Source organism: Mus caroli, unplaced genomic scaffold (assembly GCF_978045245.1).
Source record: "Mus caroli unplaced genomic scaffold, Mus_caroli_1 scaffold_7, whole genome shotgun sequence".
NCBI classification, from domain to species: domain Eukaryota; kingdom Metazoa; phylum Chordata; class Mammalia; order Rodentia; family Muridae; genus Mus; species Mus caroli.
Window position 1 is genome coordinate 2,792,131 of NW_028227262.1, and position 144,179 is coordinate 2,936,309.

The 144,179-nt window shown below is 44.1% G+C and overlaps 2 protein-coding genes across 13 annotated transcripts; both read right to left on the reverse strand.

Annotated features, from left to right (window-relative positions):
- Window positions 1-8,385: 8,385 nt before the first annotated feature.
- Bmal2 (basic helix-loop-helix ARNT like 2) lies at window positions 8,386-45,108 on the reverse strand. Of its 2 annotated transcripts, XM_021165161.3 has the most exons (16): window positions 45,036-45,108; window positions 35,777-35,924; window positions 34,802-34,903; window positions 32,199-32,356; window positions 31,076-31,155; window positions 28,681-28,773; window positions 23,075-23,189; window positions 21,650-21,790; window positions 20,198-20,438; window positions 19,636-19,742; window positions 19,088-19,238; window positions 16,959-17,017; window positions 14,802-14,910; window positions 13,907-13,994; window positions 12,260-12,368; window positions 8,386-9,445 (listed from the first exon to the last, which is right to left on the reverse strand). In XM_021165161.3, exons 2-16 carry the CDS (start codon window positions 35,821-35,823, stop codon window positions 9,309-9,311), a joined length of 1,737 nt encoding a protein of 578 aa, XP_021020820.1. In that variant the 5' UTR covers window positions 35,824-35,924; window positions 45,036-45,108; the 3' UTR covers window positions 8,386-9,308. The 2 variants fall into 2 exon arrangements, with proteins under 2 accessions (XP_021020820.1, XP_029334145.1); XM_029478285.2 differs by lacking the exons at window positions 28,681-28,773; window positions 31,076-31,155; window positions 32,199-32,356; ... (1 more) ...; window positions 35,777-35,924; window positions 45,036-45,108 and having other exon boundaries at window positions 21,650-21,714; window positions 23,075-23,157.
- A 16,946-nt stretch (window positions 45,109-62,054) lies between these two features.
- Stk38l (serine/threonine kinase 38 like) lies at window positions 62,055-117,486 on the reverse strand. Of its 11 annotated transcripts, XM_085839774.1 has the most exons (17): window positions 117,411-117,478; window positions 114,704-114,816; window positions 94,482-94,835; window positions 87,774-87,927; window positions 81,637-81,781; window positions 80,299-80,350; window positions 74,303-74,425; window positions 73,803-73,886; window positions 73,076-73,199; window positions 72,134-72,288; window positions 71,677-71,779; window positions 71,456-71,517; window positions 68,922-69,039; window positions 68,402-68,525; window positions 67,205-67,300; window positions 65,146-65,237; window positions 62,055-65,064 (listed from the first exon to the last, which is right to left on the reverse strand). In XM_085839774.1, the coding sequence occupies exons 5-17, from the start codon at window positions 81,768-81,770 to the stop codon at window positions 64,916-64,918; spliced, it is 1,416 nt and encodes a 471-aa protein (XP_085695900.1). In that variant the 5' UTR covers window positions 81,771-81,781; window positions 87,774-87,927; window positions 94,482-94,835; window positions 114,704-114,816; window positions 117,411-117,478; the 3' UTR covers window positions 62,055-64,915. The 11 variants fall into 11 exon arrangements, with proteins under 11 accessions (XP_085695900.1, XP_085695894.1, XP_085695896.1 ...); XM_085839768.1 differs by lacking the exon at window positions 87,774-87,927; XM_085839770.1 differs by lacking the exon at window positions 87,774-87,927 and having other exon boundaries at window positions 114,704-114,812; window positions 117,411-117,466.
- Between the last annotated feature and the right edge of the window lie 26,693 nt (window positions 117,487-144,179).

The window sequence follows — 144,179 nt, forward strand, 5'->3', positions numbered from 1 at the left end:
GGCACAACACCTGTTTCCGTATCTAGTTCCGATTAACGAGCTGCTGACCCAAGCAGAAACAGTGTTGGGTTAGCACTGATTCAAACTTGATTCGTATCCTACCGCATCCTCAGCAACACTTTACAAAACTGAAATTTTAGGCTAGCGCTAGCATGTGTACCTATCCGTTGCTCCGATGCTCCGATACGAAGATCCTTTCCTTTCTTGTGGAGCTCCACACAGCAGTAGTTTCTCTTAGCATCCCTCTGCCATTCTTCAGGTCCCTGTTCAGGCGCCAACTGTTGTGGCCTGCCCACAGTCCACAACACGAACGGTTCAACTGAGAATGGCAGTTCGAGCTGAAAAGAGAGGAATCTAGACGGGGCGGAAGAAAGAATGGAGCTAAGACAAGATTCTGATCAAAGCTCAATTTTACTGTTTCCAGACACTCAGTTATAAAGGAAGGGGGAGGGAACCCGATTTCCCGCCAAGTAACTCAGGGTCCAGTAGCAGGACGAACACGTGTGTGCCTCTTCCAAGCAGCAAAGGCAGGGTCCAGCAGTGGGCGTGGCAGGACGAATGAGCAGAAAGCTCCACCCTTGAGCAAGCAGGTTCCAGGCTGGGGGAAGGGAGGCCACAGCTACCCACAACCAAGATGCCCGGGCCGTCCTCCTCAATTAACAGAAAAGCTCTCAGAGGTGCACCATAGGCCAACTCTTTAAGATAATTTCTCGGTGGACCTTTCTTCCCAGGCAATGGTAGGTGATGTCAAGTTGACAATTAAAGATGACCATGTGGGGGAGGTAGGTGTGTGTGTGTGTGTGTATGTTCTGGTAAGGGGGACAGAACCTTACCTGATGGTCACAGTGAGTCACTCTCTGGCATGAGAAGGCTCCCTCCCTCCCTCCCTATGGTGTACTTCCCACCCATTTCTTTCTTCCCAAGAGCAGGAGTCTCATAGCATCAGTCCAGTAGAAAAAGAACACCTTGATCCTAGGGAGCCAGTGATGAGGACTGAGAGCAACCAGGGTGGTAGAGATTTCAATGGCAGCAAGGAGGATGACGGGGGGGGGGGGCTCTCCCCCCCAGCCTTGTTCCACAAAAGAAAGTAAAATCTTCACAGAAGAGATTTCCAGTCTAGGGACCAATGAGACTTTTAACCCTCCCCTCAGGGTCTTGGCAGTAAAAAGACACAGGTATTTTGCTTTTGGTTTGTTTGTTTGGGTTGGGTTGGGTTGTTTTGGTTGTTGTTGGTGGTGGTGGTGGAGGTGGTGGTGATGGTGGTGGTTTGGTTTGGTTTGGTCACCACACTGAACTGCTAGTAGCATCTAGTAGCCAATATCTCTAGGTGCACAGGCCAGGTTCGCACACCACACAGGAGGACTGTCACAAATGCTCACAATACTGACGAAGAAATCCTAGACTGTCATGGTGACCTCAACATTGAAGTGTTCCCAGATGGAAACCTCACTAGGGGTTTATAAGCATGCCAGCATAATTCACACTACAAATAGTTCACACTGCACATGCATAGTTCACACTGCACATGCATAACTCACACTGCACAGAGTTCACACTGCACATGCACAGAAACAGGAAGGCAGCTGGACTTTGGGAGCAAGTGTAGGATGGTGGCTGTGACTGGTGTAAGCCATCCACTAATGGCCTGATGCCAGGAGCCATCTCTCTATGGCAGACATTCTCCTGCAGATGTTGCCTCTGCCACAGAACGTAGAATATGCCCAAAGCAAAGATGTCCTCTTGTCTGACTCGAAGCAGTCCCCAATTCTCAGAAATCCCTGTGTTTTTCTGAGTTTGGATTGTTCATAGCTGGATGGTTGTATTGTTTTCCATTCAGCTGTTGTAGTCATTAGACAGCTCGTAGTTAAATTCCTCACCCTGGTGTGCATTTAGTGCTATTTATAGGCTAAATATTCTAATTCTGGAGGTAAAAGAGAATGCATTTTTAAGTTTCTTTTCTCAAAATGCCAGCCAGTTTTCTTTTTCTTAGCCTAGAATTACAAAGACAACTTGTGTCCTTTGGCAAAAGGGTCATCTATTGCTTGCCTTGCAGGCTCTATTTGGAAAGCTGTCTCTATATTCTGCTCTTTAAACTGTAGGGAATTTTATTGTGTTTTGAATTATCTGTTTATTGACCGAGGCCTGATCTAGCTATGGAGCCTAGGCTGACCTCAAACTCACAAGCCTCCTATCTTTGCCTCCTAGGCATGAGAGGATTGCTGCCATGCCCTCCCATATCCTACTGGAGAAATCTATCACTATCAAGTCATGCAGGAGGGCCCTGGAAGTAGAGGCCTTGGTGAGCTCCATCAGCTGCACTCATTTCATCACAGATGTTCCTATGGGAGGACTGCTGGGTCCTATTTCTGCTTTTCAGCCTGTGGAAGAGTCCTGATGTGTGTGCTTCTGAAGTGATCCCATCAGACACAGATGGCACAGTTCTGATACTATAGACAGGACCACTGTGGATATTACATCCCTCCCTCCTGACAGGGTCACACGGTAGCCCAGGTTGGCTTCAAACTTACAATCCTCCTGCCTCAGTTTCTGAAGTATAGACACACCCATACCTGGCCTTACATTTCTTTTTGATGAGTTCTGCTTCGCTGTTAAGTATGTTTGCACTGGGTCTTGGGCTTCAGCAGCACACAGCACATGGTAGAGGGAACAGCCAGCCAGGCGTGATGGGTGGCCCAGGCCTGTGATGTCAACACCCGGAAATAAAGGCAGAAAGGCAAGTACTCAAAGTTATCCTCAGGAACAGACTGAGCTAAAGGCCATCCTGGGCTCCACGAGAAAAACAATCAGCCAAGAAAGGCCATAGTATCTTTTAAATAGGTAGTATGTGAACTTAGATAAAGGCCCTAGGTCTGAAGGTGTGTCCTTGTCTTGCCTGGTGATGGTTCCTACTGGTGTCATTTTTAACGACATCTTCTCTGAGCTCTTGAAAAGAACCAACCGAAGAGTTGCTCACTGAAACTGTGAGAACACAGACATCAAGAGCTAACGGATCATCAGGCTGTGGTGGCACTCGCCTGAGTTCCCACAGCTCAATTTTTTTTTTAAATAAAAAGAAGGGCTGCAGAGAAGGCTCAGTGGTTAAGAGCATTGGCTGCTCTTGCAGAGGACTCAGGTTTGGTCCCAGCATCCACATAGCAGCTCACAACCTTCTATAACTCTAGTTCCAGGTGAGCTAATGCCCTCTTGTGGCTTCTGTAGGCACCATGCATGCATGTAGTACACAAACACACATGCAGGCAAAGTACTCATACACATAAAAATAGAGTGAGCTCAAAATGTGATCAGAGAACCCCAATATGTATTTCTCCAAGGAATATATACAAATGGCAACAAGCGTACGAAACACTCTCAGATTTGCACAGATCAAAACCACAATGAAGAAGTACCAAAGACCCATGAGTATGAACCCCATTGGAACTTGGAAAGGAAGCCAAAATCTAGAGGTGGCAAGACTGCAGAGGACTTCTGTCTTAGCTAGGTTTCCATTGCTGTGAAGAGACACCATGACCAAGGCAACTCTTATAAGGTACAGCATTTAATTGGGACTGGCTTATAAGTTCAGAGGTTCAGTCCATTGTCATCATGGCAGGAAGCATGGGAGAGTCCAGGCAGGCATGGTACTGGAGGAGCTGAGAGTTCTACATCTTGTTTTGAAGGCGAACAGAAGACTCTTTTTTCAGGCAGCTAGAGAGAGTGGAGTGTCTCTTCCACAGTGGGCAGAGCTTCAAAGCCCACCCTCATGGTGATGCACTTCCTCCAACAAGGCCACGCTTCCTAATAGTGCCACTTCCCATGGGCCAAGCATATTCAAACCATCACAACTAGCAACATTATATGCTCTTGGCCAGAATATGAAATGGTGAATGTTTATAATGGGATTCAACTCATCCCTCTCTTATTCTCTTATATCTCTATATAGATAGATACAAGGTTAGATTAGATAGATAGATAGATAGATAGATAGATAGATAGATAGATAGATAGATAATATAAATAGCTATGTAGGTAGATGATATATATAGAGACAAATTAATAGATAGATGATAGATGAGAGAGAAAGAAAGAGAGGAGAGAGAGAGAGAGAAAGGTAGGAGGATAAGTAGGTAGAGGAACGCACACACTGAAAGCAGGATTGTGAAGAGATATCTGCACATCCATGGTTATCACATTCCTAGTAGCTAAGAGAAAGAAGCCACAAATCTGTCAGAGGATGAGTGGGTAGTGTGGTACGTGCATACAACAGAAGTTTACACAGTCTAGGAAGAGAAGGGAGCCTGGCCACGTGGTATAACAACAAACCTCAAGGATAGTGCAGTAAGTGAAATGAGACATTAAAAAATTTGCACAGTATCTAAAAATAGCCTGACTCGTGGATACAAAGTAGGGGCTGCCTGTGCTGGCGATAGGGAGTCATTCAGTGTGAAGGGACCAGGTTTTCTATGCCCATCCTTGTTCTCAAATAACGACGTGGAGACCTTTATGTTATCAATAAGCTTCTTGCACTGTAGCTGGGCAGATACTGAGCTATTCAAACCCGACAACGCTGGCCTGGCCTACTTCCCAGCCATGTGACCGCTGCCGTCTTAGTCTCTCTGGTGCCTCCTTCTCCGTTCACATCCTGATGGTGACTCCCCAGTGGTGGTGCCCTCTGTCCCATCTGAGACCCTCTTTTTCTCTCTCAGGGATGGCACAGGGACTCTCCTAATGTATGTTAGTGGGTCTTCTGTCAAGACTCTTCCCCAACTCCTCTATGTTATTATAGTTGTAATTCTTAGGGTTAAAAATCCCAAACCTGAGCCATGGCCCAGGGGTGTAGTCAATCCTCAAACCGGCAGCTGGGGCAGGAAGGCTGCAGAAAGTTCTAGGCTAGCCTGGGATACAGGGTGTGTCCAGGTGTAGCCTGGGATACGTAGGAAGACCCTGTCTCAAAAACTACACACACACACACACACACACACCCCAAACTACAGTCTTTATAATACTTTGATGCAATTTTTGGATAATTATTTCTTACTAAAATTTTAACAAATACAGGAGAAAAAAAAGTAATATTATGTAAGCTATAAGAGTCTGTCACACCAATGCAATGGAATTGACCAAACAGAAACAGGACACACTGGAAGAAAACACTAAACATCGGAGGGTGGAGTACCACAGAGCATGTGGGTGGGGCTGGGGAGGGTGGATTCTGGGACCAGGCCAGTGGGATCTGTAGAAAAACAAATTATAAATATTTTTTAAATGCTCCAGAAAGAAGAGATACAAGAGAAAAAGCAATATAATGGCTTATGGGGAATCCAGGATCAAATTCTACACTAAATGGTCAGTCATTGAACAGCACGTGAATGCGGACAGATGCTGTGCTCTGCTCTGCCCAGAGAGTCAGACGACGCCAACCCTTTCCTCAGTCTTGTTTCTATATTAGAAACTAATTCACAGCTTCAAGGGAGAAAGTTTATTAAATTAAAAAAAAAACACAAACTCATTTTTCACATAAATATAATTTAATTTCACTCTTCTCATTATTTGCCAGAGACTCTTAAAAAATATCAATATATACAAACAAGAGAGTCAGAAAGAGCAGGAAATGAACTACAAATCCTCACTTGAGAAATCTGGGTGATGACAGCGTCTCAGAGGTCAGAGGGCACCAGCCTGCCAGGCTCTCTGCCGTTTGCACTGACTGGCACTCTGGGAACTTCTCTGTACAGCGTGAGAAGGATCTCCAGGCCCCTCTGGCAAACAAACATCTCTCACTCAACAGTCAAAGGGCCACTGCATTCCCCACAGAGCCCTCAAGTGCCTCTCCCAGGCCCCAGGGAGTGGGAATTAATCCAAGGAAAGCCCCTCAGAAAGGGGAGAGAGGCACCTACTAGCCACTCCGGCAATTTCCCTGCTGTCTCTGGAGAGTTGTAGACATCAGCCCTCTTCTATCTACTGCTGGGCACACCAGTCGCAGTCTGCTCTCCACCTGGGTCTGACATGGGCTCCAGGGACACAGTAGGCTCAGGAGAGCTTGCCTGGCTCACACCACAGTGCTGAGCCTGAAGACTGGGACTGCAGTTTATTATTTATTCTGGTTTCAATGAGGCAGAGCCTCATCATGTTGCTCAGACCAGCCTCAAACTCACATTGATCCTTCTGCCTCAGCCTCCTGAATACCAGCATTGCAGATACAGCTTTTAAAAGGCGACTACAAACAACCCCCTTTATTCCACCAGCTCCTGTTTCTTCTGTATTTCCTAGTGTCTTCCTGTCTCTCAACAGGTTTCTGTATTTATCAACCATATGGTGTCACTATTGAACTAAAGCCTTGTTTTTCTTCAGGCTATGATAAAATTCATGGCAACTTTGAAATCTCACTTTGCAGCTCGGGTTGGCCCAGAATTCTCAGAGATCTTTTTCACTCAGTCTCTGAGGACCAGGAGTAGACTGCCCCATCCCGCAGCCTTTCCTCTGTTATTTATAATATCCACCGAGTAAACGTCCTGGTGTGCTGCTGTTCAGTAGAAGCACATGCTGGCCACATTTAAAAAAATGAAAAGAGCAAGGTTTATGGATGTGACCCCAAAACTTGGGACACACAGCCCTGTGTCTACCATAGGCTCCACACTGTGGGTCAGAGTCACAGGATCAAAGCCAGGACCAGAGACCAAGCCTCTTACCACAGGGAAGCAGGCACAGGGACTCCCCTGATGGGGTCTCTGTCCAGGCTCTTCCCCAACTCCACTATGTTATTATAGTTGTAATTCTTAGGGCTGAAAATCCCAAACCTGAGCCAGTACCCAGGGGTGTAGTCAATCCTCAAACTGGCATCTGGGGCAGGAAGGCTGCAGAAAGTTCTAGGCTAGCCTGGGATACAGGGTGAGTCCAAGTGTAGCCTGGGATACATAGTAAGGCCCTGTCTCAAAAAAACTACACACACACACACACACACACACACACCAAACTGCAGTGCTGTCTTTATGACACTTTGATGCAATTTTTGGACAATCATTTCTTACTAAAAATTTAACAAATATGTCAGAAAAAAGTAATATTGTGTAAACTATAAAAGTCTGTCACGCCAATGCAATGGGATCAATCAAACAGAAACAGGAACACTAAACATCGGAGGGTAGAGTACCACAAAACATGGGGTGGGGCTGGGGAGGGTGGATTCTGGGTCCAGGCCAGTAGGATCTGTAGAAAAACATTTCAGTGGGCTGAAAAGGGGTGAAGATATCCTCAGAGCTTGAGCCCAGCCATCTGCTCCTGAGTGTCAGGAATGGTCTGTCCTCTGGCTGAGAGAGGAACCGCCATTGTGAAGGGTGGTCATGGCCCTCGAAGCTCCTCTCAGACCATGAGGGTTGTCCCACCTGCTTTTGTTTTGAGATAAGGATTCACACTGTAGCCCAAGATGACCTAGAACTCCCAATGTAGCTCAGGCAGACTTCAGACTCACAGGCGTCCTGGAGCTGGGATGACAGATGTGTGACATCCTGCCCACCTGCTCTTTAGGACGTATCACCATAACACAAGCTGCTAGAAACAAGTCTGACTATGTCCTGTCCCCTAATGCAGTGTGTGGGCAGACCCTCTGTCTGCTGGACTCCAGCATCCTTCATGCTTCAAGGCTGAGGCTTCCGAATCACCCTGACCCTTGGGCAGGGTTTCTTCAGCTTATGCTGAACATGGATGTCTTAAGTGGATCCCAGGAGGGGTGCTGGCCCCTCAACATCAAGGACATGTGTCAGCTCAAATAGATAGTGTGCTAATACATCTTTATGTACCCAGCATCTCAAAATTGCACACCAGGACCCCAGCACACTGGTGACGCTTGCAAATCACAGGTCTGACAGAAGTTCTGTTTGACCTTCTATAGCCCAAGTAGTTGGCACAATGCAAGGTCAGAGAGGGACACTAGGGTGAGGGCTCAGAAGGCCATTCAGGGGCTGGGAGGAGATGTAGCAACACAAAGAAGAAAGAGTGGGTCTGAACGCCGTTCTGTCTCAGCTCAGCTCATCTAGCTGCATTTGAGGAGCACAGAAGAGGGCCTGTGTGAGTGTACTCAGCAAAGACAATTAAATTAAAATACAATCGGTGTGACTTGACTCCGTGGCTAAGAGCACTAGCTTCTCTTCCAGAAATCCACACTGCAATTCACAACTGTCTGTAATTCCAGTTCCAGGGGACCTGATGCCCTCTTGTGGCCTTTACAGGTACAGGCATGCAAGTGGTACACAGACATGCGTGAAGGGAAAACACACACACACAGACACACACACACACACACACTAAAGTATGACTCTTCAGAAAGGCAAATAGGCAGAAATTTAAATAATCTTTTTATTTTATTTATTTTTAAAGACAGGGTTTCGTGAATCCCAGGATGACCTCCAATTTGCTATGTAGCCAAGGCTGGCTTTGAATTTATGATCCTCCTGAGAGCTAGGATTACAAAGTGTGCACCCAAAGTGGTTTACAGTGCTAGGAACTGAACCCAAGACTTGCTGCTAGGCAAGGACTCTGTCACCTGAGCTGCATTCCTGGGCCAGAATTTTAAATCATCCTAATTCTTACAGTCCTCCATCTGAGCTACCTCTGGGTTAGTTACTTTTTAAAAATGCCTTCTACATTCCAAATTATTACAAGAAAGTTGGCTTCTAAGTGATTTCTCATTGCCTCATGATTTCAGGGACTGTATTTAAGCTGGGAATTGTGATGTATGGCTTTAATCTCAACACTTGGGAGGAAGAGGCAGGCAGATCTCTGAGTTCAAGGCCAGCCTGGTCTACAGAGTGAGTTACAAGACAGCCAGGGATACACAGAGAAACCCTGTCTTGAAAACAAAAACAGAAAACAGACAGAACAAAACAAAACAAAAATCCCAAACTCAAAAACAAAAGCATACCAAAAAAATAATAAAAAAGGAGAAAGAAAGAAAGAAAGAAAGAAAGAAAGAAAGAAAGAAAGAAAGAAAGAAAGAAAGAAAGAAAGAAAGAAAGAAAGAGTCCCAACAATATGGTTCGTAGCAGTTTTTGGTCAGAATATTTTAGCAAAAATATGGCAGCCTGACCCCAAAGCTGCCTTCTCACTGTGTAAAGAGGGATTAATAAACTTGGCTGTTTCTCTTTGGAGGAGAATGTGTGACTCTGCACATGCCAGTGAGAATAAAGGGCAGATATATAAAAGTCAGTAGACTAGTAATAAGAGATAAAATGTCCCAATACAGTGCTCCAGAGTAGAGTGTTTTGTCAATGAAACACTCTGAAATGATTCTCATGTTAGAGTACAAAGTCAAAATGCTAGAGTGCCCACTGGATGTCACTGAAGTCCCCAGGGTCACCCAGGCCCCCCTCTGCTTCGAGGTAATTCATGAATGCAGCCATGTCTGTGCTGTCACTGTCACACAGGACATCAAAACCCAGCTGGGCACTGTCACCTGTAAGTTAAAACACAGGACTATGTAAGTACGGGCAGGTCATAATAAATACCTACAGTCAGTGAGACTGGAGAGAAGGCTCAGAGGTTAGGAGCACTCTTGCAGGGGCTCCACAACCATCTATAACTCCAGCTCCAGGGGATCTCTAGATGTAGGCGCTAGACATGTGTGTGGTACACAGACATACATGTGGGCAGAACACTCATGCACGTAAAATAGATGTAAAAATACAGCTGTAGTCAAGAACAGCAAGGCCAATGGCAGGGTCCAAGGTTCTGTTAGAGAAAGGCTTGCCTAGCACGCACGAAGCCCTGAGTTTGATGCCCAGCGCTGTATAAGCCAGGCATGGTAGTGTACACCTGCAATCCCAGCATGAGGTGGGAGAACCAGAAGTTCCAGGTGATCTTTAGCTACAGACATGGGTGAGCCCAACCCGGGATACAAGAGGTAACCTGGGTGAGGCTTAGCGTTTTACTTTTATTTTATTTTATCTGCATTGGTGTTTTGCCTTCACATATGTCTGTGTGAGGGTGTCAAATATTGGAGGTACAGACAGTGGTGAGCTGCCATGTGGGTGCTGGAGATTGAACCCAGATCCTCTCGGAAGAACAGTCAGTGCTCTTAGCCATTGAGACATTTCTCCAGCCCCCAAGTCTTAGCTTTAAATGTCAATTTGCTGCAATCTAGAACCTGGGAAGAGAGCCTCAGTGTGCAATTGTCTGGACCTGTGAGAAGAAGGCCTGTGAGGAACTTTTATAAAAGAGCTGCCCTGACTGTGGGTGTTACCATTTCATGGGCTGTGTCCTGAATTGTGTGAGCATGCAAAAGCAAACAAGTTAGCGTGAATCATTTCTGTCTGCTTTGACCATGGCTTGACTAACAGCCTCCTCTCAGTGATGGACTGGGAACAGTGAGCTTTCTGCCCTTTCTTCTCTAAGCCACTTCTTGCTTCATCACAGTGACAGGAGGAACTCAGAACACATGTCTTTCAATCAGGTAAAGCCAGGGAAAGCGAAATGTCTTAAATTGCAGGAGTTGGATTTTTAAAATATTATTTTATTGTACGTATATGTGTGTTTTACCCGCATGTATGTCTGTGTGTCTTGTACATGCAGTACCAGAGGAAATGCCGTGTGTGTGCTGGGAATTGAACTCGGGTCCTCTGCAAGAGCAGCCAGTGCTCTTAATCACTGCGTCATCTCTCCAGGGCTCCTGCACTTTTCCTTTATTTATTTTATTTTATTTTATTTTTTAGCATGAGCCTTTTTTAATTCCTTGGTAATTCTTGAGAATGGACATTTTTTTTCCTACATGGAAATACTTATAAATTTTTATTTGAATTATGTGTATTCAGTAAAATGCAGAAGGGCTTAACTGATGACTGCACCCTTTGTGACAGGTTTAGTGACTGACACACATCTTCATACCAAGAATAACTGATCGGGGCAGGAGAGAGAGATCAGCAGGTACGCGCTCTTCCAGAGGAGCCCTGTTTGATTCCCAGCACCCACATGGCAGCTCACAACCCGTAGCTCAGGTTCTAGAGTAGACAATAACCTTTCTGAGGAGACTGTATACGTGTAGGACAAAAAACATCCATCCACATACGATAAAAATTAAAAAATTGTAAAAACAAACAAACAAACAAAAAAAAAAAACAGCCGGGCGTGGTGGTGCACGCCTTTAATCCCAGCTCTTAGGAGGCAGAGGCAGGTGGATTTCTGAGTTCGAGGCCAGCCTGGTCTACAAAGTGAGTTCCAGGGCAGCCAGGGATATACAGAGAAATCCTGTCTCAAAAAAAAATTGTGGGGAGGGTATGGGGGACTTTTGGGATAGCATTGGAAATGTAATTGAGGAAAATACGTAATAAAAAATATTTAAAAAAAACAAATTGAAAAAAAATTGTCAAAAACAAAACAAACAAACAAACAAAACCCCCCAAAAAACAATGACTGCTGACCATTGTGTGCAGGTGCTGAAATCCTGGGTATGTTTTGGGAGGGGGCTTTTTTTTTAAAAAAAATTAGATATTTTCTTTATTTACATTTCAAATGTTATCCCCATTCCTAGTTTTCCCTCTGAAAATTGCCTATCCCCTCCCCCTGCTCCCCAACCCACCCACTCCCACTTCCTGGCCCTGGCATTCCCCTATACTGGGGCATAGAACCTTCACAGGACCAAGGGCCTCTCCTCCCACTGATGACCGACTAGGCCATCCTCTGCTACATATATAGCTAGAGCCACAAATTCCACCATGGGTTTTCTTTGATTGGTGATATAGTTCCAAGGAGCTCTGGGAGTGCTGGTTAATTCATATTGATATTCCTCCTATGGGGCTTCAGTCCCCATCAGCTCCCTGGGTACTTTCTCTGGCTCCTTCATTGGGGACCTTGTGCTCTGTTCAATGGATGGCTGTGAGCATCCACTTCTGTATTTGCCAGGCACTGGCAGAGCTTCACAGGAGACAGCTATATCAGGCTCCAGTCGGTCAGCAGGCTCTTGTTGGCATCTGCCTAGTGACTGGGTTTGGTGGTTGTTTATGGGGTGGGGTGGGGGGTGCTTTTTGAGACAGGGACTTTCTATTAGCCCTGGGTGGCCTAGTGCTCACTATGTAGCCCATGATAGCCTTGAACTCATGGTAATACTCTGCCTCAACCTGTAAATGTTGGCATTACCGAAGTGTGCTTCCTGATTGGGGGAAAAATCTTATTTTAAAAACTACCTGCTTCTTCAGAAGTCCCCTGTGTTTAAGGACACAGTGTCAAAGACAGAGACTGGGAATGTACATGGTGTCTGATGACAAGGACAACTTACCGGGAAGTGGTCTGTGAGGGTGGGCGGGTTCAGTGCTCTGTTGTTGCCTGGCAGCCTCCAGGACCTCTGTTTCAGAAGGACTCACTGCAAAAAGCTCCCTAGTGGATGCCTGAAAAGACAGGATGGAGCGGTCAGCAAGGCTCCTTCCTACCTGAGCAGAGTGAGAACCATGGGTGCTGTCAGAACGACCAGCACCAGTACCTTCATCAGCCATGCGTGAGGACTCTGGTGCCCACACACTCCATGTGCATCTTCCATTTCGGAAGCTGAGAGCCACCAGATTCCAAACCAAGGCATCTGACACTAAAGCCTAGATCCCTTTATATGAGTGTATGTGCATGCCTGTGTGTGTGATGTGTGTGTGTGAGATGTGTGTCTGTACATGTGTGTGCACACATATGCATATGCATGCGTGTGTGTGAGATGTGTGTCTGTACATGCGTGTGTGTGTGTGTGTGAGATGTGTGTGTCTGTACATGTGTGTGTGTGATGTGTGTGTCTGTACATGTATGCACGCACGGGTGGAGGCCAGAAGATTTTATTACAATGGCTTATATGTCCATTTCTATGAGATTACTGTATTTGCTAAATGAATAAATGATAAGATAGGAAGATACATTATATTTCCACACAAGTTTTATCCATATCATGTGATGTTTGTATTTTCTGGCCCACGTTCCCCCGGTCACATCTCCTCCTCCTCCTCCTCCTCTTCCATTCTCAAGGCTAACTGGCCACCTCATGCTGTTTGTTCTATACCACACTAGCATCATCATGCATTTCAGACTTCCAGATCGCAGTAGGCTTAGTGTCCTCGGCCCCACATGGGGCTCAAACCCAGGTCCCCCATGGACCATCCAAGTGCTCTACCACTAAGCTATCCATCCATCCCTTTGCATTTTTTAATATTTAAAACCTTTTTATTCTGAGACAGGGTCTCACTAAGTTGCCTAAGCTAGCGTTGAGGCTACTCTTTATGCCTGGGGGGGCCCTGAATGCACTTTCCACCTCTCAAGCTGCCATATGGCAGGTGAGCCCCACCAGCCTATGGCGTAATTACTATACATGCAACATGTATTTCAGTTAGCTGTGTTTGTCAGTTTGACCAAGTGGCCTCTAGTACTTATTTCATTTAAACCTCTTTCAAACTACGTGAGTACTCTGAAGCTGCCACGTTAGAATCTGTGATGATCGTAAAAGCTCCTGCTCTCTGAGCACCTAGCAGGTGTGGCAGCCACCATTTGGAGAGTTTGGATTTAAATGGTGTGGTAGTGAATGCCTGTGATCCTGGCACTTGGAAGGTAGAGGTGGGAAAATTAGTTTAAGGTAATCCTCAGCTACACAGCGAGTTTTGGGCCAGCCTGGGCTACATGGCACCCTATCTCCATCGCCTAATCCACGGTATGTTATCATCATACCTGCCTTACAAGTGAGGACACTGAGGCAGAGTTTAAATTCTGAACCCAACATTACAAAGACTAGGTATGTGAGCCACACACACCCTGGAGCCCTTTTGTAAGCCTCTAACCGTGTCTCCTGTAACCACTGACCTATACTGTCCCTTAAGATGACCGAGTCAGCAGAAAGGTCCATGTATCTTCATAGAATGGTCCTGACACAATGACAATGAACATTTACTTCACTCACAGGCCCATAGGCGCTCCCACCGTTTACACTGTGGTCATCGCTCACTTCTTCTGAAGGGTTTGCATCTTCCGGGGATGAAGAGTGTAATCTGAGAAGGGAGACAAGCGATATTTATTACTCAGACAGGATTTTAGAAGGAGTCTTTCTCCTCTGAAGGTATCATAAGTCACTGATAAACAACAGCAAAGAACCGCAGACTAAATACTCCGTATTCAGTACTTGAGACCAGTTGACTTCTTACATCTCAGACTTATTTTTGACCCCGAAGCGCTGAAAACACTCCACACACACATGCAGTGGTGTGCACTTACCCCCCCCACACACATGCATTCTGTGCATGCACCGACACACACATGAATGTTGTTCATGCACTGACACAAACATATGCAAGCTGTGGATGCATTGCCACACACATACAATGCACACACTTTCTGGTATATATTCATTTATTTTAACTGTGTAGTTTATGCATCAATTTTGAACTTTTTATGCAATTAAATTTATCGATTTTTTTCTTCCTGAATTCTGGATTTCATATGATGTTTTGAAATAACTTGTCCAAAATGAGATTATAAAAGTCCTTGTCTGGGTGGCTCCCAACCGCTGGCAACTCTAGCTCCAGGGGATCTGATGCCTCTGTCCCTACAAGCAAGCCACTTATAGGCACACACCACACCAGCTACGCTGTCCTGCCCTACTGCATGCTGGTACACTTACACACACACACACACACACACACGTGTGCACACATGCACACGCATACACACATGCACACCCATACACACATGCACACGCACACACACACACACACACAAGTAGGAGAATGACTGACCTATGTACTGGTTTAATTACAGCAGCCATTTACACGAGAATATTTGCAGTAAAACATCTTTACCTCTGTAAACTCAGAACCTCATTTGCAATATCTGTTCCAATACTCCCAGCACCAAGGACGGTCCCCGTGGATACGCCGGGCACATTGATGCAGGATTGTCTAAATGAGTCTAGGCAACAGCACAAGAGAAAACTCAGGGAAGGGCGCTAGAGTGCACAGCCCTAGCTAGTGGCTTTCTTTCTATTCAGATAATTCCCTAATTTTCTCCTGAAAAGAAATAGATGACCTACACCTTAAGGTAACAGAAAACATGCGACCTTTTATTCTGCAATTCCCAATGTTTGAGATGCTGTGAGCGGCGATCACAGATGTGCGCAGAGTCACAAAGGCACAGCAGTGACCCATGGCCTTCAGCATGGTCTTTTCCCTTCTGACCCTTACAGCGAAGCCACGGAAACACCACTTCTTCATATTTCATTGCTCCTTTTGTGTTGTTTGTTTATGTTTATTCTGTTTTATGTGTATGAGTGTTTGCTTGTATATATGGAGGTGCATCAAATGCATACACTGCCCATAAAAGTCAGAAAAGGGCATGGAATCACCCAGAGTTCCAGGCAGCTGTGAGCCGAGATATGTAGAGAATCAAACTCAGGTCCTTCCAAAGCAGCCAGTGCTCTGAACCTCTGAGCCGTCTTTTCAGCCCCAGATGTGTGTTTGTTTGTCTACCCATTTTTACTTTTTGTTGTCTCAAAACAGAGTTTCTCTGTGTAGTCCTGGCTGTCCAGGAACTCTGTAGACCAGGCTGGTCTCAAACTCAGAGATCTGCCTGTTTCTACGTCCTAATTTTTGCTTTGTTTTGTTTAGATAGTGTCTCAAGTGGCTGAGGCCGGCCTCTCACTCCTGATCTTCCTGACTCTATCTCCTAAGTGCTGGGATTACATGCATATGTCCCCACCATATTCAGATACTTAAAAAAATACATTTTGTATATAAAACATGAGCATATCCCTGTGGTTAAAAAAAAATCTGAGATGGAAAAATAGGCCCTTCGTGACAGTCTTTCATTTATCTAGTGGTAAGCCATGAACACCATGGATAAGGCTAGAGGGAGACCATGTGACACCACCAGTCTGATTACAAGAAACTCTGTCCAGTCGGGAACCAGTCAGGTGAGCAGCGACTTGTGTGTAGTACCATGTTACACTAAAGGTGGAGACATGAACCAGGTGCTCTGGCACCTCAAGGGGACTTCTGCTCCTGGAAGTTTCCTATGGGGTCTATGTGACTTCTGAACTTGGTCTCTTGTTCATTATTGTGTGTGTGAAGAATGTATGTGGCCGCATGCATGCTACAGCATACACTTGGAGGTCAAAGGACCATGTGTGGGAGTCTGTCCTTTCCCAACTTGTTAGTCAGTTTAGAGGCAAATACCTTTATCTGCTGAGCCACCTCACAGGCCCTTAGTTTTTAGTGAATGTGCATGTAAGATATTGTATATATGTGATGCATACATGTATGTGTATATGTATATGTTTGCATGTATGATACATGTGTGTATATGCATGTCTATGTGTGTTTATGTTTATATATGTGTTTTTGTTTACATGTGTATGATGTATGTGTGTACGTGTGTTGGTGTGTATGCATGTTTTGATGTGTATGTGTATGATATATATGTGTTTTGATATGTGTGTATATGTATGTATGATGTATATATGTTTTGAGGTGTATGATGTATATGTGTGTATGGGTATATGATATGTGTGTATGATGTGTGTATATGATGTGTGTATGTGTATGATACGTATATGTATGATGTATGTGTATGGTATATATATATATATATACCTACATCATACATATATATACACACACATATATATATATGCATACATGGTATGAGTGTGTATGATATATGTATGTGTGATTTGTGTATGAAGACACACTGTGATGTCAGTCCTTTCTTTCTACCTTCATGTATGTTTTGGAGATTAAACTCAGATCAGTACCTGTATACAACAAGGGCCCGGACTTTCTGAGCCACCTCTCCTGCCCCTATCTCCTTCTATAGCCCAGTGCACAGACCTGTCCAGTCAAAATGTTTTCTAACTTTCCCTGGAAAGTTTCTCCATTCTTAGACAGAAAAGCACGTCTTCATGGAATCCTTACCGGATGATGCATCTGAGTTACCACGCCTGATCTGAAACTCTGTCTTACCTTCCGAGGACTGGCTGCTGCCGCACTGAAGCAAAGATAGTCTGGTCTCACTGCGCCCCCTGGAGGTCAGAAAAGCACATGACACTCCCTGAGGGGCAGGGCATCTATTAATGCATCCACATTGGCTCCAAGTATTTGATTTGCCAAATTTCCACTCATTTGTATTTTATTGTTCACGTCAGCTAAGATCAGGATCTGTGGCAAATGCCCCAGTGGTCTCATTCCCACAGTGACGGTTCACCTAGTACAAAAGGTCCACAGCTGCATCGGAATGGCAGACGGAACATGGGAGGTACAGGCCTCCTAGTACTGTGTACACTGAGCATAAGACAAGCAAATGGAGTTGGTTTGACAAAACCTTACACCTACTTAAAAACTTAGCAGGGCAACAAAGCTCAGGCCAGGATGATCGGGCAGTGAGCACCAGGCTAGAGGAGAGCTTCCCCGAGGACACTGGCACATTTCTGCTCTCTTGGCTGTGCTGGGTACAGTTTCTTGTGGCAAAGAGGCACAAAAAAACCACACTGTTTCTTTTTTGTTTTATTTTTGTTTCAAGACAAGGTCTCTCCTGGCTATCCTGGAACATGTTACACAGTCCAAGTTTACCTCAAACTCAGAGAACTGCCTGCCTTTAGTCCTTAGCATGTGCCCGGCCTTCCTTCCTGGGGACTGAACCAAGGGTCATGTACACTTTAAGCAAGTACTCTACCACTGAGCTACATCCCACCTACCTTCTCCTCTCCTCTTCTTCCTCCTCCATCCTTCTCTTCCTCTCCTTCCTTTCTTCCTTCCTTCCTTCCTTTCTCTCTTTCTTTCTGTTTTTTTGTTTGTTTGTTTTTTTCCTCTGAGACAAGGTCTCACGCAATCTAGGCTGGCCTCAAACTCCCTAGGTAGCCAAAAATGACCTTGGATTTCTCATCCGCCTGCCTCTTCCTCCCGAGTGCCAAGAACACAGGTATGCATAACAATGCCTACCCTTGCCACCAGATGTTTACCAAGCACGACGTGGTAGATTACAGAAGGCCAATGGTCAGCTTAATCTGAACAACTAACATCTATGGAGAGAAAAGGAAGTTCTCAGACCGCTGGCTGCTGCAGCCTCGGGTTCTGCTCTGTGGGGTCACCAGCTGCACACTGTGAGGAAACCCTGTACCTCCCCCAAACACAGAGGTTTTTTTTCCCCTCTTGTTATTCCTAAATGAGCTGGAACAACAACCATTTCCATGACTTTATGTTGTATCAGGGGCTGTAACTAATGCAGACATTGATCTGGGGATGGATATGGGAGAAGCCCACATAGATCTGGCATCTGTGCCCCCTCCCCTGAGAGACGGAACTGTCATATAGACAGAGAACCAAGCAGTGTTAAAGGTGTTCGTGATGGTTTAATATGCTTGGCCCAGGGAGTGGCACTATCAGATGATGTGGCCCTGTTAGAGAAGGTGTGGCCTTGTTGGAGTAGGTGTGTCACCGTGGGTGTGGGCTTTAAGACCTCACTCATAGCTGCCTGGAAGCCAGTATTCTGCTAGCAGCCTTCAGATGAAGATGTAGAACTCTCAGCTCCTCCTGCACTATGCCTGCCTGGATGCTGCTGTGTTGCTGCCTCAATGATAATGGACTGAATCTCAGAACCTGTAAGCCAGCCACAATTAGATATTGCCCTTATAAGAGTTTTCTTGGGCTGGGCGGTGGTGGCGCACACCTTTAATCCCAGCACTTGGGAGGCAGAGACAGGAGGATTTCTGAGTTTGAGGCCAGCCTGGTCTCCAGAGTGAATTCCAGGACAGCCAGGGCTATTCAGAGAAACCCTGTCTCGAAAAAGCCCAAAAAAGCCCCCCCCCCCAAAAAAAGAGTTGCCTTGGTCATGGTATCTGTTCACAGCAGAAAGACCCTAACTAAGACAGTGTCTTAAGAGAAGCAGAGCTGGGCGGTGGTGGCATATGCCTTTAATCCAGCACTTGGGAGGCAGAGACAGGCAGATTTCTGAGTTCTAGGCCAGCCTGGTCTAGAAAGTGAATTCCAGGACAGCCAAGGCTATACAGAGAAACCCTGGAGAGAGAGAGAGAGAGAAGCAGAGATACTCATTTGAAATTAGATCAAAGGTCTTAAGAGCACAGAAAACTACTCACAAAACCAATTTGTTGACAGACACAATGTACTCCAGCTCTTTGGTCCAAGGGTTTGTGAAGCTGAACCACTCGCTCTTCAGAGTCACGAAGGCACCATCCTTCACTCTGAATTTGTACGAGTCTGTAAGTATTTTCTCCTTACTCTGCAGAACTTCACAGGAAAGCCGCAGTTAGCGGAATAGCCTATACAACCAAAGCCTTCATGCTGGGAGTGGTGGCTCATGCCTGTAACTCCACCCCCAGAGGATGGAGAGGGTGCCTGCGGGTTCCGGGCCAGCCAGGGGGCTATGCTGAAACCCAGACACCACCAAAGCCAGACCAGGGCCTTGAGAATTAATTTTGGATTTCATAAGGAATTCAGAGTTGATGGTATAATCATTTCTTTCTTTATTTAGACAGAAGTTTGCTATGTAGCCCAAGTTAGCCTAGAAGTCCTAATCCCCTAAGCCACCTCCCAGATACTGAGATTTTTTTAGTGTAATCCATCACACCTGGCTGAAGTCATTTTTAAATTACCCGAAAAGCACCTCATTCAATGGATTACCTACCTGCTTTGTGCTTGTCAGTCAAACTACTGTGGTCATCCTGATGAAAATATTCATAACATGAAGTTCCCAAAAGTTCCTGAGGCAGGTATCCTAAAATTGCCGTTGCTCTGGTTTTGAAATAGAAAAACATCATGGCAGTTGCTGACGGTGATGCCTCCCAGAACACTGCAGGTCCAGCACAGGTGGGGTTGCAGGAAAGCCGTCTGGAGAAAGAGCTAGCCTGGGCTCCTACGGGCTGCCTTGGTCCTCCCCATCCACAGCTAGACTGCAAGCAGGACCCCAGGTGAGGCCCCATGATGTCCTGCTGATGCCTGTACAGGGTACCACCAGTACCACCATCACTGCAGCCATGGAGCAGGGCAGACTCAACACCACTGCTAGGAAACACTTTCCCAAGTTTACCCTCTAGTTCTACCAAAATCACCAACATCACCATCTCCGTATTTCACTTAAATTATACTTCCTCTTCTCAAGCCCTAGTTAGGAGAAAACTGCAGCGAGCTTCGAAGCTGTGCTTCAGCTGCCCCAGTGGCCTCTGGGTAGTGAAACATGGAGTGTTTACCTTTGGTCAACATAGACGAATTTCCCGTTCATTGCGAAGCGAGTTATGAACTCAGCCGGTCTCACGTTGATCTTGCCACTCTTCTGAGGGACAATGTATGGATGCAACCGTCCCATAGCCACAAGGCAGGTAAGAGGACCGCTGTCCTTCCCACCGCCCGTCTCTTTCTCCATGCCAACAACATTCAGAGGCCAGCTTCTCAAGTATCCAGTGCAATGGACAGTGTGGAATTTTCTACGGTCTAACGAAAAATCATAGCAATACACTTAGGTCACTGTGGATGCTGATATTTCTCCTTCTTCTTCTTCTTCCTCCCTCCTCTTCCTCTCCCTTCCTCCTCCCCTTCTTCCTTTTTCCTTTCTTCTCCCTCTTTCTCCACTTTTTCCTTTCCTTTTCTTTTTTTCTTTTCAAGACAAATGTATTCTGAAGCCCAGGCTAGCCTCTAACCAGCTCCCTATGTATACCAGGCTATCCTCTAATCCCTGATACTATTACCTCAGCCTCCTAAGTGATTACAGGCCTATAACACTACATCTGACTATTATGAAGAAACTTGCAAATCTCTTACTGTTAGTTACGATGATGATTTATAGACATATATGGCCATACATACTGCATCCCCGCCCTACTGGACTACATAGTAAGACTCTGTCTCAAAAAGAAGCAAGCAGGAGTCTGGAGTGGTGGTTCAGTAGTTAGGAGTGCCTGTGCTCTGTCAGAGGAGCTCGGTTCAGTTCTCAGCACGTGCATCAGGCAGCCCACAGCTGACCTGGAGTTTCAGCTCCAGGGAATCTGATGGCCTCAACTGGCAATGGTCTCACTTGTGTGGGCACACACACACACTTAAAAAGCAAGATAAAAAATTATTTTAGGGTTGGACATAGTAGCATGCACCTTTAATCCCAGCACTCAGGAGGCGGAGGTAGATGGATCTGTGTGCATTTGAGGCTAGCCTGGTCTACACAGTGAGTTCCTGGGTAAAGCTACAAAGTGAGACCCTGTCTCAAAACAAAAACAAAACACAAAATAAAAAGACAAACAAACAAGCAAAAACTTTTTTAAAAAGAGATTGAACTTTGTTGTTGTCTGAGTTTTTATTTTACTATTTTATCTTTGAGATAGGGTATTTCGACATAGCCCTGCTGGGCTTGAATTCACAGAAATCTTACCTGCCTCTGTTACTTGAGTGCTAACTACGCTTTAAGGCCTACATCACGTCTAGCCCCAAATCTAACTTAAAGTTCTCTTCCCTACAGGTTCAGTAGCACAACAGGATGTGCACCTGGTGGGGAGCCAGTGTAAATAATTTCAGTTTAGAAACAATCTTACTTAGACGCTTTGAATCCTATTTCTTGCCGTGACTATGAAACTTACTTTTTCCTGGACAGAAACTACTTAGGACCTTGCGTTTTGCACCAGGCTCCGAATCACCGGCTCTCCCAGGAGTCTCACCTTTCTTCTTTGAGCAGGACGAGCATGGGTGCTCTTCTTTGACAGGGATGGAACAGCTCTTCATTCTAAAGAAGAAAGATCGTCTGGAGCCAGAATGCACGCATGGTCGCCCAGTGTGGGGGTGACTGTAAACCTGAGAGGCTTTCACAGCAGCAGGAACGAGAACAGAATAATCACAGACATGCTTACAATCCTCCCCGTCCCTTTCTCTAATTCTCTTAAAAAGGAGATTCATCTTTGCACATGCTCATGCGCGCGCCTGCTTGTGTGCATGCTCAAGCGTCACGGTTACGACTGGCCCGATGTGGGTTCTGAGAACCAGCTCGGGTCTTGAGGGACAACAGTAAGCGTTGTTAGCGCTCCAGTCCCTTCTAGTGTTTCATCACATTCAGATATATTCAGTTTGTGTTTGCTTGGCAGTGTTTTGTTTTTGAGGAGAGAGTGTAGGTCTGGGGGCCTCAAACTTTAGAGTGTTGGAGTTGCAGGCACGGATTACCACACTCAACAATTTAAAACACTTGCAATTTATCTTAAGACTTCCTTCAGGGAGTGAGTTCAAGGCCAGCCTGGTCTACACAAGGAGCTACAAACCAGCAAAGGCTACATAGTAAAACCTGTCTCAAACCAAAATTAAAAACTGGCTAGATCATTATTTCTTTAACTTTTAAAAACTATGTTTATTTTATGTGTGTTGTGTTCATCCAAGTGAATGTCTGTGCACCGAGCACATGCCTGTGTGTGCCTGTAGAGGCCAGGAAAGGGCATCAGACCCTCTCTGGAGCTGGAGTTCCAGGCAAGACTGTGTGTGTGCTGGGTACAGAGCCTGGATCATCATCTGCAAGCGCTGCAACTGCTCTTAAGTAGAGTCATCTCTTACCGCTGTTTCTATATCATAGTAGTCATTTGGCACTAAACATTTTCATATGTCAAGTATCTCTGGGCAATGAATATGTATACTTCCTAAGCCCAATTATACAAGATCTTTCATACCAGGGAAATCTGGGTCATATACAGAAGAGAAGAAATCCCCAGCAACTTTTTTGTCTCAAGTAATATTGTCTTACAAAAGTTCTATTTAGATTGAAACTATAAGCAATCATATATTCCCGCACGGTTATCTTCATATGAATACATTTAGTGTATATGTCTGTAGGGTAAAGGAATTTTCCTTTCTCCCTCCCTCCCTCCCTCCCCCCTCCCTCCCTCCCTCCCTGTCTCCTTCTAATTCCTATATGTGGATAAACTTGTAATTAGCCAGCTCCCTGTCCCTGCTTCCACGGTATCTCTTCCCCACAGTGATAGGCTGTATCTCTCTGAAAGAGTAAGCTTAAAAAGCAGCCCTTTGTTCCATAGGTTGCTTTTGCCGTGGTAGTTTATCATCACAACAGAAAAGAAGCCAATACAAAGACAGAAGGAAGACCTCACTTTTGGTGCCTATAGGTTTTTCTCTTGGTGAACCATCACAAGAAAGCTGTTCCTTCACTTTGGCGACATCTTTTGGGTGTAAGAAGTCAAACAAATTCTGTCCCATCAAGCTAGCCTGTTTAGACGACAGACACACAGTCAGTATCGGTTACAACACTTCTGGGCATTCCTTCACACACATAAGACAAATACCTTTTCCTTGTTAAAGATTGATTCTCCCATCCTTCTCCACCTCCCACCAGTGCTGAGGATCAAACCCAGGGCCCGAAGCCTGCCAGGAAAGTTCTCTGCCTCTGAGCTACATCTCCAGCCCCCAAAGGTGGATTTTTCTTAAACTCAAATATTAATACATTGCACCACATGACATCAACTCAGGGTTCTGTTTGTAAATACAAACAAAAATGCATTCTGAGGGGGCTTGCTGCTCTTTTAGAAGACTCAGGGCAGCTCACGGCTTTCAATACTCTAGTCCAAAAAAAAAAAAAAAAATGTAATACACTCCTCTGGCTTTTGTGGTACACAGACATACAAGCAGACAAAATATTCATACATATAAAATGAAATCTAAAAAAATCCATATAAGCTGTATAAAAACAGCAATTCCTGATTTTCTTTTAAATCTTGTTACTCTGCAAGCTTACTTGATAGCTCTCAACTTAGGATCATTTCTAAGGCATTAGGATTTAAATTTCACCATTTTCTGCATATGTATGTGTGCATGCATGTCTACATGTGTCCATCCCCCTCTTTCTGTCTTCTCTCTCTCTCTCTCTGTGTGTGTGTGTGTGTGTGTGTGTGTGTGTGTGTGTATGTGCAAGCACTGAACCTGGAATTCACTGATAAGGCTAGAATGGCCATCCAGAGAGCCCCAGGATCATCCTGTCTCTGCCTCTTTGGTGCTGGGCCATACCCAGCTACTTGGGTGGTTGAGATTCGAACTCAGATTCTCATGTTAACACTGCAAACACTGTGTTGACTGAACATCTCACAGACCATAAAATCTATAACCTTTAATATAAGGGGAGGGATTACATCATAGTAGAAAATGAAGCCTAGAACATCTGCCACATCACGACTCAACATGTGAAGAAAATGCAAACCCAACATTTGGTCCCTTCCTACTCCACAACTTCCAACACTGGGCATGTCTCACATAAAATTCATTGCTCTTCTCTCTAAACTCAATCCATGTATAAAGTGAGAATTTTGGTTGCTTAAAAAAAAAAAGTTATTGGGGGCTGGAGAGATGGCTCAGTGGTTAAGAGCACTGACTGCTCTTCCGAAGGTCCTGAGTTCAAATCCCAGCAACCACATGGTGGCTCACAACCATCCGTAATGAGATCTGGCGTCCTCTTCTGGAGTGTCTGAAGACAGCTACAGTGTACTTACATATAATAAATAAATCTTAAAAAAAAAAAACAGTTATCTTATATGTATATGTTTTTGCTTTAATCTCAAGTGTGGATATGGGGCTGCTACAGATTGCCCACAGCAGCTATGTTTTGTCTCATGCTCTGGCAGGGGTGTGATCCTGCCAGCTGAAGATTTTTGCACTTGGAATTCTGGGGACTCTTGAGAGGGTATAAAAAGGCCGGAGCCCTGAGAATCTGCAGTGGCTGCTGGTCCCTGCTGCTGGTTTTGCTGTTTGCTGATTGCTTTTGCTGTTTGCTGGCTAGAGATATCATGACAATGAAGATTAGATCCCCCCCCCCCCCGCGCCCAGGACCTCGATGCCCCTAAGCAGCAGCAGGAAGAAGAAGTCTAACGAGGTCTCTGCTCCCTTTCCCCTCTCACCTTCTTTCTCACTACCTCGTCTTGGGGGTTGGAAGGAATTGGGGTGGAGAAGGGAGGTAGATGTAAGAACTCAATAAAGTAGCCAATGGTGGGGCAAGTGGAACTGTGTCACAAATTGGGAAGGTCAAGGAGATTCAGGGGCAGTTCTCATACCTGAGAACAGTAGGTGTTTGAATTTGCTTCTGACCTGCTGCCTGTTCTGGAGCACGTGACCATGCCACCCCACGTAGGATCGTGACAACTAGTCACAGAGCACAGAGGCCAGAGTTCTCCATGCTAATGAGGTTTCTAGATGGACCCACCCCAAGGGTTTAGCCAATAAGCTTCCCTTCCCAGACATTCCCTCCTGCAAAAGGTATTTAATCTCTGGTCCACCCTGAATACGTTGTATGGATCCATTTTCCACCGTGAATAAACAGCTTAAACAAGCAAGGACTGTCTCTCTTCACTGTAGAGCTATGCCACCTAAGTCTCCTGCAGAAGGCCCTGCTGCACTCCAGACACTCACCCCTGAGCTAAGCCTGATTCCCCCTCTTCCAGCCCAGGGCTCATCATCAGCCCTCCAGCCCTGGTTCTGATTCCTCTCAGTTCCTAGTGGCATCTGGGTTTCTGGGAGTTTGGGAACCACAGCCTTGGCCTCAGCCTGTGCTGTTTCTCACCCAGAAAGACAGGGGCTGAGGTCCTCACCTTAGGCTGCATTCCTCCTCCCCTGAGTCATGTGACACCAAAGATGTCGAAGCTGGAATGTAGCCTAGTGAGCCTGTGCTTTGTCAGCCCGTGCTTTGTCACACACCCCAGCAGCAAGGCTAAACATAGACCCACAGCCAGTGGGTTCTTGGAAAGAATACCTAGGCTTTCTGGGGTTTGTAGATGTGGCAAGGGATGCCATTGGACCAGTGCAGTGCAGGCCCAAGAGAAATGTCCGAGGTAATCTCTTACAGTCTGGAAATCAAATAGGGGGCCTGCCAGTTCGAGGCTCTACAGCAAAAGTTATGAGCCGTTTGTTTCCCTCTGGTCAGCCAGGAGAAAACAGGCAGAAAAACCACAGCTAAGTATTGGTTACCTCATACACACTGCTGAAGGCTGTCCTGTTCTGGATCTGGCCACAGATACACCTCTTACTCTATCCCTCAGAATTCAATGTTACAAAATATCCACTGGTGTTCCGGGACAGCAGGGCTGGTCTTGGGAAGAAGTAGATTAACGTCCCAAAGATTCATTGTGTCCAGGTGTTATAGACAGGGATTTCAAAGAAGAGATGAAAAGTATGACTTATGTAAAGGAGAGAGACAGACAGACAGACAGAGGCAAATTAATGCAGGGGATAGGACTGCTCAGCTGCTACTGCTTCCCTACATTAAGGGCAAAGCCACTTCTACTGGCTACTTTTGTGTCAACTTGACACAGCTGGAGTTATCACAGAGAAAGGAGCTTCAGTTGAGGAAATGCCTCCATGAGATCCAACTGTAAGGCATTTTGTCAATTAGTGATCAACGGGGAAAAGATGGGTGGGACCATCTCTGGGCTGGTAGTCTTGGGTTCTATAAGACAGCAGGCTGAGCAAGCCAGGGGAAACAAGCCAGTAAGTACCATCCCTCCATGGCCTCTGCATCAGCTCCTGCTTCCTGACCTGCTTCCAGTCCTGACTTCCTTGATGATGAACAGCAGTATGGAAGTGTAAGCTGAATAAACCCTTTCCTCCCCAACTTGCTTCTTGGTCATGATGCTTGTGCAGGAATAGAAACCCTGACTAAGATACCACTCCAGTAGAAAGAAGGGGATTTGGGAGCACTGGAGAGCATGTGTTCTGGCAAACAATGGTTAACATTCAGAGACCAAAATTAAAACTGCAAGTAGTGTTGAAATACAGGGTTTGGTGGATACAGGAGCTGACATGACTATCATTTCCCAAAAATCCTGGAATTCAGGATGTCCACTTCAGCAGGCTTATACACAGCTTACAGGAATTGGTAAATTATCTCAAATAAAACAAAGTGTCCAATGTGGGACCTGTGTGGGACCAGAAGGGCAAACATGGAAGTTGAGACCTTAGTCTACCCTCTCTCGCCTTGGTCAGCAGTAGATATTCTACAGGAGACAGAATAGGTGGATCAGCCAGCTATACTGCTCATATTAAAAACACCAGCAATCCACCTTTCGTATCAGAAGACTGTGTGCTCTGTTCATATATGTTCATGTGGAGAACTCACACAGCAGTGTTAGGTTTCTGACTCTGGAAAGCCAAGAACTGTATAGTTACAATGGTTTGCAACCATTGGACCCAACATCATGCAGAGCAGACAGGGAGTGTCACCAATGGCCACAGATACGCAGTCAGTACCCAGTATCACTAATATGGAATTGAAGGCTACTTTGAATTATTAGTTTCTTATGTGTGTGCACATGTGTGTATGCATGTGTGTACAGCATGGGTGCACACATGTATATATAAACAATTATGTGTACACATGTATGTATGCATGTGTGCACACATGTATATATAAACAATTATGTGTACACATGTGTATGCATGTGTGTACAGCATGTGTGTACACATGTATATATAAACAATTATGTGTACACATGTGCATGTATGTGTATACATACATGTATGTATATATGTGTGATATGTTCCAATTAGAGGATGGATCATCTATTCTTTTTTTTTTTTTTTTTTTAAAGATTTATTTATTTATTATATGTAAGTACACTGTAGCTGTCTTCAGACACTCCAGAAGAGGGCATCAGATCTTGTTACGGATGGTTGTGAGCCACCATGTGGTTGCTGGGATTTGAACTCTGGACCTTCGGAAGAGCAGTCGGGTGCTCTTACCCACTGAGCCATCTCACCAGCCCCGGATCATCTATTCTTACACCTAGCTGTCTTCAGCTTTGGGTTCTTTGGTCTCCAGTCTCCCTCACAGAGGCTCAGACTTCTCCTTTTGTCCTCTGTCCTTTTACCTGCTAACCCTAAAACAACGCAGTAGAAGCCAGAGGGAGGCACTCCCCATCAAAGCTGTGCTCCACCTGGGTTCTTCAGCCACACACAGCCACACACACATGTGCTCTGTGGGACTGCTTTGGGGACAAGCTTCCCAGTAGCTCCCTGAAGCAAATGGAGGTTAACATGAGGAGATAGTTAGCAGGCTCGTTACATGAACTGTGTGGCTTGAGTGTGTTGCCAGCAGTTGGATCAAAGCTATTATTCGATGAACATAACTTAATAATGAGCAATAATGGGGCTACTGGAAGGGACCCACACTTTTCAGAGACTCAAGTATGTCATCTTATTTGGTCATTATATCCTGACTGCAGGGACTGCTTGTGATACTGGACAAAGCTAGAGTCCAGAAGATGACATTGCCTTTCAATGTCTGATGGAGACGCCAATGATGGTCACATGACATCACCCCTCAGTGTCTGATGGAGACACCAGCGATGGTCACATGACATCACCCCCAATGTCTGATGGAGACACCAGTGATGGTCACATGACATCGCCCCTCAGTGCCTGATGGAGACTCCAGTGATGGTCACATGACATCGCCCCTCAGTGTCTGATGGAGACACCAGTGATGGTCACATGACATCACCCCTCAGTGTCTGATGGAGACACCAGCGATGGTCACATGACATCACCCCTCAATGTCTGATGGAGACACCAGTGATGGTCATCAGAATCCACTTTCCCCACCACCATCCATCTCTCTCCAAGCTCTAATGTAGTGGCAAAGAGGAGGGACTAGACCCAGCTTCAAAGTAAAATTTGTTAAAAAGAGACCAGTACTACATGAAAAACAGCAGTTTGATACCTGATCATAATGCAGTGTTTTGGAGACAGACTTAGAAACGTAAAAAATTCTCCCTCTTTCGCATCCAACCACAAACAGGAAGCCTTCTGCTGCCTAGGATTAAAACAAAGCCAAGACTGAGTAATTTCTCTCATTCTCACTCAGCTTTCAAGAGAATTACTGTGGCACTAAAACTCAGAACCATTAGAGAGCTGGCAGATTTCAGTCAAAAGTTTTCATACAGTCTATAAAGAACGTCAAATTGAATTCTAGTGTAAAGGTTTTGACATGAAAATTTTAGCTATAGCTTATTTAGTTGAGATATCTCTTCTTATCAAACTACTTTACCATGTGTGTAGAGGTCATGGAAGTAGAAAGAGCCCAGGAGAGAAGAGACAGGATTGGGAGGCAGGTGAATGGAGAAAAAGATGTAGCTGGATATTGTGACATGAAAGTACATGAGTACCTCTCTCAGGGTGCGAGAGGGGAGGCTAAATGGACAACATATAAATATATGTATGTGACAATGTTACAATCAAGTCCATTACTTTGTATGATAACATCTTAAAATAAAACTACCTTTGCCAAAGCCCACTTTGATACACAGAGAAACCCTGTAAAGTTCTCAAAACATGTCACTTGCAGCTGCTGCTATGGGCGTGCTGAGCAAAGCAGGAGAGGAAGGGTTAAACATTGTGTGTGTATGTGTGTGCGTGTGTGTGTGTGCATGTGCATAGGCATGTGTGTGTGCACATGTAAGTCTGTGCACCACGTACATATTTGGTGGCCATGGAAGCAGAAGGGCACCTCAGATCCCCTGGAACTCGAGCTAAAGATAGTTGTAAGCCACATGTGGGTGCTAGGGATCAAACCTGGCTCATCTGGAAGAAAAGCCAGTGCTCTTAACCTGCAGGCCATGTCTCCAGACCGGACATTTTTGAGAGAAACCCTTTCTATGCTTTTTGAGCTATGATGTCATATGTTAATAATAAATTTTTAAATATTCAAATATATTTTCTATTTCTATATTTCTCAGCCAGCTAATCACCCTGGGTAAGCCACGTGCACAGAAAAGTGTACAGCTGGACAGGGCCCAGCATGGTATGCTACAGGGCAGTGTTCTCTCTCCTTTGAAATAGTCTCTTGGGGTTCAGGCTGGGCTCAAAGTTGCTCTGTAGTTGAGGACAACGTTGAACTCCTGATCCCTGTCTGCACCACCCAAGTGCAAGGACTAACCACACGTGGTGTGTGCAGAGCTGAGGCTCAGACGCAGGGCTGTGTGCATGGTAGGCAGGGACTCTGCCAACTGAGTTGTATGCCTAGTGTTCTGATGCATGCTTGCATGCAACAACCAGGAGAAGAGTTAGGCAGATGGGGAGAGCTGGGTAACAGGAGTGGCTAGTGGAAAAAGCCTCCATGACAGCGGCTGGGCTTCCAAAGCACTTTGAATGATTATCCAACCTAAAGATTGCTTTGTATCCACAGAGTTCACTGTCCGGGGCCAGCAAGATGGCTCAATGGGTAAGGGTGCTTGCTGCCAAGCCTGATGACCTGAGTTTGAATCCTCAGAGCTATATGATGGGAAGAGAGAACCCACTCCCACAGGTTGTTCTCTTATCTACACATACACACACACACACACACACACACACACACACACACACACACACACTGCGACATGCATTCCCCTCCCCTGACAAACCAGCATAATAAAACGTTTTAAATGAACTGTCCTGGAACCGGGAGATACAGTTCGGCTAAGAGCACTTGCTGTTCTTTCAGAGGACCAGATTTTGGTTTCCAACACCCACATCGGGTGATTCGAACTGCCTGTAACCCTGCCCCAAGAGAACCTCTGCCCTTTGAGGGCATCCCATGCCCACACACACACACACAGACACACAAATACACACATGAATGAAAAATAAATCTTAAAGACCAAGTTAAAAAAGTAACTTTTTTTTAATGTGAAGGAAAACTGAACAAAAATATGCATGCATATTGTAGTTAGTAAGATGTCATAACACCTAGCAAGACTGTGAATCAAATTCTCTCCTGTGGAGTCTGCAAAGCCCTGCCCGAGAGGGACTAGGCCAAGACAGAAGATCTCCAAATGCCTCATCCCTAATCTTCAGATGAAAGATCCCCAGGAACTGGACTCCAGGTGGGTGGCTCTGAGATGGGGGCAGCCATGGCTGATCCTTGGTGTGAGAGGAGTGTTTCCAGGCATAAGGGGTCTGTTGTGGACAAGTCTACTGCTCTTCCTTATAGGAAGTGTGTGTTCTCCCCAACTAATATGGCATTAGCTCCTTGTCTTCCTAAGTTAAAGAGATGTGAGACACAGACTCTCTGATGTCTACAGCAGGGTGGACTCAAGAAAACCTGCCCCCATCCAAATCCAGCTACAACCACTTACCTTGAGGATTAAGTGGCTGAGTTCCTTATCCTGAATAAATGAAGGTTTGGAGTTTTCTCCTAAGTAAAGCTCTGTCGTGCCTAAAAACAAACAGGCCTAAGTTATTGAAAATACAGAGAAAGAAATTTAGTAATTGCTGAGGAACACTGGCCGTGCCCTGCTGCTGTTGTTACAATGACTTGAGGTGACATTTACAATGTCTTGGGACTTTAGCGGCCATTCATTCCCCCTCCCCTCCTTCCTTTCTTCCTCTTCTTCTTTTTGTGAAATAGGGCCTTCTATATCCTGGGCTGGCCTTGAACTCACTATGTAAACCCATGATATCCACTTTGCAAATGCTCAGATTACAGGTGTGCGCCACCACAGTTTATGTAGTGCCAAGGGTGCAACCCAGAGCTTCATGCACACTAAGCAAGCACTCTACCGACTGAGACGCATGAGACAGGATTAGCCAACTGAATCTCGGCTTCGATTCTCCTCCCCCTGGGACAAGGCTAATGTGAAGGTACTTGGTTAATCTCTGGGATGGTACCAAATGACCTCGAAGAAGTCTGAGAGTTTTCATCGCTAAAGACTCAAGGGAAACACAAGCAACTTGCCCAACCCTCAGGAGTGGATAGAGACTGGTATTTCCCAACCAACAGACTCATGAAAACCAGATCTCCAAGCACTCTGAAAGGACGTCCATCCAGCTCTGCTCCGCTCTGCTCTGCTCTGCTCTGTGTCAGCCCCAGCCCAGTCAAGTTGCTGCAGGTGTCCGCACAACAACCTCATCTCTGAAGTTCTTGCTCCATGTTTAGTTTCACAGACTGAGATCTCTAAATAGGACATGAGTCAGCCAGTGTGCACTCCATTTTTATACATTTGTTTGTTTGCTTTGAAACAAGGTCTCACGTAGCCCAGGCTGGCCCTGAGCTCCTAATCTGCCTGCCTCCCCCTTGGGGTGCAGGGATTTCTGATGTCTGACACCCTACCTTCTTACATGAAAACAAGGTCACCACTCAGCATGTGTGTGGGTAAGATGGACAGACATGTTTGTACCAAATCTTCACGGCCAGGACCAACCAGAGCATCCTGGTGCAGAGTCAATGCCTGGTCTGGAGCAGCCGTCGTTCTGTCTTACCTCTCAGAGACCTCAAGTACTGCACTGCCCTCCTCAAGACACTGAGCTTGTCCAGTTTGTGGGCCTTGGCGATGTGTGGAGGGATCATAGATGACAGTTTCTGAATCAGATGGTTCATCTTGTCTCTCCGACGCTTTTCCATATGGCTGTGAGCTTCCCTGGAAGGAAGAAAGGGAGGGAGGGAGCAAGGAAGGAAGGAAGGAAGGACCTCCTTGGCTTGTTCACCCCACCATTCAGAGCCATGTGGGGGTACGGATCCAGCTCACCACACTCGGGACGCTCTTCCTCCCAGATGCATTTTAAGCGAGAAGCCAGAGCTGCTGGGAAAAGTGCTTGCAAAGCCATCTTCCCTCCACCATATCCAATCAATGCCTTTGACCGTGACCTTCCTAAGCTGAGACACCTGTGTTCTGAGGCCCTGGCTTCCTTCCTCCCTCCTGTGCAAGAGCAGGCAGCCTCTTCTAGTTGAAGCTGACTTGGTATGTGCACAGCTGTTACACGCACATGCTGTCACATGCTCCATTCTCATCCAGCTCCTGATTATGTCTAGAAAGTGGTTGAGCCCTACTCTGAACAACGCCTGTGCTAATGCAAGCATTATTGTTGCTGTGACCTTTGACCTCAAGTCTCCAGCTAGCTCCCAGAAAGCACACAGTCTCCCCTGGAGCCAGCACTCCATGTTTAAGATCATGGTGGCTCAAGCCTGCAGGCCTGGCACTTGGAGATCAATGCAGGAAAACCACTGCAAGTTTGAGGCCAGCCTGGTCTACGCAACTAAACCCTGTCTCAAAAGCAGCAGACCAATGATTAAGTCCACACTCTGCCCACCAACCTAGAAAGTATTTTACAATTTGTATTTCATTTACTACTGCTACTATTTATCATCATCACCATCATCATCACCACCACCATCATCAACATCATCATTGGGGGGTGCACACCACAGCATGCAGATGGAGTTCAGGCAACAGCTCTGTGGAGTTGGGTGTCTTTGCACTTGTCATGTGTTCTAAGGCTTGAATTTGGGTTATCGAGCTGACGGGACCTTTGCCCTCTGAGCACTGCATTGGCTTGGAGGTCTTCCATTACTCTTGGCTTCTGTGATTCCACCCCGTCTTCAGCCTCCTTGGTTCTCCTTGCTCGGCTCAGTGCCTTAGACAATTTGTCAGCTTCCCTTGGCCTTAAATATTGGTGTCACCATGACCCCCTGCTTAGTGTCTAGCTCTCCACTCTGACAATGCACCCCTGCCTATGGCTCCCCACGGCTCTCTGGCTGTGAACTATGAAGACGTCTGTCATAATTCCTCCTTCAGTCTGTGGAAGCAGTCCTGCCCCCAAATGCCTCCCAAGAAATCTTCAACTAAAATAATTCTAAACTAAATGCATTCCCTGCAACCCCCCTCCCCCACCTGCCCCTCCCCCTGTGTGGTGGACCTTGGATGTCAGGGCACAGATATTCTTTCTCAACCCTCCCTCTTCTTTTCTTCAAAGTGTCTAACTGTCACAAAGCTCAGTAGAGTCTGGTTTTTATGATATTCCACATATGTCTCCCCGTCTCCAGCCACCATCAGCCTCACTCTGGGGCCATGCATGGCTCCCGCAGCCTTTAAATCAGCTTCCTTTTTGTTCTGTGCTACCCACGCTTCCGGAATTACCACTCAACAATCCTCACCCAAAGGATACCGCTCTCTATTTGAAACACAGTGTGTCTTCCTCTATCAGGTGTCACACAGTAGGTGCTTTTATTGATTGATTGATTGATAATTGAAAGCTAAAGAAATGGCTCATGGCTTAAAAGCATTATTGTTCTTATAGAAGACCTGGGTTCTGTTCCTATACTCACAGATGACTCACAACTGCCAGTAACTCCAGTTTCACGGGGCCTGACACCCTCTTTTGGCCTCTGTGGGCACTTTACACACACACACACACACACACACACACACACACACACACGCACACACGGTGCACAGATATGGAGGCCTACACTCTAGATACATACATTTTTTTTTAAAGATTGATTTTGTTATTTCTTTCCCTCTGTGTGTGTGCATGAGTGTGTGTGTGTGTGTGCACATATGTGTGTGCCTATGCTTGTGTGTGTTTGAGGGGGTTGCCATGGAAGCCAGAAGAGGCAGCTTCCTTAGAGCTGGAGTTGCAGGCAGTTGTAGTCTATAGGTGCTGGAATCCAGACTCGGGTCCTCTGCAAGATCAAGTGATCTTAACTGCTGAGACATCTCTCTAGCCCTTCATAGTAGATTCTGGATAAATGTCGGATGAGTACATACCACAGGATCTGGTCACCATCTCTTTGAGAGGATCAACTATCTACCCAAAGCCAATAGGACCACAGGAAAGTGGCCATTCTCATGTGATCTTCTTTACAAGTATTAAAAAAAATCTGGGGCTACGGGCACAAAAATGCTCATACGTCCTTGGACTGCTTTTCTCACCCTGGGTGAGATATCACAGACATCCAGGATTTGGCAAGAACTACAGTCTGAGAAATCACATAAAACGGTGGGAGCAGAGGAGAACTGGGCCAGGGCGAAACTCTGAGGAGCAGCCGCTTCCATGGCAGGGAGACCAGCAGGGAGACTTACCTGATGCCACTGGGCGCCGCTACTCCTGTTCTTGTTGAAAGAAGAGAGGCAAAGGGATTCTGGGGAAGACTTTCCACCGTTGTGTCTGTCATGAATTCTGACCTGGAAGAAAGGAGGTCTCTGGTCACCCCAGGGATGGTGAATCTCCATCTTCACCTTGATGACATTTACTGTCATCTAGGAGATGCACCTCTGGGCATTTCTAAGAGGGTATTCCTAGAGAGGCTTAACCTAGGAAGGAAGACCCACCCTGAATGTATGGTGTTCTAGGCCAGCCTGAGCTACATAGTGATACGAAGTGAGTTCCAGTGTAGGCATACTTACATACTGAAATTATGTCTCAAAACATGACAAAAACCAAAAATCCATAAAATACAAAAAAAATGAAACCCCAAAATCCTAGTAGGAATGAACTGATAACTCAGGATGAAGGGAGCTGGGGTGTGGCTCAGAAACACAAATCTTGCCTAGCATACTTGAGATCCTGGGTTTATTTCCAGCAACACAAACACAAACAAACAACAAGGAACCACAGACTGGCCATTCTCTTTATCATCGAGCTGGCTTAGCAAACATAGAATCAAGAGTTTTATACGACTAAACTGATCACAGATCACCAAGGCCTGGTTGGCCCGAAACTGATGAGCTGAGTGGCCAGTGAGGGCAGAACGTTTTTGGTTTTGTTTTTTAAGGCAAACACGCATGGATAGTTTGCTCCTGGTAGAGTAGTCTGACGAGGACGGAAGGGAGTTAGCTGTGACCATGAGCACTGTGTATTGATTATGCACCAACATCACCTTCAGATTCTAGCCAACCCTCCCAGGTGTGCATCGTCACCAACACTAGAAGGAAAGGTCAGCAGTGGGCGGTGACCTGCTGCCATGCTGCCACAGACTCAGAAATAATGACATAAGCATAGTTCCCTTTTTCTGATCGATGGAAAATTTTCATGGAGTTAGAACAGCATGCACTTACTGGAGTGGCTCGGAATCACTTCCTCTGCGTTTCCTTGGAAACTCCATTACAAGAGAGTTGACAGGTCCGGGAGCTGTGAGTTTTGTCCCTGGGCTCCTGTGACTAGAAACCCTAAGAGCAAGGCTCTGTCTCTCTAGCAGCCCTTTACCTGTAAGTGAGGAAAACATGCTTTAGACACTGACTTTCACCGTACGTATTATCATATTCCACGATTTAAGCAGCAGTTCTGACTTGATATCTAAAAGCTCAGCCAAGAAAAACCATGACAGGATGAGAGGGTATCTAGAGAATCCAAATATTAGTTTGAAATATATGTCCATCCATTTTCGAAAGTTTCTCGTCTTCACCGACTGTAACAGACAGTCAGACAGGTGTATGAAGGGCACAGGCAGCTGGATTGAAGACAGTTAGGTTACAGTGGAAAACAGCAACAAGATTAGATGAATGGCAGCCTCACTTCCTGGCTCTGGAATACATGACTGTGATCAGCTTCCCTCACAAGCCTGTGGTCTTCTAAGGACTGATGATTACGAAAGAGAATTGCTAAATTCAAGACCAAGACATTGTAGAATCCAAAATAAATTCAAGACCACCCAGCCCCCTTCCCCCTCTGAAGGGACTTTCCAAACTGTACTAGCAGGCCAAGTGCAGAGCCAGATAAGGAAGCTGGCCGACTAAACAATGCTGAGAAAAACCACAAGGGCAGCCAGAGTGAGGGGCAAGGCCAAAGGTAGTCACCCTATGCAAACCAACCAATGCCTGGAAGGGTTACTTGCTACACCAATTAGAATAAGCCAGCTAGCCTTGTTGCCTAAATCTACCCCTTACAAGGTATAAAAAGTGTGTTCTTTGTTCGGGGTCTCTCCTTTTGCCTTCGTGCTGGGGGTGGGGTGGGGTAGACAACGAGTTGGATAAAAAAAAAAAAACCCTCTTGTGGTTTGCAGTGATCTCGATCTCTGTGGTCTTTGTGAGTGAGGGTCTTTTGGTGAACTCCAACAACATAACACCAGGGGTGTAGCTCAGTGTGGAGCACTTACTTAGCACACAGATCCCACCCTCGGTACCCCAAAAACCCATAACAAAAATAGACATGGGTTTTATATCATGGTAACACCCACCAATCAGTTAACACTGAAAAATACAGAGACCAAGGTGCCTTACGGAGGACAGGAACCAGCCACATCAGTTCCCGTTACTTTGAGAGGAATAAAACTTGTAAATTTTTGGAAGGCAATCTGGAACACAGTATCAAGGACCATGGGACACACTGCCCCTGAACCAGCATGCATCCCTTTGACTGACCCTGGAATACCAGAGATGCACACTAAAGACTTTCCTCCAACAATTCATCCACAATGGCTGAGTGTGACATGCAAACCTCTAGCCCCAGCACTCAGGAGGCAGAGGCACGGGGAGGGTAGGTTTGAAGCAAGGCTGGGCCACAGGAGGTCTCACTTGCCAATCATCTACGAGCTCAGATCCTCTAGCATCCTCAGATAAACCACAGGACCAAAGGAAAAGTCAGAATCAGGCACTGTGCCTGTCAAGGTTCAGCTGTCACATCTTGGAGACAAGACCAGGTGGGGAGATGTAGAGGGCAGACCCTCACTTGGGCAGCGGCTTATGTATTGATCGTCACAGAGGACATGGCTGGGAATCTCCCTCACTCATTTCATATCTTAGCGGTTTGGGTCTTCTCTTCCTCCCGATCCACCACAGCACCAGCACAGTGTGCAAGCCTCTCATGAGCCAGTGAGATCAGAATCCTACCAGGGAGCTTCATGTGCAGAGTCAGTCAGCGCTTCCAGGGAGACCAAACCCGCCATCCTGCCCTGTGGCCTGTACAATGCCTGATTGTTTTGTTATGAGACAGGGACCTAACTGGTGGCTTCCCGCAAATCTTCACGGAGACCTTTTTCAACAACCTCAGTTACGTTAGAGGTGGAACATTTTCCTTCCTGCGGTTCCCTACAAGCCTGGTTAGAGCATGGCCTCAAGCTTTATGTAACTCAGTCTTCCCTAAGCAGGCTTAGCAGACCTGCATAGATCAGTTTACCAGCCTTAGTCTCTCCTAAATCAACCCACAGGTGCTCACTGCCTCTGACGAACCAGCCGAGAGATGACTGGTTCCCACCGTTGGGATACCATCGGGCAAGGAAACGCTCCCAGGCAGACCTAATCCATGGAAGGGCCTGAGACATAGCTGAGGCTTCTTCCTAGAGAAAACACTGCTGGTGGACAGCTGCGGCAGAGACCCTCGGCCTGCCTGTTGACAGCCCACCCTGAGGTTCCAGACTGCTTTGTATTCTGACTCTTTGCTCCTCTGGCTGACACTCGCACCTGCCAACACCATTCAGTTGTTAGGTGAAAGAATTCAGAATCCCTCAAAGCCACGAAGGCCAGCACTCCACTCCTCAGACACCAGCAGGTCACAGAAATGGCGATGTTGGAAGGCTTATGTGCCAAAGCTCTCAGCTCCTTATCTACGCATCTGGACCACAGAATAAAACCCATTCTTACCTGCTGCAGAGCCTGTGAGTTATAGAGCGGAAGGTGTTCTCAGAACTCACACAGAAAGAAGTAAACCACAGCTGAGGTCCATACACTGAACAATCTGAAGGGGAGATGCAGGGGCAAGCGCCGGAGGTGGCTGTAAGGAAACTGAGTAACAAGAAACCACTCAGCCATGATGCAGACTATATAGCCAAAGTGACACGGCCCAGAGAATGTCTCTCTGATGATGACTTCCAGAAAATGCTGTCCCCCTAATCCCAGAATAGACAAGAACAAGACAAAGCAGTTCTTCAGAACTTCAGAGCCTCCTCCAACCGGTTCCAGACCTGCTGGGCTCCACCAAGGCTGTGGCAGGGTTTTCCAAAGGGCCTGGGGCAGCTCTCAGAGTTAAATGAGAGCCCCTCCTTCACTCACACAAGACATCCAGCCCTACCAATACAGTTCCCTCAGGTTCTGCGCAAACAGAAGACAATATGCGGCCACTGGGATAATTAACGTCAGTGGGTAGGCTCTGACCCAAGGAAGATAGCTCTGCCATGCTTCAGGGGCAGAAGAGAGACCCACCAGTGCTCAGAAATCATCTGCATGTGTTTTCAGAAAGTGTCAATTATTGTAGCAATATAAAGGAATCAAAAAAGAAAAAAAAGGAAACCACCATCTAAGACAGCATGAAGTGTGTGTGAGTGTGTGTATGAGGTGTGTGTGTGTGTGCGTGTGTGTGTGTGAGTGTGTGCGTGCACATGTATGCGTGTGTGTGAGTATGTGTGTGTGCATGTGTGTGCATGTGGATGTGTGTGCACGTGTGTGTGCAAGTGTGTGTGAGTGTGTGTGTGTTGGTGCCTGGGTATGTGTGCGTGTGGGTGTGAGTGTGGGTGTGAGTGTGTGTGCATGTGTGTGCGGTGCATGTGTGTGCGCTGTTTTGGAGGAGGTTATTTTTGGTTTCCGTTTTCTTTTGCTGTGTTCTGAAACAAGAACTTGTGTTATATTGTGTTATACCTGACCTTGGCCATGAGCATGAAATCCTCCTGCCTCAGCTTCCTGAGTCCTGCGACTGCAGGTGTGTGGTTGTAGGCTTATGTAACCAAACTCAGCAAATAAATACTTTAAAAGCAATAAAATAACCCTATAATTTATACCCTGAATACCACTGTTACCATAGCAACAATGATGCCCAGAATCTAAAACTGGTGTCAGCCCCTAGAGAAATCAGAAACAAGTCATTTCTAACTCTTTCTCTGAATAGCTTACCCTCACGACATTTTAAATTCTGAGATGTGGATTTGATACCACTCCCCTCCATCAGCCATTTTGCTTCCTGTCACATGTCCCAGAGGTATCTGTGATGATTGTGTAATAGAAGCAATAAGGGCCGGACAGATGACCCAGGGCACAAAAGCACCTGTCACTCCAGCCTGAGACTCAAGTTTCATCCCTTGAACCGTCAGTGGGCAGAGAAAATTGCCTCTCATATGTTATCCTCTGACCTCCACAAGTCTGCCTCTGCATGCACACTCACATGTGCACACACACATGTGCACACACACATGCACAAATAAGTAAACCAATTTAAGAAATCTTTGAAGAAGTGACAAGCCAGAAGTGCTAATGCTTAAGGAAACTGGAAGTGCCATGACCCCAGGAGAGCTGGGTCTTGTCTCTCTTCAGTAAGTCAGTGTCATTCATTGCCTAGGAGACCCATTAAAGAAGTGGTCGCTGGTTAGAGCTCAGTCCTGTGTGTCTCCATGGTAGTGCAAGGACTGCTGGCCTCTGGCTGCCATGTAAACTCAGGCGGGAAGTTTAATTCTCCAATCAGGGAGCTGGTACACATTCAGAGAGTGAAAGCTGACCTGGGGGCTCACGTTTAATATTTCATCAGAACATCCCCTGGGCCCTGACAATCTTCCGTCCCATTAGACATCGATCTGTACTGCCAGATGTGGTGGTGAACATCTGTAGACACAGTGTTCAGGAGGCTGGGTCAGGAGAATCTGAAGTTCAGGGTGAAGCTGGGCTACATCATGAGTTCCAGGACAGCTCAAGAAATGTAGTAAGAACCTTTTGAATGAGAAGAAAAGGTGGGTGGGTGGACTGGTGGGGTCTGAGTCTATTTTGTATATATGTGTTCAGGTACAATAGTGTGTTGGACTCTCTGATGACATTGTCTCCTCTTGAGACAATGTCTCTGGCCTGAAACTCACCAAGTCCACCAAGCTGGTTGGGGGAGCCCCTGGAATTCTCCTGTTTCTGCCTCCTCAGCACCTTTCATCAGCCCTGGCTTTCTCTCCTATGAGTTCTGGGAATCAAAACTCGGGTCCTCGTGCTTTTAAACCGTTTACTGGCTAAGCCTCTCCCCAGCCCCCAGATCTGTGTATCTTAGAAAGACACCAAAACTTGAACATTTCTCTGAGTGCAGCAGTTACAGCCTCCAGCTAAAATTAGATGAAGACGACTCTGCTCATTAATACCACCCCCTCATTTGGAGCTTTTTTGTTTGTTTCCGGTTTGAGAAAGGATCTCTCTGGTAGCCCAGAGTCACCTCTGATACCACCATGTAACCTAGTTTAGACTCAAATTTGTAGTAATCCCCCTGCCTCCTGAAGGCTACGATCACAGATGCAATTATTTCACCGTACCCACCGCTCATAAGTAACCCACAAGTCACAGAGCCTCTGCTCCGCAACTGAGTTGATACGGGAACATGTTATCGCAGATGAGGGTTTCCAGGTGTTTTTCTCCCACATACTGACAACCTTGGGCTGCTCCTGGACAAGCCTTCCCTCTATAAGTGCATTAGAAGTCAAGGCAGAGGGTCTCAGCTCTGCCCTACAGAGAAGGCTCTTGGAACACCATGCACTTTTTTGCTCGGGTTTTGGTTTTTTCCTGGTGAGTGCACAGACCACAGAACCACACTGGGAAGCAGAAGCAATGGCGACCGTGGGCTAACATGGCCTGGGATGTGGACAGACAAGAGAGGGTCAAGTACTTGCTTCCCAACGGTCACGGGGACAGACTAAACAGTTCTGAGCACACTTTCTGAAAGATGGATGTGAAGTAGCTTGAAAGTCATAAGCAGCTGCTTTTCCAGAAAACGAGAGAGGATGAAGAAAAGATGGGTGTGGAGGAGGCAGGGCTGCCCTGCCCGCCTGTAGTGAGAGGCGGTGCTCTTCTTCCCGGCCCTCTCCCGCAGAGGGTGGGTACAGCTTACTCTCTCCCATAGTGAGGAAAATGCTGTTACCAACAGGAACCAAAAGATAAAGGATGCACGTTTCTAGGCTAACGTTTATATGGGGGTTCCCCAGACTTTGCAGGGGAAGTCCAACACCACACAGCAAGGCAACTTCAGCAAAGCTGGCCTTCCCTTCCCAGATTCTGCTCAAATCAATGAATACAAACAATACAATGAACCAACAATGCAAAAACACTCCAGTCACCAGCCATCTTCCATCTTTGCTCCTATTCTGTCCCCTGAAAGAGGTGCCTGTTGCTTCTCTGAGAGATACCCACCCACAGATGGTGAAATGCTCTTTCTTCATAAACTAGTCAATGTCTCCCTGGGTTTTATTTGGGGGTGGGGGGGGGCTCATGCTCAGTGGTTGGCCTATTGGTTTTTGTTTTGTTTTGTTAGCACAATGCAACGTTGAAGCCCATTTCTGTTGCGGTTTGAATGTGAACCATCTCCCACAGGCTCGTGTTACTGAACATTTAGTCTCCAGATTGTAATACTGTTCCGGAAAGTTGCAAGATCAGAGGCGGAGCCTGGATGGAGCGTTGGATCATTGGGGTGGTGCCTTGAGATTTTAAAGCCCAGCCATGCTTCCTGAATGTTCTCTGTTTCCTGTGGGCACAGGTGACCACTGGCCTCACGCTTCTGTTGCCATGCCTTCTCCACCATGGTAGCCTGTCTCCCCTTGAACTGTGAGCCAGAATGGACCTGTTTCTGAGTCGCTTCTATGACATACTCAGTTAGAGTAGGGAGAAAGGTAATAAATACAACCTCTCACCCAGTCATGTGCTGCTGTTGCTGCCTCTGACCAGAACCTGTCTATTTGCCAAGTCAACAGTGTGAACTTGATGGGTGCTTTGTGAATGAATCAGCCCTGTGCACACTTTGGCAAAGCCTCATTCATTTAAGAGCTACAGTTTCTACTGGGCACTTACTATGGAGACAGAATCAGAGGTGGAAAGGGTAGATAAGAAGCAAGATAAGGAGAGCGCTCTGCCCTCCTAGGACCAGCATGCGGAAGGCGGAGCCATGAAACCAACACATACAACTTGTGACAAGCAGACAGGAGTGCTCCCAAGACAAAAACATCATAATTTGAAAATAGGAATCAGAAAGGGTTTCTGTGGTAAAGATGACATCCCCGGAGGTCAGGGAGGAAGCTGGAATGGTCCCCATGGTTTGTAATCATTGCCTGTTTAACTGCCCTGCCACCTGCAGAGTTTGAGAGCTTTAGCACAATCTTATAAAGAAGGAAAATGGAGCTCAGAGAAGCTAAATAATTTGGCCAAAATCTCACAGCTAGTAAACAATGGTTTTCTTAAAGAGATCTCCACCATAAACAAATAGGAAAGAAAAGAGGCTGTTGCCCAGGACTCAAGTCTGGTTAGATTCCGCAGGCCTTGGGGTGGAGCCCAGTGGTAAGGCAGGAGCTTGGCATGCACAAGGTCCTGCCTGGGCTTGATCTCCAGCACCACCACCACCACACACACACCCCTGAAGATATCACCCAACAGAGTTTTGTGTGTGAGTGTCTTGCCTGTATGTATGTGTATGTACCACATGTGTGCCTTCTAAGCCAACAGAGGCCAGAAGAAGGCATCAAACTGCCAGGATCTGGAGTTAGAGGCAGTTGTGAGCCACCATGTGGTTTCTGAGAACCAAACCCAAGCTCTTTGCAAGAACAGGCAGTGCTCTTAACCACCAATCCATCTCTCCAGCCCCTAAATATACACCCCAGTCTCACCTAATCCTAGATATCCCATAAAGCAGATGCCCCCATTGTCCCCATTTTACAGAGAAGCTAGATCCTGAAAGCTGGGAGGAACAGGGAACAGATTGGCGAACACCAGGACAAGGAAGCAAACCTTCAGGGCAGGCAGATGGCTCAGCTTCCTTTGGGCCTTATAGGCCAACACTGAGTCCCTGGTAATGTCGAGAGAGTTCTGGGCTGACTAATGAACTCGATCCCCACAGCAGAGCAAGTCAGGCCCCGAGCCCATCCTGGATTAGCTTGTGTGATGCACTCCTGGAAGGAACTGCCTAGGACACAGGCCAGGAGCAAACAGTTTATGCAAAGCAGAATGGGATAACTTCTGAGTCAGGAGCATGAATTTAAGCCACCACCATTGCAAAAAACGACAACTCAAAAGAGCTAGGTCCAATAACACCACAGAGGAGATGAACAGCTGAGAAGGGGAGGAGGTGAGATGCTGTTTCAGAAGCTGCCCCCGGCAGGCGATTCTGGCCAGTGCATGGCTTTCTGGAAGGGTCCTCCCTCTAGCTCCAAGGGTTCTGGGACTGTCTTCCAAGAGGATGCTCAACTGGGCAGGGCAGCAGGCTCAGCATCAGTGTCTAATCCATAAGCTGCTCTCATAAAATGTTAAGTGAGCAGACAGTTATGTTTGGCCCCACCTATTGTGTGTGTGTGTGTACCTTCCAAACAGCCCAGAAGTTCTGAGACCTATGTAGTCATTGCCCCCATTTTACAGGGAGGAAACTGAGGCGCCCAGAAGAGAGTGAAGCAGAGCTCAGAGCAAGAAGGGACCTTCTTTTTAGCAAAATGGATTTGAGCACCATGCAGGCAGGGAGACCACAGGAACCCTTGAAAGGTCACAGGCAGAAATTTCCCACCATTGATTAAAGTTACACCAGAAAGTTGAGACAAGCCTGTAGCTGCTTCAGATGCAATCTAGGTTAAGTTGGTCGTACAGCAAGTTACAGGCTAGCCAAAGGCTACACATCAATCAATCAATCAATCAATCAATCAACCAATCAACCAATCAATCAAGCATCAATCTCAGTCAGCCAGCTAGTCTGTTAATCAAAATAACTGTGACCTTGACTTCCGTGCCTGCTTTTATTTATTGGTGTGTTCTTTTCTTCCTGACTTCCGCCTGCCATAAATAACAACTTTTTATGATTATCCTCTGTGAAATAATGGTTACCATGTTCCCAGGGAGACACCTCCCAGTTTTATCACTGAGAGCAACAGAAAGGACAGGTGAGGCAAAACTCCCAACTTGACTCACAAAATGAAAGGAGCCGAGATTACAGTAGTAGCCTGGAGTCCTGGATTCAATACCCAGCCCCGGAAGATAAGAGGTTTGCTTCCCCACTCCCACCACAAGCCCAGAGAGACTGTGATAAGAGGGTGCTTGCGCGCCTCTGCACTCCCCAGGCCCAAACTTGGCCATTGGAACGCAGCACAACGAGGCCTCCAGCAGCACCCTGGATCCTGGTGCTTCTTCCAGAGAGGAGCAAACTATAGAGTATGCAGACTCTGGATTGTACCCGCAGCTCGCCCACTGTAGGACGCAGCTGGGACTGGACCCCACACGCTGGACTGGGTCCCGGAGGTGATACAACTGCGCTGGGGCTGTGAGAACCTACCGCCTTGATCCACAGCCATCAGATGAGACCCTGGTGTAGACATGCGGGGACCCCTTCCCCAGCTTGGAAGGGGGTACTGGCTCGCTGTCAGGGATGCCCGACACAGTTTCGGGGGCTCGACAAGTCACTCACCTGGAGCTGCAGCCCCGCGGCTCCCTGCATGCGGCCCGGGCGCACAGGTCTTGGGCACCGCAGGCCCCGCAGCCCTAGCCCAGCCCCGGGCGGGACAGGCACGCGCACGGGCGGAGCCTCAGCAGAGCCCCAAGCGCAGAGGCTGGTGGAGCAGCGTTGAGATCCGCCCTAAACCAAGAGGAACGTCCTCAGTGGCCCTGGAAAGGCAAGAGGAAAAACAAGAGGTGGAGGACAGGGAGACCCTTGCATGGTGCAAGAAAGACTCGTCTGTGGTCCTGACCCTTTTCTTTTTACAACCGCCCCAGGGACTCCTGTAACAGGCACAAATGTAATCAAGACACCTTGGAGCTCCGGATCTCCCTTCATCCTACGCTCGCGAGGGGGATTCCTCAGTTACACTCACTCTGCCCACATAAATCAACAGGACTGAAAACGCCAGGACTTGGCAGGAGTCACTGGATCTCCAAGGGCTGGGTCGCACACTCTTTTTGTTAGGTCCAGAGGGCAAGAGGGTGTGGCCCTTCTTAGTTAATACAGTGTGGCAAATGGGTTCCCAAGCTGCTGTTCTATCACACGCAAAAACCACTCAAAGTCCCGAAAGCTAATAAACTACAGCTCAGAAAGAACTCACCGGCTCTGGTGCATAGTTCGGAGATCCACCTAGGTCGCCCAAAACTCTGGCTTTCTAGACAGACCGTTTGTTCAGAGAGAGATCAAGCCTCCTGGACAGGAGCTTGATCGAAGTTCCACTCCAACAGCGAGGCAGAGTTATCCTGTCCTGACTGCACAATGCTGCCTTTACCTCTGTCACCCAGTCATTCCCTCAGCCACCGCCAGAGATGAATGAACACCCACCCATCCGCTTCTGTTTACTCAGTCGGGGGGGGGGAAAGTCTAAGAAATGAAGACTGCAGAACCGGAGAAAATCTTGTAGTACAAGCAATGTAAGCTTATCCCTGACTAGCTTACAAATAAATGAGACTCAAACTATGGTTATTTTATTTGGCTTTGACTATTACTGGGGGGTCACCCCTAATCTACCCTTCTAACTGCTGGCTTGGCTACCTCCCCAGCAGTGTACCCCAGATACTTGCTGTTTCTCCTGGCCACGTGCTTGTGGTCCATCTCCTCTCATGGCAGCTTCCTTTCTCTTCCCGTTCTTCCACCTTCCCCCGTCTTTCCTCCTCCAACCGGGTTACTCCAAACCCACCTATCTCTAATCCCTCCAGTAAATGATATAGATAAAAACTGATATTGCAATCTAATATAATCAAACCAATTGACCAAACCTCAACAAAGTCTTTACTAACTAAACATCTGGCAGGATTATTATTTACACTACATCAAGAACCCAAAGAAAATGCCAAGAAAGAAAAAACTCACTTAAGGTGCTGGAGAGACGATGGCTCAGTGGTTAAGAACACTTGCTGCTCTTGCAGAGATTTGGGTTCTTTTCCAGCTCCAGGGCACCCGTCACTCCCTTCTGACCTCCACAGGTCCTGTGGCATACATACATGCATACAGGCAAAACATTCAAACATAAAGATACATCTTTTTTTAAAAAGCCCAGTCAATAAGTAGGCTAATGAAATAAATGGTCATTTCTCAAAACATGAAGTACAAATGGCCAGGAAACAGGAACACATATTCATAAATGTAAATTCAAACTACGCTGAGATTTCATGTTGGTCAGAATGGCAGACATGGGCTCAGAAGGATTGGACAAAGGACACAGGACACAGTTCTGCTGGGAGCCTAGCCAGTCTAGCATCTATGGAACTCAGCATGGAGAAGCCTTAAAAACTGAAACCTCATCTAAATGACTCAACTATCACCAAGTCCACTCATCCAGAGATGCTGAAGCATCCATGTGTGTTGTAGCCCTGATCAAATAGCTTAAGCTTTGTCACCAACACATTTCTGTCAACAGGTGAGCATGTAAACGAGGTATGTATGCTCAGGGGACTTTTCTTCAGCCACAATGAACAGAATTATGTCATTTCCAGGAGAACAGACCCGAGTGGAGATAACAATGAATTAACTCAGGCTCAGAAAAATATTGTGAGTCCTAGATTTTATGAAGCATATATAGAAAATGAAACTGTCTCTAGGGACAAAGGAGACTGGAGGGAGAGGTGAAAGAGCAATAGGGAGACTGTGGTCAAAGTAATTTATATACTTGGATGACGATGTCCTTAGGAAACCCAGTACTATGTGCAATGAATACACTTCAATTAAAAGAAAAAATTAAAAACGAGTACTTTGGCAGAAAGATAACAGAAAGATCATAGGTCAGGTATCCTCAAGAGTTCGCACCCTACATGGTAACCAATGAGCTTATGTGTGAATCACCATGGGACGTCTCTTCCCTGAAATGATGACTCATTTCTCCCAAAGCCTGAAAACAAAGAGAAGAATGTAGTTCCCCCAGGAAAGCAGGAAGCTGTAGGCCCAGGCAGGGCCAGGTCCCTTGGGACAACTGTTCTCCCTCTTGTACCCCCCACCCCATCAATAGCATCCTCCTTGTGTTTCTTTATGCCTGGAAGCTTTATTAGGTAAAGGGTTTATTTATTTATTTATTATTTATTTTAATTAGCTAGGCTACACTCTTGTTATCCTAGCACTTGGGAGGAAAGGGTGGAAGGACTGAGCAGTAGTCGAGATTATCCTTGGCTTCAAGTGCATTTGGAGGCCAGCCTGGGCTGAGACTGTCTCAAACAAACCCCAAGATGAGGGTGAGAGGAAGGCTAGGAATGCAGTTTGAGCTCTAGAGCCCCATGAACACATGATGGTGCACATATGCGATCCCAGCTCTGCAGAACTGAAAGCCAGATGCTCAGGAGCTCATGGCCGTCCTCAGCTGGACACTGAGTTCAAGGCTAGCCTGGGCTACAGGCGAGCCTGTCTTAAAGATAGGAAGGCACTTTCTTATTTCTAACCAGTAGTTCTCTCTTACTTTCTCCTTGGAGAAATTTTTGATAAAATGGATTTGCAACCCAACTCACAAGAGTTCTGGTCAACACTGGTCCCTTTGTAGCTCAGAGCCCAAGAATGGCCTTGTGTAACGGGAACCCTTACTCATTCCAAGTGGGCAGTAATTTTGCTTCACCACTAAAGATCCTGAAAGATCAGTTTTTGAGGCAGAGCCAGTGCTCTTTTGCCCACCTGGGAAGGAGCCTGCTTCACAACCATGATCGGAGACTTTCCCAAGAGCTGGGCCAAACAACAGCACAGCCAAGTCTAAGATATTTTACAAAATTCATACAAATAACAAACATCCAACTTCAAGCTTTCAAGAGCATGGCAGCGAATTTATTAAACCACTTTTACAACCAGCAGGCCATGCAAGCCCTGCACCTGCCCAGGAGCTCACTGGATTTGTGAATGAAAGACACACATATGCCAGCTAAATTTGATTTGCCTTGACTAACTCTATGGCTGGATATTTCTAAACCTCCCTGAGGCTAGCACACCCTCTGGCATTCCTGGTTTAACACCTTCTAAATCTACATTTTATCTTTGCTGCCCTGTTACCTTCTGGGAAGCCTCCCCGCCCTACACCCCATAGGGCAGCTTTCCCTTTCCACCTACATTGCTGGATGACTTCTCTCCTGCAGCTCTTAAATCTGATCCCTCTCCCTCGAGTCATGGCAATACTCTTCTTCCTCCCCTCCCTCTCTGTGCCTTGCCTGAAAAATCTAAAAGTCTCTCCTCTGTCTTTCTGCCCAGCCACTGGCTATATGGCAATTCTTTATTATCAATTGAAGCCAGCTGGGGGCAGGTACCCTCAGGTCTGGAAGTGTGACTTTGGGAGCCAAATTAAGACAAAACATTAGAACCAATTCCCAACATCTCACCTTTTCTGTCCAATTTTTTAAAGGCTCTTCACTGCTTACGTACAAATTGAGCATGACTATAACATTATGTAAATTACAAACTATGATATAAAATTAACATCCAGTCCATCATATTTGTCAATTAGTTAAAATACTCTACTATTTATCCTGACTTAAAGAGTTTACAATTCTATTCTTGAATTATGTTTTGACTTTAACTTGTATTGCCATCTGAAAACCATCCTTTCTATATCACCTTCCTCAATGGCAAGCAACTTGAGTTTGATTATGAAACTATAATTAGCTTCAACCCCATCAGAAATCCAAAACCAAATTATTATCTGAATATATAGGAAGCACAAAACATCGGTTTCAAAACTTAATCAGCTGTTAGATACAGCTGACTACTTGGACAGTCCCTCATTCCTCAAAACATCAGAGCATCTGTCTTCAGCCTTCTGGCCCAGAACCATCTTGAAATGAAGCAGGGATTATGAGAGACTTGTTTACTCTGTCTTGGCAGAGCTTTCAACTATCCTGCATTGTGTACAGTATTTTTTGTCTGTAGATGAATAGGGTAATTTTTGTCCAGTGGATATCCTGCCACACTTGGAGCAACTCCACGTGGAGATTTTAATGCTCAGTTTCTTCTTTGAACCAAGAAGGGGGGACTGTCAGGAGCAGAAATGTCTGTAGTCAAATGATCTTTAATAATGAATTAATATTAAATGTCATATTCTGTGGATTTCTGATGTTTTTTGAAGACTGTCTACCTATATAACATATATCTGAACTGTTGACTATTCTTAGCTATTTCTATTTGAATATTGTAGAAAGCACCTTAATATAATTAGATCAGAATCTAATATAACCATGAGTTTACTATTTGGTCCTTAATTTGCCTTACTTAATCATCCTAAAGAGTTTGTAATAGCAGTTATTAGAAGGACTGGGTCTAAGCCTTGTATTCTTAAATGAGTTGCATAGGTACAATGTCTATCTAAGAGTAACAATATTAATTTCAAATTTCGTATTAATATAAGAAATTAATTTATTAATTCTATATCTATATATAAATTCTGTACCAATGTAAGAAATTATAAATTTATAATTTTTCATCAATTATAAATATTTCTACCAATGTAAGATTATGGCTATATAGTGCTTTGCTCAAGAATAAATTTAGTAATCCATCCCATCTATTTCCTCTCTGTTCAAAGTTATGACCATTCCCAAATTATCCCTTAAAATGACAATCTATCTATAATTTGTAAAAATGACCATAACCAGACACCCACACCTAAGGGATCGGGATGACTGCTCTCCACAACTTCTCCCTGCTAAATAGGGGTGATGAGAAATTCTTTAAAGGGGTGGGGAGGGATAGGAAAATTAGAAAATTGGCTTAGACTTAAGAAAGCGAGCTTTAGCATCTGTTATCCAGCCTCTGTATGCTTAGAAGGCTCAGGGTTTGACTGAAGTTCTGACTGGATCCATCTGAAAAGTTAGATGAAACGAGGCCGTCTGGAATCATCAGTTATTCCTGAAGCTGTTTTGGAAGCACGCCTTTGGAAAAAGCTGCAGGAGGTAGGGGGTCGGAACTGCAGGTCAGTTCAGCATCTCTGAGGATGAATCTTGCCAAAGCTGTACATTCTGTAACATATGAACTTTACAACCAAAATATTAGTACTATTAAATATTCATATGGATTGTGCAAGATGCACAGATGAGTTAAGGATGAATTTTTGCTCCTTGTTTGAGCAGGTGAAAGACAACTGACTTTTCATGAGTTGATCTGATCAGTAACTAATTATAATAAATCTTCATTCGTGCCATATGAAGGAGGGCACAAAGAATCTTAAGGGTTCCATAATCAACAAGACTTATTGTCTAAATTTAGCTGAAGTTTTGGCTACAGATATTTTTATGTCTAAGCTAGTTACTGGGCTGTTTCCTTGTCCAGGAATCAGCAGATCAAGTTACCTGTGCTGTTTGATTTTCTCAGACTTTTCTTTTCTGTCTGTGGCTAAGATCTTCAGGGGGTCTTCCCCTATCATATCTGATACATATTACTTTGGAAGGGGTCCAAAGCTTTTTCTCCTTTCCTGTCAACACAGAGTCTCCCTCCCAAAATAGCATGACCTCGGTCCAATAGCCAGAAATCATTAAAGGTATAGAATGAATCAAGTTAGTAGCTCAACCTCTCTCCCAGAGGGTTTTTAATATCGTAGATACTATTGAGCTTATGGTGATCTTCATTTTGATAATTAAAACAAAGCAATTAAAACAATCTAAACAAATATTATCTGTTGGGATAATGCTCTTCCACTATCTCCTGTTTTGTTCTTACACAATTAATTTTTAATAGTGAGATCAAGGCCTAAATTTCTACTGTCTGAGATAGGTTAGGTTCCCTATCACCTGCTTTTCAACATATAATTTAAGATCAAAAGTCTCAAACATTTATGTAAGTATACTTAAATCCTTCCGTCTACAGAGATTACTATCTCTATAGGTACAACTGCCCCATTCTCTTATGTAACTTGTGTAGCCGCCTGTGGCCACACTAACTGGGTTCCTGAGTGGGAGGCCAGAGCTGTATGGGAGAGAACGGTTACGGTTACAAGAAGAGACCAAGACAGATTTCTGATCAAGGCCCAATGTTTACTAAGAGTCTGTGCTTATAAAGGGGGAGGCCCATCCCCTGCCACGGCCAGGCTTCTTGGTGCTTTGTTGCTAAGTTGTTAGCACTAGTCTGTCAGAGCTGTTAGCATTAGGTTGCCAATTCCACAGGTTGTCAGCTATCCAGGAATAGCTCAGGAAGACAGGTTCAGCCTCTCAGCGGTAGCAACTGTCTTGGAGAAGAGCAGCGGCAGGTGCCATCTAGGTCGGAAGACTCCACCCAAGGTGGTCTCATTCTCAGTGGCAGCAAGGTCTGCATCAGCCTGCTTCAAGGCTGGGGGAGGCTATAAATTTGAATTAACCTAAGTTTCTTTTTTTTTGATTTTTAATATTTTTATTACATATTTTCCTCAATTACATTTCCAATGCTATCCCAAAAGTCCCCCATAGCGCCCCCCACTTCCCTACCCACCCATTCCCATTCTTTTGGCCCTGGCATTCCCCTATATTGGGGCATATAAAGTTTGCAAGTCCAATGGGCCTCTCTTTCCATTGATGGCCGACTAGGCCATCTTTCGATACATATGCAGCTAGAGACAAGAGCTCCGGGGTTCTGGTTAGTACATCATGTTGTTCCAACAATAGGGTTGCAGATCCCTTTAGCTCCCTGGGTACTTTCTCTAGCTTCTCCATTGGGAGCCCTGTGATACATCCAATAGCTGACTGTGAACATCCACTCCTGTGTTTGCTAGGCCCCGGCATCATCTCACAAGAGACAGCTATATTTGGGTCCTTTCAGCAAAATCTTGCTAGTGTATGCAATGGTGTCAGCGTTTAGAAGCCGATTATGGGATGGATCCCTGGATACGGCAGTCTCTAAATGGTCCATCCTTTCATCACAGCTACGAACTTTGTCTCTGTAACTCCTTCCCTGGGTGTTTTGTTCCCAATTCTAAGAAGGGGCACAGTGTCCACACTTTGGTCTTCATTCTTCTTGAGTTTCATGCGTTTAGCAAATTGTATCTTATATCTTGGGTATCCTAAGTTTTGGGCTAATATCCACTTATCAGTGAATACATATTGTGTGAGTTCTTTTGTGATTGTGTTACTTCACTCAAGATGATGCCCTCCAGGTCCATCCATTTGGCTAGGAATTTCATAAATTCATTCTTTTTAATAGCTGAGTAGTACTCCATTGTGTAAATGTACCATAATTTCTGTATCCATTCCTCTGTTGAGGGACATCTGGGTTCTTTCCAGCTTCTGGCTATTATAAATAGGGCTGCTATGAACATAGTGGAGCATGTGTCCGTTTTACCGGTTGGGACATCTTCTGGATATATGCCCAGGAGAGGTATTGCTGGATCCTCCGGTAGTACTATGTCCAATTTTCTGAGGAACCGCCAGACTGATTTCCAGAGTGGTTGTACAAGCGTGCAATCCCACCAACAATGGAGGAGTGTTCCTCTTTCTCCACATCCTCGCCAGCATCTGCTGTCACCTGAATTTTTGATCTTAGCCATTCTGACTGGTGTGAGGTGGAATCTCAGGGTTGTTTTGATTTGCATTTCCCTGATGATTAAGGATGTTGAACATTTTTTCAGGTGTTTCTCTGCCATTCGGTATTCCTCAGGTGAGCATTCTTTGTTCAGTTCTGAGCCCCATTTTTTAATGGGGTTATTTGACTTTCTGGAGTCCACCTTCTTGAGTTCTTTATATATATTGGATATTAGTCCCTTATCTGATTTAGGATAGGTGAAGATCCTTTCCCAATCTGTTGGTGGTTTTTTTGTCTTATTGATGGTGTCTTTAGCCTTGCAGAAGCTTTGTAGTTTCATGAGGTCCCACTTGTCAATTCTCGATCTTACAGCACAAGCCATTACTGTTCTATTCAGGAATTTTTCCCCTGTGCCCATATCTTCAAGGCTTTTCCCCACTTTCTCCTCTATAAGTTTCAGTGTCTCTGGTTTTATGTGAAGTTCCTTGATCCACTTAGACTTGACCTTAGTACAAGGAGATAGGAATGGATCGATTCGCATTCTTCTACATGTTAACAACCAGTTGTGCCAGCACCATTTGTTGAAAATGCTGTCTTTCTTCCACTGGATGTTTTTAGCTCCCTTGTCGAAGATCAAGTGACCGTAGGTGTGTGGGTTCATTTCTGGGTCTTCAATTCTATTCCATTGGTCTATTTGTCTGTCACTATACCAGTACCATGCAGTTTTTATCACAATTGCTCTGTAGTAGAGCTTTAGGTCCGGCATGGTGATTCCACCAGAGGTTCTTTTATCCTTGAGAAGAGTTTTTGCTATCCTAGGTTTTTTGTTATTCCAGATGAATTTGCAGATTGCACTTTCTAATTCGTTGAAGAATTGATTTGGAATTTTGATGGGGATTGCATTGAATCTGTAGATTGCTTTTGGCAAGATAGCCATTTTTACAATGTTGATCCTGCCAATCCATGAGCATGGGAGATCTTTCCATCTTCTGAGATCTTCTAGAATTTCTTTCTTCAGAGACTTGAAGTTTTTATCATACAGATCTTTCACTTCCTTAGTTAGAGTCACACCAAGATATTTTATATTATTTGTGACTATTGAGAAGGGTGTTGTTTCCCTAATTTCTTTCTCAGCCTGTTTATTCTTTGTGTAGAGAAAGGCCATTGATTTGTTTGAGTTAATTTTATATCCAGCTACTTCACCGAAGCTGTTTATCAGGCTTAGGAGTTCTCTGGTGGAATTTTTAGGGTCACTTATATATACTATCATATCATCTGCAAAAAGTGATATTTTGACTTCATCTTTTCCAATTTGTATCCCTTTGATCTCCTTTTGTTGTCGAATTGCTCTGGCTAGGACTTCAAGTACAATGTTGAATAGGTATGGAGAAAGTGGACAGCCTTGTCTAGTCCCTGATTTTAGAGGGATTGCTTCAAGCTTCTCACCATTTACTTTGATGTTGGCTACTGGTTTGCTGTATATTGCTTTTATCATGTTTAGGTATGGGCCTTGAATTCCTGATCTTTCCAAGACTTTTATCATGAATGGGTGTTGGATCTTGTCAAATGCTTTTTCCGCATCTAACGAGATGACCATGTGGTTTTTGTCTTTGAGTTTGTTTATATACTGGATTACGTTGATGGATTTCCATATATTGAACCATCCCTGCATCCCTGGGATGAAACCTACTTGGTCAGGATGGATGATTGTTTTGATGTGTTCTTGGATTCGGTTAGCAAGAACTTTATTGAGGATTTTTGCATCAATATTCATAAGGGATATTGGTCTGAAGTTTTCTATCTTTGTTGGGTCTTTTTGTGGTTTAGGTATCAGAGTAATTGTGGCTTCATAGAATGAGTTGGGTAGAGTACCTTCTGTTTCTATTTTGTGGAATAGTTTGTGAAGAACTGGGATTAGATCTTCTTTGAAGGTCTGATAGAACTCTGCACTAAACCCATCTGGTCTTGGGCTTTTTTTAGTTGGGAGACTATTAATGACTGCTTCTATTTCTTTGGGGGATATAGGGCTGTTTAGATCATTAACCTGATCTTGATTCAACTTTGGTACCTGGTATCTGTCTAGGAACTTCTCCATTTCATCCAGGTTCTCCAGTTTTGTTGAGTATAGCCTTTGGTAGAAGGATCTGATGGTGTTTTGGATGTCTTCAGGATCTGTTGTTATGTCTCCTTTTTCATTTCTGATTTTGTTAATTAGGATGCTTTCCCTGTGCCCTCTAGTGAGTCTGGCTAAGGGTTTATCTATCTTGTTGATTTTCTCAAAGAACCAGCTCCTTGATTGGTTGATTCTTTGAATAGTTTTTCTTGTTTCCACTTGGTTGATTTCACCCCTGAGTTTGATTATTTCCTGCCGTCTACTCCTCTTGGGTGAATTTGCTTCCTTTTGTTCTAGTGCTTTTAGGTGTGTTGTCAAGCTGCTAATGTGTGCTCTCTCTAGTTTCCTTTTGGAGGCACTCAGAGCTATGAGTTTTCCTCTTAGAAATGCTTTCATTGCGTCCCATAAGTTTGGGTATGTTGTGGCTTCATTTTCATTGAACTCTAAAAAGTCCTTAATTTCTTTCTTTATTCCTTCCTTGACCAAGGTATCATTGAGAAGAGTGTTGTTCAGTTTCCACGTGAAGGTTGGCTTTCTATTATTTATTTTGTTATTGAAGATCAGCCTTAGTCCATGGTGATCTGATAGGATGCATGGGACAATTTCAATATTTTTGTATCTGTTGAGGCCTGCTTTGTGACCAATTATGTGGTCAGTTTTGGAGAAGGTACCATGAGGTGCTGAGAAGAAGGTATATCCTTTTGTTTTAGGATAGAATGTTCTGTAGATATCTGCCAGATCCATTTGATTCATAATTTCTGTTAGTTTCACTGTGTCCCTGTTTAGTTTCTGTTTCCATGATCTGTCCATTGGTGAAAGTGGTGTGTTGAAGTCTCCCACTATTATTGTATGAGGTGCAATGTGTGCTTTGAGATTTACTAAAGTTTCTTTAATGAATGTGGCTGCCTTTGTATTTGGAGCATAGATATTCAGGATTGATAGTTCCTCTTGGAGGATTTTACCTTTGATGAGTATGAAGTGTCCCTCCCTGTCTTTTTTAATGACTTTGGGTTGGAAGTCAATCTTATCAGATATTAGAATGGCTACTCCAGCTTGTTTCTTCATGCCATTTGCTTGGAAAATTGTTTTCCAGCCTTTCATTCTGAGGTAGTGTCTATCCTTTTCTCTGAGATGAGTTTCCTGTAAGCAGCAAAATGTTGGGTCTTGTTTGTGTAGCCAGTTTGTTAGTCTATGTCTTTTTATCGGGGAGTTGAGTCCGTTGATATTAAGAGATATTAAGGAAAAGTAATTGTTGTTTCCTGTTATTTTTGTTGTTAAAGTTGGCATTTTGTTCTTGTGGCTGTCTTCTTTTAGGTTTGTTGAGGGATTACCTTCTTGTTGTTTCTAGGGCGTGGTTCCTGTCCTTGTATTGTTTTTTTTCTGTTATTATCCTTTGAAGGGCTGGATTCGTGGAGAGATAATGTGTGAATTTGGTTTTGTCGTGGAATACTTTGGTTTCTCCATCTATGTTAATTGAGAGTTTGGCTGGGTATAGTAGCGTGGGCTGGAATTTGTGTTCTTTTAGTGTCTGTATAACATCCGTCCAGGATCTTCTGGCTTTCATAGTCTCTGGTGAAAAATCTGGTGTAATTCTGATAGGCTTGCCTTTATATGTTACTTGGCCTTTTTGTCTTACTGCTTTTAGTATTCTATCTTTATTTAGAGCATTTGTTGTTCTGATTATTATGTGTCGGGAGGTATTTCTTTTCTGGTCCAGTCTATTTGGAGTTCTGTAGGCTTCTTGTATGTTCATGGGCATCTCTTTCTTTAGATTTGGGAAGTTTTCTTCTATAATTTTGTTGAAGATGTTTGCTGGTCCTTTGAGTTGAAAATCTTCATTCTCATCCACTCCTATTATCCGTAGGTTTGGTCTTCTCATTGTGTCCTGTATATCTTGGATGTTTTGAGTTAGGATCTTTTTGCATTTTACATTTTCCTTGATTGTTGTGCCGATGTTCTCTATGGAATCTTCTGCACCTGAGATTCTCTCTTCCATCTCTTGTATTCTGTTGCTGATGCTCGTATCTATGGTTCCAGATTTCTTTCCTAGGGTTTCTATCTCCAGTGTTGCCTCATTTTGGGTTTTCTTTTTTGTGTCTTCTTCCCTTTTTAGGTCTAGTATGGTTTTGTTCATTTCCATCATCTGTTTGGATGTGTTTTCCTGTTTTTCTTTAAGGACTTCTACCTGTTTGATTGTGTTATCCTGTTTTTCTTTAAGGACTTCTACCTGTTTGATTGTGTTATCCTGTTTTTCTTTAAGGACTTGTAACTCTTTAGCCATGTTCTCCTGTAATTCTTTAAGTGAGTTATTAAAGTCCTTCTTGATGTCCTCTACCATCATCATGAGATATGCTTTTAGATCCGTGTCTAGCTTTTCCAGTGTGTTGGGGTGCCCTGGACTGGGCGAAGTGGGGGTGCTGGTTTCTGATGATGGTGAGTGGTCTTGGTTTCTGTTAGTAAGATTATTACGTTTACCTTTCGCCATCTGGTAATCTCTGGGGTTAGTTGTTATCGTTGTCACTGTTTAAAGATTGGAGCAGAAGCTGTGTTCCACTCACCAGCAGTCTCAAAATCCTGTGGCGGGGGTCGTGGGTAGCTGGCGGTACCCCGGTGCTGGTCCAGCCGGAAAAGGCCTGTGGTCCTACTCAGGCCAGTTTTCTGCTTCCCTAACTAATGCAGTCTCTGGTCCCGCGTGCAATTGGATTGGAGCAGAAGCTGTGTTCCACTCACCAGAAGTCTTAAGATCCTGCGGAGGGTGTTGTGGGTAGCTGGCGAGTGTCAGCCGACCCTGAGCCCTAGCTGCCCCGGTGCTTTTCTGACCGGAAGAGGCTTGTGGCCCTATGTAGGCCGGATTTCTCTCTCCCCAACCAGAGCAGTCTCAGGTCCCGCGTGATTGGACTGGAGCAGAAGCTGTGTTCCACTCACCAGCAGTCCCAAAATCCTGTGGCGGGGGTCGTGGGTAGCTGGCGGGTGTCAGGCAACCCTGCGCTCTAGCTACCCCGGCGCTGATCCGGCCGGATGAGGCCTGTGGCCCTACTCAGGCTGGTTTCTGCTTCCCTAACTAATGCAGTCTCAGGTCCCTCGCGCAATTGGATTGGAGCAGAAGCTGTGTTCCACTCACCAGAAGTCTTAAGATCCTGAGGTGGGTGTTGTGGGTAGCTGGCGAGTGTCAGCCAACCCTGCGCCCTAGCTGCCCTGGTGCTTTTCTGACCGGATGAGGCTTGTGGCCCTATGTAGGCCGGATTTCTCTCTCCCCAACCAGAGCAGTCTCCTAACCTAAGTTTCTATTACCTGTCTAAGTGTATTCTACTTACCTTCGACTTCTGACTTACAATTTAAGATCAAAAGCCTCAAAGTATTCTTTATGCCATGTATATTTAAGAACATTTAAGCAATTACTATTATATTCCCTTTTATCCTTAAAAACAAATCAAATTTGATTTGTCTCTAGCCTTTGATTAGCAGGCAGTGTCTACCATCTGACTCTCTCTGCCTCTGAGCAGCCAGCCTCTTTCTTTGCATAGCAAGGAATCCCAGAGCCTCTGAGCCCAAACTCTTTGTATCATTCTGTGGGGAGAAATCCCCATGTGGCTTGGACAAAATATGTAGCCTGCTAAAAAGCCAATTCTCTCCAAATCCTAATCTTATATCATGGCGTGTATGTATTTCATTTGGGAATCTCCAATTAATTTTAAAAAGTGAGCTCTTCCACTAACAAGCCCTGCACCTGCCCAAGAGCTCTCTGGATTTGCGAATTGACTAGTTCAATGGCTGGACATTTCTAAATCTCCCTACAGCTAGCATCCTGTATTACTGGCTTAATATCTTATAAATCTGTTTTATCTTTGCTGCCCTGTTACCTTCTGGGAAGCCTCCTCACCCCACACCCCAATGGCCTACTTTCCCTTTCCACCTACATTACTGGATAACTTCTCTCCTGCAGCTCTTAAATCTGATCCCTCTCCCTGAGTCATGGCGATATTCTTCTTCCTCCCCTCCCTCTCTGTCCCTTGCCCCCAAAATCTAAAAGTCCCTCCTGTCTTTCTGTCCAGCCACTACCTATAGGGCAATTCTTTATTCTCAGTTGAAGCCAGCTGGGGGCAGGGACCCTTGGGTCTGGAAGTGTGATTTTGGGAGCCAAATTAAAACAAAGCATTAGAACCAATTCCCAACACAAGAGGTTGGATACAAATGATTATACTAATACTTCAAATGACCTTTTGCCTCCAGAAAAAGTTCAGGAAAGAAATTCTGGGGAAGATTCCTGGACTTGTGCAGTGGGTTTGTGAAGGATAGAGTTGTGTGGAGAAAAAAAGCACAAATCCTCAGAGGATCTAGATAGACGGACCCAATATGGGCTTCTGGAATAAAAAGATGGGTTTGAGTTTGCGTAAGACAGGGAGGTGTGGCAGAGAAGACACTGGGAGCAAAGTATGTTCATGGGAGAGGGAGAGAATCTGAGGGACGTAGAGGAACTGGAGTAGGGTCCTTTTAAAATGGGTATTTAGGGCGTTCATCTGGTTAGTGCGAGCCCTGCACTGCTTGCTAACCTAAACAACTTCAGCAAAGCTTCATTCTATCTTCAATGTTTTTGGAATTGTTTTTACTAAAAGCCAAGCATGTTTTGAAAGTGGTCTTGGATACAGAGTAAGGCCACCCAGCGCTTTCCTGTGCGCTGTGCTCAGTGAAGCTCTGTCCTGCTCCTATTGCACGTGGCCCATTACGTTATTCAAGTTGTTCCCGAAATAACCAATAAGAAACGTGTCACATACTTTTGGTGAGTCTACCAGTGGCCTCTCAAAAGTCTCCAAATCTAACCAGGATGAGAGCATGGTCTCAGCTCTACCCCACAGCTCCTGATTAAGACACAGTTAATTTTTTCCCGAAGGTTAGGAGTACCCTCCCTTTAGACAGAGGACTTGAGTCCAGAAGCACAACAGATATGATTAGCTCTGGGAACTTCTCAGAGCACAAGGAACCTGGGGTCTAGCACCCTGCACAGTGGGTCTCAATGTTCATCTTACAGGTGGGTCAGGAAGGATGAGAAATAGCCTGCAGCTCACCGATCAAGACACACTTAAGGGCAGGGTTTTTTTCTCCTTCTTCGAGATGGGGGTCTCACTGTGTAGCCCAGACCACGCTTGCAGGTGTCTAGAGCACACTTGTTTCTAGGGCCTTTTGATTAGATTAACTGAAGATTCTTGGAAGAACACTTATTTGGTTTTAGGTATCCGCAGATGTACAGTGAGATCGACCCTGCTACTACAGACCTAAATCCTACGTCAACCACTGGCTAGGTACCATTTAATTAGAAGTTGATACAATCACAGCCAGTAACAGGGTGAGGGGAGGGCGTACTTTCTGGCTCATTATTTTATTATTTATTTTGTTTTTTTGAGACAGGGTTTCTCTATGTAGCCCTGGCTGTCCTGGAACTCACTTTGTAAACCAGGCTGGCCTTGAACTCAGAAATCCGCCTGCCTCTGCCTCCCGAGTGCTGGGATTAAAGGCCTGAGTCACCACACCCGGCTCATTATTTTCTTTACTATCAATTTTATTTTTATTGTATCTATATTTGTTTATGTGCCTATCGGAGTCACCTGATCTCCCTGGAGCTAGAGTTTCCAGGTGATTGTGAGCCACCTGGCATGGGTACTGAGATCCAAATTCAAGTCCTCTCTAGGAGCAGTAGTCACTCTTAACTGCTCAGTTCTCTCTTCAGCTGAGCAAGGTTCTCTAAACAACTTCAGTCTCTATAGCCATCTAGCTTGCTAGCTCATGCTCTCTCCCTCTCTGACCAAGGACAAAGCAACATGGATGACAGAAGTTAATACAACGGAAGGATTCCCATACTTCATGTTTTTGTGCGGCTAAACTGACTACCCTGAAAGAGACCATGTGAAACCACTTTTACCTTCCTGTGTCACCTGCACTCATTATTATCCCACATGACAATTCTGTCATCTCACTCTTGTATCCCTATGAGGTTCTGGAAGCATAAGATGATCTGATGGAGCACGATGCTCCATGCTTTGGGGAGAAGTACTGGTGTGGAGCGCCAGGGCAACAAGCTGTGCTCTGGAGACTCCATTTCTTTACAGAACAGTTTTAAGACACTACATCGTGTAAGTAAAAATATGCTTGTGAATGTAAGTTGCTTCACTAGACATTTCTGAGAGTTGGATTTAAGAGCTTTTAAGTTTGCTCTCTTCAAATTCTAACCTTGTGTTCCCACTGTTCTTATCACAGCATCATTGATACATGCTGGGGACACCAGAGTATAACTAGGCTGGGGGGTGCTGTTGGGGTCCAGGGGATTTTGCCTGGCTCTCTCTGGCAAGTCCTGGTTGTGACCTCCACAGGAAGGGACATAGTGGGTGGTAGCTGAGTCAATCCTATCTCTGAACCCTTATGAGTACCTTTCGTTTACAGATGCTTTCATGTTCTGACTCACTGGAGGGGCTGCATAAGACCTAAGACCAGCAAGTACCTAAAATGACAACCTACAAGGGTGTATGTTTTCAGTTATGGATCCAAATAATTTTAAACCTAAACTTGGTTCAACTATCTTAATTCAAAACTTCAAATACTTTAATCTTTTTGTGATGTGATCTTCAGGTGTAATAGCTATTTGGTAATTTTACTAACAATATAGCATTTAAGTTTTGGATAACACCAATCTGAAACCCAACAACAAACAAAACAAACACCCCACCAACAGAGCTTTTGTAAACGTGGCTTTATTCTCATTGTGCCGTGAATGAAGAGGCCCTCGATGCCCCTGCCCAACAGTCTTCAAAATGCTGGATGGGCTCAGAAGCCTGATGGTTCTGGACAACTGCTGGATTATATTGCTTAAAAAAACAAACAAAAAACCCAAAAAAACTACAATACACTTCTATTACTTTATTCCTTCATCTCCTCACATTTTGTAATAAATATCTAAAATATTTCTAGTAGTCTTAAGTGTCTCATATTTATTAAGTGTTGGCTTAAGATTTTTCAGAAATAAGTGCACTTCTACAGAGAAAATAATTTTGAAATAAAATGAGAAATAATCATGATCATAGCAAAACAGTTGCTTTTGAATTTTCCAGATTTTAACAATTCAAAGAGAGGATGTGCCAGGACCCTTTTCTGACCCTCAAGTAACTTACTTGTAGACTGCCAAAAGATAGGTGGCTAGCTATCTCTCCTGCTGTCAGAGACTGACTGGTGGACTAGATTCTCAACACCAAAACAAACTATGCTTCAAGATATTTTAAAATGTACAGCTTGTACAGAGCTATGCATGTGTTTAAGAGCTATGCTGATATGGAAATAAAGAAGCCCTATCTTAAGCCGTAGCAGCTGAAGAATGCATTTAATATTCCATAGCTGGCACTTTCACCACACAGCTCATCGGTGGTTAAGTGGTCTCACCTTACTTTGGACAGCCCGGGTTTCATACATCTCCAGACTTAGCTGTGAACAACTGCTTCAACACAAAGGTTTTAATAAAAAATACAAGTCTCTACTCAATCAGGAAACCAATACATCTGGATTATACACATTTCCTGTATCTTTAGAAAAACCCAAACCACCGTTTATAATAAAACTTCCTAGACTCAAAATAGAGATTAAGAGAAAATGTCACTATGCCCAGTTGATTAAGATAGGGTTTTATCACTTAAGTTACATTATTTACCTAAAATATGGTTAGTGTATAATGGGAAAAAGTCAGTATCAGAGGATCTCTGCAAATTATTTGCGCAATTTGCACCATGCCTCGCATTTTTGCTTCAACAGGCAGACAGTCTTTAGGGGCCTTTACACTAGCTTAGGGAACACTTCCACGAGAAATTCCTGAAAAGAGGGCAGCCATGTTAATGCCAGGGGAGGAGGCAACCCGCAAAGCAAACTTCCCAAAATGCCTCTCCACCACCAGGAAACCTGCCTCTCACAGCTTTTACAACCACAACAGAGAGATTAGACGAAGTGTTCTGTCCCTACATCATGGAAACATAAGTTTGGTAATTCTCCTGTACACTAATCTCAAACTACCCCAGTTACCTGGATTGACAACACCCACCCTACGATAGTTAGGTAGCTATCGCACCTGAGCTAGAGAATTTGGCAAGGTCTCCTATCCAACCTAGACACTCTCATACTAGAAAAGTCCCATTCTAAAAGAAAAGGTAGAATCCCTATATTTAGGGGTCTCTGCTGCTCAAGTACCCTTGAGACAGACTACTTGGAGAAGCTCATATACCCTGCAGATATTAAGGCAGCTAAAGTCAGGGAGGCTTATCTACCATTTTCAGTGCTTTCTCCAAATACTTGGCATAGGATTGATCAGGCTACAGCTGAGCCAGTAGATAACAAGTGGTGTTGACTACCAGGCTCAACAGCAAAATGGGGGGGCCTTAAAGGACTCACCAAAATATATCAGGAGCTGATGGCCTTGATGAAAGAGGGGTCACAAGGCATTGCTCAGTGCCCTCAGGAGAAGCATTCCTCTCATAAGGCCTCACTATATCAATCATAGATGATAAACATTAGCCATTCCCTGAGAAGTTACTACAACTACAACTCACAAAACTACATCTCTTCAGAAAGTTGTTTCAGAATCAAGATGCTAAGCAAGAAAAGATGATGTAATCCTTAGGGAAACACCCCAAGAATCTGATGCTGGCTTTTCTGCCCAGTCTCCAGTCACACCCTCCCAGCCAGCACCCACTTCCTTTATTTCGTAATGGGCTTTAACCACAGTGATGAGCTAACAGTGAACAGGGCTGGCCTCTGTCAAGGGAGTGCAGCACCCCTGTAAAGCGGAGCTCCACTCCCTGCTGACAGCCACTGTCCAGGATCTTTGGTTCATTGGAAAACAATGGCACTAGTGCAATCAAGGGAACAAAGGGTCACCAGCACGACAAGTACCACCTCTGCAGAAAGCCACAGTGAGTCACACTCTGCTCTCCACAGTGTCCATTGACTGATCAGAAGTTTGACATTTAAAAAAATAGTTTAATAAAAACACACTAGGTTCTACAAGCAGCTTTCATGGTCATTTCTGAAACTCAGCTCACCATCCTCAAACTAAAACAATGCTACAGCATTGTTAAAAGTGGAGTAGCTGACAATCATTCAGGTCCATCTCCCTGTGTGCACATCAGTCGTCGAGTCACAATCTCTCAGCACCGTCAGCCTTGGAGATGCCGGAGTGAAGGTGAGAAATGCCCTCACCCTAACAGAAGCTCATCTTCCCTATCACAGGGTCTACGTGAGAGCTTGACAGGAAATTCTAATGTCGAAGTCAGCGTCCTTAAGTTCCTTGGAGCCGGTACAGAAACTGTCTTCATGTCTAAACCAACAGGGCAAATGTTCTACTAACAGCAGCTACAGAAGATGGCTTTTCACTGATTCTAGACCCACGGGCTCTACAGTGAAGTAGGGACACTGAGAGCAACCTCAGGCTGTCATGGTGCCGTCAGTGCTATGCAGTTCTGGCTGGATTAGTGTTGCAATCGGAAGCGCAGCACATGGGCAGGATGGACCTCTCAACATGCACGTAGGCAGTGCAGTTAGGAGGGAATGTCTGTTCCTTTTGTTCCAGTACCTTTGTATAATAAAGTTAATACAAAAAAAAAAAAAAAAAAAAAACAAAAACAAAACGCTGAGCAATTCCCATAGCCATAGCAGCCTCAGATTCCCAAGCTGAGTCGTTCCTCTGGCTGGAGAGCAGCACCGTCCTGGAGCTCCTGGCGCTGATGCCGAGCCAGCCTGCAGATGCAGCTACCTGAGTTCTCCTGGCTATGGGCGACTGTGATCATCATAACTTCCCAGCTTTCATGTACGTAGGAATGGAGCCTCTCTGGGTCAGCCCTTCAAACCTTTTGTAGGTGTAATTGAGAAAAACCCAGTCTTTGGATTTGTAGTCGGGCTCTGTGGTATTCGGCACTAGAAAGAGAAAAACGGCAACTAAGGGCAAAGGGGTTTCACTGGTGACGTGTCCATCACTTCACGGGTGACTGCAGTGTGGGTATGCTGTGAACCTCTTACCTGGCTGTAAGATATCAGACTCAGGGAAGTCATCAAAGTTTGAGGTGTCATCTATACTTCGGATTTCTATAGGAATAGCTGCTGGTCTTTCCCTGCAAAAGACAATTCAGCAGCCATGAGGAACTGTATTTAAGGGTCGCAGCATTGGGAAGGTTGAGAACCACACTTAGACTAAGCACAAGAGGTAGTGCTGCCGCCTCTGAGAAGTCACTGCCTCTGCAGCTTCTCAGTGCATCTTCTCTGGAGGTCACGCTGTGTGCAGCTGTGATCATCGTCTTGAATTCTAACTGTCCAACAAACCACTCTAGAAAAGTCTTGCCCACTGTAGCACAGGACAGGAAACCCAAGGGTGTCTGTCTGCTGTGGCTCTGAACACAGCTAAGTGGATGACAATGTTTTCATTTCCAGTTTTACATGAAGACTTTCTCATGCTTTTCCCCTCCAGCACTGGGGACTGAACAGAGCTAGGCAAGCACTCTACCGCTGAGCTCCAGTCCCAGCCCTTCATGCCTGTTTTGTTTTGTTTAGGTGAAAAGAAAATTAAAAGAGAAGGTATTTTACTGAAAAGTGGGAGACAGGGAGATCAGATCTATCTAAGTGAATTAGGGCTAGAATTCTAGTGAAGATTAGTAAATACAAAGACATCTGTGAAAAAAGAGGGGCACACGTATTTGTGATAAAATCTGAATGCAAAGCTTGTCAGTCATATACACTTTAAGAGGACCAGAGCGGTTAGGTTAAAAAAAATCTATTCACAAAAATGCCTTCTTATGCTAAAAACATTTAACTATAGAAATAGTTAAAATGTCATTTAAAACTTTTAAATTGGCCAGGCTGTGGTGGTATACCTTAAGTCCCAGCACTCAGGGACAGAGGCAGGAGGATCTCTGAGTTTGAGGCCAGCCTGGTCTACAGAGTGAGTTTCTAAGATAGCCTGGGCTACACAGTGAAACCCAAACAACAATAAAAACAAAAACAAAAGCCAACAACTACTTCAAAACATGACAAAACCCTTATAACATTATTTATGTATTTATTTATTTATTAAGTGTGCACCCACACCCCATACCATATCACAAGTGTAGAGGTCAGAGGACCACATTCAGGAGTTGGTTCTCTTCTACCTTGAAGGACCCAGGAATTGAACTCAGATTATCTGTCTTTTCCCGCTGAGCCACTCCAACAGCCCCTTTATCAGCCTTTTTAAAAATTTCAATATTTTTTAAAAAAAGATTTATTTAGTATGTACAGAGTGTTCTGCCTACATGTATGCCTACACACCAGCAAAGAGCAACCAGATCTCATTATAAGCCACCAAGCAGTTGCTGGGAATTGAACTCAGGACCTCAAGAAAAGCAGCCAGTTTTCTTAACCTCTAAGTCAACTCTCCAGCCCTGAGGTTTTTGTTTTTTTGTTTGCTTTTTTCAACAAAAAACCCTGTACTGTCCATGTCTGTACAAGAAGACTCAGGTGAATGGAGAGAGTGGGAGGCCCTGGGCTTCTGTGACCCAACTTTCTGGTCCTTACTAGCAGTGTGAGTTTAGGCAGCCACACTCTGCTCTGTGACTGCTTCCATAATCAGTATGCTCTGTCTAGAAACTCTAGCTCAGACCCCATGAGCCAGACACTAACAGTGCCTCAGGGTAAGATGAGAGATGTACAGGACAGGCTCATGAAAGTACTAGGCACACAGCGTGACCTCCAGAGAAGACGCACTGAGAAGCTGCAGAGGCAGTGACTTCTCAGAGGCGGCAGCACTACCTCTTGTGTTTAGTCTAAGGGTGGTTCTCAACCTTCCCAATGCTGCGACCATTTAATACAGTTCCTCATGGGGTGCTGACCCCTCAACCATAAAATCATTTTCATTGCTACTTCATAACTGTAATTTTGCTACTGTTAGGAATCATAGTGGAAACATCTGTGTTTATGATGGTTATAGGTGACAGCTGTGAAAGGGTCACGACCATCAGATTGAGAACCACGAGTCTAGAAGAAACAGAAGCGCACTAACCACCAAATCCAGAAGTTGGTGTTTGTCAGCTCAGGGTGCAGAACATACCTTATGTGCCCCCAGTCTACACCCTCAAAGAACAGATGACCTTTGATTTCTTCCACACCACCATTCCCAATTCTGTTTTCAGAATCAGTACAAAATCTAGAAAGGAAAACCAATTATCAGCCACATTTTTCACCTCAAACACTCTAATTGTTATTAGAATGTTTTTTAACATTGAATGTTTTTTAGAAAACATTTTAATTTAGATATTGAAGCTACTGTGGTAAATACAGAGAAAGTACAAATTACCCATAAACCTATCCTTTAGAGATAACTGGCAAACATTCCAAAGCTACTTTTTAACTTATAATAATATTAATGTAATAGTACAATTAATAATACAATAATAAAATGTAATGATATTGTGTTAACACAATAATAATAATTTTAAGACCTTTCCTTCACTGACTACACTAAGAACATTTTTTAATGCTGATCAGTATTTTCCTGTGAGGTAACTTTCTGAGATCTGCATACAGAGATATCAGACTGTTCTATCCACTGCCACTGCCGAAGACATATATTATGCTTCAATTTTTCACAACTAAAATAACATAAGAAACACTTAACCCTTTACACCTACATGGTTATTGGCCCAATTAAATTCCTTAAAATGAGACTGCTGGGTCAAAGGTCACGTCCAGCTTAACAATTTCATACAACATGCTGCCAGCTGGCCATTCACAAGGGTTGTCACTCTGTCAGGCACTGGCACGGCAGTCTTCTGCTTGAGACCCTGTGCTCTTCTCAGGCAAGAGCTCCTGATCCATTTTTTCTCCTTCCTCGCTGTGCACTGAGCCCTTGCAGTCTGACAGGAGTGACTCTTTGCTAATAATGTCACCAGGATGTCCAACAAGATCTCTTCTCTCTTCTGAACACCATCTTCCCACAAAATTCTTTTCAAGTGCATTTTGAGGGTCTGGGGAAATAGGAAGTCAAGAGCACTTGCTGCTCTTGTGGAAGGCCTGGGTTCAATTCCTAGCATCCATGCTGGGTGGCTCACAACTATCTGTAACTCCAGCTCCAAGGGATCTTCTAGCCTCCATGGGCAAGTGGTAACCACACACTTACACATAAAAATAATTAAAATCTTTTTTAAAGTTTGAATTTTGTAAAACTTTTCTTTATACTGACCTCCTTGACTAATGAAATCAGCGGTATGTTTCCTCCCAAGACCTTCCCTGCCTCAGAGACACTGACCTGAGAATCAAGTCCTTGGCTTTCTCAGAGACGGGCACTTCCGGAGGAAATGCCAGCGTCTCCTTCCAGCTCATAACTTTTCTGTACGTTTCTTGTGGTGTTTCGGAGCAGAAAGGTGGAAAGCCTGGGCATCAGAGAATCAATAATTTATCAGTTTTTGTGATCAATTCAAGCAGACCTACAATATGTGCCACATGAAATGAAACAGCCCTGAGTGCTCTACAGCAATATCTCATGCATCAACTTACTATAAAATTACTAATAAAGTCCACATGGATTTAAAACCCCACTTCATTTTATCTGAGCCCTGCATCTCCAACTTGATAAAGGAAGCCAAGATAATTAACTACCTCCTACCACAAGATCCCAGGGCAGTTTATTGGGTATTTATCAATATGTATTTAACTGATAAACCTGAGAAACAGGTTCAAAATGACTGTGCTCTATTTTTCTTTAATAGCTGTAATATGTTCAAACAATGGCACCAAAAGATGTGTATCATCACACAAACAGAACCTACCTATTAGCATCTCATACATAATCACTCCCAAGGACCACCAGTCACACAATTTGTTGTAGCCAGTCTGCATGAATACTTCTGGAGCAATGTAGTCTGGTGTTCCAACTGTGGAGTAAGCCTACAAAGAAGCAGAGTATCAAACTGGCATTCTGAACCACTTAGAAAACATCTGAGTATGGCTTATTACAGGAGGACGCACTAGACAGAGGAGACAAGTTTTCAGTTATAGGTGACTCCCATGTAAAGCTGACTGACAGAGGCTGAGTCAGGCACTATGCATACAACACAGGACTCTGGCTCCAGGAGAGGCCTTGAGTCCACTTCAAAAGGAAATAAAAGGCTGAGTCCAGTAGGCCTGACTTCCCTGCTCATTACTCATGTGCTTTTGGGCTCTCTGAACCCCAGCTCTGCTTACCAAATATCCAGGTAAGAGAACCTACAACAGCTTGATCTGAGGATAAAACAAGAAAAGGGACAGGCTCTGTAAGCTAGAGGCACCTTCCTTGTAACTCAGTTCCAGGCATCCCAGCAGGAGCTGTCTGAATGCTCCTTGCTCCACATCAAATCCTACAAAAATGACTTCTTAAAGGAGGGACACCACTCTAGGAACCAGTGGACACCTGTGACAGCAGACTGTCATTTCAGAACCTGGGGAACCACAAGACTGGCAGTTGGTGGGCTGAAGGAGCTGCCTGCTCCAAGCATCAATGACCTCGCCTGTGCTTCTCCCTTGGGAGCTCAGGGCTCTCGGCCAACAGAGGAGTCCCTGTGCTTAGGTAGAAGCTGATGCATGGGAACACTCAGAGTTGGAGAAATCCTCTGCTATGATTTCATTTACTTTTAAAACAGGGTCTCAAAACTCGGGATGCCCCTGACTCAGTCTCATGGGATTACAGGTGAGTACCACGTTTTTAAACAGTATTCACTTCTTTAAAAATAGTAAGTCTGTAATATTTTTCTCAAATGTAAACTCTGACTTAAAAATAGAATGTTTTTCTCCTTAATGCACAGCTGAGCACATTTCCAAATCTTTGAAAGTTTACTAGAATATGAAGGTTGTCACTACTTGGCAAATGAGCTCAGAAATGCAAAAGGCCATGTAATTGTGCTGGAGGCGCCAGACTGCTGCTACCTCTCAGTCTAGCATGTCCCAGGGGATGGGAGGTCAGCGGCTTCTGCATTGTTTACTTGAACTGAACAAACACTGACAAAGGTGCCTGCTTATGCTGGACACTGTATAAGAAACTAGGAAAACAAGTCAGAGCCACTTTGCTAATCATAAATGTTTACATCCCGGCTAACGATAGAAATGCAAAGAGGAAGAAAGCAGTTCTTATATTCATTAAAACCCAGAGGGAAATAGCATAGGGCGAGAAGTAGCCCTGAAATTCAACACTGAAAGACTGGCTTGCCTACTAACACACTGTTCCACACCCCAAACTTCCTGTTCCCTTGGTTAGCTGTAAGACTGGTGGCTGTAGGAAGAGGAGTAAGTGTGCCAGCAGGGCAAGGAGAACACTGGCTACAGAAGCAGAGACATTCCTCTGTGGGTCTCTATAAGAAGTAAGGGGAAGGGCCACAGTGGAAATAGGAGTCAAAGGAAGGTTTGAGTTAAACCAGCTGAATCACAGTTTGCAGCTGGCTAAGATACCAAGAGGACCTGGTAACAGAGACTTAGGATCTGAACGAAAAGGCCAGTGCTGGGGTAGCTGCAGCTCCATGAGACGTTCTCCTTGGGAGATGTCTGTTAGGCTCGACTGCTCTTCTATGTCTGCTTCTAAGGTTGCTAACTCACAGAGACTGCTTCCAAGAAAATCCCCACCTATCTCAGAAGAGACCCAGACCATTCCACTGACAGTTAACCACATGTAGCTACAGTTTCTTTCCTGTGGTTGTGAGGACAGCTCTGCAAGGTAGAGGATAGCAGGTGGGCAAGTGCCTAACAGCTGACAGACAACCATGGGCAGTAACTAAGAAAGCTGGAGTCAGACACAGTGAGAAGGCTTCAACCACAACTAAGTGGTGGACAGCATGTGAAGAACTCATGATCATCTGCCTGGTGTTGAGGGGAAATACGTAGTGTGCGTCCTCAGCTGGCTCAGCCCATGACAGCTAGAGAACCGGGCCTTCTCAGCAACCACTTCAGGCTTTTTTCAGTTTCTGCCAAAGCCACAAAAGATCCTTACATGGGGAATTTCAACAGCTTTTTCTAAGGACGACACCACCACTACCAGAACCACCTCCTCCTTTTCCTCCTCTACCACCACCAGCACCTCCTCCCAACTCCTACCAAGTTTCTCTCACTTTCCCTCAGTTTCTCACTTAACAAAACATGCTGCTCTGCTAAGTCCCCCAGATGTCTGAGTGGGAGAAAGTACAATCTGGAGTCACTGTCCCATGGACCTTCAAGGACCTAGGTCCTTAAGTCAAGCAGGGCCACGCCACTCTGCCTGCACCAGTCAGTGCACTGAAACGGAGACATGCTGTGTCCTCTGGGTGAGGGTACAACACTCTTCAGAAAGTGGCCGACTCACCAGCTGTCTCCTGTTCTTCTTCCATGTCTCTGCTTTCCGCTTTGAATTCATGTTCTGAAATGCTAATTTCAACAAGACGTAAGTGTAACTGGAGGGGGAACTGACCACACCTACATCTAAAACTCCCGAAGCTCAGGAGGGGGGTGGGGGGAGCCTCCCTTCCTCACATAACCAAAGTTTCAAAAGTACAAAGGTTCAACCAAAGAAAAATGCAAACTTACAGAAGTCGCTTGGCGGGTTATGTGTGAGGTTTCTGTAGAATTCAGTCCTGTGAGCTTTCTTTAACCCCGTGCACAAACCAAAATCAGATAATTTTACATGTCCCTAAAACAACAACAAATTCTAGTAAGTCAAATTATGTTAACTCTCAAAACAACAAAAAATTCTTATAAACTTTTAATGCAGTTATTACAAAAACCCAAACTTAGAACACCACATATAGATGATATGTGAGATTATGCATGCTTGAGGATTTTTTTTTTTAAACAAAGGGAAAACAGGGATTTTTTAAAACCATTTCTCCATGATCTTACTCCAGAGGTCACTTTCTGTACTGTCTAAGAAAAAACTTCATTAACCCACAAGAAGCTAAATCACAGCTGCTATCTGCAGCCAGGACACTGGCTGCACTTCATGGCACAGCCAAAGCCCAGGACTCTCACTCTCCTCCTCACATGCCTTGGCATCCAGTAAAAGGTTGTCTGGTTTGATGTCCCGGTGGATGAAGCCCAGCTGGTGAATTGCATCTATCGCCAAGACAGTCTCTGAGATGTAGAACTGTGTCTCCTCTTCTGTTAAGGTGTCCTTCTTCATCAGCAATGTCATCATGTCACCTGAGAAAGACAACGTACCAACTTATGAAAACAGACTACTCCTGTTGTTTGTTTTTGAGCTAGGGTCTTGGGTAGCCTAGGCTGGCTTAGAACTCACAAAGCAGCTAAGAATGACCTTGGCCATCTCATCCTCCTGAACCCACCCCACTGACTCACTTTCCCAACGTCCTCCTTATCAAAGCTGCCTCTGCGTTGCTCACTCAATGCTGCCTGCAGCTTTAACCTTCACCGGAGTGCGACAGTGAACCCTGAAGCCTCAGTCTCAGATCCATCTTTTATGATTTTAGTAACTGTGCATGGAACCCTGGTACTGCTATAATGGGCATGCAGTAGCACACACCCAGCTTAAAGGGAATGCTGTTCTACACTTTCTTTGTATGTACAAACTATGTCAGATTTTCAGTTTTATGACTTGCCCAGCAAACACCCTGAAAAATGCATGCCATGGTACAGTGGGGAGCATGCAGAGCTATCGGGAGCAGAGCTGCAGTTCAGAAACGTGAAGAGTGAACAAGCATGCCTAGAGACCAGCATCTTGTCTTTCTGTTCTATATTCAGGCTTACTGTACTTAACTTTACAGAGGGCTACCATGAACACAGAATGACACAGTATTTAACATGTCAGTTAATAGTCCTTCAAACTCACATGATTTGGGGCCAAATCACCTGCCATTATTCTGAAAGTAAGTACTGAAAAACAATGATTAGGTATAAAATTCGGTAGTCAGACTAGCTGACATTATTGCTGCATATGCAGATGAACTCAAGTCTGTCTGTCCCTATTTACCTCCAGGAAGAAATTCCATGATGAGATAGAGATTCCGTTTGTCTTGAAAACTGTAGAACATCTTCACCACCCAGGCTCCATCTGCTTCCACCAAAATGTCCCTTTCTGCTCGGATATGAGCCACCTAGGTAAATATATTTTGAAAAGATAATAGACCTCTTCTAATTATCCATGCCTAACAGTCGTGCAGGAAATCTGTAGTTTTAGAAAGTACTGAAACATACAGACAGATGTTCATGTTCTCATTAAACATGCAAAACCAAGGAGCAGTTTGATTTAGCTTCTCTCTTTAAGCCTCAAGGGTGACTCTGTAAAGGCAGCAGATTCTTATTTGCTATGTAACAGGACTAGTGTTCTTCTAGAAGAGGCATCAGGAGTGTTCCTGTGCCGGCCCCCTTCCTGCAGTCACCAAAGAAGAAAGCAATCATCAGAAGCTAAAACCTATGGGAACTTTCTGATCCTGAACAGAACCACAAGTAGGCAAAGGCTTCTATGCTTACAGCCTCCACCCTGTGTTGTTCTCTAATAGCAACCGAGCAAACTAACACAGAGATTATAAAACTGAAGATCCTGAGATTTAAATCTAAGAATTGAAAACATTAGAATAGATTATCAAATTCAGAAATTACCTAGCACACTGGACTTCTTTTTACCATTCTCAACATTTACACTACTCTGAGCCCTCGTCACCTGAGGCCCTTGGTGCTGCATGCGTGGTGAGACACACCTGCTCTTTCTCAAGCATGTCGGCTTTCCTCAGGATCTTCATGGCATAGATGTGCCCCGTGTCTTTCTTCTGGACCAGCCGCACCTAGAGCACAAACATAAACGCTGGAACAGCGGAAGGAGCTGCCTTTGCTGCACCCTGGAATTTACAGTATCAAAGAAATTACACCTACATACACACACACACACACACACACACACACACACACACACATTTATGGGAGGTGGGGGTCTCGTGTATTTCCAGCTGGTCTTGAGCTTATTGTTATGTAGTTGAGGATGAGCCTGAACCTCTGATCCTCCTGCCTCCATCTCCCAAGTGCTGGGAATATAGAGGTAGCCATTACACCTGGCTCCTACGGTGCTGAGTCAGATGCAGGGCTTTGTGGATACTAGGCAAGCATTCTTACCAACTGACTTAGGACCTCAGAGCCTAGTAATTACATTTAAACAACTTACAACATCTACTTTCACAGTGGTGGCCTGAACAAAGCAGCTTACCTCTCCGAAAGCTCCTCTTCCTATAACCTTCAGAGACTCAAAGTCATCCAGGCCAAGTCTGGTCCTCTTAAGGCGTAAGAACTCTGTTTCTTTACGAGCATGCTGCGATCGACGTAACTTTTTCTATTAAACAAGATTTGAAAAGATGATTTTTAAACAGGTTGTTTCAAAGGCATGTGTAATGCTGGTGGCTGGAGATGGCTTGAAGGCTAAGATATGTGGTGTTCTTGCAGAGCACACAAGCTCAGCTTCCAGCACACACACTTGCCTCCAGCACACTCTGGCTCCCTCAAATCCACACCCACACACATATAACTTTAAACAAATAAACAGGTGTATCTTATATGTTTGTCAATAATCTATTTTCCTAAAGCAAGTATTTATTAAGCAAGGGAAGAATTTAAAAGTCTTAAAAAAATTCTTTTTTTTTAAAGATTCATTCATTCATTATATTTACATATACACTGTACACTGTAGCTATCTTCAGACACTCCAGAAGAGGGAGTCAGATCTCATTACAGATGGTTGGGAGCCACCACATGGTGGCTGGGATTTGAACTCAGGACCTTCGGAAGAGCAGTCAGTGCTCTTAACCTCTGAGCCATCTCACCAGCCTCCAAGAAAACGTTCTTTAAACAACTGTCAAGTATGTACCCTTAGAAGTAGACTTTATGGACTATAATGTCTTCAGCAGTTTACTATGCATGTAAACCACTGCCTTCTGAGTGTGACTGAACTCACAGAAATAAGTCCTAGAAAGCACAAACGAGGAGCACTCTGACGTGTTTATTTACTCTGACATGGGCTTATTGATTGATTGATTGCTTTTTGAGACAAATCTCACTGAGTAGCTCAGGCTTGCCTCCTGTCTCAGTTCATGAGTGCTGAGATTACAGCACCAGGGCTCTGATTCTTCTGTCATTCACTGTTAATTTGTCAGGAAATCTCCAACTCTTTACTTTCCAGGTGCCCTCACAGCTACCGAAACCCGTGATTCAAAAGTCACATGGAAACAGCAGCACTTCCATGGGGATTTACTTAGAGTAAAACTGATTCTTGCATAAACTTCAGCAAACAGCTTAAAATATCATACAACTTTCTAAAAACATAAAATTACAAAATAATTGGGTCTGGTGGCACACATCTTCAATCCTAGCACTCAGGAGGGGAGGCAGATAGATCTCTATGATTTCCAGGTCAAAAACAAACCAAAACCAACAAAACAAACAAACAAATCAACTCCCTAAACCCTCTAAGTCAGAACCCCCACAGCAATAATGATTCAACAAAGATAACAAAATAAGAACTATTAATTAGCAACATTTTTAAATACCTGAAGGCTGCATTTGCAAATCATTAATTTTCTTGTCCTAACCTCACTGACCTCTCACCTCATAAAATTCAAGTTCATGGTACAGGGATAGTTCCCAAGAGAGGCAGCACACAGTGGAATAAGGAAGTCACTGAAGGTATTCAACTCCAACTCAAGTACAGTGGCCCCATCAGCCTCTCACAGACACACGACTCCCAATACAGCTCACAGCTGAGCCACTCCCTGTCCTGCTCATCTGTCTAACTTTAGATGTCTAGTTAGGTGTCTAATTAGAAGTCTGGGTATCATTAAAACAGAATTCTAACACATGTAACAGAGGAAGCGGCAAGCAAGAAATTATGTCAGGAATTCACACAGCTCACTGAAAGTACATTAAAACATTTTATTTTAAATATATTTTATGCATCTGGGTATTTTGTCTACATCAATGTCTGTTATAACGTCAAGTTACAATGGTTTTAAGCTGCCATGTAAGTGTTATGAATTAACTTGAGCCCTCTCCAAGAGCAGCCAGTGTGCTTAACTGCTGAACTATCTCTAGCTCACAATTTCATTATGCACACTCATGTGCATGCATGTGTCTGGGTAGGAACAACACAATAAAGGAAATGAAGAATACAGCAAACACTGCTTTATCAAAACTACCCATATCTAGCAGTTACTAGTTTAAAAAGTAAACTGCACTTATCTTGGAGTTGGGAAATCTTTACCTTTAAATAGTTTAATACAGCTGAAATCACATCTATATCATTATAAAGGCAAAGGTGGGCCTCACAGCACAATGTGGTCCGTGTATTCTTCTCTTACAGGAACCCACCATCAGCTGTTCTGTGCTTGGGGGTGGCAGTTCTGACAAAGAGCTTGCTTTAAGTTCCTGACCTGGAGTTCTCTTTAGAAGCTACTTGGTGGTACTCTAGCACTGTCCCTCATGGTAATGCAAGAGCTTGTTTTAATTTAATTACATGTGATAGATGAACATAAGAATATGAAAGATGGTTTAAAATTTTTCCTTTTTCATGGTTACAGAATAGCACAGTTCTGTTTAACTACAGAAACCTGTCTCATCTAAACAAAAGAGACCTGGTAATCCAGTTTTATAAAATGTGCTTAAAGTCTAGACAAAGAGTCTACCAGAAACCAAAACAACAACAAAAATTAGTCACTGAGTATCTGATAGGTGCTCCTGTCTACCAGAGCACAGCCCCTCAACAACAAAAGGGAAACCACAGTGTGCGTTAAACCATTCCCTATAGAGTACTGGCCCCAGGAAAACCTACTCAGTGACTTTAGCCCTTCAGTCAGTACTGCAGTCTGGGGGTAGATGAAGCAACATCGGAGTTTTAAAGCCCATGAAAAGCCCTTGCTGCATCTGCAGTGTGTACTAAAAGCCAAGGTCTCTGTGTTCCCCCCTTCCCTCCTGCTGCTTCATGGCTCTCTTCTGCAGCTTAAATCACTCATTTCAGTTTTCCATTAATAAACATCCATTTTTGATGATTCTTGTTAATATATATTCTCCCCCATGTTTTGAATCAGTCTCATTCTGAAACTGAAAATCTTTTATCTCTCACTCCCTAGTGCCAAGATTACAGACTCCATTCCTTTTCAAACGGGTGAGCGTCTCAATCTGCACAATGCCAAGGTGTTTATAAAACAGAAAGGGAATTTCAAAGTTCTGAGATATTAACACTAACAACTTCATCTTGGCCACTGTTTTGTTGTAAATGGTCACAATTTAATGGTTTCACAGCTCACTCATGAACTATTTCACAGTACACAATAGACAGCAGACAGTACTGCTGAGGACTGACAACCCAGGCTGTCCTCTGGGTGCCACATGCACTCCACATTCACATTGTTTAAGAAACCTTAAGGTTTTTTTGTTTTGTTTTTAAGAAATTCCAATCCCTTATACTGATAGTTATAACATCAAGGTTGAGAGAATTTGTTCTCTTCTCCACAACATCTTCAAGGCCCTAGCACAGGGCCTAACAATAAACACAGGCACTTTAAAGTACCTCTACAGAAAAAAAGGGGGATGTTTAAAAACAGATATTATGAGTCGTAGACTTTTAGAAACAAAATGAGTTAACATTTTCTACAAGCTATTTACAAGAATTAAGAAAAAAAGCAGGGCGGTGGTGGCGCGCGCCTTTAATCCCAGCACTTGGGAGGCAGAGGCAGGTGGATTTCTGAGTTCGAGGCCAGCCTGGTCTACAGAGTGAGTTCCAGGACAGCCAGGGCTACACAGAGAAACCCTGTCTCAAAAAAACCAAAAGGAAAAAAAAGAGAAAAAGAAAAAGAAAAAAAAATCACGAATGGCCACCAGGGGGCACTACAAAGTCAGGCCTTCCCAGACAGTTCCTAACTCCCAAGAAACCTTCTCATCACTTGGCAATAATTTTAAAAGCAAGCCAATTTATATAAAAGTCCAGGCTTCCAGATCTTCTTGCACAACAGGAACCTAGCCACACTGGGCTAATCTGTCACCTGACATGGGTAATCCTGAGCTCTTGATATCTAACAAATGGGCAGGTCTTCATTAACATAAAGTGTGAGGAACAAACATTAAAAACCCTGTTTCTTCATCCTCCTTTTTCTTTCCTTTCCTTTTTCCCCTGAGACCTGGTCCTTTATACAGTGCATGCTATCTTTCAGTTGAGTCTCCACTGTGCTCGGCATGGACAGCTGTTTTGGTACCTTTCCCTAGACTTCAAGATCCTGTGTTTAACATTTCTAACAGTGAGTTCCAGGACAACACAAACAACACAAAACAAAAAAGACTTCTGTATCAGCACCATTATTACTAGCTAGAAAAAAAGTTTTAATATTAGTGAGACAAATAAGGAAAGATCTGCTCACCTTTCTCTATGAGCTAGGATGAAGCCCTTAAATTACTGCCTCACAATAAAATTTAAGAAGATGGGGCTTTAAGATATGCATTAAATTTATATATAAACAGAAACTTTAAGTTTCCAGCCTTCCTAAGAGCCCAGCTAGACGGATGGCACACAGCTAAGGCAGCTAGCTGCAGGGCAGATTAACTCACTTGGTCAGTGTCTTCAAGCTCCTTTCTGACCACTGAACAGTCAGTAAGCCTAGGTTATAACTCATTCTCATCTGGAAAATAAAGCTCTTTTTAGTAACTGACCTAAAGCTAGCTTTCCATGGCTTCAGCTTCCCTTGCCACTTTAGCATGCATGGCCACTATTGCTGTATACAGTGCTGTTTATGAAGTAACTTCTTCCCATCAAGAACGATTCAAATCAAGTGCTACAAGTCCCATAAGTCTTTTCCGAGCCCCTGTATTGGAAGAGAGTCTATGTATTTTCAAAGTTTGCTATATTCTGTAATGTTTACACATTTTTGACTTACTGGGTGGTGGCTGCTGGAACTCAAACCAGGGCTATGCAAGAACTCTATCCTGAACTATACTAGCAGCCCCTATAATGCATACAAGTTTTCATGCATGTGTGTGCCCCCTGCAAAAGCCCTTCGTCTGCTCTGGGATGTGAAGCTGAGTAAGACACACACAGCTTCTAGTCTCTGGGAAGATGTCCCTTATTGAAAGGCTATCATAAGGACAGAAACACTGTTAGTATAGAATGTAGGACGAGTAGCTAAGCGATTAGGATTTCCCAGTGAAGTAAGACCTAAGCTCCTTGAAGAATAATTGGAGTTCAGAGGAGAAAGTTTCAAATGGCAGAAATAGCATGTGAAAGGGGCCATAAATAAGCAGGGAAAAATCACAGCAACTCAGTACTGGTCACGGTTGGATGGGGTGCCAGGAGCTAAGGCTAGAGAGAAACAGCCACTGGGAAGGAAGCCTGCATTGCAGTCCTTAGCTACTTTTCTACTGTGATAAACACCACAGCCAAGGCAACCTGTGAAAGAGTGCACTAGGGCTTTCAGTTCCAGAGGTCGGTCCACGACGATGGGAAAGGTGTGGCAAGAGAAGCAGCAAGCAGAGGACAGTTTGAGCCATAAGCAGGAAGCAAAGAGCAAATGTGAAATGCTGAAGTCTTTAAACTCTCACAGCCCCTCTCTAGTAACAAACTTTCTCAGCAAGACCACATCTCCAGAGCTTTCACAAACAGCGCCACCAACTGGGAAGCAAGCATTCAAACACCCTAGACTTCAGGGAGCAGGGTACAACATCTCACCAAAACCACTACACGCAGGAAGGAAACACCAGACTTGTTTTCAGAGTGCAGAAAAACTGGGCAGCATAAGGAAGAAACCATTTCAAGACAGTCATTCATCAGTGAGGTACAAGGGAACCTTAATTAGAGAGTAAACAGTTTTAAAATATTCAGAAATAAATGTGAGAAGAAGGAATCAATGGATAGTGCCCACCACCTGACCCCGTCTTGCTCATCCAGAGTAGCGTGGATGGATGGATGGTGTCCAGCACTGGACCCTTTCCCACACATCTAGAACAGGTAGATGAATGTGTCCACCACTGGACCCTGTCCCATCTCCCATAATGCTGTGGATGGTGTTCAGCAACTGTATGTTCTTGAGGGCCAAGGCAATTTCCTAAGGTGCCTATGACAGCAATACAGTAAGAAGCCATACTCAGATGGAGAAGCCAACCATAGCCAACCCACACATCAGCTAACACTTGACAAGGGACACTTCCGTTTAGTATCGTTGGTTACGTTACCTCCTCATCTGCCAATCCTTCTTCTTCCATAGCCACTTCTAACTTCTTCTGCCTTTCCAAAGAAAAAATAATTAGACTTTTAAAATATGTTTCTATTTCCATTTAAGATATAAGTTATTTATCGAAGGCAACCACTGGGCATGCTATGCTAAGGAAATCTTTCAAACTGAACCAAGATTCGACTCTTCACCATGATCAGTACTCCTTCTCAGAGACGCTGGGATTTACTGTTCTGTGCTGACCATCGCTTCACTGCTTTCTCTCCCAGCACAAGATGACTTTGTGTGAGTCTTAAGCTCAACCTCCCAACTCAGGAAAGACCCTGGTGGCAAGTGTATGTACTTATTAAAATTCTTTGGAAACTGAAAAGTCATATACATGTAGAAATAGCCATCGATCATAACATTTGCTTTTCTAGCAAGAGCCAAGTTCGGCTCCTTGGTCTTTTTTCCTTAACATGAAGTTAGTTAGGCTAAGCATTTCTGATGGGGCTGCAGATGGAAATGAGGACTGTGGAACACATTTCGCCACTCACTCTTAAGTGAGTACTATTTCATGTCTATAGTCTTGGTTTCCCTACTATGTGTCTAGACAACTCATCTGAATTATCTTTGCATTATGCCAGAAAACCGACATGTCAAAGATGGAAGACTTCAACTACCAGAGTGGTATGGACCACTCTTGCCATCTATCCACCTATCCCAGCATTTGAGAAGCAGAGGCAGAGGCAGGAGGATCACAAAAAGTCTGAGGTCACCTTGGCCTGTGACACTGCCACATGGCAGAGCAGCTACAGCTCAAGATATTCAGCACTTGCTATGTCCTTCTCTGTATCTCCTCCTTCTTATATGTGTGAACTGTGTTCTTCCTTTAGAGCCCTGTTTCAATGCCACTGTCATCTGGGAAGTTCTCCCACTGCCCTAGTCAAAGCACTGCCCTAGTCAGTGCTCTTTTTGGTCCCTCACTGCTTCGCCACTTCCTCCTGGAGCTTCTGTGTGTACCACTCCCTCACCACACTTCAAGTTTCACTGAGGCAAAATGGCATGCAGTTCTTTCTTCCTATTTTTTTCACTAACACAGCGCAGCACCTCCAATGTTATGCATTAGCAATTTCTAAAGCATCTTGGTAAAGGACAGCACAAAGACATGCCATAATGCCACAGCTGGAAAGATCTGTTTGAAATACAAGTGACATGTGTGCACATGTGCACACGACTCTGGAAACCCAGGAAATGAAACAAGCAGCCAGGTGTCCTGCCGGTGTGGGAAACTGAAGACGAAGAGCAGGACTCCCATCTAGTCACAGAAAACTAACTAAAGTTTTAGCCTTTACTGTACCTGGTTTCTCTCTCTTCATGCTGTAAAATTAGGTTGCTGTAAAAATTCTCCAGTGTGAGCTTGGCCACAGTTACTCTTTCCCGGGTATGGTTGCTCATAGGAAAGGTAGTTGTTGCCCCTGCCGTCATTGCCATAGTAACCGGAACTGAAATGACATTAAAACCAAGTTCTTTAGCAGTTTTTTAAAAACAAACTTCTAGTTTTATCAAACTTTTAAGATGTTTAACTTCTATTAAGAATAATTCTACTATTAGTTAACCACCCAGGTTTCTTATTATAAATAATTCAAAACTAATACTAAACAGGTGCATGCCAGGTATGGTGGCTTACACCAGCACTAAGCACTCCCAAAAGATGCACTGGTCCCAAAGCCAAAGAAATTAACTCTGTCCTGGGAAAACCAGGAATTAATTATATATATTAATATATAAAGATGTATTGGTGGCAGTCTACATATTAACAGGCACACTGCTCACAAAAGGCCATATGTGGCAGTGCTCAAAACAAGGAAGTATTAATCCATTTTGTTGATTTATTGATCACTTTTCAAACTTTATAAGATTTTTGCCAATAGTTACATTCCCAATAAATATGTCTCTTAAGCTAGAATGTAGTTTTGATGGTAAGCAGTCTCTGCTGCATAAATCCCGTGAAACTTGCCATGCCCTGTCAGACATTCATGCAGGCATATGTGCATGCAGGTCCAAGTTTCAGGCATAGAGTCATGAATGCTCTTTACATTCTGAATTGTTATTGAGACAGCACAGATGTAGCATAAATTTCCAGACTCTGAGGCACATTTCATTTTCAAATGAAGTTTAAATGCCTGGATAGTATATATCCACTCAGAGGCAAGCAAATGCCAACTTTGAGGAATTATTTATTAGAGACCTTAGGAAAACAAGGAATTGGTGAAATAGCCATTTCACAAGGACAGCTCTACAGGCCACCATGGTACTGTTTCTGGAAACACCTGCCTATTATAGGCTTTGATAAGCCAAAAAGACGAGAGTAGCGTATACATTAAAGGAGTTTTAATACCTAGAAGAGGGTCCTAACAGACCATTCTGGACAACAGAAAGAGCTTGCTAGGTGAATATCCCACGTTCCCACTGTCAGCAAACCTTCCACCACCCACCACTTCAAACACAGGAAGACATGGGGCTCTGCCTGCAGACCTGAGTAGAGCTGGAGGCCAGGATAGCGAAGAAACAAAGAACTCCTGTTCAACAACCACAGATTGGAAATGTGTAATTTAACTGTGGTGAACTTTTGTTTCCCTTGTCTCATGAACTTAAGCAGACAGTGTACTACATTAGCCTCAAACCCAGTACAAAGCTATTCTGTAACTGGTTAACTCTCCATAATGAGAGGCTTGACCCTAGCCCTTGTTTAAATTCTTTCATGACTTTCCCTGCACATTCCACATCAAATTAGCTTATAAAGTGTAGCTGGTCGACACCAGAGATGGGCGTCTCAGGATAACTATGTTTTATTCACTGATGGAGGACTTACAACAGCAGCTCTCACCTCATCCTTAGAACAGGGAACTAGAGCTTGGGGCAGCTCATATAGCAATGGGAGTCAGGACTAAACTCCAACTTGCTTTTGAGCATTACCCACGGCTTCCCTCATGCTGACAATCCCTTACATGACTTCCCTTAAACCACATAGATGTGCAGGAATCTTCTCATCCTCTGTGGCTCTAGCCTGTCCCTAACCTTCTCTATGACAAGACACTGCTCATTCTTGGTGGGTGGCCTATGAATCTGCACATCTCACACACTGGTGTGTATCACTGCCAAACATTTCACACTGCTCTAAATTAGAACTTCTCTAGGCACTGTCTCCCCAACTCCCCTTTGAACATTCACCACCATAACATACCTGACACAGAGCAGTCAGTAATGAACAATGGAGACCACTTTATAAGTGAGAACATCAGGAAGAGATAAAGTTGGAAAAGAAGAAGGTTCTCTGACCCTTGAGATCATGACATCTGACCCCAGCCATCTTTCCCCAGAGGCGACTGCAATGTGTACTCTGCTGATTTCCCAGGCCTTTCTGAGGCCATGTGAGGCTAATGCATGGGAAATCCATGGAAAGTCAGGGTTGCTCATACCAAGTTAAGGTACCTCTGTAAGCACTGTAGTACATACCTTCATTTAAAAATAATCTGCTGCATGATCGACTAACAGTATTCCTTTAAAAGATAATAATAATGAGGAGGATGAGGAAGAAGAAGAGGAAGAGGAGGAGAAGGAGGAGTGCCTCAAGAACTGTCATGGCCACAGACCAGTAAAAACTTCACTGCTTTAACTAAACACTATACAAAACTATTTTTTCCAACATAATATTTTTATTGATTATTAGAGAATTTCACATAAAGCACCCGTCTTACTTCCCGGTCCTCCTAGATCCACACTCATCCTTATGATCCTACAACAAAAAACCACAAGTCTAATTTGTGTTGTCAATATAGTCACTGGAACATGGTCAAACTTTCAGTGTCCAACACCTTAAAGAAAATTGAGTCCTTCCCCACTCACACCAGTCAGAAGCCATCAATTATGAAAAGCTACATGTCAGCATTCCTATCACAACTTTTAAGAGTTCTCTTCAACAGTTTCATGTTATTTTTTGTTGGACCCCATTTTGGCCCTGGTTTGGGCCTTGAGGACAAACCCAAGCCTGGTTTGAGTTTTGAGACTGTCTCAGTCACTTCTGTATTGGGGTGACTCAGCAAGAACTATTTGGCTCTGCCTCTGACCCGCTGTTGCTGATGTAGAGCTTTGCCATTGGCCCTATCAGTCACTCCATACCCTCCATCACCCTTCCCCGCCTCTTACAGCATCTTACCCCACCAAAAATCCCCCTCCCTATGTTCCGAACATCTATAAGCAAGAGCTGATGCCATAAAGTTGAGTTCCTGCTTTGACAGACTCCCGGCCCTGGGTGTTTCTTTTGGGCCATCGACACTTGCCATCCCACTGAGCCCTGGAGAGATCCTGGCAGGACCAGGACCTCTTACCTGGACCTGCCAGCAAGGAGTCGGCAACTTTTTTTCCCTTTTTAGGAAGGAGGGGTAGGCACTGTCACAGAAACCTTCTATGGTTCTCTTTCTCAACTGTGAATCTACAGTCATAGATACCACTGCAAAAGTAGCTTTCTCGCTCTTTACAGTTAGCGAGAACATGGCTTACAGTTTCAGGTGATAGCATGGACCACAGACATCCACAGGGCCTTTGGCATCAGCACAGACCACAGGTCTCATCATGGTTTCTGGTGGCAGTGCAGACCATAGCTATCAACACTGCCCTCTGTCACAGCATGAACCACAGAAACTATCATGGTCCTCGGTAATAGCAGGGGCCATGAACCACAGAAACTATCGTGTCCCTTGGTGGCAGCAGAGCCCATGGAAACCAACATGGCCTCTGGAGCACTGATCATGGACATCACTATGGTAGCAGTGTACCCGTGGAGATCAACATGGCTTCAGGTGGCAGCACAGAACATGGACATCCATATGGCCTTTGTTATCAGCACATGTGAACCTCAGCATAGTCTCTGATGGCAGCTCAGACCACAGACATCAAATAAAAAACCCCACAATCCCAGAGCTCAAATTCTGTTTTGAGATCAGATATGGAAATGGCAAAAGTAGGGAAAAAGAAACAGCTATCACATAGCTAGCATTTCCCAAGTCATGTCTGCTGTCAGGATTTGAAGGAGAAAGAATAGACCAGAATCAAAGCTTTCCAGTAAATTTAAGAAATCTAGATTACAGGTAAGAAAGTTGCTCAGGGCAGAACTTGCCAGCTTCCTTATGTCAGCATGTGCTCACCCTCAATAGCAACAGGCACACCATCTGCATGAGTATCCTAGAGAGCTTCCTCAAGACACATATGTCCAGGTTCACAGACCTTCAAAGCTTAAGGAAGCAAGTGTCAGCTACTTTTCTCAATAAACACTACTTTGGGGGCAAGGGTCTTTAAAAGCTCCAACCAAGTGCAATTCCTAAGGATTCAGGATGCTTTCTGTGCCTCTTCCTTTTGGCAACAAGCAAACAAACAGGAACATGTCTAGAAGATAGGTGGCTGAGAAGATAACATCCAAAGGGAAAACCAGGCAAGAGAAAACTGTACTACTCCAGGCCAACACAAACCTTTAACAAAGCTAAGGAAGAAACAAGCTTTTCATTAAGCCTCTTTAAAAAACACAAAGTGACACAGATCATGGAGTTACATGACTTGTAAGTAATGCCTTCATGAATCAGAAAGAAAGATGGAGAAGGGAAAGGAAAGAGGAAGGTGGAGGAGACACAGCCTTGGAGGGAGCAGGCGAGCTGCAACCAGGAGGTGCAGAATATACTCCTGCTCAGTTGGATGACGTGTGAAATCTAGTCCCCAGTCCAATTCTGAACTACTCTATCCTACCCAAGCTTACTGGTATACAGAAAGAACAGCAGTGTGCTGACTTACACAGTAAGAGGTGAACAAAGGAGAACAGGACCTGCATTTATCACAACTCACTCCATCCTTGCAAGGGACAGGCTGCTGTCAGGAAACCAGGTTGATGTGGAGAGAACAATGGAAACATTCAGTGATGTTAGGATGGAGGGGCATGGCCAAAGATTGATGGATGCCTGTCTCCCAGGGGCCCCAGACACTGCCAAGTGCTGGAGGAGAGGACACACTAACTTTCAAAGCTGAATAAAATTCCTTCTGGGAGCAGGTCTGTGGGCCAGAGGAGAAAGAAAAATGGCCGGGTAAAAATCTTTGAAGATGTTTTTTGTGTTACACAAAACATGTGAGGGAATGTAAAACAATTCTCAAGCCCTGGAGCATGACTGCATTGAAAATATAGACAAACCCGGTCCTGAGATACACATTGTGAATCTGGATCTATATACAAAATAAGCAGACAAGGCCTCTTTCCTCCCCCCAGAAGATGATGTAATAAACTTTACTCCAAAACCCAAAACAGATGTTGATGAAAATCTAATCTTAGGTACTTTATAACTCTCATTAGCATATTCTTTACATTCTTGTTAGACACACCTGAAAGTTCATATGGCTTGATTGAAAACCAGGTCAAAGCAAATGCTATCCATCACCTCTGTAACCAATGCATGCAGCACTAGGTAGGGATTCTGCATGCCATGCAAACAATCTACTTGGGTATAATGAAGTTCAGTCAGTGCCTATGCCCCATTTATAATCATTTCATAGGTTCAAAGCTACAAAACACCTGGTGCTGTGTTTGCCTTCAAAAGGAAAACTTCCTCCTAAGTAAGATGCATGCACAGTAAAGCCGGGTCCCAGGTCTCAGTGATTAGCTTTAACAACGAAGAACTTTTGGTTCTAACCAGACACAGACTATCTTTATATATTTTTAATTATATAAAAACTAACAAGTGTTCAAAGTTCAAAGAATGATCTGGATAATCAGTTGATTTACACTGTAACCCACATCTTTAACTGACTCAACACTGGCTTTTGTCTTTTATTAAAGCTCTTTCCCTAGCCAGAAAAAAAGAAAGGATACAATCTGTAAGCCTAGAATTCCCCGATTGAGAAACATAATGCTAGTGTTCTTTAATTTCCTGTTCATTTAAACAAGTGACCCCCAATTCATCAGAGAAATATTACCAACAGTGAAGTACAACATTTGTTAGTTGAGTTGGTAGGATTCACACAGATACACACACACACACACACACACACGCATGCATATCTATAAATAGAAATGTGTCCCCATTACCAGCAAACTTCAAAGGCAGAAAGCTTTTCAATTTCATCTCGGTATCTTTGATGCTACTTGTAATGCCCAGCAGTGTGAAGTCTCTTAATCCATCCTGACTTGTGGTACCAATGCCTGAGGCTGCAGGTCCTCAGACTGCAGCCCCAGATGCTGGGTCCCTAATGAAGAGTGCCAGTCACAGCCTCTTTTCATAGGCATATATGAGGAAGCCAGAAAGCCAGTCAGCTCAAGTTCAACACTATATATTTAAAAACTCAAAATATAATATATGTAGATGTCATATGAAACTTTTTATCACTAAATCTGTAAACAAGGACCTAATAAAGACAATAAGTGGAAAGCTTAAGATAGAAATGTTCAAGGTTACTAACCAATCAAAGCACAGAGATTCCACAGGATACAGGATGCTCTTTGCAGTGGAGGAGGGTGCTCCTTCAGATGTTGGCAGTGAGGCAGAGAGAGGGAGTCAACCTGTACTATGCCACAGAGCCAGTGCCCTGTACCACAGTGGACCTGGATTTTGTCCTATGAACCAAAAAATTATGACAAGAGTGTGTCATGGAACAAAACTAAAGATGAGGAGGATGACTACTGAGGAAAACCCCAGTGAGTTCTTCAGCATAGCTCAGACTTCCTTTCAGGGAAGCAGGATTTTACAGGTAGCTGCAAAACTGCATTATTTAAGGGGCTCAAATTATCACTGTCTTTTTAAGTGCCTTTCCTGCCCATGACTCAAAGGCTTAAAGTCACAAACCAGGGCAGCACAAGCCCGAGCTCAACTACCTTCAAGCAGTATTTATGGAAAGGGAAACATGGAGAGAAGAGAAACAAAAGAATGTTCTAGATTTGAGGAGGAGCCTGCTCCCTTTGTGTCCTCTATATTCCAAGGAAGCTTAGACAGACCAGAGGCAGGTACTGTGCCACCAGTGAGGGCTTGGTGTGAGGTGAGAACCACCAATGAGTGAACTGGCAGGGAAAGGGCTGAGTGGTGAGAGGTGGTGTGACATCCTGGTGAGGGGAGGAGCCAGCTGGGGAAGCAGTCTGGACAAGTGGCTCAGCCAGGCTATAAGTAAAGCTTGCAAGTCTGGGGATACTTGCTGTTTACTTTCCTAAAAGTGGACTTCTAATAGGAATAGACTACACATTCATTCTCTTTCTCTCTCTCTCTCTCTCTCTCTCTCTCTCTCTCTCTCTCTCTCTCTCTCACACACACACACACACACACGCACATATGAACACACATACTGACAGACATACACGCACATATACTTACTCACATATAAGCAGTTAGTCATTCATATTCAGAGAGAGGGCATGAATTTGTGTGTGCGCACATTCGTGCATGTATATGTGTGTGTGTTTCGGAGGAGTACTTTCAACTAAACTCAAAAGTGATAAAGCTACCTGAACAATTCTGAAGTACAAGTAATACTTTATGGAAGCAAGAAATTAGCACTAAAATTAAACCACAGTATAGTCAAGAGTATAACTTAAAACCTAAATAGCCATGAGTGACTTTTACTAATTTTGAGTCATTTAAACTCTCCCAAGAGACTTTTTTGGCCATCACAAGTAACCAAAGAAACTACTCCCAGCTAAAAACAGACAAATGTGACTTCTGACTGGCACTGTCCTGAGCATATGGACCACTCAATTCCAGCTACTCTGACATGATCCAGAAGGTACCTGTCCCAACACATCAGAACACAACAAATTTTAAGACTTAAAAAAATGCTAAGGAGCTCTTCAATTGACTTCTGAACACTTTATAATTGAGCCCTGAACATTGCAGCAATTTAGTGACTCATGGTCTTCAGAATATAACCTAGATTGTTTAGGGGAAAAAAAAAAAACCACATACACACACAATAAGAAAAAAATGTAGAATGAAATTTAAAAACCTGTGTCCTGGCTGCCATCAAGGAAACCTTCCATACAACCTAAGAACTCAGGAAACTCTCCACTAAAGCAGCATTGGCGTGTAAAGCCAGGCACAATTTCCTTAAGTCAAGTACAGGTAACACTACGGAAAATATAGCTGAACACAGGGTAACACCTTCCAAAGGCAATTTTGCTTACAGAAAGCTGACACTTAAGTGATGTGAGGATTATCTTATCTGTCTTAAGTGACGGGGTCATTCCCCCATTCCCCTCACCGTACAGAAGTGAAGCACAGACACGGGGAGAACAAGCTAAGTGGTCCACAGACAAGAGGTGGTGCAACAGGCTATGTAGTAGCCTATAGTGAAGCTCCCACTGCGGCTGGTAAGGGCACAGGGCAATGGCAATCCCAGGACACTGCACCACCCTGCAGAGCAGCTCAGTGCCAGCACTGACTGAGGACTAGCCCATAGACTCTGTGGTCCCAGTCTACTCTAACATAGACCCCAATAACCCGGCCACTGCTTCCCATCTTGCCTTATGATCTGGGTTCTACCTACTTTGTCCAGATGGTCAAAGAAAAAAAATAATAACCACAGGCTTCTTGAAAGCCAAGGTGAAGATACTACAGAAGATCTTGGTTTTATTTACATGTTTCCTTCCCCTGCCCCTCCTCCTCCTCCTACTAACCTCCTCTCTCCTCCTCCTCATCCTCCTCCTTCTTCTTCAAGATAGGATCTTACTATGATCTAGGGACCCTGGAACTCTCCATGTAGACCAGGCTTACCTCTAACTCACAGAAAAAAATCTGCCTGTCTTTGTATTCAGAGTGTTGGGATTAAAGGTGTGCACCACCATGCCTACCCACCTGATTTTAGTCTTTGTTCTACTTATCTACGGAAAAGCTCACTCATTTAAGAGACAGGAGCACATCTGGATGCTGTAACAATCACATTCCATTTTAGTAGCTGAAATCACATCATAATGCTAACAGTTAAGTAACTCCAAAGCCCTGAAAATGGGGAAAGGCTCACAATGTCTGAGCTCACAGAGGAACTTATGTTAAAAGAATGGTACTTTCCTACAAACCCACAGGCTCACATCAAAACTACTTCAACAATTCAAAGACTTAAAAGTTTAAGTAAAAATAGTTGTAAACTAAGATATGTGTACCCAGATATTAAAAGTTTATTATTCACTTATTTGAGCCAGCATATGTAACTTATGTGTGTATACACATGTATGTATTTGTGTGTGTGGGTGTGGGTAGATGTGAAAGTCAGTCCTTCCCTTCCACTTTGTCTGAGGCAGGCTCTCCTTGTAGTTCACTACTGAATATGCCAGGCTAGCTGGTTGCAACCTACTGAGAATTCTCCTGTCTCTAGATCCCACCTCACTGTAGGAGAGCTAGGATTGCAGGTGTTCAACCTACCATGTCTAGCTTTATATGGGTGCTTACGATCTGACCTCGGGCCCTCACAGGTGCATGATGCTTATGATGCTTCACCCACTGTGCTGTCTCTCCAGACAGTTTTTATTAAAGTAATGGCCACACCCCAGTATGGATTGTGCTGTGCTGACCATCACCCAAGCATCCCCCTTCTCACTGTTATCATCTGGGGGGGGGGGCCTGCAGGCTTTCTTAGCACATTCAAGGGCCATTTTTAAAGGAATCTCATGTCAGAATCCCTGCAACTATTTCCGAGTTTTAAAATAGAATCTGCCTGTGCTCTGCTGCCTCATCCGTTCATCAAATAAGGGAAAGGACACTGAATGCTCACTGTCTGAGCAGGGAGAGTAGTCATCACTGAAGGCCAGATAGAATCTCGGCAAAGATGCCACTGCCCATGAGCTGGGGGTAAAATTCAGGACTGAGTTGCCTTTAGATGCACTCCTATGAGCCAACAGTCTTGGGCCCAAGAGGAACATCCCGGCAGGTGCTGTCTCTACCACTGAAAGAGTAGCTCCTCTGATCTGTCTGGCAGCCTGTTGTCAGAAAGTTCTTTTTACAGCTAACCTAATTCTCTTCCACTCAAACTCAAATTCATTTGTTTTTCTCATATACTCCATAAATACGAAGACCTTCACTGCATCAAATGCTTACTTAGAGTGGGGTGTGGGGGGCTGGAGGACACACGGGTTTTGATTACCTTTTACTGCACAATCATAAGTTCTTGAACTTTCATGCATTTTGCCAATGGGAGAACTGTTCTGTTAGTCAAGAAGCTAAGTAAGTAATGCCAAGTTTTGAAATGTGCATATATCTGAAATTGCTGTTTGAGAATTTAAAAGGAGTCCTTTCCAGCACTGACAGGTCTTAAGATAAAACAGTGACAGCAACTGTAAGGTGGCCTTGTCAGGCACAGTGCTCAGTGTGCAGTGTGCAAAGAGTATCCTTTTTATCTATGCTATGTGAAATAGGTGCCTTTCAAGTTCAGGGACAGGCCGAATTACATCACCAGTTACAGAACTACCAAATGCAACCAGAGCTGTGCGCTGAAGGTATTCAGTCATCTGTTATCAGCACTTTCACTTCAGTGAGCCCCATGGTGCTGGGGATCCACTGAGGCCTTGGGTGAGCAAAGCAGGCAGTCTTCCCCTGAGCTCCACCTCACTGAACAAAGAACGCTATTCTTAAGGCCAATTTCTTTGTAGCCAATTTTACTTTTCTCACTTCTTTCCATTTAAAAACTTATGGCAAAGCAAGAAATCTAAGCATTCACAAATTGAAACATCCTAAGATTCATGAACAAAGGGGCTAGAAGGAAGGCTCATAGTTAAGAACACTAGTTGCTCATGCAGAAGACCTGGGTTCAGTTCCTAGTACCTATAGCATGGCTCACAACCATCTACAATTCCAGTTCCGGGATATCTGATATCCTCTTCTGTCTTCCAGAGGCAGCAGGCACACACACAGTATACATACATATACACAGGAAAAATATTCATACACATAAAATAAATAAATCTGAAAGATTTCTTTAAAAAAAGAATGTAACAACATTCTTAAAAATTAGATGAGAAGTTCTATATGGTAGCATATGACTTTAATCCCTGCATTTTGGAACCTGTGAGTTCAAGGTCAGCCTGGTCTACATAGCAAGTTCCAGGCCAGCAAGGGTTACATGAGTGAGACTCTGTCTTTAAAAAAAAAAAAACAATGACCTAAGACTAGATGGTATAAGCAACTGCAGAACGTGGCTGACTCCAGCAACCTCTCTTCAGTGTTAACACATGAAACCAAGCTTTCATTTTCATAGCAGTATGCTAGATTCTGACATTTAGTTAGGAATCCTCTCACCTCTGTCCTCAGCTGCACCTTCCCACAAAAAATGTAGACTCTTCCCTCTAGGGTCTTTACTTGGAAAGAATGTGGTTTCCCATCCCAGCCTCAGGCTGACTCTGGTTCCTTTGCCAAGGCATTTCTACTACCATGGAGACAAGGATACAAATGAAAGACCCTTTCTAAAAGTTGCATATAAACCAACAATATGTTATAATTATAGAAAGCAAAATAGGATATTTTAACCCCCCCTAGTGAACAGGGGTGATGGTGCACAGCTGAAATCCCAATACTCCAGGAAGACTGTGTTTGAAGCTAGCCTATAGGTAGTTAACAAACAGCCCAGCCTATTTGTGTTTGCATGTCATGTGGGTTTCTAGGGCAACAGTAGTAAAATCAAGCAGGTAAGCTAACAGCAGGTAAGACTGACCCAATAACCACACCATAAGACTGTGGGTGTGCCAGGGACTAGAAGAATAAATGGTATGGAAAAGTACCCAGTGTTGTTAAATCTACAATACCACTGAAATGAAGTAAGACTAACCCATACCAACAGCGGGTGCAAAAGCACAATGGCCTGGGTGGGAATTGCTGATAAAAGCAAGGCTTTAGACTAGGAAACAGTCACATAAGCTACTGTGCCAGGTACAAACTATTAAAGTAGGTAGCTCAGCTTAGCCTTAATTAAATGCCAAGTGGCAGTCACAGTTTGGAGATAGCTCTTTAGAAGCTCATGAAGGCTGGGGCTGCTGGAAGGACACTGCAGTCACAGGACAATGATCTAAAAGCCTTTGCCTGGCCAGAACCCACCCCTCTAGACTAACCTAAGTGAGGTCCTTACCATGGTCTGATCCTGACAAGTCCCTCTTTCATGAGACCTGCATCCACCCAGTCCACCCAGTTTCCTGATTTGATGGAAACTTACTAATACATGCAGAAGACCCGACGTGTGAGCTCGTCTATTTCCGGAAAGAGGTAGTTCTTTCCAAAATTACTGCGTCAGAACTTTTACCAGCACTAGGTTTGGTTAAAAAGGGGGCGAAGTTTATTTTTAGTTAAATAAACATAATGGAAATTCTGTCTCTTTCCAAGAAGCAAAAGCTAAAGCTACAGTAGCTTATGTGACACAGTTGGGAAATTACTGCAGAAGGACTGGGGCAGAGCTTGCTTTATAAAAATTTAAATTACAAAAAGTATTTAATTATATGCAAATTCTACAGTTATTTTGCCTTTTAAAGTTTTACTCATTTAAGTGACATAAAAATATGCTAATTTATGGAGTATCATATGATGCTGGACACCTGTACACAACATCTAATGCTCCAATCAGTATAGTTATCTGATTTACAAAGCCTATGAGATCCTGTTTCTCTACCCATTTGTTTTCTAGCAAGGAACATACTACAGCCTTCTTCAGGAACTCACCTTTAAGTAGATTTCACATCAATCTCACTAAAATAAGACTATGTAACCCTCTGAGTTTCCTTCCTGTTGTTTCTTCATGTATAATTGTTTAAAGTAATTGCTGGTGATTTGACTTAATCACAGCACACAGCAGGATGTGCAGGCTTCACACAGGTCTCTGGGCACTTTGTAATAAAACACAATGGTGGTTACACAACACTATGCTTCACACCCAATGCAGCACACATTTTAAAAAAGTAAAAACAAGTGCTGGAGAGATGGCTCAGAGGATAAGAGCACTGGCTACTCTTCCAGAGGCCCTGGGTTCATTTCCCAGCAACCACATGATGGCTCATAACCATCTATAATGAGATCCCGTGCCTTCTTCTGGCCTGCAGGCATACATGTAAGCAGATTGTATACATAATAAATAAATCGTTTTTAAAAGTGATGAAATTTAAAAATAAAAAAGTAAAAGCAGAAGAAATGTTGCATATAGTTCCCTACATACCTCAAGAGTGGTTGAGGTCAAAGATTGAAGGGAAGAGCATAACTTGAAGACCAAGTTATGTTTGGAGAGAGCAGGTATCTTTTATTGCACAGTAGGGTGAATGTAGTTTGTCTTTCTTTCTCAGAGGTAAATGTGTTAGTGAACTTTCCACGGCTGTGACAAACACTGTGGGCCTGCAGTAAGGCAGAGCTCTGGTACATAGAGGCCAGCACAATGCAAGCACATCTCAATGAAAGCTGGATCCAGTGGCTAGTGAACAAGCTTTCAACACATGGGGCTCTTTTCAGGGAGACAATTTATATCCAATCCACAGCAGCAGCAGCAAAGCACTCTGGGTGATAGTGAGACCCTATCCTAAAATACCAGGAAGGAGAAAAGAGGAAACAGAAGTAAACACAGTGTGAATGAATCAGATCCATCATGGCTCCACTCTGTTTAAACTAGTAATGGACTCACGCAAACACCATGCTCCTCCATTTACTTTTTCTGTAGAGTTTGGGAGGGAAATCCTAGATGGGTGTAATATCAACTTGACAGAATTTAGAATCACCTTGAAGACAAGTTGTCATGTGAGTTTCTGAATTAGGCTGAGGTGGCACACCACCTAGATGTGGGTAGTGCCACTCCACAGACTGAAGTCTTGGTCTGAATAACAAGAAAAAAGCAAACTGAAGGCCAGTATTCACCTCTCTGCTCCCTGGCTGCAAGTACAATGTGGCCAGCTGCTTCAGGCTCCTGCTTCCATGCCTTCCCCACCATGGTAGACTGTACCCTCAAATTGGATTGAAATGAACCCCTCCTCCCCAACACTGTTTTAACTAGGTCACAATGACAACAGGATAGCCTAGCTGTACAGACAGCCTTGCTGTCTGGCAGACAGATCTTAGTGACATGATGGAGTACATACAAATGAAGATAATTCATTTCTGATGGCTAAATATACTTCTGTCATCTTCGAAACTCCAATAACTATGTAAAATACCCTCCATGTGCTGACATAGTAGGCTTTTTTCCTAACAGGTGTCTTGTCTTATATCTGTGCCTCACAGAAAGGTACATCAGAAACAGCATCAGAGAAAAGCAGTCTAAATGACTCAAACTACATAGACTTTTGATTCAACTTTTACAATACAACAGCATTTTTTTTTCCTCCATGCTATTTGTGGCCAGACTTGGTGGTGTACACCTAAAATCCTAACACTTGAGAAGTAGAGACAGGAAGAACAGCAGTTCTCGGCTACACAGATGAGGCCGGCCTGGGCTACATGAGATTTTGTTGTGGAACACCTGACTGACAGGCAAGAGACTCTAAGTAAGTTAGAGACAGAGCACTGAAAAAGAAACATTGAACAGATTTAAAAGTTAACCACAAAAATACAGGGCACCTCTTCTAGACATGCCCCATTTCTGATGACTGCTGTTCTGAAATTTCTGCCTCTTCTATTTATTTCTTCCATTATTTATTCTCCTTGTCTATTAAGACAAGGTCTTACTACACAGCTTAGGTTAGCTTTATACTCTTGCCCTCCTACCTTAGCCACCCAAGTGCTAGGATTACAGGAGTGTGCCACCATGCCTATTAGGATCAGCTCTGTATAACAAACATCAAAACCTTAAAATCTGATTAGTCTATCCCATATTCCTAAGTTTAAAAAATATTAGCACTATTCCAAAGTTACTAACAATAAGAGTATAATTCAAAATCCATGAACTTTATCTGTGTACCAGGTAATTAATATACTTAATACTTGACACATATTATTTCTTCTTGTATGGATGCTCTACTCATCCTAAGATGTCACTTCACTTTGCAGAAGACACTGATGTATGAAAAGATACATATATATCTTACTCCAAGTCTCAGTCAACACCAGCCTGACTCCAGCCAAGGCTTCCCTTGCACTATGCAGTTCTGTCCCTCCTGAATGAAGTTGGGTACCTGGGAAGGCACTTATTATTCCTGATTTAAGAATAAAGAAGCTTCAGACTTGAAAAGCTGATGACATTTAGAGATACACAAGTAAAAAAGAAGCCACTCTGAGTGGAGAGCTCAGGCCCCTCTCACTCCCCTGCAAGACTGAGCTTTACTCTAAGAAGCAAATCACCTGTTCCCTGGGTATCAGCAGAGAAGACAGTCCCTACTCTTGTTTGAAGTAAACAGATAAACTCACAAAGTAAAGAAGATAAGAAAATCACACACAATGGCTCTGTCCGCCTAGCATCAAGTCAAGATACTGAAGATCTTTAAACGTGAAGTTTCCTTTCATGCCCCAGGCTTCTTACAGCCCACAAGAGTTAACTACTGTTAATTGTTGTCTGTCCCTGTATAGTAATGGCACTAGCTCTTTCCTCAGAATATAAATCTCTTTCTTCCTTTTAAGAAATGGAGACAGGGTATCTCTGCAGTTCATGCTGGCTTCAAATTAATTCTGCATCCTTCTGCATCATCAGGCTCCCTTGTGCTGGGCTCATGGATGTACAACCCCATGCCCAGCTCCAAAGTCAGGTTCCCAGAGTCATGAGTCCCAGCACTGCAGAAAATCGGATAGGTACTGTGCGTGATGAAATGAGTACTAGGAAAACAAGGCCGGCTATGAAGACAAGGAAGCTGGACTGTGTTTATGTTGTCCTAGTATCCATTTTACACACAGAGAAACTGTCAAACTTTCTGCTGTGTTAGCTCTCAGAATGTCTACAATTAAGTCCTTCCAAAGCAAGCAGGTTCAACAGCTCTGACACCCTGTGCACACAGGGACAGGGCTGTCAGAAAACAAAAAACAAAGCACAGGAGCAATTTTGTATCTCAAGGAGAATGACAAGAGAACCCACCCTAGAATACACAGAGGCACAGTCCAGTCATCAGATACAGAAATCTGGATTTCCTTCTACGACAAATATGGAATTCAATCAGTGAGATGCCTTCCGTACAAAGAGCTCATTTTTAGTCCTTATTTGACTATAGAAAGTTGGGAAAGAGGAGACTTTTCCTCTCCTTCCTTGAGGATGCAAGAGAGGAAAATGTAATATTTAAAGTTGATGGCACAATTTAAAAACTTTCCACAAAGGTGCACACCCAGCTGAGTCACACGACTAAGCCCTCGTGGGTCACTTCAGTCCTGGCCTTCTTAGCCAAGGTCCTCCCGGCTCTTCCATTCTCCTTGGAACTGAAGGGGTGAGAAGCCCCACAATGACAGATCCATGGGGTTTGCTGGCCAGCCAGCCTAGACTTCTTAATGTGTTCCATACCAGTGAGAGATTTTGTTTCAAAAATGTTTCTCAGGATGATGATTGTGAGAAATGCAGAAACACAAGAGAGACAGACACACAGACACACACACACACACACTGGGATCAGGGGAGGGAGAGAGAATCTGTGTCTGGCTGTCTCTCTCAGGATGACTACATCCAAGTGGACAGTAACTTTAAGCCTAAGAGCTGGTAAAGGCCTCTGGGATGTTGCCTATTCCGTCACTACTGGCTCTCTCTATGGCACAGAGCCTATGCAGGACTGAGTTAAAGGCACCATCATCTGACATTTTTCAGATTTTTGTCAATTCACTAAGATCCACGAAGTGTTCATATGGAACTCTCCAGCAACTCAGTACTAAACTTTGCTCTTGTCTTGACAGTCCTATGCACCACACTAATATGTGTTTTCCCAATTTCTGGCTATTAAATTTTTAGGTAAAGTCTTTTAAAACTATAAATAAATATTTCTTTAGAGCTCAAATTTGATTAATGTACCTACTTCTAACATTTCACAAGGACACTGCTGAGTTAGAGAGTCCCATCCCATCCTTACAGCTTCTTAGGCAAGTCACTCCATCTGTCTAGGTCTTGTGTTCTTGTGGATAAAAAAAGATACCTATGAGATACTGGACACAAAGTGATGACCAATCTAAAAAAAAAAAAAAAAATGACCACTGTCAATGTCAGTGCATCATTCCTGTGGTGGTTACTCTGTTAACTCCCCTGTCACCATCCTACTGATAAGAGGGAAGTCCATCAGCAGACGATAACCAGGATCTCTGAACTATAAGCTAAGGAAAATAACACATGAACAGGCAAACGAGTCACATACTCCAAGGAACTTCAGTCTGACCACACCACAAGACCCAAGGCAGTATCAGTTTAAGACTCATCTGAGTTGGCTATCTTCCCAGGGCTTGGGGAGACGCAGAAGCAAGTTCATGCTCATCCTTGGCTACACAGGAGTTCAAGGACAGTCTGAGTTATAAGAGACCCTGTTATATCAAATACAACAAATAAACAAGATACATTTAATGTCCCTGGCTACTACTACAGATCATACATCTGGTGAGACAGGGAGGTCTTCAACTACATTACAACATGGAATAAAACAATAGTGTACTGGCTAATTTTATGTCAACTTGACACAAGCTAGAGTTACTGGAGTAAACGGTACCTCAATTAAGAAAATGCCTCCATAAGATAGGGCTGTAGGCAAGCCTATAGATTATTCTCATAATTACTGACTGATGTGGGAGGGCCCAGCCCATTGTGGGTGGCGCCACTCTTGTGCTGGTGGTTCTGGTAGCAAGCAAGGAAGCAGCACTCCTTCATGGCCTCTGCCAGTTTCTGCCTCCTGGTTCTAGTCCCCTTTGAGTTCTGGTCCTGACTTCCCTCATAATGGACTGTTACATAGGAAGTAAACTGAAATTAGCTCTTTTCTCCCCAAGTCGCTTTGGTCATGCTGTTTCATCACAGCAATATTAACCCTGAGTAGAACAAAGTGATCTGAACAGGTAATTAAATAGGCTATTTTCTCCCTTAGGGAAGAGAGGGGAAAAAATCATAGCAAACAATGGTACTAAGAATTGGATATTATGGGTAATAAAATATATGTGCCATGATGTGCTCATTGCCACAAATGTGCAGAATATTCAGGACTGTGTAGAAGGTTCACGTCCATATAATCAAAGTCTTTAAAATGTCACCATACAATAAGATCGCATAAGTAAGCAGAAGATCTATACGACAGAAGGAAAGACTGAGCACACTAGTGACATTATGATTGTTTTTGGTAGCTCTCTGCTTTAGGCACTGATCTAAGTGCTGACCCATGTCTCCAGTCCCTGGGAAATTTTAACATGAGATTTTAACTGAGATTATTCTAAGGCTTGTGTTTTATTAAATATAATCTAGGAACTACAGAGCCACCCAGATGGACCCAGTAAGAGGCAGCAGCGAGTAAGGGAAGAGGCCAGGCATCCTGATCCTAGTGGCTGACTGTGCAGCATGACCACCTGCATCAGAGCCACCACCTTCTTAGAACCAAAGGGCTATTTTGTGTTGTAAAATAATGCATGGATTTTATTTTTTACTCTTTCCCTTTGTGATTCTACTGTCAACTGAAAAAATAAAGAGAATATGTACAAAGTGAGAAAAATTGTAAGTGGAATATAAGAATTCTAAACTTTCACGATTATGACAGGCTGAGACTAAAGAGTCACTTGATATAGGAAGAACTCCACAAAAGTCTTCTACTTATATTTCGAATCAAACCTCTGAATTAAAAAAGTTGTTTTGTTATGTTTTTTAACTAGTACTTCAGTAGTAAAACTAATAAAAGAATTTTCTGGTTTTGGCTTGTCCGTTTTAACCAAAAATTTCCTTTGGTAGAAGTAACTGAGCAGAAGTGGAGGCTCATGAATTCCAGGCCAGCCCATATAGGAAGAGCTTGACTCGACAAAAAACAAGCAATGTGATCTTACACACATATGTGCATGTACACATAGAATTCCTATCCCGTTCTAAAAGCAAGGCCAGGAGGGAGGCTGCATTAGGTACATGAATCCTCTTTTCTCCTTCATACCTTTTGGCATCTTCTAAGTTTCTAAAGAGCATTATATGCATTACTCCTGGAAGTAATTTCAGTCTGCATGTATAAGAAGGGCTATTCAGCTTTGTATTAGAAGTGACTGTAAAAGTGTCCTTGACCCTGTATTTGACTCTGGGGGTGCACCTTTCTCTGGGTTAAGCATCCTCAACAAGGCTGAGGGACTGACCTAAATCTTCTGGCTCTATCACCCAATCTCATGTTTCTACTCTCTGTATACATTTCAGCTTAAACATCTAAGAGTTAACTCATATTTGTCATATCTGACCATGGTGGTGTCCCCTCTGCAACACAGGCAAGAAGCCTAGAAAGCAGCTGGTCTTTGTCTCCCCTTTACCCACATTAAATTCATTCATAAATTCTTAAATCCTTCATCCCTCCATCTGTGACCATGCTGCAGGACCTCTGTCTACTGAAGCAGCATGAGGGCAAGCTTACAGATGCCAGGTCTCATCTCTAAGCTACTGCTCCTAATTTAGAACTGGAATGATGCCACACTTGGCACAAAACCTCTTAAAGTCATTCCAATCTAAACTTCTAGGCTCAGTTTTTATTAAATCTTGTACTGTGACCCACTCTAAATATTTGTTTACTTCCTACCATTCATTAGTCCCCTCCCTCAACAACCAAATGGTATGCTATAATCAATCTTACTACCAAGTCATGGCAATCTAAATTTTAAAATGGTCCTTCCTTAGGATTCAGAGGTATAGATCAGGGGCAGAGTATGTGTTTAGCAAGTACGGAGCCAAATTCCATCTCCTGTACTACGAACAAAAAATAAACAAACAAACAAAAAAACCTGTGGTAGAGAACTAGATCAGTCCACACAGTATGAGCCACGCAATCACGAGGACCTGAGTTCCACCCTAAGAACTTATGTAGAAAATCCAGGCACTGGCCTGAAAAGACAACTCATTGGTTAGGAATGACTCCTGCTCTTCCAGAGAACTGGAGTCTAGTTCTCAGCACCCACATGAGATGGCTCACAACTGTCTCTAATTCTACTCCAGAGGATCTGATACCTTCTTTTGAACTCCAAAGGGCCCTGCACTTACACAAGGACACTTTTACATACAGACACATACATATACACATAAAAATATTAAAACAAAAAAACTACTCTAACACAAAGTAGACAGCATCCCTGAGAAACAAGGTAGACCTTTGGTGTCTACAAGGACATATACATACATAGATACAAAAATGCTCCTTCTTAGCTAGAGAAAGGACCAAAAGAGCAGAAGGGGTTTGCAGCCCCATGAGGAACAACAATATGAACCAACCAGTACCCCCAGAACTCTCAGGGACTAAACCACCAACCAAAGAGTACACATTGAGGGACCCATGGCTCCAGCCGCATATGTAGCAGAGGATGGCCTTGTCAGACATCAATGGGAGGAGAGACCCTTGGTCCTGTGAAGGCTCTATGCCCCAGTGTAGGGGAATGCCAGGACAGGGAAGCGGGAGTGGGTGGGTTGGTGAGCAGGGGAAGGGGGGATGGGATAGGGGGTTTTTGATGGGGAAACAAGGAAAGGGGTAACATTTGAAATGTAAATAAATAAAATATCTAATAAAAATTAAAGAAAAAAGAAAATAGATGTGACATACAAAAAAAAGTTCCTTCTTTTTCCTGCTATTTGCATTTATAGAAAATAATGAATTTTCCCTCCTTTGCTAAAATATTCATATCTCCAATTTCAAGTGCCAGAACTTTTGTGGCACTTATCACCAATCTCACAATAAGGTGTTAAATAACACAAGTCCAAGAAGGCAGATTTACAGTCATGTGTACTGCGACCACAAAGTTCCATACTTCTTGATCCCCAGAGCCTTCCTATATTCACTCCCCATGATACTCAAGATAATGCTAAATGTATAGAAATGCTCAAATCTTGCTGACTGAGCTAGCAAAAAGCCCAATCAAACTTCAGCCCAACCTCTTGTTAACACAAAAGAGCAACTTGGGCGGTCAAGTGTGGTCCTAGAGTGCAAGACTGCTGAAATGCACTGCTCTATGGGAGGCCCTTCAAGTGCAGTGACAGCAGAGATGCTAAACCCTACACCAAGGACAACAGAGCTGGCTCTGGGTATCCTCCAAGGAGACAGTGACTGAGAATCTCAAATGTTTCTCATCTTCAGGAAAAAAAAGGCAGTAGGGTTTAAAAGGTGCTTAGACTGCAGAGAAAGTCAAAACTGCCCAAGAGAATCCTGCTTCAAAGATGCTGCCACCTAAGCCATGAATCTCTCTGGGATGGCCTGCTGCAGGTCTTTTGGGAAGAGGCAGTTTTCACACAGAGTGGCACTAACCTGCATTTACCCCATGCTTTAGGTTTTCTACATAAGCTATCCTTCCCTCACTGACTGACTGTAAACATGGGATGAGAAGGACATGAAGTGCCTTATTAAATCAACCTATACAGGAAACACTTGTTTCATTCTAAGTGTACTAAACACATGCCTCCTCCTATTACCCTACCTCAGAGCCACTTCAGAAAGTCAATGATCATATGCATTTTCACAAGAGAAATGCTTATCGTGGAAGTGCACGCCTGTCATCCCACTTGGGAGGCTGAGGCAGAAGACCTGAGTTCCAGGCTAGCCTGTCTCAATAAACAAACAAATAAAAATTTCAAAATGAAATGTTTTAGAATGTTCAACTTACCAATACCTAGCAAAAATTTTAAAGTGCTTTCTCTCTTCCTAAGGAAGCATTTTAATTTGTTTATTTCATATCAAATCAGTTAAAACATATGGAACTTATCAAATGTAAACTACAAAACTTGTTTTGTACAGTTTGGGGCTCAAATAAAGACCTTCAAACATATTAGGAAAATACTGAAGTACAGAGAAACAGCCTCAGTTGACATTTCTGTTTTGCAAAGTTGACATTTTCCTTTAAATTTAAAGACATACTTGAATTCAATTCCAATGTACAATGATTAGGTTCTCAATACAGGCATCACTATTGCCTAGACTCAAATTCTAGGAGACAAGTTTTTAACTTGTGAGTTTTGTTTTGTTTTGTTTTTTAACTGTATGAGTGTTCTTATACTGAGTGGGTGACATAGAGAAGGCAGAAATGGAGCCTGACTGGTCTGTACCTCAGCATACAGGAAGGGACCCTGCTGGTGAGAACATCTCATTAAAGAGCATAAAGAACGTGCTTTGATGGCAATCAGACACCCTGCATAACACCTGCCTGGCACTTAATTTCTGAGGAACATGACTTCAGAACAACAACCTGTAAACTATGTGCTGCAAGAACAAACGGAAAGGATGTCAGCAACAATATGGCTTAGGTCCATCTCCCTTGCAAACCCAGCAAGCCCATGAGACCATGACTGGAAGCTGGGTACTCAACAAAGAAAGCACTTAGGCCGGGCGTGGTGGCGCACGCCTTTAATCCCAGCACTTGGGAGGCAGAGGCAGGCGGATTTCTGAGTTCGAGGCCAGCCTGGTCTACAGAGTGAGTTCCAGGACAGCCAGGACTACACAGAGAAACCCTGTCTCGAAAAACCAAAAAAAAAAAAAAGAAAGCACTTGACCCTTCACCAGCAAGCATCACAGAGAAGGAGGGTGAGGCAGGGCTCTGGATTGGATGCAGCAATGGCAGGAGAGCAGAGGCATCAAAGGCACTGATACTCTAGAGACAGGAGCTGATGCAGAAATGAGCTGAGGTTACAAGGACCTCGACTTTGAGGATATCTGCTAGAATTCTCCCACAGCAAAAACAAGACATATAGGAGTGCCTTGCTAAAAATAGTCCATTATGTCTCATATAGTGAAAGAAATATTATAGATATGAACGTGACCACTGGGAGGAAGTGAGCTGACTGAATGGAGGGCAATTAAGCACAGAATTCTGAAATTTGGTATGCTAGCTAGAAACAGGAATATGAAACAAATCAGGGAACACAAATTACAAAATGTTCAGAACAAAGCAAAGTCAATCCTGCTTGAGATGCTAAGGGAGTGTGAGTCATGTTTAGGAGCTCTCAAGAATAGAACTCAAGTGAAACTGGCTTTGATTAATTAGCCCAAACAAGCACCAAGCATCACTGTGTGCCAGCACTGCTCCTGGGATACAGGTCATTGATATGAAGGGTTCTTATGGTTCAATGGGGGGGAGGGGAGATGCAAAGCCTAGGTGCTCAGAGACACATCCAAAAAGCATGGACAGTCGTGGGGAAGATCTCACTATGGGAGTTTACAGGAGGTAGGAAAGGATGAATTGGAATTCTGGGAGAGGAGGGTACTTACTACCATGCTGCCGTTTCTCTTGACAGCAAAGATCTGGGACAAACAAACCTCTACGACTTCCCTGGATGGATTTTACAAGTTGCATTCCACTACAGGATAGGGAAATGCGCTCAGAATTAGATATATTTGGAGACTGATTAAACACAATGGCTCAATGCAAGGTAAACTTGATGGTGAATACCTGTCGCCATCCTGGTACACCATCCTAGTACTTGGTACTGAGACCAAGACACAAGAAAGGCCAGCTCAAAGCCAACTTAGGCTACATAGTGAGACCCTATGTTACAAAAACAAACTAGACAAACTTAAAATTGTTCATAAATTTTGCAAGACTCACTTGACTTACCACTACCAGTAAACTGGGAAAGAATTTTAGACAACATCCTTACTAAGTAATTGTGGGCAACTCACCAAAATCTGGGAAGAATAAAGCCAAAGTAGGAAACCAGCATCAAAATTCAAGCAATTTAACAGAAGATTAACTTAAATTTAATACAGAAAATACAAATTATATTTGAGTTAAAAGTTTTTAATCAAATGCAGGACTGGGAAGATTTATAAAGTGCCTGCTGAATTAGTATAAGGGGCCTGAGTTTGGGTCATGGTGGCATACACATGTATCATGGGGAGGCAGATAGACAGATTTCTAGAGGAGGCAAGCCAGGACAGCTGACCTGGTGAGTTACAGGTTTAGGGAAAACCAGGGTCTACACACACACACACACACTCACCTACACAAGCCTGTACACACACATGCAAAGAAAAGCAAATGTTAAGTGTGAGACGGCTACCCTGATACACAAATTTCCACATTCTTAAACCTCAGGCAGAAATAAGGAAAGTGAGTATCATACCTAGTATGTGTCCAACCTTTCCATACTACATCTACAAAGTTCACACCTGGAAACCACATTGTTATAGGTCAATTTACACTTGAGGAAGTATTCACCACTCTGCCAGCCCCCATAGTCAGGCATACATAGAATAAGTGTTCTCATGTCTTAAAAATTTAGTTAACACCCACTTGGACCATAAGGAGTGGGTGAAACCAGTCATCAACAGCAAGTAATTCTAAGATGTGGCTGTGGGACCTGCACTGAGAAAGATGCAATTTCTGAGAGGCAAGACTGGAATGTAAAAACAGAAACCCTGCTGAAGAAAAGACCATGTTAATAGAGGGGGTGGTTGGATGAGATCACTTGAATGTTTGGTCCCCAGCTGGTGGAACTGTATGGGGAGGATTAGGAGGTGTGTCCCTGTTGAAGGAGGTAAGTCACTGGGGACAGGTTTGAGGTTTCAAAAGCCTCCCACCATCCCTGAAGCACTGTTGCTGCTTCCTGCTTGCAGATTGGGATGTGAGCTCTCAGCTGCTGCTCCAGATGTCTGCCATGATGCCTTTGTTCTACCATGATAAACTAACCTTCAGAAACTGTAAGTCCAATTAAACTCTTCGGTAAGTTCCCTTGGTCATGGTATTTTATTGCAGCCATAGGACAGAAACTAAGACAACAGAGAACTGTCAGTCTGGGGTGAGGAAACAAGAGTTAACAAGCAACGTTTTACTCTGAACCCTGCAGTCTGTCTGAGGAACAAGTGCACTGCACACAGTAAGAGTGAGGCAAGCCAGTGTCTTTACAAGGAGACCAACCACAACAGGTTATCTTGGCTTAGTGACTCCCTATTGAGATTGCCCACTTGATTAGACTGTCAGTTCCCAAGGAAATCCCCCTATAGGGGGCAGTATGCTGACCTCAGCTTCACTCTACTCAAGAGCTTATGAACAGAGTTGCTAACTAGCAATCCTGTTTATACATCAGGTTCTCAATAACTTGGCAAATTAAACAAATTCCCCAAACCTGATGACTTCTAGACTCAAAACAAAATCTTCACAGGCACAAATCTAGAAAGGTGAGAGTCATGTTCTAAACATCTGTGATTTTGCCTTCCTTATGAAAACGCCAATCAAAAACTGACAAAATAAAGCCGGGCATGGTGGCGCACGCCTTTAATCCCAGCACTCGGGAGGCAGAGGCAGGCGGATTTCTGAGTTCGAGGCCAGCCTGGTCTACAAAGTGAGTGCCAGGACAGCCAGGGCTACACAGAGAAACCCTGTCTCGAAAAACCAAAAAAAAAAAAAAAAAAAACTGACAAAATAAAGATACAGAGAGGAGTGGCAAGGAAGGTAAAATATGCAGAACCCATATTTGAATGATGAAATAAAAATGTTTCACTTTTAACAGAGGGCATAAGATAGTCATCATCAAACACTCCTTTTGCTCTAAGAAATTACTTAATTCTGTGGTAAGAACAGACCAAGTTACACAGGAAATGATTCAGTTCCATGCCTGATGCACAGTAGGTAAAGGACTAGCATGTTATCTACAACTGCTTTAGGATGGAAAACACCACAGAAAGCACATGTATAAAGACACTTAAGAAAGCCAAGAAGCAGCACCTAACTGCCTGAAAGGAAGAGGACATGGAAGGTGTCCTTTAGAGAGGAGAAACCTAAGCAGAGAACACAGGATTACCCACAAAGACGGGGAAAGGGCACAGAAGGGCCAATGAGCTGACTTGGTTGCTGAAGGCACCTGCTGCCAAGCCTGACAACCCAAATTGGATCCCTAGGAGGTGTAGGTGAGTCAGAACCAACATCCACAAATTATCCTCTGGTTTCTACAGAACATCAATGTGCCCCCCTCAATAAAAACATATAATTCTTTATAGCCTCCGTGCAGACATTCTTCTCAGTTTTGGTTAAACCTGGGAACCTCTAGATCATCACACCCATGGATTACTAATGTTAAGGCTAATTTCTCTCCATTTAATTCATTCTAGTGTTATTCCTACACCATGACTTCATTTTGGATCTTGATGGCTCAGCACTTAAGAGCACTGACTGCTCTTTCAGAGGACCTGGGATCAGTTCCCGGGATCAGTTCCCAGAACCCACATGCAGACTAACTCCAGTTTCCAGGGATCCAGTGCCCTCTTCTGTCATTCAAGGGTACTGTACACAAACAGTGCACAGACATACAAGGCAAATACTCACACACATAAGCTAGAAGTGAATCTTTTAAAATTGCTATCTCACACAAACACTCCTGGTTTGTCTTCCCTTCACCTTTACCCGACTAGGGCCCTATACAAAAGGAAAGAAGAGAACATAGCAATTATCCACAAAGTATAGGAAAGGGTATATCAGAAAATAGTTCTTATGGCCCAGTGTCAGAAAAACTATAGATTATATCCTAAATCCTTCTTCTACATTTCAGAAATATGGCTACAATATTCATTAATATGTAAAGTGTTGATTTTTTTTGTTTCCCATTCTGCTCAAGACTAGAGAGTCTCTAAGAGATACATTTAAATTGGATCTATAAATACTGGGTTAAATCACACTGTCATCTTTGCCCTAACAATACCCCCAGGACATTGTGAAGCAACTGTAGCAGTTAACCTGAGCTTAACTCTCAACTTGAACCAAAGCACCTGGGCAGGTGTTAGAGGTCTATTATTATTATTATCATTAACAACAACATGATCATCACCATCATCGTCCTATTTATTTACATTCTGGCCACTGCCCCCACCTCACAGTTTCTCACTCCATCCCTTCTCCCCGTTGCCTCTGAAATAATGCATTCCCCCCCCCCCAGACCACCTGGTCTTTTCTAAGCATATGAACTTGCCCCTCTCCACCCAGGGCCTCCACACTTCTGTAGGCCTTCTCCTTCTGTCCTTTTGTCTTTCACTTCCCCTAGCCCTGCCTATTGCTCATAAATGTTTATTATACCCAGTTATGGTACTAAAACTAACACAGCTGTCTACCCTGGTCCTGGAAACACAATGGCCACTTCCTACTTGCAGTCTGCTATTAACTTTTCAGTTGTTCTCAGAGAACTGCAGAAATCTGTTTCCTGGGCCAAGTCCACAGAAGAACCACACCACAGAAAGTACATTGATGAGCTTCTAGCTGCAATAGTGGAATGTGCATCAGAACATAGTACACTGAGCAGCAGGGTGGGCCAACAATGCCTGACAGTACTTGAAGGTATCCCACAGAAAGTGTTTCATCAACCTTACAGGAAAGACAAATGCTGATTTCCTACCAGAATGCCACTTCCCAGGACACCTGGACTTGAAGCTATGCTTTGCTACAACAATTTCTCTAGAAGAACCCGAGTAGGGCCTTGCAGTAATTAAAGGCATTCAATAGACTTTTCTTCCCTTCCCTTCCTGTCACCTTCTCTATCTAATTTCACAAAATAAAAGCAAAAATGCTTCCAGCAGGCCTATATGAGGAAACAAAAGCACTTTCAAAAGGTCAGGGTGTTCAAGCCAGATAAAATAACACCAAAAAGCACTGAAAATAAAAGGCTCATTTATCCTACCTAGCCTCAGGTCCCAACAGTAAAACAACGCAGGGCTTGTGGCCCCCAAATGTTTCAGTCTGTTACATCACTTAATGTTGTCTTCTTGTTGTTAGTTGGCCTTAAGAACTGCTTATCCTTCAAATGGCAGCTCAAACACAACCCCTTCCTGGGAAAGACCATGTGGTTCCTAAACAGGTGCTCCTTTTCTTTGTCATCTCATTGCTTCTGCAGCAGTGCCCTACTGCAATGCCCCACATAGAAATACCATTACAGAGTTGATGCCTGGCTGCCTGCCCAGAGAGGGGAGCACCATGACTTTCTAGCCCTACAGCACCTGGAGCACAGGCAGGCACTCAGCACAAAGGATCACCCCAGGTCTAAACTGGAAGGCAATGCCCACCACTCCAGTATCTCCCATCTTGTTTAGTTGAAAACAACATGACCGCATGAATAGTTCAATCCTGTTAGTGGTCTTCCCAGTTCTGGCCTCCCTTCTCTAAGATTGCCCGCTGTGTATTCCTACCACTGCAATCTTCCTAACGCACAGCTTTAATTAAATGTACCAAGCTGTGTGGCTGTTGAAGCAAAGGCTGGGATGCTGAAAACCATCTCTCTCCAAGCTCAACAGCCTCAAATTAAACTGGACGAAAGAGTCACATAATTAGCATGTAACTTATCAGGTGTTATAGGGACACACCCAAATTATGCTAATCCCTTTGCCTGGCATGTCCTTCACTCTTTTTTTTTTTTTTTTTTTTTTTTTTTTTTTTTGGTTTTTCGAGGCAGGGTTTCTCTGTGTAGCCTTGGCTGTCCTGGAACTCACTCTGTAGACCAGGCTGGCCTCGAACTCAGAAATCCGCCTGCCTCTGCCTCCCGAGTGCTGGGATTAAAGGCGTGCGCCACCACGCCCGGCGCCTTCACTCTTAAATGGTCAACTCACAATAGAGTCCACACAAGAAACTTTCCTAATCTGCCCACTAGCAATCTCTACTTCCTCTGCTCTCTAGCGGCTTCACTGGGTTTGTACTGCAGTTATTTGTATATTCACAGTAACACTTATAAGTCAGAATCCAGCCACACAGAATGATAATACATCATACTGTCAGTTTTTCTAGGTACCTAACACAGAACTGGGCAAGAAGCTGAATTAAAATTACCTGCCTTAGATGCATCAGGAGTCTGGCACGCCTTGAGTGCTAACCCATATTAAGAACACCAATGGGGCAATATGTGCAGCTCAGTCAGTACTAACATCTTTCCACTCCAGTCACTGAAAGAGGAAAAGTCTTTTCTGTTTGGCTTGATAATGGCTGACATATGGAGAATCTCCTCACCAGATGTGAAAGATGTGTCCAAAGGAATGAAATGGATCTCTGTTGTACAAACACAGCAAAGGGCAACTCTGAGTACTATAAACCAGGTGACCAGCCCCTGCCACAACACCGGACAGCCAGCCCCACAGGGCAACACTGCATGGAGTTTCCATATGGAGGCCTGTCAGCAGGCCAGTGCTTAACTACAATGCTCCTGGCTGGTATAAATTAAATGGCATGAAGCAAGATACCGGTACAAGATGGTATTTCCAAAAATAGACCATTAAAAAGTTCTCTGATCTCTCAAAGAATCCATCTTCCCATGCTATGAAGTGTATACTGAATTTCCTATAACACTAGCACTGTAAGTAAGGTACCTCATATCCAAGCCTAGTAGAGCATACCTTTAATTACAGCAGTTAGGAAGCAGACACATTTCAAACACACACACACACACTCGCGCGCACACGTGAGAGGGGGATGGTGGGGGATTTGAGATTGAGAGAGATTGTTCTTGTTCACCAAGCCTGGCTCAGATCCTCTGTTCTTTTATTTAATTTCTATCTGTTCTGCCTTACCCTTCCTTCAGCACAGAAGAGAGCAGCTGAGCTCAGGATGAGCAGAGAGGAACTTAACTAAGAATCGAAGACTGGGAGTTTCAGGATTAAAAATGAAAAACTGAAATCCAGCCTCACGATTTGACAAATTCAAGAACAATGCCCAAGGCTCAAAACTATGACACAGTTAAAGAAAATGCTGGGGCTGGTGAGATGGCTCAGTGGGTAAGAGCACCCGACTGCTCTTCCGAAGGTCCGGAGTTCAAATCCCAGCAACCACATGGTGGCTTACAACCATCCGTAACGAGATCTGACGCCCTCTTCTGGAGTGTCTGAAGACAGCTACAGTGTACTTACATATAATCAATAAATAAATCTTTAAAAAAGAAAAAAAAAGAAAATGCTGTGTTGTAATATTTAGCCAACTCTAACTGGTTTTAATTATATCACATGGTTGACAGTATTGTTTACCTTGGCTTATTTGTTGAGGCCAAGAACCAGGTCTCATTAACTAAGTTTGTAGAGTTCTCAACACCCTGCCTATAGTGGCTTTTAATCTATTGAGACAACTACCATGTACATACTTGGGTTAAACTCATGCACTCAAGTTTAAGGGTGGTTCTCTCTATAAGATTCCAGGTAAATTAATTAAATCTTTCTCTCCCTGTATGGATCTAACAGTGGTGTCATCACTACATACCCACGAATGAGTTAAGAATGTATAAAAGTGCTTCACAAAACTGTAAGACAACACAACATGCAACTAGTGGTCTTAAAATAAGTTTTCTCCAGGAGCAAGCCTCTCCTTGCTATAATCCTGCGCACAGTTGTACATTTTTCCCAGAAAAATTTATATTTGACATGCAAAACTCTAAAGAGCTCCTAAGGGGAATTATCCAAGAGGTAGAAGGGAAAAATGAAAAGTCAGATAAGACTGGAAGCTGGATAAACAGACAGCAAAAAAAAAAGCTTTTGCAATAAAGTAACAGGAGATAGAGAGAGAGCAATTCTGGGTCTTAAGGGTCACTATCAAACTCTACCTCTATCTCCCCATATACCTGGACAGGTCACCTTAGCTCTCTAAGCTCCAGTTTCCTCAGATAATAATCCATAAAGCTCCCCTGGATATCCAATCAGATTATCTATATACAATGTATTTATGCTAGTGAGGACTGTGCCAGTATATATTAAGTAATAAGTTAAACAGCTATTGAGAAATTAGATGTATCCCTGGTGAGAACAGAGTGAAGCCTCTGTAAGAGGGAGAGAACAGCTCTGAATCAAATCTATGAATCAAATTGGGAGATGACGCTTGATCAATATAAAGCAGCTTCTACTGGACAACTGAGAATTGTTGAGAGAACCACAGTCAAAATTCCAAGTCACAAAAGCACCAGGCACAGCAGCTCACGCACATGTATAACAGATTGTGAAACCATACCAAGAAAGTGAGTGTTAATGTCTACAAGCATTTCTCTGCCCAGACTCAACTATCTATAAACTTTGATAAAGACAATCAAAGCCATGACCCACAGCAAAGGGCCTGTGATTTAGCATGCAAAAAACTGATGGCACCAGCAATTAGCAGTCATCCGGTGCTGCCATCTTGATTCTCATTGGAAGTGTTGATTTGCAGTGGATCTGAGGGGCTAAACATTATTAATTCCACCAGCTCAGGAACCACAATAAAGATGCTCCAGAAACCAGGAGAGGAGGGAATAAATTTGCTTTGTGAATCAAATACAAAGGTAGTAAACAATGAGGATGGTAATAAGAATAAGTGCTACCTTCGTATACTCCATCAGAGATTTGCATAAATGCAAACACTGTACATGCGGAATAAGACCCAACAAAGACTAGGAAAACAATGAACCTGTGTGTATGCACAGAGAATCAACAGCAACTTGGGTTGGCAAATCATCCAGTATTCACTACCGGGAAGGCAGGAGCCGGCTCGGGAATTTAAAAGTGAGGTGACAACAGGCAATAGAAGGTTGATGTGGGGTCAATGTACATTGCATATCCTATGAAAATGTCACTATGAGATTTCTTATTCTGTACAACTAATATTCGTAAAAAATAAATACATGAGCTAAGTTTCAAACAAGTACAAGTTCCCATAGGCTACTAGCAAGGCTTGAGTTTTGTTTAGATTCATACAACATGAATGTGTATGGTCACAACACCACATGACCTGTAACAGTCAAGGTTTTCCCTAAGATCTGTGCAGAGGCCTCTAGGAGGGAGGTATCATGCCTCAGTACTTTTCAATACAGACAAAACTATTCTACATGGGAAAAAGATGTTCTCCAAATTTCCATTCCCCAAGAAGGGTGCTTGCTTTCCCTTTGATGGAACACATGATATCTCTTAGGATAAAGAACCTTTCAAAAGCAAACCTGTACTTAAGAGAACCCTGTAAGCCAGAGTCCTCAACCCGTGGATTGTGACCTTTTTTGGAATCCAATGACCCTTCACAAGGGTTGCATATCATATATCCTGCATACTAGATATTTATATTATGAATGGTAACAGGAGCAAAAAAATTACAGTTATAGCAACAAAAATAATTTTAAGGTTGAGGGGCACCACAACATGAGGAACTGTATTAAAGGGTCACAGCATTAGGAAGGTTGAAAAGCAATGCTGTAAACCTTTTTGGTTTTGTTTTGTTGGTTTTCCGAGACAGGGTATCTCTGTATAGCCCTGGCTGTCCTGGAACTCACTGTGTAGACCAGGCTGGCCTCAAACTCAGAAATCTGCCTGCCTCTGCCTCTGCCTCAAAAGTGCTGGGATTAAAGGCGTGCGCCACCACTCCCGGTGCTGTAAACCTTTTTAACTATTAAAACAAACTTAAAAAGCATCTACAAAATTTTGGGCTGCAGATCTGGAAGGAACTGTCAAAGGTACAAATAACTGATGCTATTGCACATATGTGACAGAGAATTGCAGATGCCGAAACCAACAGGATGAGAAGTGGAAACAGAGATTTAAGATATGCTGATATCTTCTTTTTACTATCTTTGTCTTATTTCATGAACTTTAAATACTGACAGCTGCTACTTTTCCCATTAAAGCTTATCAATCATAAACTGTTGACTTAGAGAGAAGGATCCTAGAACCTATCATATTCAGCCAAGGAGAGAGCACTTTTTACACTCTGAGAGACTGGTCCCTGATCCTTAACAAGTAGAGATCATCTGAGCAAAGATGAAGAAGGTAAGAGCCTAGATCTCACAGTATGGTTGGTTGGTAAGGATAGGCAGGGCCCCACCAATGCTCACCATATACACGTTTAAGTGAATTTACTGACTCCAGTTTTCAGTTAACCAGTACCAAACATTAAGCCTGAAAATTCATAACTAGAACCTGACAGACTATTTTTTCAACATCCATTTATCTAGCAGACCTGTATGAAGCACAGTGTCTGATATTAACACCTGTGACTTCACATTCTCAGAGACATTAAATGACACTCCAATATTGAGTATCCATGGCTGAACTTCTCTCATTTTACACATGTACAAAACTCTATTCCAAACCTTGCTTCAGACATTATCAGAATAGCTATTTATGGAAATAAAAACTGAAAGGTCTGAGAGACTGACATCAACTCAATTTCAACTTCATAATTCAATCCAAACAATATCTAATGCCAAGTAGCCTTTACACAAGATATAATACAACAATTGAAATGGTGCAGCGGGGAAGGGGTAGTTCTAATTTCTCATTTTGAATCTACATGGGTCTTACTTGATGGCTACAACTAATTAGCATCAAAAGCAACTTTCAAAGTGACTAAATTTTACATGCCAAAAATAATATTTCCTTTGCTGAGTGTGGTGGTGCATACCTTTAGTCCCAGCACTGTGGAGACAGAAGCAAATGGATTTGTGTGAGTTACAGCCAGCCTGGACTAAGTTTCAGGACACCCTGGAACTATACAGCTACACAGTGAAACTCTGTCTGAAAAACAAACAAAAACCACAACTCATTTACCTAGGTTTTCACTTCGTTGGCATTCCCAAAATTTAGATGCATTTTCCAAAATCCACTCTTTGCAACTAGACCTGAGCAAGACCTTCCTGAATGACAATGGGAGGTAGTGTGTAAACCCACGGGTGTCTAGGCCAAAGCAACTCTACTACTTACTGTCTACCTGACTTTGACACCTCATTTACTCCCTCAGTAAGGCGGAAGTGGTAGAAACACTCCCTCTGGTAAACAAGATGTATAAGTGAAGGGTTTGGCAGCAGAGGCCCTGTATAAAGTGTTCTCTTACAGTCTTACCATCAACCAGGTCAGCCAAATCATCTGCACAGATGCCTTTTCCTCCCAAAACCCTTCAGTTGACTGGTAAAACTGACCCTTCCTTCCTTGGCTTCAGTAGGAATTTTATATTCTAGTTACTGGAAGTGGAGTCACATGTCTCTCCCTCAGGACAAAGACCACAGCATTTGTGTAAGTCAGGCAACTAGCCCTTCTCTCCCTTCATCCCTGCTTCCAATGCTTGTAAACAATAAGATCCTGCCAATCCGCAGAACCTTTACCTGGAGATTGAAGTGCCCTGTAACCTGTATATGGCAGCACTGATCATGCCTCACTAAATACTTCCTTGGGACTTGAACAAAAACTGTTGGGGGAACAAAGAAGAAAGGATAGGAGAATAAACCTGCTTGTTTAAACACAACGCTGCTGCCTTAAGCTTGCTTTCATCATCTCACTGAAAGAGACCATGGTGCTTTTCACATAAAAATTCAGGGGCAGGCTTTCTGCATATGTCTAGTCTAACCCAGTCATAGCTTGCCCATCTGTTGATTTGAATGTAATGCTAGGATTCTCAAACAGCAATATGCTTGCTTAACTGGTCCTACATTTATGGAAAATAAACTCATTTAACATTACAGCAAGATACAAAAATCCTCCTGGCTTTGGTGTCTTCAACTTTTCCTAGCTCTGTGCGAAGGCACTTGCTAAGGCATGTTACCAATTCTACTAACAAGATGTCACTGGTCTTTGAGGGAGTGGAACTTTTCTAAAGAAAAATGGCCAAACTGAGACTAATGCTTTATCATTTTGGTTTTTATCATTTTCTTTTGTTCTTAATGTCCCACTTTTTGAAATTAAAATCTAGTATTTAAAAAGCTGCAGAGTTTGGTTTTTGAGAAAGAACTTAAAGTTGGGTGGGTAGAGAGGAGGAGAGGATCTGGAAGGGCTTGAGGGAGAAGGGGCTATGATCAAAATATATTTAAATTTTAAAACTGTTTTAAATAATAAAAACTGCAGAGAACACCTTTTTATTTAGGCAGCCTTAGTTTCTATTCTTTGGCTTATTTGTAAGCAAACTCAAGAAAACAAGTGCTGAGACTTCCAGTATTCTATTTAATGTGGTTTTTCTGAGTCTAATTTGTTCATTACTTAACAGCAAGGCCTTTCAAAAGAGCACAGAAACTACAACGAACTATGCTTCTCATTCTAAACACATCCCAACAAATGGGAAACCTAATCAGGCCTCTAACTAGGAGAAAAACGCTCAGCAGAGCGAAGGCGAACACCAAACTTTTATCCCTTGTACTTCTTCTGAGACCAGGATTTTCCAAATAAAAGTACTTTTATGACCTCGCGCAATATCATAATTTATCGTATATTGAACTAAATTATCTCCCCAAATAGACACAAGAGCAACTAACTCAAATAAAGTGCCTCTTGGCCACGAGGGAGAGAGCATAATAAACTTAATTGTTTTATATATCCTGAGGCGTAAGAGAAAAAACCTTTCCATTTATGCTTGTGCGTGTGACATCAAAACAACTTGATATGCAAATAGCAAGGCTTATTGACTTAAAGTAGGGAGACCTGACCGATTTAAGCCACGACTGCCAAATAAGGGGTAATCACCACCTTAAAACCATTGAACTTTGTTCGCCTGGCTTCTTGGCAGTCTTCTGGTGGCTAATACCAGAGCCAAATCCATAAGTGGCTTCTACCGAAACGCATCCCAAGTTGCAGAGGAGCCGGAGGGCGCGCCGGCTCTGCACCGAGTGAGTCCCGAGGGGCGGCAGCAGCGCACTTCTACACCAGCCGCTGCTCCAGACCCACCTCGCATCTCTTCAGCGCGTTTTTCCAAACTTCGGGACCCAAGAGCGACCCCGCAACAGAGAAAGTAGCATCGGTGACAGGGACGCGGCGGCTCGGGCACAGTTTGCCGTCGCTGTGCACCGGCAACTTTGTGCCGGCGAGCCGTGCCCTCTGCGTCCCGAGGGGACGGGAAGGTGGGCCCGGAGCAGGGCGCGCGCGGGGCTGGCGGCTCCGCTCCCGGTGCGCAGGCTGCCGCACCCGGCTCGGCGAAGGCCCCAGTGACTGACAGGCGGTGGGGGCGCGGCCCCGCCTGCAGCCCGGGGACGCCGCGCACGGCCGCGGTTCTCCGCTCCGCCGGGAACACCTGGGCCGGGCGCCGCGGGCTGTACCACGCCAAGCCCCTCACACCTCCCCGCAGCGAGCGCCGCCCGAGCCCCGCGGCCCTGCCCCGCGCTGGCGCCGGCGCCCTCGCCCGCTCTCACCTGCCGGTGTCGCCCGCGCCCGCTCAGTCTCCTCCTCAGTCACCGCAGCCCGCGGCGCGCGTCTCTCGTGCCAGGACCCGCCCCGTCCCGCCCCGTGAGGCGGTGCCAAAGCGCCAGACTCTCGCGAGGCTTGACTCCTAGTTTTTTTTTTTTTTTTTTTTTTAAAGGGGTCGCCCCTGACGTCATACGCACCCAGGCGGAAGTGTCCTTCTGGCGTCAGCGCCAGTACCGACCCCCACCTTCGCGGGCGGAAGTGTAGTTTGGTCCAGGAGCCTGAGCTCAGTCTAGTCACTACTGGGCGGTGTAACGTTCTTGTCTCATGGCCCTCTCCAGTTCTAACTGGTTCTGCCTGACCCTGAGAGAGGCCTGGTGTGATGCAGCTCTCCTCAAGGCAATGCAAAGATGGCTCCATAGAGGAGAGATCACCAATGTAGCAGTTCTGTGACTTCCACGTCTCTATAACTGGACCCGAAAGGCTTAGGAGGATTAAGAATTTAGGAAGACCACAAGAAACTTACCAGCATACATGAAAATTTGCTAAACTTACCTAAAAATCCCCAGAACAGCTGACAGCATAACATACAGCATTAGGCTAGAAAATTGCCGTCGTCATTGTCTTTCTTCCCTTCCCTTCGCATCAAAGGTATGCAAACTTCAGGACCCGCGGACTAGCCAAACACTACACTGTGTGTCCTACACACACCTACTCTTAATTTATACATCCAGCGCGGTAAGAGATGAACAATAACCATAGATTTCAGCAACCTCAACAACATTTACTTTAAAAAAAAAAAAAACTTTAACTCCAGGTACAGTGCTTCATGCATGTAATCCCATCACCAAGGAGGCTGAGGCAGAAGCTGCGGCAAGTTTGAGACCAGCCTGGGCTACATAGTGAGTGAGACCCAGTCTTAACAATACAAAAGCAGGCTAAAGCTTATCTTTGACGTAGACAGCCAGCTGCTCTTGCGCTTTGAGGCTATGATGAAATAAAATAAGGATTATTGGAACAAGGACCATGCCTCCCAGGGGGCCAGGAGTTTCACATACACAACATTGACACTCCAGAGGACCTGCTAGCGTCCTGGGAGCAACACAGTGAGGGGAGTGAGAGACTTCATTGGCTACTTAGAACGACATTCAGTTTAAAACTGGTGAATCATTTATTTCTGGAATTTTCCACTTCGTAATTTTGGAACATGGTTGACTGTGGGTACTGCCAAAGTGAATCTGTGGATAAAGGGAGAAGAGTGTGTGATATTTAGAAAATCACTTTCCCATGGAGAACACAGGGGAGAGTTTTGGAAAAGTGACAAGAGTTTTGTTTTTTAAAATAAAACTGGTCTTTGAGTAGGACAAATCAATATTCCCAATCACTATTGACAAATCCATTCTTTAAGCAGTGGAATTTTGTGAAATACCCTTAGCTTTTACACTATTAAAACAATATATACAAGGGCTAGAGGATGGCTCAGTGATTAAGAACCCCTTCTGCTCTCACAAAAGGCCAGAGTTAGGTTCCCAGCACCCACAGCAAATGGCGCACACCATAGTAACTCCGGTTCAGGAAATTGGATGCCCCTTTTCAGCTACCAGAGGCACCTACATACATGTACATGTGCACACTTACACAGAGACACGTATACACAATGTAAGGGTCAAAAATCACTGAAGGAAGAGCCCAGACTCAGATAGTATGCAAAAACCACGAGTGTTTATTCCACAGAAACATCCAGTATGCAAGGGTCAACCATTCTTTGAAACGGCGATCCCAGACAAAGGCAGGCAGGACTTCTTACAGGAAACCAAGGCAACTCTCTAGAAGAATTAGGTAATCTATAATTTCATTGGTGGGTGCTAGGGGGCCACAGGTGATCAGTGGTCTACATTCCAATGTCATGAATGTTCAATCATATGTGGCCAGTGGTCCTTATCTCTAGATCACAAACATTCAACCACGTGATGAAGTAGGGCTGCCCAGCCAGATGGCCCATTCTGAGATAAGATATTTCCCATTTTTGTGTTTATCCCCACACTGTTCTTTGGGAGGGGGTTTTATGATCTTGTTCTGGATTTTATGGTCTGTTCCTAGAGCGGCTGTCTTATGACTTAGTTTTGGGGACTTATGGTCTATTCCTGAAGCTGGAGCCTTAAGGCCTTTTTTGAAATTAGGCCTGGTCCTTAAATGAAGACAAATTCAACATAAACAAACAAAAGTACCTAAACTGGTTGGGCAGTGGTGGCGCACACCTTTAATCCCAGCACTTGGGAGGCAGAGGCAGGCGAATTTCTGAGTTCAAGGCCAGCCTGGTCTACAGAGTGAGTTCCAGGACAGTCAGAGCTATACAGAGAAACCCTGTCTCGAAAAATAAAAAAATTAAATAAATAAATAAATAAATAAATAAATAAATAAATAAATGAGAGAGTTTTTAAAGTATCTCAACTTAAAATATTTATAGCAGTTGAGGACAGGGTGGGGTGGGGTGGATGGGCAGAATTCTGGAGCTTATTCCCATACAGCTCAGTCATTCCAAGAGCTCAAAGTTCATCGAATGATCCTGTCTCAAAAAATAAAGTGGAGGACTGGTGAGATGGGTCAGCAGGTAAGAGCACCGACTTCTCTTCTGAAGGTCATGAGTTCAAATCCCAGCAACCATATGCTGGCTCACAACCATCCGTAACAAGATCTAACTCCCTTTTCTGAGTGTCTGAAGACAGTGCACTTACATATAATAAATAAATAAATCTTAAAAAAAAATAAGGTGGAGAGTCCGTGGTGTAGCTTAGTGGTAGAGCATTTGCCTGGCATGTACAAGGCCCTGAGTTCAATCCCCTGTATCAGAAACAAAACAAAAGATTTACCTTTTGGCCTGGATGTGTGGCTCAGTGATTAAGAGTAATTACTGCTCTTGCAGAGGCCCTAAGTTTGCTTCCCAGCATCCTCATGGTGTGTCTCACAACCACCAGGAACTCAGGCTCCAGAGGAGCAGATGCCCTCCGGCTTCCACAGGCAACAGCACTCCCGTGAGCATAGTGACACACCATGCTCAGAATCAGTTTGCTTTAAATATAAGGTGGAACATTATTGAAAAAGTTGCCTCTGCACATGAAAGTATACTTGCATCTACCTGTGCATACACACACTCACAAAACACAGATAGATACACACAAATACAAACTAATATCTCTAAGTTTGTCATATGGAAGGAATCATAGCATGATTTCATTATTTCTGTCTCCTCTGTCTCTGTCTCTGTCTCTGTCTCTGTCTCTCTCTCTCTCTCTCTCTCTCTCACTCACTCACACACACACACACACACACACACACACACACACACATACATACATTATATTCTGTGGGGTTTTTTTTTTCGTGCATGGCTTAAGAAAAGAAGGAATTTGATATTCAGGTATTTGTGAGGAAATTTGTTCCACTTACATAATCATACAGTCATTGCAAATGGCAGGTTTAACTGTGATCCAACAAGCTTAGCAGAGGCCTGTACTCCTTTTACTATATGCATCTTATATATACACATATGCATATATTATATGCATACCAACTTGAGTGTGTAGAATCAAGAATAGTTTACTGTTTGTTTGATAGCAAATTCATGTTTCCAAATATGTATGCCTTTTCTCAACACTGTGATAGTGTGAACTAATCTAGAACGTTTGACTTGAGCAGAAGTTTGACCTCTGTGCATAGCTTGAGATCATGCTAAACAGCTTCCCTTAGGAGGTCATTGATGTTATCCAAACTGAAACCTTTTTGCAAATTCTGTGGATGACTTTTCAGGATAATATTCTGAAATGCATTTTAGAAAAGTATCTACGTCTACAGGGGAAATCAATTATGCCAATATATGCGTATCAAAATGCTAAAAAGTGAATTTGTGATGTTACTGTATAGTAGGTAGTGCTTAAGTTAAGATTTTTTTGCCTTATGTTTTTTATTGTTGTTGTTGTTTGTTTTGTTTTTGGTTTTTTCGAAACAGAGTTTCTCTGTATAGCCCAGATTGTCCTGGAATTCACTTTGTAGACCAGGCTGGCCTCGAACACAGAAATCCGCCTGCCTCTGCTCCCAGGTGCTGGGATTAAAGGCTTGCGCCACCACGCCTGGCTTTTTTGCCTTATGTAATTCCCTTCTCTTGAGTGTGTGCTGGACCTTGTAATATTGTTCTTTAAAAGGGAGTATAGCGAGAGTCGTGATTAGTCGTTTACATGACTGGATTACAAGGCACTCTAGCCATCATTCCACCCACCCTCTCTAGTTGTCACTCACCTGGGTGGAAACTAGCTGCTCTACTGTGGCTTACATTATAATGAGGGTCATAGCTCCAAGAACTAAGACACACCACAGTCAGAAGCTGTCCAGAGCCTAGACTTGATCTTGAGAGGCAAAGGCAGACAGATTTCTGTGAAATCGAGGTTAGCCTGGTCATAACGTCTAGGCCACACAGAAAGTCCCTGTCCCAAAATAAAACAAAAATACCACCAAAAGGTTAAGCCCTTCAACCTAATAATTCTCAAGGAACTAAATCTGCCAACAATCTTGGAAGTAAGTTTAGAGGTAGAGTTTGTGTTGGCTGCAGCCCTTTCCATAGCCTTGAGTCCAGTCTTGTGGCACCAGACCTAGCTGAGCCAAGCCAGGTCCTATCCCATACAACTGTGCAATAATGAAGAATTTGTTTGTTTGTTTGTTTGTTTGGTTGCTTGCTTGCTTGTTTGTTTGTTTTTGAGATAAGATACCCCTTATCTATGTACCCCTGGCTATTCTGGAACTCAATCAGTAGACCAAGCTGGCCTTAAGTGCAGAGATCTGTCTGCCTCTGCTTCCTAAATGCTGGGTTTAAAGGTGTGAGCCACACTGCCAGACAATAAATTGTTTTAAATTACAAAGTATTTTGTTGAGGTTTGGTATTTTGCTTGTATTGTAATGCAAGCAAATGTAATGTAATGTAACCCCAAGGCCTGGTTGCCTCAAGGATGGGAGAGTCTACATGTACCCAAGTGACTATACCCAAGTGTCCCTATGTAACCTTGCCCCTCAAATTACCCAATTGGTAAATAAAGATGCCTACAGCCAATAGCAAGGCAGAAGAGAGATAGGAGGAGTCTTGGGTTCCTGGGCTTGGGGTCTGAGGAGACCATGTGGGAGAGAAGGTGAAAAAATAAGAAGATGCTATCTATGGGGTAAGAATCTTAAAATAATGGCCATGTGGGTTGGCTAATTGGAGCTAAGAATAGCTCAGGCAAGATATGACAAATTATATAATGGAATTATTGGCAGGGAAATAGACATAATAGCATAGAGGATAGAGATCTGCCCAGCTCTTGTGCTGATTAAGGCTTACTGTAAATATAAAGGTTGTGTGTGTGCGTTTTATCCAGGAACTAAGTGGTCAAAGGCAGGTTAGAAACCCTGGATTGGGATTAAAAATATTCAACAACAAGTTTTGGGACAATTTGTTACACAGCTGTAGACAACTAGACAGTCTTACACCGTATTCTTTGTTAATGCATTAAACAACATCAAGACAGACAGGAATTTTATAATACAAATCAACAATATTTGGAGACAACTGAAGTGACTTTAATGTGATGTAGACAATGTGTAGCATTTGACAGGTAATAAAGTCACAGGTATCTCTAATATGACTGTAATTTCCTGCATCCCATTAGAATGAAAGAAATTATCATTTTCAGTTAGTATTTAGTGAAAGAAATATAAATGCATGTACATGTATGTTAATTAGAATTATATGCATATTTTATTCCATAAAACATTCTCTAGAAAATCCGTGAAGGTGGAGAGACTGTTCAGCAGTTAAGAGCAGAAGACTCACACTCAGTTCCCAGTGCCCTCACTGGGAGGCTCACAACCATCTGACACCAGCTCAAGTGATCTAACGCCCTCCTAAGCCTTCATGGGGGCCTGCAGTCACGTGCTCGTAAACACACAATTAAATTGGAAATACATCTTTTTTTAAAAATCCTTGTTTTAAATAATAGCTCATTTGTAAGGACTTCTAAAATCTTATCTATTCATCTATCTATCTATCTATCTATCTATCTATCTATCTATCTATCTATCTATCTATCTATCTAATCTATCTGCCCATCCTTCCATCTATTTGTCATCTAGCTAGCTAGCTACCCATTCATCCATCTACCTATATCTAGCTATTTATCCATCATCTATCTACCCATCTATCTATCTATCTATCTATCTATCTATCTATCTATCTATCTATCTATCTATCTATCTATCTCAGGATCTCAGGTAATAACCCCAAGTGAGAAATAGATGCTGTGGCCATTACTAACATTTTTTCCTGTGATTTAATATGGGTTTTATGTTCTTCCTCTTCTCTAAGTCTATGCTAAATTAATATGGAATATGTAAAGTAGTTGGTTTTTATAAGTGAACATGACTCAGCCTCAGCAGACTATTTGAATTGTTAAAATTAGCTCTTCAGAGATGTGTCAGCTCTTTTAAAAATCTATACACTAAGGAAGTTAAGGAGAGATGGTTTCCTTCAGTGGAAAGTGAAGTTTCTTTCCTGTTCTTATAGCCACCCTGATCACTGGCTTTAAGCACAACTCCAATCCTTTCTCTAGTTGTTTAGCTGACGAAATTCTCAGAAGTGCAGAAAGGAGGCAGATGGAGAATGTTGGAAGGGCTGGCATAATGATTTAGCAGGTAAAGATTCCTGCCACCAAGCCTGATAACATAGGTCTGGTTCTTGAGACCCACATATAGGAAGGAGGGTATCTCTCACTTACACCCCAGGAGTAGCCCAGATGCTACTAGATGCTCCCATTGATTGCCACCTGAGCCTCAAGAAAAAGTCTAATGAAGGCAACTGTTTGCCAGCCTGCTTGACTAGAGACAGACCGAGCACGGGCAAACCAAACACGGGAAGTGTTCCAATTGCTCATACGGGAAGGAAAGACACATGGGAGTCCACTTTAGAGGGACCAGCAAACCCCTGGGCTCAGGCACTTCTATGGTTTGATTGTGAAATGTCTCTCATACAAAGTACATGTGACCATAAGCATGACTTCTCTACCTAGAAGACCTAGAAGCTGTGTACTCTCTGACAGATGGCATAGAGGTCAGAAAGCCATAAAGAACATTTGACGTCTACCCTAAGGATGAGTAACAGTCTAGAGAGGGAAGGGTCTAGGATAATCATTCTGGGGAATTTGGGTGAGGTATGTCTCTACAGATAGCAGAAATGTCACCAGGATGTTAAGAACCTCGGCTCTTGGCCCTCTGGATGGAATGGGGGTGTTTGATTTTATCTCCTCCATCAAGGAAACACAGTGTGATTAATATTCCCAAGTCTCTCAGTGCTTCTCTGTGAGTACAACGTCCTCTGTGCACCCACAGTTTGTGCATGGTCTTCTCTATACAGTTGTAGATATTAAAGACTGATAAGCCCTCATTCAAGTTTCACATTTTATGAAAGTAGTTCTTTTTTAAAAAGTTTTTCTGGAACCTTCTAATACTGATGTTTTTTCTGTGTTAAGCCATTGTGTACACAGCCTTCTCTGTGTGAGAACAGGTGAACTCCCTCTCACATCTCTCTTCACAGCAGACTCTCAGTCAGAACAAAGACTCTGAAAGTCTTGGCAAATTCCTAGACAGGAGCAAGCAAAAGCAGTGACCACTGTACATTGGCAAGCCTTCACCAAATGACCACCTCAGGTGGCACAAAGCTCTAGCACCCTCCAAACCACACACCACAGCTCACTCCTTTTCATGCTTGCTCACACCAGCATCTGTCCATATTGTTAACTTTCCCACAGAAGGAAAGACTGGGGCTGAGGTGATGATGGCTCTGTGGTTAAGAGCATGTACTGCATGACTCCGGCACCTACCTCCTCGAGCAGTTTTATTTATACCTACAACTACAGGGGATCCAAAACCTCTGGCTTCTGAGGGCACATACACTGCATTCATGTGCACACACACACACACACACACAGATATACACACAGACACACAAACACTTAAAACTAAATAACAAAATAAAAAGGACGAAGACACTGTCACAGCTAGGATGGACATCTGGAGTGGAACAGAAAGGAAGCCTGTGTGGAGATTCATCCTGTTCAGCCAATTGCTGGTTGTAATTCTCATGTTTTGGTGGTTTTTGCTTCATTGCACAGTCTTCTAACTACCTGGGACTTGAAGAAGACCTTCCCTCCTTCCCAGAGCCATCATTGAACTAAAGGAGGTAAGGTATGAATGACTTCACTTCACAGGCATGAATATAAGTTCCTTTTTCAGTTCTGGGGCTAAGATTGAAGACAAGGCTTTAAGGGAAGTCAAAAGACCTGTGGTTTCTTTAATTATAAAGTCCTCTAGAAGGGTCTGGGGCAGGTATGAGCAGTTTTTGGATATGTGGTTATTGTGTTGATGATTGCTTTTTGCTGACTGTTTTACTAAAACTAGAGATGGAGAGCAAATGTCAGTTTGGAATCTACTCTCTGTTTGCTACCCTCTCCAGCCTCCCAGAAGTGGGGTTGCTGCCTTCAAAGGGTAACCTGCACTGTCTGCTGATTTGGTTCCCTGGACAAAGTAACCCAAACAGGGCTTCCAAAGAACTGAAAATGACTCCTCTTCCTCCTCCTTGGTTAGACCACACAGGGCCTGTGGAGAAGGTCAAAGCTTCACATAATAGCAATGGGCAGCCATTGAAGGTTTTAATCAAAGAGGTGATTGAGTCAACACTCTGGTGCCAGTGTGAACTACTCTGAGGGGAACCACGTGGACACTCACAGACCACAGGAGTGTGAGCTTTAAGCGTCAAGCTATATACGATTATATTTTTCAGACAAAAGTGCTTTGATGAACAGAAGTGCATATCTGGTCTCCTGGGAGTAAGTCTCATCAGGGCTGAGTACTGCAAGGTTGTGGAAACACGGGTAAATTATAAAACCACAGACATCCTCTTTATCAAGTGCATCTTCAGAAGGACTTCCCAGCTAGATTTCCCTGCAGGGTGTGCCAATCAGCAAGTAGAAACACGAATAGGAACTGCTGGAAACATAGTTCATTGCCAGACAACTGGCCTTGACATGCACAAGACCTTGGATTTATCCATACCCCAATATGTGCACAAGCATGCACACACAAAACACATACAGCAGTATATTTAAGTATAAAAACATAATAAAGTATTTCATTTAAACAGTACTACTTGAGTTTATCTCAAAAACCCAATTTTTCTGTGAAGAGCTTTAGTATCTGTCAGTGAATAATGTGATTTTATTTTTAAGATTAAAAAAAAAATGTTTATGTGTCTGTGTATGCACCTGAGCGAGCATACGTGCACCATATGTGTGCAGTACCCATGGAAGCCAAAAGAGGGCGTCAGATGCCCTGGACCTGGAGTAAAATGCAGGTGTGAGCCACCGTGTGGATGCTGAGAACTGAACCTAGGTCCTCTGGAAGAGCAGCCCAGTCCAAGCTCTTAACCATCCAGCTGTTTCTCCAGTCCCTGGTGCAAACTCTTCAAAAGAATAGTTTGTTGGGCCAATAAGGTAGCTCTTTGGGAAAAGGCTCTTGCCCTGCATGGTTGATGATCTGACTTTGATCTCCAGAACCCATTTAGAGGTTCTAGAGAGACCAATTTCGCAAAGCTGTCTTCTGACTTGTGCTTGCACGCCAGGGCACGTACATGCCCACCCAGAACAGGGACAATACTAAGCATTCACGGGGACTGGGTATCTATATAGTAAGTTGTGCTTTCTGTGTTCAGTCAGAAAGGTGTTTTGAATCTTGTTGCATCCAACTCAAGAAGAATGCTAGTGAGAACCTTTATAAACACTTAGTGAGGGCTGGAGAGATGGCTCAGCGGCTAAGAGCACTGACTGCTCTTCCAGAGGTCCTGAGTTCAATTCCCAGCAACCACATGGTGACTCACAACCATCTGTAATGGGGTCTGATGCCCTCTCATGGTGTGTCTGAAGACAGCAACAGTGTACTCACATACATTAAACAAATAAATAAATAAATAAATAAATAAATAAATAAATAAATAAATACATTAAAAAAAAACATTTAGTGATTCCATCCAAGGATTCCAAAGTAATTCTGTATACACATGTATGTGCCAGAGGACAGCTTCGATTGTCATCCCTTAGACACAATGCACTTTTTAAAAAAATACGTGTTTGGTCTTTTACCTGAGTGTATGTCTGTACCCCACATGTATGCCTGGTACCTGAGGGGCCAGAAAGTGAGTTCCTTGGAACTGGAGTTACACACAGCTGTGAGCTGCCTTCTGGGTGCTGGAAATCTAACCTGGCTCCTTGGTTAAGAGCAGCAGTGTGCTGGGCAGTGGTGGCGCACGCCTTTAATCCCAGCACTCAGGAGACAGAGGCAGGCGGATTTCTGAGTTCGAGGCCAGCCTGGACTACAAAGTGAGTTCCAGGATAGCCAGGGCTACACAGAGAAACCCTGTCTCAAAAATCCAAAAAAAAAAAAAAAAAAAAAGAGCAGCAGTGTTCTTAACTGAAGAGCCAACTCTCCAGCCTTTGCTTTGTTTTAAGACAAATTCTCACTATATACTAGCATTAGGTGTTCTGGGACTGTATATAGACCAGGGTAGCCTGAAATTCACAAATAGATCTGTCTTTGCTTCCCCAGGCTTACAGGTTCAGCGGTTCAGTCCATTATCATCAAGGCAGGAACATGGTAGCATCCAAGCAGGCATGGTGCAGGAGGAGCTGAGAGTTCTACATCTTCATCTGAAGGCTGCTAACAGAATATTCACTTCCAGGCAGCTAGGATGAGGGTCTTATAGCCCAGGCCCACAGTGACATATCTACTCCAACAAGTCCGCACCTTCTAATAGTGCCACTCCCTGGTCTGAGCATATACAAACCATCATACCCGATGTTAGGATTAAAGACATCTACATTCCTGGAGCTTGCTGGCTAGCCAGCCTAACCAATCAGTGAGCTTTGGGTTCAGTAAAAGACTCTGTCTCAACAAAACAAAACAAAAAACAAACATAAAAACCACTTCTGGCCTTTATACATTAGCATGTACTTGTACACACATGTATACTATGCAGACATATACCAAAATAAACAATCTCATGGCCAGTCATCTCACAGGACATAAAGCCCTGGCTTCAATCCTTAGTCCCACAAAAACAAAACAAAATGGAACAGAAGCTTACATCAACAAATCGACAGCAGGCATCATGAGCTGTAATATAATCTGGAGACAAAGGTCTCTCTCTCTCACACACACACACACACACACACACACACACACACATGCATTCGTGCATGTGTGCTATCATCAAAGGTGCTCCAGAGTCCTTATCAGTGACAGACAAGGCTGCCAACATTCAGAAGGGAAGTGTGTTTCTCCTTAGAATTCTCTGTCAGGTTTGCTATCAACCAGGTAAAGGGTATTTTCAGATATGCAAGCATCGTGAAAACTTCTTCGGAGGAGTCAGACAGATGGGACACTACCAATAGGCCAAAGACACTTCTGTTCAAGTCTAGCTTGTTGAACCAATAAGTTTAATTAGGGTCACTTACAGTAGCTAGTGAGCAGCTACCACACTGAGGAACCCCCCTCCATTCTGCACCCACCAATCATCAACTGCCTGAATATCTAGGGGTCTACAGCTTGGAGAGTTCACCCTGTGTGGCTCTCCCTTAACGGCATGTTTTCTTTTCCAAATCTTCTATTTCTATTTCATACTTTGGTCCCACAATCTTTGCTTGTCTTTGTCTTTCCCAGCGTGACTTCAATTTTCATTTGTTCCAAGCCTGTTCAAATTAATCAAGTCCTTCCCAAACTTGATCGTGGTCTGCAAATGAAAGGTTGGGGTTGAGATGGGTGGGGATGGCTTGCCAGGGGAGGAAAAAGCTGCCAGAAGGAGGTAAGAGGGCAGCCTAAATGGGGAATTAAAGAGGCAAACTCACATATGCACACTCCCAATCTGGCCAAGAACCAGACGTCTTAGGTTTTCAGTGCATTTGCTCACACATTTAAGCAGGATAGAGAAGTGACTGTTTCATTTATTAGGACTGGACTATTTATTACCAGATTAAAATAACCCATGCTCTTTCTGGGACTGCCATGGAGTCACACCCTAGGGACCATATATTTTTGTTCCAGACCTTCAGGTCACGCAGCAAACTCAAATCAGGGCTTGGGAGGGGCTGTTTGTCCCGGCAGGAAATGGCTCACAGAGGGGAGGGGGCAGGATCGGCTGCTTTTGGTCCTGGGAGTGGTTGCTCTGGGAAACCTCTCCCCACACCGTGGGCCTGTGGTGGCTTGGCCTCTTCCCCTGCCCTTTTCACTGGGCAGTGACTGCATTGGACTGGAAGGAACGTTTGTTCCTGCTGGGGACTCGCCCCATTGCAAGAAGGATTTGGGTCCATGAAGAGTCTGCCTTGGGTGGGGTGGATGGGAATCGTAGCCTTTGAGAGGAAGCTTTTTTTAGACTTCCAGGTTTCACCTTACAGAAAAAGGAACCTGCCTACAACAGTAGCCATCTGTGTTTGTACTTAAGACTGGGCCAGCTTGAAAAAGCTGCGGAAACCACTCAGTCCACAGTTGGTAAAGCCCTCTTAAGTAGGGAGAAGGGTGTGGTTCAATGACAGAGCGCTTGCCTGCCACTGCCAGGTACTGGATTCAGTCCTCAGCCCCGAACCCCTCCCAATCAAATCCCACTGAGGTGGGGTGTGACCTGACAAGATCTAGAATCATCTAGGATTATCTTGATTAGGTTGATTAAGGTGGGTGGATCCAACTTAAATATAGACAGTGACATTCCTGTGAGCGGGAGTCCTGGACTTAACGAAAAGGAGGAGGTGAGGTGAGCATTTATCTGCTGTCTGTCTTTCTGTGGAAGCAGTGAGTCTAATCACTCCCAATGCATCACGACTTTATCCCTACCTTGAAGGGCTGTACCCTAAAACCGAGTGCCAAAATAAACCTCTCCATCGCCTTTGTTGGGTGTTTTATCATAGCAATGGGGGAAAATAATGAATATACCCCTTAAATTGGACCCTGGCTGGAGAGGAAGTCTGGCGTTCTTCTCTGCACCCACAGTCACTTTGAGTGTTTGGGACAGATGAAGGCAGTGGACACAGAGGTCGGGAGTGGTGATTTCTACTTGGCTTGGGGGGGTGTCCACCTTAGTGTGAGCCCAAGAGTTCTGGAGCCAGATCACCTGGGAGCTAGGGACAAGGAGAGAGAGGAAGGGCAGCAAAGCCTGAAGGCAACAGGGCTTCCCTGTGTAGCTCTGGCTGTCCTGGAACTCACACTGTAGACTAGGCTGGCCTCAAACTCAGAGATCTGCCTGCCTCTGCCTCCCAAGTGTCACTACACCCCACAAGTTAATACATTTCTAATAGACTTTATAATTCATTTCAGAGCAGTTTTAGGTTATCAGCAAAGTTGAGTGGGAAGTACAGGGAATTCCCATCTACCCTTGGTCCCCCCACCCCACCCTATTGCCCACCTCTAGCACTGCAGTGACACATTTGTTACCAGTGATAAGTCTGAACTAGTGCAGCTGATGGTTCTGTGATGCCTTCAGTGGGTTTGGAAAGGGCCCAGTGACTTGTGTCTACACAAGCATACAAAGCGGTCCCACCCACCTAAACTCCTCTGTGTGCTGCCTGGTGGTCCGAACCCACCAGAAATCCCAGCATTCACAGATCTTTTTGGTGGTTTCTTACTTTTCCTGCACCGCTTTCTCATGTGATTGGAGCCATACAGGTGTGGCCTTTCCTGGTGTCCACCGCTTCCATTTTGTATGTTAGTGTTATGTAACAATTTCTCCCAAACTCATTGATATTTAGGAAATTAAAAGGTGGGTTCACTTTTTTTTTTTTTTTTTTGGTTTTTCGAGACAGGGTTTCTCTGTGTAGCCCTGGCTATTCTGGAACTCAATTTGTAGACCAGGCTGGCCTCGAACTCAGAAATCTGCCTGCCTCTGCCACCCAAGTGCTGGGATTAAAGGCATGCGCCACCACTCCCGGCGGGGGTTCACTTTTTAAGACTTAGGAAGCATTCTAGTCAGGGTTTTTACTGTTGTGAAGAAACACTATGACCAAAAACAAGTTGGGGAGGAAAGGGTTTACTTGGCTAACACTTGCACATCTCTGAAGGAAGTCAGGACAGGAACTCAAGCAGAGCAGGAACCAGGAGGCAGGAACTGATGAAGAGGCTATGGAGGGGTGCTATCTACTGGCTTGCTTTCTCTGGCTTGCTAAGGCTCCTTTCTTATAGAACCCAGGACAACAGCCCAAGGGTGGCTCCACCCACATTGGGCTGGACCCTCCCACATCAATTACTAGTTTAAAAGGTTCCCTATGAGATTGCCTACTGTTCTTCCAGGGGTTGTGAGTTCAATTCCCAGCAACTACCTGGTGGCTTACAACCATCTGTAATGGGATCCAAAGCACTCTTCTTGTGTGTCTAAAGACAGCTACAGTGTACTCATATAAATAAAAATGAATAAATCTTTTAAAAAAATTAAAATCATGTTCTATGAAAAACATTAAAAAGTCATATTACTACTTTTGTTAATGTTAATTACAATTAATAATAGTTATATTTTCAAAAAGTTTGTAAAATAAAGTCTTTAAACAAACAGTAAACAAAACAAAAAACCAAAAACCCAACCAAAACAAAACAAGATCAAATCCACAATCTCTGCAAGCTATATGTTTTAGCTATTTTCCTTTTCTTAGGACCAAACACCAGATAGAAGCACCTCCTGAGAGGAGTCGTTTGTTGAGGCTACAGTTTGAGAGGACATGGGCCATCATGACCAGGAAGACAGGCTTGGCAGTGGGTAGCTCCCTAGGGGTAGACACAGGTATGAGGCTGCCTGCTCAGGTCTCAGCAGGTTAGAAAGCAGAGAACAGAATCCCATGCTCAGGTGACAGTCTCATTTCCCCTTTCCATTCAGGCCAGGACTTAAGTCCAAGGGACATGCTCTGTGTGTGTGTGTGTGTGTATGAGGTACAAATCAAGGCTTATCAACACAAAGTTCCCAGTTGTCTTCCAGGTATGGTTTATATCTGACTTTTGCTGTGTTGCTGGCTGACTAATCCAATGAATGGTTTAGTTGAAAGTAGAGAACTTCAGTTGAAAGTCAAGAATCACAGTGGAATGTTCTAGAGAAAAGCAAATGTGAAGGGAGAATAATCCGGGGTGAGGTTGGAAGCAGAGGACAGAATAACATCCATTGTCAGTTTTTCTGAACCAGAAAGAACTGTAGGGAGAGAATAGGGTGTGAAAACCCCAGGGAGACTGAATCGTTCTACCAATAAAGCAACGAATGGATCCCAGGGGGACGCTGAGATGTGTCTCAGGGTGTTGAATGGGAAGAAAGAAGAAGGTGAGAAGAAGGAAAAACGAGAAAAAAAGAGAAAGCAGCCTTAAGAGTTGCCACGAAAAGTCTAGCCCCTGTCTTAGGGTTCTACTGCTGTGAGCAGACACCAGGACCAAAACAAGTCTTATGAAAGACAACATTTAATTGGGACTGGCTTACAGGTTCAGAGGTTCAGTCCATAATCATCAAGGTGGGAGAATGGCAGTGTCTAGGCAGGCATGGTGCAGGAGGAGATGAGAGTTCTACATCTTTACTTGAAGGCTGATAGCAGAATACTGGCTTCCAGGCAGTTAGGATGAGGGTCTTAAAGCCCACACCCACAGTAACACACCTACTCCAATAAGACCACAGCTACTCCAACAGGGCCACACCTTCTAATAGTGCCACTCCCTGGGCAGAGCATATACAAACCATCACAGTCCACTCCTTGGTCCCCATAGACTTGCTCAAACATATGAGTCTATGGGGGCCATACCTAACATAGCATAATACCGAATACATTTACTCCAAATTTCAAAGTCCCCATAGTCTACAGCAGTCTCAACAATGTTAAAAGTCCAAAGTTCAAGGTCTCATCTGAGATTCATCTAATCACTTAACCAAGGCAGAAAACCAGCTGGACAAACTCCAAACTCTGCATCTCCATGTCTGATGTCAAAACAGTCTTCAGTCTTCAGATCATTAACTCCTTTTTCATCTTTGTTGACTATAACAAACTTTTTTTCTCTTGGGCTGTTTCCACTCCCTTGTTAGCAGCTTTCCTCAGCAGATAACCCATGGCTCTGGCATCTGGAACAAATTGGGATCTCCAAGGCAACCCAAGGTACTATAGCTCTGCCCTCTGTAGTACTCTAACCTCAGGTTGATCCACTCCACTGCCGGTGATCATCCCATGGTACTGGCATGGTTGTGAGCCACCATGAGGGTACTGGTAACCAAACTTGGTTCCTCTGCAAGAGCAGCAAGCAGAATGCTGCAAATGCTCTTAACCACCAAGCCATCCCTTCAGCCCCCTTTATGCCATTTTTAAACCTAGGACTCTTCTCCATATCCCTAGGAGCCATCTCCGTCCACATCACCTCATTTATAATATCACATGATTTCATTTTAGCAGCACAGAGGAAGCACTGTGCATTTGAGTTTCCCTTGAGAGTTAATTTCAGAGAGAAGCCTTTAGTTCAGCACAGATGACAGTGACAACAGGATCCTAACTAAACTTTCAGGTTAACTTTATTGTTGTCTAAATCTGTGGGTCCCCCATGTGTGATCTTCCTCCCTTGAGGCACTTAGCACTGTGGTTGGTAGTTAATTCTAAAGAAACAAACAGGGGACTTAAATGGTTATGTCATTGTATGAGCAGGAGGAAACGAGGGAAGATGAAGGCAGCCAGCTACTTCATCATCCATTGTAAGGGAGTCAATATACCACACTGAACAGCAACAAATCACCAATAGTTGAACATTCAAGCTATTTAAAGGTCTTTAGTACTGTGAGTCATTCGCTCCACTGAACGTGGAGAGGAGGAGCCTGTTGACAAGGCGTGGGAACTTATCTTCTTGGAATAATAAGCAGGGCGACTTAGCAAGAACGCATAATAATTGGTCATTATGCCCAACAGAGTGGGCCTTAATTACCCATGAGGTAGGTAAGGGTTGCACCTGTGGTCAGAACCTTCACACCCAGGGCTAGACATTCTTTTTCATAAGATGTAAATACCCAAGTGAAGACAAAAGTGATGCTCTTTTTCATGAAAAAAAAAAAAAACCTTTTTAATTTAGAAAGTGGAAAATTTTAAGGTCTCACAGAGTCAGCAGCAGTGGGAAGTGGGCCGAAGACACAGCTTCACAGTGGCCTGTGGCAGCCTGAGGGATTCCAGAGATCTCCACTGGGTGACACCAGGGTTTTCGCTTGACCACAGAGGAGACTTTCCAGATGAGCCACCGTGAAGTAGAACTGCAGGCTTTTAGGAAGTGGGTGTGCATGTGTGTGTGTGTACATGTGTGCATTTGTGTATATGTGTATGCATATGTGCATACATGTGCTTAAGTGTACACCTACGTGTGAGTATGTTAATAGCAAGGAACAAAGAAAAGATATGGCATAACCATGTATGGACATGGGCATGGGTCTGGGCTTCTCAAAACAGAGTCCTGGGTGGAGGCAATGTGTTGGGTCCACAGGTAAAAGTGCTTGCCTTAGAGTCTGAAGACCTGAGAGTCAGTCCTAAAACCTACCTGACAGAAGGAGAGAGACTTTCACACACTTCAAGTTGTCCTCTCTGAGTTCCCACACCAGGATCTGCGTGCACCCTTCTCCCAAATGAACAAATAAATAAATGGACAGATGAATAAATAATTTCTAAAAGCACACATCGAGGGAACGATGGGCTGGTGGGAAGACTCCGCAGTGAGTGTGCTTGCTCCCAAGTCGAATGGCCTGAGTTTGATCCCTAGGATGAAAAGAGAGAACTGATTTCCACAAGATGTTCTTTGACCTCCACAAATGCCCTATAGCACACACAAATACATGCACACATTCGTGCGTGAGTGCACCCGTGAGCAAACGCACACAAATAAGTGTAAATAAGTAGAAGGGTTGTGTTTAAGTGTCTTTACAATTTTTTGTGTGTAGTTTGTTGGGCACTGAAGTTATGTCTCAAAGGACTTCGTTTCAAGGGACTTCAATGAGAGCATTGACTGTTTGCTGGGCCTTGGATAGGGTTATAGTTGATAAGGTGAGACCCTTGTCTGGCAGGCTACACAGAAGGGTAGGGTGATTTTACTGTAACCCAACGCTTACCTACTGTTTGTGAGATTCCTACAAAACTGCAGATTCTTATTCGGGGAAGGGTCAGAGCACATGTGCTCCGGGGTCATGGGCACTGTGGCCTTACTTACTTACTTGGGTCTCTCTAGAGAAGATACACTGTCGCACACAGGCAGCCTCCTCAGCAAATGGTAGCTCTATCACAGTTCTTGATTCTTACCCAGAGGCTTCAGCCAGACGACTCTGGGCCAAGGCTCTCATTTTCCTTCCCCCATCCCCCTAAATTTCCTTTCTCCTACCCTGTTTGTTGGGTCTTGGTTGTTTAGAGTCTCTGGGGCAACAGGTTTTTTGTAGGACACACACACACACACACACACACACACACACACACACGGAATTGTGTATTTACAACTCTGAGTAACTCTTTATTCCAGGAAGAGATCACTCTCCAATGTTACTTGACTTCAAACTTTAAATAGCTCCTAATGGCCCTGGGCAAAATGGACATTTCTCTAATGCAGAGCCTATTTTAAATTAGGCCACGTGATATTGTTTTGGTGGGGCTCTGTTAAAATAGATGACTCCGTGATAATTATAGGGTGTATTATTGTCTCTGCTTTCAGTAGAATGGCTTCCTACTGAAATCACTACATTACAATGTGGACAGGATACAAGATGTTTTGCTTCTTTGTGTTGGCGGGATAGAAAGAAATATTTCATTTCTTTTTATTTTATAAAATTTTAAATTGAAGTAATTTTACATTGTTGTTGCTCATTCTGAAATAAATGCTCATCGTAAAACTTGAAGCAATACAAAGTTACATAAAATAGGCTGTAGCGGATAATATTTTGCCATAAAGTTTCTGTCTGTGTGTACACTCTTACACACACTCCAATAATGGGAATTTTGACACCGCATCAGGGAGGGACCTATGTTATCTATTTGCATTGGGGCAGAGTTGTTTTTTGTTTGTTTGTTTGTTTGTTTTTTTCAGACGGTTTTCACTACTGTGACCGACATGCCCTCCACAGCTAGATCATTAATGGCAAGCTGGCTGCAGCCTGGTTTTCTGTATCTGCACCAGTTATTCCAACTCTCTGGATGCCATTTAAGAAGTCTAGCAATCATGTAGCCTCCACACTGGAGAGACCTGTGGAAGATTGCCGCAGTTGGGAGGTGAAATGTCTCGATTGGGGTATAGTATGCCCTTGAAAGAACCTAGTGGGGAAACCCCCACTCAATTCCCGTTCGGTGCGCACCCAAGAATCACGAACAGACGGCCAACTTGATGTAAGAACACGAGGTAGTTTAATGACGGAGCTCCGGGCACATATCTCCCGCAGGAGACAGAGGTGTTGACCACATGGTGGAGCCATAATGGTGGAGCTCCGGGTCGAACCGTATCTCACGCAGGAGACAGTGGATTTGACCCAAAGGCTTGGAAGCTAGGGGTTTTTATAGAAATGGGGTGGGTCTCAGGGAGGAATTGGCGCGGTTTCACATGATTGGTCCATTTAAACATCAACAGACTGTCAGAAGGGCAGGAGATAGGGAGGCACTAGGCCAGTCAGGACATGTAACGACGGGCCTGTCTGGGCATGTCCTGGCCTGTTCTGCTATGTTCTCAGCCCCAGGTTTCAAAGCTCACAAACAACTCTTTGGGCTATTTGACATAAATTACATGAATCACAGGTCTCAAGTTTTATTTCCTTTCACCCTTCATGTGTATGTTTGAATACTTGGTCTTCAGCTGTGTTTGAGGCTTTACAGGGTGGAGTCTCACTGGAGGAAGTAGGTCACTAGGGTGAAGGTCAAGATTTTATAATTTGACCCACTTCCTGTCTGGTTCCTAAGCATGAGCGGCCTCACACTCCTGCTGACACAGCACTGAGCCCCTCCCATGGCCATGCCCTCCCCACTACAACTGTGTCCTCTGAGACCAGGCGCCAAAAACGGTTTCTCCACTTGCTGCTCTTCCAGAGGCTCCGAGTTCAATTCTCAGCACCCACTCTGCAGTTTATAACCACCCAAAGCGGCAGTTCCAGGGATTAGATCGCTCTTCTGCCCAACATGGGCACCAGGCACACACATGGTGTACACACATACCTGCAGGCAAAACATCTATAAACATAAAGATAAATCTTCAGTAAGAATGCAAATGAAGCCGGACAGTGGTGTCACACACCTTTAATCCCAGAACTTGGAAGGCAGAGACAGGCAGATTTCTGAGTTCAAGGCCAGCCTGGTCTACAGAGTGAGTTCCAGGACAGCCAAGACTACACAGAGAAACCCTGTCTCAAAACCTCCCCCTCAAAAAAAATGCAAATGAACACATACAATGTATCTTACTGCCTAGCCTTTTTCTTTTAATAAATACATTATGATCATCTTTACACATTGACATATATTTTACTTTATTTTGCTTAGACAAGGCTGGCCTTGAACTCACAGAGACCCACCTGCCTCTGCCTCCTAAGTCGCTGGAGTTAAATCATGCCTCACTCTTTAGTCACAGCTCAGTCCTCTGCCTGGACTGACTACAGTTTATTTTCTCTAATCTTTAATGGAAGGGAGTCTCTGTTTAGTCTCTTAGAAATAAGTGAAATGTCTTATAAAAAGATATATAGCTAAGTGTAGTGATTCACATCTATAACCCCAATCTCGAAAGTGAGAAGAAGGGACATGAGTTCAAACCCAGCCTGTGCTGTATGAGATCCTGTCCAAAAAAATAAACAAACAGAACACCATAACAAATAGACATACTATAAAAATTATTAAAACTAATTGGTTACAGTAAAATACATGTTAGAGTTCAAAGGAACGTTAGGCTTAAAACAACAAACACTTGGGACGTTAAACATAAGAGCTGGCAGCTCATCAGGCAAGAGGAAATAGCAGGTCTGTCTCAGCGGGCTCTAGCTGGCTCCCAGAAAGCCCCCAATTCAGGAACATAAGCCAAGCACTGTTGTCCCCTCACATGCCTGTATATCTAACTATAGCAGGTTGACTTATGGGTAAGGACAGATTATAAAGTTTCCTGCTCTTCTAGGAAGGAGACCACCCCATACCATCCCACAGGCAAGAAGCTAGCTATGATGTACCCAGGAAAACACAGCTATATCTTGGTAGTTGTGGTAGGAGTTAGTTCCCCATACACAGAAAGACAGGGTCATGTGTTCATTTGCATTCTTAACTGCAGGCGGGTCATAGGAACGTGAGAACAAAGGCAATGCATGTAATTAATCCCAGCAGCCTCAGCTAAGGTCAGCTGACAGACCAAGCCTAGGTCAAAAGAGAATGAACAGGAAGAGCAGCTATGATACCTGTTCAGTGTCCTGAGTGGGCAGTGTGTGACCATCTCCCCAGCCAGGTCTGGGGGACATGCACAGAGCATGTGAGGCTCATTGGCTTGATCTGTTATGTACCCAGAAATAAACCAAACTCAATGGAAATGACCTTAGTTCTTGTCCAGTTTCTGCCATAATTCCCGTAAAAATCCCCAAGGCGTACAGACTGGTAGCTTTTCTTTTTTGGGACCCAAGCCTTTCTTTCTTGGGACCCCTTTTCACTTTGTAACAAGCCTACTTTTCAATCCCTTGCCCCTGTCTTTGTTCAGCCTGACCTTATGAAAGCATCTTCTGAACCAATTCTCCTTCTTCTCCAATGACTCTAGCTTGTGTCAAGGTAAGCGAAAACTATCCAGCGTACTTCTATCTTGTTTCTGATACAGTATCTCATGGATCCCAGTATCTCAAGCTGGTCTGAGGCTGGCCTGGAACTCTTGACTCTGCTGTGTCCAACTCCATGTCCTGGGATGGCATGTGTGTGCCACCACAACGTGTTTGTGCAGTGTTGGGGACTGAACCCAGGGCTTTCTAGATGACAGGCAAGCACTGTGCCAAGTGAGGGGCATTCCCACCACCACAGATTTTTTTTTTTAAATCCCACACTTTCAGTGAAACACAATAGAGCCATACAGCCACACTGTGTGCAAATCCCAGTGTCCACAGTGAGGGAAGGAAGCTGACTCACTGTATCCATGTGCTTAACACCTGATCTCCTAACACTCCCCTCTTCATTTTAGTCGTCCTGGTCACCAGTTGACGATATCCTCCTGCCAATATCTTGAATACTTTGCTTCACTGCTCCCCTCTCACCTGCAAGTGAACAAGAGAGTCGCACCCTTGCGGACAGAGACACCATCCCTTGATAGTCACCAATTTGTCTTGGATTCTATTCCCACAAAGGCAGAGCCTGAGGCAAGGAAGAAAGGAAGAGAGAGAGAAAGAGAGACAGAGAGAGAGAGAGAGAGAGAGAGAGAGAGACTATTCTGTCATGGCCAAGATCTCCTTTCCATATCTTCTTTTTAAACAGACATTTGCTATTTTGTGTATGTGTGCATACTTACACACATATGTGTGTTCTGTGGTGTGCACGTAAAAGTCAGAGGACAGCTTGCAGAAGTCAGTTCTCTCATTCTCTGGGTTCCAGGGATTGAACTTTTGTCAAGCTTAGTAGCAACCACCTTCATCCATTGAGCCATCCCCTCTCTCTCCCTGGGTGCTGGGAAGATAGGCAAAAACAACCACACAGGCTTCTGAGCCTTGTGGCAGTGTCTTCTGTCTCCAGCCCTCTGGCTTCCTCTCCCTCTTCCCTTTCCTTATTTTCTTGCCTCTCCCCTGTTTACTCTTGTGCTTGTGATGATTCAAATCCATTGAGCCATTGTGCTAGCTTCCTTATTTGCATACGTTTTGAATTTTTATCTCTATCAGATCCCTGGGAGAAGGAATGTATGTGGTATTTAGTTTGGGCTTGTCGTTGTTGAACACAGTGCCTTCTCTTAGAAGTCACTCCTAGCCGGGCAGTGGTGGCGCACGCCTTTAGTCCCAGCACTTGGGAGGTAGAGGCAGGTGGATTTCTGAGTTCCAGGCCAGCCTGGTCTACAGGGTGAGTTCCAGGACAGCCGGGGGGGGGGGGGGGGGGGGGAGGGGGAAGTCACTCCTAATGTTGGGGGAAATCGAGGAAGGAAAAACAGAGCTGGACTTAGCCTGGATTCAGGATAGCTCCCCTGTAGTTCCTGGGGCTCCTCTGTGGACTTTTATCACGTCTGTGGTACCAGACACAGGCTAGCAGTAGGAATATGAGGCTAATCTCACATAACCACCGCCTTGTCTGTAGCAGGAGGAACCTCTTCCATTCACTTCCTTTTTTGGAAATATGTCCAATCATGCCACATGGCCAGTCACCCTCCCGCCTGTCTGACACAGGGCTGAGTCTGTCTTACATCAGTGGCAGACATCAGTTCTGTGTGTGCACCGGGGCGCCGTGCTGACCTCAGCCCTTCAGGTGCTCAGCTGCTTATTAACACTAATTTTTTTGTTTGTTGCTTTTCTTTGCTTTGTTTTGAGACAGGGTCTTGCTGTATAGCCCTGGCTGGCATCAAACCTATGACTCCTCTCCTTCATACTTCCAGTGGTGGTGTCAAAGACATGCACCTCACAGAATGCACCTCACAGCATGCCCCTCACAGCCATGCACCTCACAGCATGTACCTCACAGCCATGTACCTCACAGCCATGCCCCTCACAGCCATGCACCTCACAGCCACGCCCCTCACAGCCATGCCCCTCAGAACCATGCACCTCACAGCCATGCACCTCAGAGTCATGCACCTCACAGCATGCCCCTCACAGCCATGCACCTCACAGCATGTACCTCACAGCCATGTACCTCACAGCCATGCCCCTCAAAGCCACACACCTCACAGCCATGCCCCTCAGAACCATGCACCTCACAGCACAGCATGGACCTCACAGCCATGCACCTCACAGCCACACACCTCATAGCCATGCCCCTCACAGCATGCATGCACCTCGGTGGCAGGAGACAGTCAACATTGGTTTGCTTAGTAACTGAGTCAGCAGGGGAACTCTTGAGATGAAATGAGATTAAAGAAAACAGCTAATGCCTCAGGTGTGATGCCCATGCCTGTGATTTCAGCACGCAAGAAGCAGAGGCAGGAGAATTGCTGTGAGTTCAAGAGCTATGTGGTGAGATCCTTTTTTAAAAAAAGAAAGAGAGAGTGGGGGAAGAAGAAGAAAATGAAAGGAGAAGAAAAGAAAAAGATGAGTAATAGAAAAATGAAAGAAACTGATAGACCACCTCACATATGTTCAGGGCTATAGACTTCATACTGAGTGTGTGCATGTATGTTTGGCACAGAAAGAAAACATAATAAACTGTTGGGAGAAGAAATAACAGGGTGTTTGTCTGGTAGGGATCTGTGTTGTTATAAGTTCTAATCAGAGAAGGAGCCATATTTGAGTTTCCTTAAATAGGTTGATTAAAGTCTCTGACAGGGGAATGTCAGCCCAGACTCTCTGCGGCAGTGTTGAGTGTCTGTCACCAATGACTTCATCTCCAAGACGAAACGTACTTATCAGCTGCAGTTTGCTAAGTGTGTGCATTCACTGTGGGGTGAGGTCATGCTGTCAGCAGTGGCGCAGGAACAGTCCACCAGGGGATTTCTTTTCACTGGAGGAGGCGAACAGCGTGAGTGGAGGCAATGCCTGGGTGCCTTTGCCTTGAAAACGTGGAAACTGGAAGCAGTTTCCTGTCCACTTGGCAGAGGGCCCACCGGTCTCCATCTTGTTAAGCTTGGTGGTGAAGCCCAATGCTTGCAGGGAGCTCACACAGAATGGAAGGGCTCAGGCTCCTTGTTTTTGTCACTGGAATTTCCTCCACACTCAGATAGTGTCTGGCGCATGTCGGGCTCTTGGGTAACTGTTGTTGCACAAATAGGCAATACTTAGACCATGAGCACAGACGAAAGAACAGATAAATATGTGTGTGTCTGCCAATAAGCCCAGGGCATTCTGGGTAACAGTCGCACCACTCAGACATAGTCACAAAGACTGTCGCGTCCCGTTGCAAAATGAAATGAACGGAAGAGAAAAATTAGGAGTCAGAAAAATAGGGACTGAGGGCCAACCCAAGGAGTTTTAAAACTTCATGGGCTTGGGCTAACTTGGGCTTGGCTTGGGCCCTCTGGAAGGCATTGTGCAACAGAGGAGTCCTGTGGTTCAATAGATTCAAAGCTAGGCTGATGGGAAGCAGCCGAGCCTAGAAGAATGTCACCAGCTAGAAGGAGAACAAGGAGAATATTTGATCTTCTGACAAGGGGGACCGGGCAAGAATTAGACATAGTGGGGTGGTGTCTTAGTCAGGGTTTCTATTCCTGCACAAACATCATGACCAAGAAACAAGTTGGGGAGGAAAGGGTTTATTCGGCTTACACTTCCATGCTGCTGTTGTTCATCACCAAAGGAAGTCAGGACTGGAACTCAAACAGGTCAGAAAGCAGGAGCTGATGCAGAAGCCATGGAGGGATGTTCTTTACTGGCTTGCCTCCCCTGGCTTGCTCAGCCTACTCTCTTATAGAACCCAAGACTACCAGCCCAGGGATGGTCCCACCCACAAGGGGCCTTTCCCCCTTGATCACTAATTGAGAAAATGCCTTACAGTTGGATCTCTTGGAGGCATTTCCTCAACTGAAGCTCCTTTCTCTGTGATAACTCCAGCTGTGTCAAGTTGACACAAAAATAGCCAGTACAGGTGGGTTTCAATGCCAGCCAAGAGCTAAAGTGTGAACTCACAGAACTCAGACCAAATCAGACTTTCTGGGATAACTGGGGAAAGCTGTGTCCTGTGGGTCTGTGTGGATGCCCAAGACTTTGAGTCCCTGCTGGCAGGTCTGTTCCAAGGACCACCAACTAGGGAAGGGCAGATAGTGTGTATAGGCCTTAAGGAAGAGCTAGTCTATTTTGGAGTCACCATTTGAAGGCCGAGTCCCTCACTGTGGAGAGACAAGGCACTGTGGAGAGAGCGGCTGTAACTGGTAGCAAGGTCATGAAACAGCTGGTCAGCTGTGTCCACAGTCACAAAGCAGAGACATGATGCTGGTTCATTGCCCACTTTCTGCTACCCTCCAGTCCGGGACCCCAGACTTTGGGATGGTGCTTCCCACTCAAAACGATCAGGGTGGATCGTTATCTCAAACACTCCCACAGACAAATCCGGAAGTGTCTTCCCACGGGGATTCTAAGATCCACCAAGTCACCAGTCTGGGTTGACTGTCACACATGGTTACTTTCACTCTTCAGGGAAGACTTATGGCTCGTCCAGCTACTACAATGACATGGTTTCTTGCTGATGTACGATGCCAGAACTGTTTTAACACTAAATGGATCGACTAATACTATATCTCTAGCAGAGACTTGGTACTTCATAGGGACATAGTCTGAACTAGAGCTTCCCTGTGGAAGAGTTGGGGGAAGCAGAGATGAACTCTGCAACTGCCTCTCGGGATTCTCACCTCCTCTGCCTCTTCCTTGCAATGGGAAGAGCAGGAATTATGCATTAGGAAGGAAGATGGCAGTTGTAACCCACTACGCTAAGGTTAGGCCTGAATGTTCCTTTGAGAGTTTACTAAGAAATACCCCTTTGAATGTCGGGCAACAGAGACTCCTCCTCCTTGTTCTTCATGTTGAGGTCGGGTCTCACGTAGCCCATGCTGTCCTCAAATTCAAGTCTTTACTTGAACAGCTG

Excerpts from the sequence above, each read along its gene's own strand:
- Stk38l (XM_085839766.1), bottom strand. Across the intron at positions 69,040-71,455 it reads AGAAGAACAGGAGACAGCTG|GCTTACTCCACAGTTGGAAC; the intron begins GTGAGTCGGCCA and ends GCTTCTTTGTAG. Across the intron at positions 65,065-65,145 it reads GTCTGATATCTTACAGCCAG|TTGCCGTTTTTCTCTTTCTA; the intron begins GTAAGAGGTTCA and ends CTTTGCCCTTAG.
- Bmal2 (XM_021165161.3), bottom strand. The coding sequence starts at position 35,823 with ATGGAGTTTCCAAGGAAACGCAGAGGAAGTGATTCCGAGCCACTCCA. Across the intron at positions 20,439-21,649 it reads GTCCTGCTCAAAGAAGAAAG|ACCGTAGAAAATTCCACACT; the intron begins GTGAGACTCCTG and ends ATTTTTCGTTAG. Across the intron at positions 13,995-14,801 it reads GAGGTTCTGAGTTTACAGAG|ATTACACTCTTCATCCCCGG; the intron begins GTAAAGATGTTT and ends CTCCCTTCTCAG.